The sequence below is a fragment of the Chelonoidis abingdonii genome, chromosome 7 (assembly GCF_003597395.2).
Source record: "Chelonoidis abingdonii isolate Lonesome George chromosome 7, CheloAbing_2.0, whole genome shotgun sequence".
Taxonomy (NCBI): domain Eukaryota; kingdom Metazoa; phylum Chordata; order Testudines; family Testudinidae; genus Chelonoidis; species Chelonoidis abingdonii.
In genome coordinates, this window is record NC_133775.1 from 62,228,437 (window position 1) to 62,369,268 (window position 140,832).

Consider the following 140,832-nt stretch of genomic DNA (forward strand, 5'->3'; position numbering starts at 1 on the left):
TCATAAGGTCAAAACCTAGTAGGAGAGCACTTCAACCTCTCTGGTCACTCAGTAACAGACTTAAAGGTGGCAATTTTGCAACAGAAAAGCTTCAAAAACAGACTCCAACGAGAAACTGCTGAACTTGAATTAATATGCAAACTAGATACCATGAATTTGGGCTTGAATAGAGACTGGGAGTGGCTCGGTCATTACACAAATTGAATCTATTTCCCCATGTTAAGTACGCTCACATCTTTCTGTCAACTGTCTGAAATGGGCCATCTTGATTATCACTACAAAAGATTTCTTCTCCTGCTGATAACAGCTCATCTTAATTAATTAGTCTGGGATGATGAGCAGTGGCTGCAGAACTTTCAGATGAGAAAAGCCACTTTCATGGGACTGTGTGCTGAGCTCGCCCCCTGCCCCTGCAGCGCAAGGACACAAGATTGAGAGCTGCCCTGCCAGTGGAGAAGCGGGTGGCTATTGCAATCTGGAAGCTGGCAACTCCAGACAGCTACCAATTAGTTGCTAACCAGTTTGGAGTGGGAAAGTCGATGGTTGGAATTGTGTTGATGCAAGTTTGCAGGGCCATTAATCGCATCCTGCTCAGAAGAACCATGACTCCAGGTAACATGCATGACGTTGTGGCTGGCTTTGAACAAATGGGTTTCCCTAATTGCGGAGGGGCGATAGATGGGATGCATATTCCTATTCTGGTCCCACCCCACCAGGCATCCGAGTACATTAATCGGAAGGGGTATTTCTCTATGGTTCTCCAGGCGCTTGTGGATCACCATGCTTGTTTCATTGACATTAATGCAGGCTGCCCGGAAAGGTGCATGAAGCATGCATCTTTCGGAACACTGGCCTGTTCAGGAAGCTGCAAGCCAGGACTTTTTTCCCAGATCACGTTAGGGGAAGTCAAAATGCCCACTGTGATCCTTGCAGGCCCCGCTTACCCTTTAATGCCATGGCTCACGAAACCCTACACAGGGAGCCTGGACAGCAGCCAGAAATGGTTCAACTACAGACTGATCCGGTGCCGAATGACTGTGGAGTGTGCTTTTAGCCGTTTGAAGGGCTGCTGGCGCTCTCTTTATGGGAAGCTGGACTTGGCCGAAGACAGCATCTCCGTGGTTATATCTGCGTGCTGTACCCTCAAGATTATTTGTGAAGGGAAGGGTGAAAGCTTCACTCAGGCATGGGCCTTGGAGGTTCAACACCTGCAAGTTGAATTTGAACAGACAGAGAGCAGGGCTATTAGAGGGGCCCAGCTCGGGGCTGCAAGGATTAGGGATGCCCTGAGGGAGCAATTTGAGGCTGAAAGCCACCAATAATGTCTGGTGCTCTGCACGGGAGTTAAGTCCAGTGGCTGTGTTTTATACAATGACTTGCAGTCCTTGTTGCTTTCCTGGGCTAAGGTATATTTTGCTTTATGCACTAATAAAGTATGTTTTCAAAGTAAAAAACTTGATTTATTGAAAAGTAAATTCAATTATTGAAAAAAACCAAAGTAACACAGAAATAACAAGAGGGCAAGGGAGTGGGGTGGGGACCAGTTCACTCATAGGCTTGAGTATGTCCTGATTTCATACACTCGAATCCTGTCTGGAGTGCTGTGCACTGAGTGATGCACTTCAGGATGGCTATAAGGCATGTTGAGGGGGGTTGAGTGCAGTGAATAAGAGTCGTTGTTTTTGTGGGTGGGTAGTGAAGCTACAGGTGTAGGACGCAGCTGGGGGTGGTAAGAACCCGGATGTTGGGGAAAGTGGGTTGGAGGGGACATGGGGGCACAAGGGAAAGAGTTTTGGGACAAAGGCTGCGGGGGTGGAGGGGCGAGCGTGGTAGTGCTCTGCCTGCATAGCGACGAATGCTTGGATAGAGTCTGATTGTGGCTCCATTATGCTAATCAGCCATTCCGTTCTTTGTCACCGGTGTGTTGCATTTTCCTGGCAGATCCTCCTTTCACTCTCCCTCCACTTCTGTGACTTTCGATTCTTGTTTACAGACTGCTGCATGACTTCATGCAGCATGTCTTCTTTGCTTTTGCGCAGCCTCTTCCTGAGTCTTCTCAGTCTGTCGGCCGGTGATAAGAATGACAGCTGAGAGATCTCAAGGTTGCACCTAGACAGGCAAAATGCAACACTTATCAGAGGCAGTATTGTACACACCAGACAGAGCAATGATTCCCCTGCACTTAAGGAGGGCAATCACAAAAAACATACTTTGCCTGTCCCAAAGCGACCACACATAACCCACAGGAGTCCCAGAAATGGTGAGTAAGCACAGGGTCCAGTGGGGACTGACTGTTTCATGGCTGTACTGTCCTCTGGGTTTCTGTGCCTTGGGGAGAACCAACAGCTGCAGGGGGCACCTACACTGAACACTGTCCCAACATTCTCCACAGGAGTTTGTTCTGGAAGATATCTTGCTGCTGAGGGTGACCAGAGAAGCAAGGGAGGGTCTTCTCCTACAATGCAGCTTCCACCCTGGCCCATACGCAGCTTATCTGTGTGCAGCAATGGTCCCCCCGCCCCTCACAGCACAGTGGCACAGACACATTAGGCTGACTGGGACAAGAACCACGCTGGCTCTCCCAATAAACCTGTGCAAGCGCATTGCCCATGTTCTGGCTGAGAGTTCTGCCTGAAGAGATCATCGATGCCGATTACCGCAATGTGATAGACCACATCAATGCGCTATTCCGCATCTAGGCATGCATGCAGCCCCTACCCTCCTCGCTCAAAGAGCCCGTACCAAAAAACTTCCTTCCCAAAAAAAAAAGACACTTACCAGGAACCTCCTCTGTTGTTTGTCCTTCCCCAAGCACCGGATGCTGTGACTGGCTGCCTTTCTCTTGGTTCGAGAAGAGCTCCTGGCTGCATGCATCTAGAGCAGGGGTCGGCAGCCTTTCAGAAGTCGTGTGCCGAGTCTTCATTTATTCACTTTAATTTAAGGTTTTGCATGCCGGTAACACATTTTAATGTTTTTCAGAAGGTCTCTCTCTATAAGTCTACGTATTATATAACTAAACTATTGTTGTACTGTAAAATAAACAAGGTTCTCAAAATGTTTAAGAAGCTTTATTTAAAACTAAATTAAAATGTTGATCTTACGCTGTCAGCCTGCTCAGCCACTGCTGGTCTGAGGTTCTGTTCACCTAGGCTGGCAGCGGGCTGAGTGGGGCCTGCGGTCGGGACCCTGGCTGGCAAGAGTCCAGCAGCCAGAACCCCAAACTGGCAGTGGGCTGTGCGGGGCTGGCGGCCGGGACCCCAGACCGGCAGTGGGCTGAATGGCTGATCCCAGCTGCCGGACCTGCTCAGCCCGCTGCCAGTCTGGGGTCCCAGCCCTGCCCACATACAATGGGTACCTACCTTTTTCCTGGTTCTGGCCCATTCTCTTCCTCTCTCTGCACTGAGATGAGGATGGAAGTGCACTGAGCACAGGGCTGGCGGAGAAGGGTCTGGCCAGGAGCTAGAATGAAGGAGGGGGCTCAGGGTTGGGGCAGGTGGTTTGGGTGTGAGGCACTTACCTGGGCAGCTCCCATTTGGTGCTCGGGGGGCAGGTGGGAATGTGGTGTGGTAGTGCCGGAGCTCCCATTTGGTGCTCAGGGTGGGGATGTGGGGGATGCAAGAGTCAGGATGTGGGGGGTGCATGGGGGCTGGGTATGTGGGGGGGTGCAAGAGTCAGGGCTTGGGTCGTGGGGGGGCGGTGAAGGAGTCAAGCAGAGGCTAGGTGTGTATGAGGGGGGTACAGGGCTCAGGGCAGGGGCCTGGGGTGTGTGCGGGGGACAGGGCTCAGGGCATGGGCCTAGGGGATGTGCAGGGCTGTGGGGCTCAGAGCTGGGTGAGTGTGAAGGGGAGTCAGGACAGACAGCTGGAGGGGATGTGTCTCTATTACACCCCCACTTCCCCAAGGCCCTGCCCCCCTTCTTCTCTGCCTCCGCCTGGAGCAGCGGGCACGCTGACTGTGATCCTTCTGGACACCCTCCCTTGCAAGGGCCATCAGCTGATCAGCCGGCAAGGAGAGAGGGACAGAGAGGAGGAGGAGGAGGGGCAGGAACCCAGCACACTAGGGAAGAGGCAGGGGAGCCAGCAGGACCAAGCTTCTGCCCCTTGCCCCTGCTGGAGGGGGATGGAGCGGAGGGCAGAGAAGAGTGAGCCAGGCTGGGCAGGATTTTTAATAGCATGCTTCCAGCAGGCAGCAGCGTGCCATTAAAAATCGGCACGCATGCCATAGGTTGCCAGCCCTTGATCTAGGGATTCTGGGGTGTCTCCCACTGCCTCAGCACCATCGTTTGTGCTTTTCTCCTCCCCCCCATCCTTGCCATGCTGGGCTCGTAAGTGTCCATGGTGGTCGTTGCAGTGGAGGTGGGATCACCTCCAAGTATCGCGTCCAGCTCTCTGTAGAATTTGCAGGTCGCGGGGGCAGCACTGGAGCGGCCGTTTGCCTAGTGGGCTTTGCAGTAGGCATTCTGCAGCTCCTTTACTTTAACCTGACACTGCACCACATCCTGGTCATGGTTCCTGTCCATCATGGCCCTTGATACGTGCTGGAAGGTATTGTAATTCCTATGGCTGGAGTGCAGATGGGACTGCACAGCTTCCTCCCCTCTAAACATTGATGAGGTCCAGGACCTCATCATTGCTCCATACTGGGGCTTGTCTGGCGTCTGGAGGCATGGCCACCTGGAAAGATGCACTGAGAGCACTCCACACCTGGCTGAGCAAACAGGAAGGGGATTTTCAAAATTCTCAGGGAATTTAAAGGGCGGGTCTGACGCTTGGTCACTTGAGGACAGGGCAGCAGAGTTCAAAAGTGATGACCAGAGTGGCTAGAACAGGCATTGTGGGACACTTCTGGAGGCCAATCAGAGCGCAGTAAGTGTCCATACTGGTGCTGTGGCGCTCCAGCGAGAGCGCAACAAATGTTATTCCTTTTGGGGGAGGTGGTGGAGTACCAGGAGTGCTCCAGCGGCGGAGTCAGAGCACTCTACATGCCTGGCCAGTGTGGATGGGGAGTGAGCTAGAGCGCTCTTGGTGCCTTTACTGCGCTATAATGTGCAAGTGTAGCCAAAGCCTAAGTCTCTAAGGTGCCACAAGTCCTCCTGTTCTTTTTGTGGATACAGATTAACATGGCCGCTACTCTGAAACCAGACCTAACATAACCATCTATCCAAGTAATGACCCAGCTCAACCCCACTTTGCTTGTGAGCTCTGACAAGACCATCACACAAGGTGCTATTATGTCTGCAGGGCATTGATTAAAGATAAAAGTAAATGCTTCCCCAATAGTACAATGGAGCAAGATTTGTTTGAAATACATTTTGGAAGCAAATAAGCAATAGAATGACAAACAAAACAGGAACCTAAATGGCTCACACGGAGCTCCCTGAGATATGCAAAAGATTAGGAGCCCTCCCCCCACCCAAAAGAAAAAAAAAGAAGAAGATCCATGCCATTGTCAGCTTCTGGCTGGACTACAGCAATGCAATATACTTGGACATGAAGCTGTCAGCTGTTAGGAAACTCCAGTTAGCACACAGCACAAACACCTCAACAACACAAGTTAGCATTAGCACATCACAACTATCACCTGCTCTCTCCACTAGCTTCCTATAGAACACTGAGTCAAATTCAAGATCTCTGTCCTTCTCTTCAAGGTGCTAGAAGGTCTGGACCCGGTATATCTAAAAATTTTGCCTAATGTTCCAGGATTAGGACCATGATAGAAAAATCTGCTGCTCATTACCCTGTCCATTGCCAGGGTAAACTTGTCTGTGCAGGAGACAGAGCTAAGGCTGAGAAATGAACTTCCGCAGGATCTAAAAACAACCTCAAACCTCAACACTTTCCATTCCTTGTCATACAGAGCACAGCAGCCAAAATAAATGCAGAAACAATTTTAAAGAACCTCACATATTTTTTTCCCTTGTGCGCGCGCGCACACACACACAAAAAGGGGGGGGGGGGGCAAGCCACACATAGCAAATGCTTATCACACTGTTTTATGCGTTTAGGCAAAGCATTCAGGTATTACAGTGATGAGGGCGGAACAAGAATCCGAACAGAATAGATGTGGCCTTATGGGTGCTAAAAACGTTTCAGCTGCTCCCACTGAAGAAGATCAAGATGAAAATACTTGCTAGATTATTCAGTCCATCCGCTGAGGAAAAAAACTCACAGCAGAAAGCCAACTGTGTCCTCTCAAAGCCTAAATCAGTCTCCTTGTCTCAGCAAAATGCTGAATGATACAATGACACCTGTGTCACATCCCAGGATGTATTTATTAGCTTAACTGAAGCAGTAGCATAGATAATCTTTTTCTGGCTGTTGAGGGGTTCATTTAACTCAATAAGGGTTTGTAGAATGACATTACTGAGCTAATACACAATGCAATTCCTACCACACTGTTACACAACCAAGTTTATGTTAGTACTTGTTTCTGCAAATGCAGTAATTAATATCCCTCTACAAAGTGGTTTATGCTAAAATCCCACCTCTTTTCCTACTGTAATGTTTATGTGATTACCGGTGTGCATCTAATAAGTTTTCCCCACTTCCAACAGATATTTTGACTTAAGGGACACAACCAGCTTATCAGGCTACGTGATATTCATGAGTCTTGGCTGTCCAATACCTTTGAAAAGTGATTCTCAACCATGCAAACACAGACAGGCCTTTTGTAGGCAGCCTGTTTAAAAATACAGAAATATATCTGCTATAAAGCATAAATGATGGCACATTCAGTATTAAAACAATCAAAATGGACAGATACAATTCATGTCAAACAGGCTGGTCAATATCCCTTTTTAACAAACACAATTCCTCTTTCTTTTACAGGACAAAGACTGTTTCTGACATAGCTGATGTCAGCATTACACAGGAAGAGATTGCAGATGTGTCCACAGCCCATTACAGTAGATGCAATTAGTATCCACAAATAAGAGACAAATCCCCTTGGCCTGCAGAGAACTCAAGTCTACAGTAAAGGTCACACTAATACACATCAGGAGCATGATTAGGTTTAAGAAATACTGCTAGATGGTTCATGAGGAAATACTGATGTAATCACACCATAAAATAAGTAGTCCAAAGTACATTTTTTAAGCAACACAGTGAACTGTTTTAAAATGGATGATTATGGCAACACATATCTTCTATACTTCCTTTCTCTAACAGCATATTCATGTTAACAGATGTTTAGTTTTGCCCCTTAAATAAATATTGTTAGTTGTAGAATACACACCTGAAATAACCATGTTATGGACTACTACTTACAAAATCAACTCAACATCAATTGTCAGGTTTTGATCAGAGAAGAATCATTTCTTCTTCTGCACCTTACCTGCGCATTGGCTTTCCGTCCATGCACCGTGAAGAGAAGTCTGCACCTTACACTTCAAGACCTGACCTAAGGGGGGGAAAAAGGATGAAAAAAGTGAAAGTATGTCCTCTTTCAGCTCTTCACCATGATACAAACAATAACCAATCACTCCCAAATAGTATGACTTCAAGCCCTTATCCAGCTGCAAAATTCACAGTCTTGCTAAACAATGGCTGGGTTGCAGAGAATAAGACAGAAGAAAAGTTAAGCACTTAACAAATAATGAGTTTAATACATTTAGCACAGTGGTGGTGTTGGCACATGTGACACCCATCACGCGCTCAGTAAACTGGATACTACGCTGGACACTCCTAACAATTTTATCAAAGAAGGAAAGGTTATCTAGGACACTGGGGGGTGGGGAATGGGATGGTTCTCTCGACATTTCCAAAAAAGTGCCAGAAAATATTTATACTTCACACACTAATGAGAAAAAGATGGCACCCATTAAACAGTACAGCACTGACCTAGGGTCAACATTTGGTATAAGATCAGGTTAGGATCTGAACAACTGTATGTCCCAGAGGTAAGAGGAACGCTAACAAAGCCACATATCCACAGAATAAATAGATGAAGTTGCATAATACTGTAACTCACTTCCCAATTCTATTAAATGTATATTTACTTTTTAGTAGAAGCAATAGTTACATACTTTGTACTCCTCAGACTTCCAATTCTAATGCTGAATACCCCCTCTTTTTACAGAACCCTTGTCAACTAGATTATTTTAAAAAATGATTAATATACTGAAACTCTGCTTTTCTGGTACAGCATCCTTTAAACCAGTGGTTCTCAAACTTTTGCACTGGTGACCTCTTTCACACAGCAAGCCTCTAAGCGTGACCTCCCCTTATAAATTAAAAACACTTCAAATATATTTAACATTATAAATGCAGGAGGCAAAGCAGGGTTCGGAGTGGAGGCTGACAGCTCGCAACCATCACATGTGATAACTTTGTGACCCCATGAGGGGACCTGACCCCCTGTTTGAGAACCCCTACTTTAAATGATATGTGAAGTTTCTTTTTATTATTCTCTCTCTCTTTTTTTCCCCCTGTTAATAATCATAAATGTCTTTTCAGCAAGGGAGAAGTTTTAAGTAAAAAAATCTATAGTAGGTACAAAAAAGAAGTGCAATGTTCATGTTTCTTTTAAAATAGGAACATCAAGCCAATATATAAACTAAACTTTACAGAAATACCAAATACTCCCTCTGTATTGTGGTGTTTCGTAACAGCTTTTAACATTTGAACTCAAGAAGCAAGAGCAGTATAACAATACTTTCTAATTCCATAGCACCTATTCAAGAATCAAAGAGCACTTCACAAACAATTAAGATGCACAACATTGCTAGGAGACTGGAAAGCGGTAAATTATACCATCTACAAGAGCAGACATCCTCAGCACATGAAAAAAGCTTCAAAAGCATGGTCTTGTGATTAAGGCACCAGACTGGAACTCATGAGATCCAGACACAATTCTCCACTGTCACAGATTTTCTTTATGACCAATCTCTGTGCCTCAGCTCTTTATATGTAAAATGGGGATCATAATAATTCCCTAACTCCTGTATATATTAAAAGTTTAGTTTGACATATTGTTTTTGCAGCCTAATTTATAAAAATCTTACACGGTCAGATCAAGAAACAATCATACATATATTCCATCAACATGATATATTATGAATGCAAAGGGAAAATTTAATATTTTGCCCCAATGAGGTTGTTGATTAATCAAGATGATGTTCAGATTTGCTCTCTTTAGTTTTGCAGGCTCTCAAATTATCAGTATCTATTTATTATTTGCTAATTACTGTGACTAATAAATCATTTGGAACTTATTCCTGAGGGGTGTTGAGCACATGTAACTCCAGTGCAACGCATGAAACACTTTTCACATGTATGACGGGGCTTCAGAGAATTATAAAGATCATTCCACTACAAGATTAACAGTACTGCATGTCATGAATCATCTGTATACATTTAGATAAATGGGCATGTCCACACCTGACCGTTTTACAGGAATGTGAATATAAGATGTTCACAGTATGCTGCAGGCATTTTGTGCGGTAAAGGGACTGAGGCATGTTCTTCACAGTCCTTGTGTGTTTGTATCAGAATTAATCCCCTCAAAATATCATTAAAATCAAGAAAATACATTTTTGTACAATTTTGCTACAATGTCCCTGATTTAATGTCCTCACTGGGATAATAATACCACGTAATACTTAGTCCCATTTGTTGTTCCATTCAATTAATAGTGTTCTTTACTCTCTCATAGTGGTCTCAGTTCCAGGATATACAGATATAGCTATATAGCAGATATATGCTGCTGTTTTCATGAATAAGCGTAGCTGGTTTTCTATCACCTTCTGATACGAGACCTTCCTTTTGCATCACGTTATGTATAAGATGTGACATGAAACGAAAAGAAGTCAGCAAGAGAACTAGCAAATGTTGTTTAAAAAGAGAAAAGCAACTTAAACAACATTATTCCCTGCATCCCCTCGCCTCCAAAAAAATACCAGATCAGGACCTTAGGTGCCTCATCACTCCTTATACCTCATCAATAAGAAGGTTTAAATCCCTATGCCTCTGTTTCCCCATCTGTAACACTCAGGGAGGGGAGGGAATTTCAAAGGCACAAACAGCAGTTAAGAACTTAAATGTATTGACTTCCAGTGTGAATGGGCCCCCTAACTACCATCTGTGCCTCTGAGACTCTCCCCAAAATCAGTTATTCATCTCACTGTGATGATGGATAATTTGTTCACATTTGCAAGGCAGTACCGTGAGCCCAAGATGGGAGGTGCGCTCAGATACCATCACTACCTTCCAGAGACAGACAAGACTCCAGCGTGACCCACAGACTATTCCCAACCAGTCCGGGGGGAGGGGCACGGCTGCATTGGAAATTGTAAGGTATTATAGTTGAAGATGGGAAGCCCCGCCCCCAGCCCCGCCCCTGCACCCTGCTCCTCCCCCCCCCACTGCTCTCCCCCCCGCCCCCAGGGCCCACCCTGCAGCACCTCCCCCCGTCATCCCCGGCACCCCCTTCCCACCAAGTCCCAGCCCAAGGCCCGGGCCCCCGTCTCCCCGCCATCCCTTGCGGAGGCCTGACCCCCTCGCTTGAACTAGGGGGGGAGGAGTCTTCCCCTGAAGGACCCGCCACCTGGGAGACTGTAGCCGGCGCAGGAGGGACCCGGACCCCCGCCCTGTCACTCACGGGAACGGGGTCTGTGCCTGCGGCTGCTGCTGCTGCTCCGGGTCCCGGAACAGCGAATAACGAGCCCCCTTAGCCCGTCGGCTCCGCCAGCAGGACGTGGTCCGTCTCCCCAGCCTTCCCCCCGGAACCGCAGCCGCGGACGCCACCGTTCCGGGCTCAAACCGGCCCGCCCCCTTTCCTCCTCCCGGGATGGGGGCTCAGGGGGCCCAATGGCGGCACCAGGCTGAAAGCGAACGCCTGGCCGTTATGGCAGCGAACTGCGCTGGTATTGCCCTGAGTTGTCACGGCATCATCATGAAGTGTCATGTAAAGCCTCCTGGCAGTGTGTCACCGCCCAATAAGGTGGCTACTAGTCCCTTATTACAAGGATGTCCTTTATGTTTTCATCTTTGAACAAGATTGGGAGTTACTGAGTGCTGCAAAAACAGCAAGAAATACCTCACGCGAATGTAGGTGAGTACTGCTTATTATTATTATTAGTAATGGTGATCATAATAATGTCGGGAGGAGGAGTGGAGTGAGAGTGCTAAGAAAACATCTTGTAATCTTGGCAACCCTGCTGTCTAGTGTCACTGTGTCATGTCAACGGTCACCACCAAGCATTATGGTAATGGGTTACTGCCAAGTGTCACGGCAAAGTGTCATGGTAACAGGTCACCACTAAGTGTCACTGTGTCATGGCAAAGCATTATTGCAGCAGCCACCACCAAGTGACATAGTAGCAGGACACTGCCAAGAGTCACTGTGTCATGGCAAAGCATCATGGCAACAGTTACCACCAAGTGTCATGGTAATGGATCACTGTCAAGTTTCACTGTGTCATGTCAAAGTGTCATGGTAAGAGGTCACTGTAAAGTGTCACTGTGTCATGGCAATGGGTCACCACCAAGTATCATAGTGTCCTAGAGAAGCAGTCACCTCACAGCAATGCATCCCTCCATCATGTCAGTGTGTCATGGAGAAATAGTCACACCAAAGGGTCATAGTGCCATAATAGAGCATCACCAGGCCACAGGAAAGCATCATAGCAAAGTAGCACCACATCACAGTGAAGTGTCACTGTGTCATGATAAAGCGTCACAGCGAACTGTTGTGGAGAAACATGCCAATGAAGCATCACCATGTTGAGGCAAAGCATAGCCATATCACAATGAAGTGCTACCAACCCACAGTGCAAAATATCGCCAAATGTGGCTTAATGCCTCAGCACTCCTGATGACAAGAATTCAGAATAATAAAATGCAGGGTCACACATTTTTTTTAAACATTCAAAATTTGTAGGCATGTTCAGGCTACATTAAGATCCATAATTACAGTGCTTGGCACATTTTCACTTATTTAAAGTGGGATGACCCTGGAAATTTTGGGGACAGGTGGGATTTCTTCCTGTTTACTAGGTAAAGATTATTATCCCCATTTTGCAAATGAGGAAATGGAGGCATGGATAATTTACATGACTGGCCCATGATCACACAGTGAGTTAGTGACAGAGCCAGATATAGAATTCAGGACTTAGTCCAACATTCCAGCACAATCCAGCAGCTTAAGAAAACCTGAACTAATAATATTTTACATTTCTAGAGCACTGTTCCTCCCAAAGAATATCAAAGTACCCTACAAATTGCAACCTCTGCAACAAGTGTGTTGTGTTTTTTATTCTTTGCCTATCAGAATAACTCAATATGCTCAGAATGACTCAAGACAATTCCCATCTCCACACCAGGCAATAACAGTGGTGAGAGAATAGCAGATTTGTGTTGGGTGAAAGAAGAGCATTTGCAAGACCTCATCTCAGTATACTTCAACTGGACTCTGATTCTACAAAGACTCATGCTCCTTCCTAAGCATGACAACCCATTTCAAAACAAATGACACGATACCAAGGGTTTGGAAATGGCTTTTAAATCCCTTCCGTAAAAATTACAGTGTCAGGAGATGCAGGCTGGCATCAGAAGGCTTTGATGAGTCCTCCAGCATATTCACCAGTGATTTCCCTCTCATTTCCAGACTCAGTGGCATTGTGCACCCTGGAACTCTTGGCAGGGAGGAGAGTTACGGTGGCACACAGAGGACTGTTGCTATGGCAACAGCAGAAGCTGTCTGCATCGGTGGGGCCAGGCAGGGTCCGGAATAGCTTTCTTGGAACTCGGGGGTGAGGACATCCTCACTGTGCACAGGTTTGTGTGAGCCCTAGAGCAGCCATGGGGCCCTAACTGTGACTTGTTCAGTATGGTCATTTAGGGCCTGATCCTGAGAATCTGCACTAGGGAGCTGTGGGACGTTGCAGGTGTGGTGCTTGTTTTCCCATAGCAACCTGGGTCGTCGGGAGCCACTAAGAAGCATTTGACCAGAGAACAATGAAGGTGCATGCACGAATCCAGTGCAGCAGGCCCCTGTCTTGTGAGCTTCGATGCCACTGTGCAGGGGACCTCCCCTTGGCAGCTGGCCCTTTGTCCTATGTTTTTCAACACAGTTACCCTGAAAACTGTGTGAGCATGGTACCTGCAGCTCCCACTGGGATCAGTGAGTCTGGGGCACCCAGCACCAGTCAGGATCAGGTGCTTCTATGACAAATCCTCCTCTAACATGGCTTTCCTTCTTAAATGTTTGTGAAAATGGCACTTTCCCATGGGCTGGAGAGAGAAGTAGCCTCACAGTAAGAATGTATTTGCCCTCTCATGAGAAAACAGAAACAAAATGGTTCCTGTCAGCTTAAGTGACGTTGGGCCTGATGCAATTTCCAGGTATGGACTCTTTCTCCTGTGCAGAGCCCCACTGACTTCACTGGGACGCTATGTAATCCTCTGTCCTGAATTAACTGAGTTAGGCCCTGATCCTGGGAAATACATGCCAAACTGTCCCTAGAAAGTCCCTCTCTTATGGAATACATAGATATTAAAGTCTCCTGTGTTTTTGTTCCTTAATCTCCAAGTGTTTGTGTATTTTAAATCTATGGATAAGTGCTTTTGTGATAAAATGAAAATAAACAATGGCTATATATATAATTTATATATATATATAATGGCTGTCAAACGATTAAAAAATAATTGCAATTGTGAGATAAAAATATTTGCAATTAATCAGTTTTAATCACACTTAATAATAGAATACTAATTTAAATATATTATAAATATGTTGGATGTTTTTCTACATTTTCAAATATTGATTTCAATTACGACATAGAATCCAAAGTGGACAGTGCTCACTTTATATTATATGATTACAAATATTTGTCATGTAAAAAAGATAAAAGAAACAGTATTTTTCAGTTCACTTTATACAAGTGTTGTACTGCAGTCTCTTTATTGTGAAAGTGCAACTTACAAATGTAGATTTATTTTTTTTACATAACTGCAGTTAAAAACAAAAGTCCACTTCTTCAGCCAATTGGTAAGACAAACAAATTTGTTCACATTGACAGGAGATAATGCTACCTGCTTCTTATCTATAATGTCACCTGAAAGTGAGATCAGACGTTCGCATGGCACTGTTGTAGCCAGCGTTGCAAGAAATTTCCGTGCCAGAGATGCTAAATATTTGTATGCCCCTTCATGCTTGGACCTCCGTTACAGAGGACGTGCTTCCATGCTGATGATTAAAATAAATGTGTTAATTTCTGATGGTGGCATCTGACTCAGATGATGAAAATGATGGTGCATTGGTCTGCACTGCTTTGGGTCATTTTTTTTTTACTGTGCAAATACTTGTAATAAAAAATAACATAAAGTGAGCACTGTACATTTTGTATTCCATGTTGTAATCAAAATCAAAATATTTGAAAATGTAGAAAAACATCCAAAATATTTATAATAAATTTAAATAGGTATTCCATTATTGTTTAACAGTGTGATTAAAACTGTGACTAATCCCTACTTTTTAATTTAGTTAATTTGTTTTGTGTTAACTGCAATTAATTGACAGTCCATATATATACAAAAAACATACTGTGCCCAGTTTCAATGAGATTAAAAACTATGTCCCTATCCCCCAACCAATATCACTGTTGCTAGCTTTCTTGGGCTGTAATTAATTGCCTCACAACAACCTTGCAAATTTACATTATTATCCCCAATTTACCAATGGTGAAACCAACACATGGAGAAGTTATGTGACTTTTTTCTGAGGTCACACAGGGCCTCATACTTCTACTGAAATCAATGGGAGTTTTTCCATTGATTTCAATGGGTGATGGAGCAAGCCCACTGCTAATAAGTGACAAATCAAGATCTAGAACCCAGCAATCCCAACTTTCAGTGGTCTACTCTAATAATTAGTCTTGCAGCTGCAAGAGAATAGGAGCCCATGATCTTCAATACCAAAATAATTATCCTTCTCCAGCAGCCCAGTAAAAAGTAAAACTGCGAATTGATATGTTTCACTTTAGCCAGGAGGAGGAGTCAGTAATGGGATGAATATACACTATAGTAATGGAAATAAATTGACCCTGGGCAGAAAAATCACATTTGAAATCTTTATGTAAGGGCTACTGAGTTCAAAGAAAGTTCATTGTCTTACTCATACCAAGCTCTTCCTGATGTATAAACTCACGGAAATCTGTCTTAATTTATCACAATGATCTGCACTTAATGTTGTCGCTAGTTAATTTGATCTGCTCTGCCTGAGTTAGGTGGCAAGCCCTTTTAAACATTACATTCTGCAAAACTGGCATGTGCACTGATAACAATATAAAAACAGTACTGCCAAACTCAAAGTTCAAAACTCATGATTCTGACTCACACAAATCACAAAATTGGCTTTAAAATCATGAGATTTTTAAAAAAGTAGTAAATGTTGGGTTCTTGGTATTTGCCTTCTGGGGTTTGAGCCATTAGGGTTGACATTTTCCAGCTGTACTCTGCAACCACAAGGCACGCAGTGTACTTTGTTTTTTAAATGAAAGTTGAGATTCGCATGCAATATCATGGTTCCAACAGCTGGGGCTTTAAGAAAAATCACAAGACCCACGATAAAATAATGAGAGTTGGCCACACTGTAAATAAAAAGAATACATTCATATCAGGGAGGGTCATTGGTGAATATTGGATGTGCCCCATTCTATTTCGGAAAAGACCCAGGTTACAATCCTGGTGAATATATATATGGGCAAACCACAAAACCAATCAGCTGCTTTAAAGGATTCCATACTGTTCCTCCTTTTTTGGCAGACATTGCTCTAGAGACAATGGAGCTAGTAGAAGCAACACAGCCAGCAGATACAGGGGAGCCTAAGGAGCCAGAGTATTCTAACCCTCTCCTGAGGCATGCTCTCACTGGAGATGTGGAAGGTGTGCAGCAGATTTTTGCCGACCCAGAAGACCCTGATGGTGAAAGGGCCATGCAACTTCTCATGGAAAAGGACATCGTAGGGAGAGACGTACTGTACGCAACCAGCATGGCTGGACAGAGTGCAGTCATCAGAGCCCTGGCAAAATACGGAGTGGTCATGAAGGATAAAACAGCCAGAGGTATACTACTGACGGCAGCGGGTGACAGATTGGGCCCCACACCTGCTCACTCCGGCCCTGACCCAGTTCCCATCCAAACCGATGCATTGACTTGATTGGTGCAGGATCAGCCCTTCTGCTCCTTCAAGCTTAGCTTCACTTCTCTGAATTCACATTCACTTATTCCTTCCACCCTCCACTCTGCTTCTGTGAAGCTTGATCCAAGCACCACTGAAGTAATGGGAGCCTTTTCATTGACTTCACTAGGCTTTGGATCCCCACATGGCTTTATACTCACCTCCTCTCTATGCTCACTCACTCCCCCTATCCTGGCCTCTCCTCTGTTCCCTTCGTGTAACTCTCCACTGTTAGAAATTGATCTTCCTGTTCTGTTGTCCCAGCTGCTAGATCATCTCTCACTTCCTGCAACCTAAATTCTCTAACCCGCTTGCTGCAAAACTTCCCTTTCCTCTGTTGTACCACTGATTCCAGACTCCATATGCCTTTCCCCTCCCATCCATGGCTGGCTCCTTCCCTGTACATTTTGTCCGAGGATTGCCCTTGGCCACAATTTTCTCCCCGTCCTCACTCTGCTGTGCAGTACTGGTTAGTTGCTGACCTCCCCTCCACTGGCGGCTGCATTACAGAGGAGTTTCACATGTACTTAGCACTTTGGGAAGAAAGTTGCTCTGAAAATGCGAAGTATTATTGGCTGGCATTTGACCCACAGCAAGATACCTCTCCCTTTGATTCTGATGACTTCTCTGTCATCCCCCAGGTTACACACTCCTCCACTGTGCTGCGGCCTGGGGCCAGCTGGAGACTTTGAAAACACTGGTAGAACTGGAAGCTGATATTCTAGCAACGACTTTCCAGGGTGAAAAGGCCCGAGATATAGCCCACCGTTATGCACAGATAGACTGTGTCGAATTCCTGGACTGGGCAGGTGAGACTGGTAATGCCCAGCTACACAGGGGAGGTTGTGATCACCATGGGTTAGAGCCTCAGCTGGTGAAAGTCCATCACAGCTCCATTGGAGTGAATGAAACTATGCTGATTTACACCACCTGAAGATCTGACCCCCATGTCTGTAGGTCAAGTGAATTTTAAATACTACTCTAGACCTGACCTCTAAGGTGATTGATCCAACAACAAATGCAGCTCCTAAGGTGAGAGCTGCACCAGTAACTCTGTGGGTGGCCCCTTGGTGCCCATGCCCTAAGGAAAGTCCTGGATAGCAGAAATGTAAAGCATCAGGCTGAGGTTCTCTGGTCCTGCCAAGCAATTCTCAGTGTAGGACCAGAGAAGAAGGGACAAAGCTGGTTTACCCTGTCCATGCAGCTCCCTGACACGCAGAGTGGTCAGGGAGCAGTTTGGCCCCTGGTGTGACCCAGCAGCTACAGCCCTAAGGGGCCATTCTAGCAGCCAGGGGTTGCTGGATACAGTGGCTCTCCAGTCATGCCCCCCGTTCCTTGGCCATGCCCACTGTACTGGGGGAGCTGATGTACAGCACTTATTCTGGTTCCATTCCATATGGGGATTCACCTTTGGCTAGAGGAGTCCCCAGTTATCTGGAATAAGGCAGCTTTCCAGCTGCCTTGCATTGAGGGAGTGGCTCAAAGCAGTTGGATCACAGGAGAGAACTGGGGCTTCTTTCTGCCTAGTACAATGTTATTTTACTGACGTTCCAAATTCAAAGTGCCGTCACCACGCTTCTGAAAGATTTTTTTTTAAAAGTCCCTCTTTCTCCCCTCCTCCTTCCTCACCTTGTCCATGGGAACATTGACAACATTCAATTCTCAAACTGTCATCATTAGATAAATATTCAAACAAACAGACATTGACTTTGGATTGGCTCTGTCCTTGACCTCCCCACTCTCCTGCAAAGAATATGGATAAACAATTATCAGAGCACAAAAATATGATTGTTGTCCAAGAAGGAGTCCTTTCCCTTATACTTCCTGCATCACGGTATCTGTGCTGGAGCAGTGGCTGTACAGACAAATAGGGAAGATCTCTTCATCCTTAATTTCTTCTTCCTTCCTCTTCTTACTTAACTTCCGGTGCTGGGCTTCTTTCCTGTGATGGTGGCATACATACTTCAGGCATTTCATCATGATAGACGTGTTTGCCACCAGCCTGCAGAGCATTTTGTCCACGTTGCAGGTGCACTCAGCATGAAATTCTGTCGTGACAGAAACAGAAGAGGTCTTCACAGACACCTGAAAAGACAAAGCAGATGACATTGTGACAGTAATTCTTTTCATTGAGAGCCAAAAGCCATCAGCCTGGATTTCTTATTTACCAATTCAAGAGTCTGCAGGCCAGATCTTCAGCCAGTGTAAGTCATCTTCACTGACTTCAGTGGAGCTATGCTGATTTACACCAGTCTGGGGATCTGGCCCATGGATTTCAGTGGAGGTATGCTGGTTTACATCAGCCTGGGGATCTGGTCCAGTCTGTTGTTCTCCAGAGATTTACTTTTTGCAGGTCGTTATAAGAAAACTTCAGACTTATCCTCCCATCCACCTGCTAAGGCTCCCACTGGGTTCTATCCTGGCTGTTACAGTACTTTCAAATGTCTCCATTGCCCATTTTAGGGCTTAAATCAATCTCTAACTCTTAGGGACTAGGATGAGACCTTCCTGGGGGCAGATTACCCCCACATCTACCTATAGGGGGTTTCTTGCACCTTTCTCGGATGTGTCTGGTTTTGCCAGAGACAGGCCACTGGGCTAGATGATCACAAGTCTGAGCCAGTCTGGCTGTTCCTATGTTATGTTCATGGTGCATGAGATAAATCCTTGAGCGAGCCCATGCTACAGAGTTCTTTGCCGTTAGGTTCAGTCCTCAGAATAGCAATTCAGTTTAAAACGATGAGGCCCAGTTGACCTGTCCCTTTAAAATCAGCCCTTTCCCCTTTGATGGTTCATGGAGAGGTTTCCAGCCTCTTGGAACAGTGCTGAAGAAGGAGCCAGAGCATTTTAAATAATCAACAAGTCAAGTTTCTTAAGCATCATCTAGAGACTGCTGACAAAGGGTCTAATCCTGGGCCTGCTGATGTCAACGGCAAAACTCCTCTTTTCTTTGGTGTGAGCAGGACTGAGCTGTAAGGGCCACTTCCTGATGCACTTACACTGAGCTGTACCTTGCTTTGTGAATAGTCCCATTGACATACAGCACTCTGCCCCAAAAGCAGCAGGGCCCAGGTCCTCAAGATATCTAGGCTCCTAATTTCCACTGATTTCAGTATAAGTTAGGAGCCAAAATACTTGGAGGAACTGGGCCAAGATCTACTCCATCTGAAAGCCCAGGTGCAAGTATGTTGCCTCACTGAGGGCGCGTGTGATCTGAGTACAGATGGCAGCCCTGCCACGTGGGCAAGCCGGAGCAAATCCTTGAACGTGGATTAATTTGGAAAGCTCATTGTTTGCAGCAGCAAGGCCCCAGGCATCTACTGTTTGGTGATCACCGAATGTTTGGAATGTTACCCCCTCTCATCTCTCTGCTGCTCCTTTCCTTACCTCTTTGGATTCAGAGAGTACCATTCGGTATTCCTAATCCAGTGGTTCCCCACCAGGAGTCCCCTGGGGGCCATGGGCAGGTTTCAGGGAGTCCACCAAGCATGGCCAGTGCTAGACTTGCTAGGGCCCAGGACAGAAAGCCAAAGCTCTGCCATGCAGGACTGCAGCCTGAGGCCTCGAGCCCCACCATCTGGGGCTGAAGCTGAAGCCTGAGCAACTGAGCTTCACAGTGCTCCCTGTGGCATAGGGCCCCAGGCAGTTGCCCTTCTTGTTACCCCTTAACGCTGGCCCTGGCTTTTAGATGCAGAAGAACAGTTGTTGTGGCACAGGTGGGCTGTGGAGTTTTTATAGCATTTTGGGGGGGCCTCAGAAAGAGAAAGGTTGAGAACCTCTGCACTAACTGACGCTGTAAGCTCTCTGGGGCAGGGACTATTTTTGTTTTACTACTCTCTGTGCAGCACCAACCACCATGGGACCCTGATCCTTTACTGGGGTTCATAAGTGCCACTCTAATACAAATAATAGTAATAGTATACGGGTAGGCTTTCCCTAGACCTCTGGCCATACCCAGAGGGCTCCCACCTCCCCCAGGAAATGGGACTCAAGGTTCAGGGATGATCCAAGCCAAAGCAGTGGGTGCTGTCCTGGGCTGGTTGCTATTTCCCACATTTAAATGCCTTGACTCTAGCTGTTCATAGCCTCTAGCTGTATCATGGCACAAAACTCTAAAGCTGACAACCGCCTTTGGCCAACACAGGGTTTCAACACCTAAATAAGTGGTCTGACTTCCCAAAGTGCCAAGCACACAGCAGAGCCCCTGGAGACATAAGTACCATCAATGGGAGATCTTGAGTGCTCAGTATTATTGACAATCAGGCCACTTTCTGAGGTGCCCAAATATGGACTTAGCTTTAGTCTCCTATTTCTCCTATTTCTGAACCTTTTGGCCTTGGTGTCTTCAAAAGTTAGGCTTAAGTGTCTTGCCCAAGGCCACCCAGTGAATCAGTAGCAGAGTTAGTCAATTTCCAGTTCCATGCTCTAATCTAACCTGCACTGTTCCTACCTTGCTCATTTCCATCACTCACCTTCTTCTGCGGTCTTCTCAATTTGCTCCAAAGACCACATACACATAAGCCCCCTAAGAGGAAAAGTATAATTTTGCAGCTGGTATACAAAACCTCCAACCATCCTTTGCCTATTTCCAGGTAAGTAAAGCAGTGAGACAGTTGGTCCAGAGGGTAGGGCAGGCAGTTAGATTGAAGTGGAGTTCCAAGTTGCAGTTGCTCCAGATCTTCTGGAAGAATTTCCCATCCAACTCTAACCCAGCTGGGGCGATCACAAAGGCAGAGGGTCTCTTGGAACAAGGCAATCCAGACAGGAAAGACTAGGGAGACACCTCGGACAAACATTATCTTCTTTTTTTAAGAGGAAAGGTCTCCAGTGACTTGATCATCAGCATGTACCAACTGCAGCCAGAGATCCAGCAGCAAATAGCCTGTAGAGTTCATACTGTAGTGCCTTGGATGGATTTTAAGCAAATGAACCACTCCACCATGGCGTTTTGTGGCTTGTGACCAAGCTTCAGTCCTGAGTGCTAGAGAAGTTGTCAGCTGGTAACATCATCAGCCAGTGGCGTCTGCTTTCAAGAAAGGTATTGTGATGTCATAAGGATCTCAAAGCTTTTTTCAGTGAGCATCGTAAGAAGTTAAAGATATAAGCAGCCTAACATGGTCTAGCAGCTAGAGTGGGGAAGGGGGAGTTAGAAAGATTGACTTCTAATCCCAGATCTATAACTGATTTAGCCACTCTGTGACTCAGTTCCCCATTTGTAAAATGGAGATCATATTGACCCGTTTTGTACAGTGCTTTGAAATCCACAGATAAAAGGAGCGATAGAAGTGCAAATTATTGTTAATACAGATGTTTGACTTGCTAAGCATGCTGTTCTAGTACAGCCAGTTATATTTATGAAACTAGGTAACATGAGAAACCTGGTGTCATTGAGTGGTTGTGAACCTCTTGTGCACACAACTAGTCCCATTGAAGTCACAGCTCCTCTTGTGAGTAACTGCTCTGTTGTGAGTCAGGGGTTCACAGTCTGGCCCCCGAATGACTTGGTCAGGGCAGTGCTCTGCATTGTACTCTTTCTAATATACACAGTTTTGCCAGTGACTGACCCCTCAGGTTTGCAGCCTACAAAGATGACCCTTAGTGTAGGTGTGACCCTGTGGGAGGCTAAGCTCTTGGGACTTCCCTTGAAGTCCAGGGGAACTAGAGGCACCCACCACCTCACAGGAGCAGGCCTATCATTTCTAGATCCTTAGCTGGCAGAAATTGTCATTGAAGGCAGTGATTTACATCAGCTGAGGATCTGTCCTGTTGTGCCTAGTTTCCCAATCTATAAAACGGGACAATAGACTTATCCACCTCCCGGGAGTATGATGAGCCTTCATTCATTATAATTATAAACCCCAAGAGCTTCCAAGGAAGGGCAAATATTTAGTACCTAAATAGCCTTAAAGCAGTCCGGATCCATATGGGACACAAGTCTGGTTCCTTTCGTGTAGCAGTCTGTCTCTCTATAAGCCCCTGCCTCGTTCTATGAGTACTTCCCCATGACTAACCTTGTTTCTTCATCGTGTGTGTCCTGTTTCGCAGAAGCTAAGCAGGCTCTGCGGACGTTCATTGCCCACATCCAGGCAACGATTGCAGACCCAGAGAAGGTGCAGGGAAGGCTGAACAAGGAAGACAAGGTACAGTGCAGAGCTCTTATCAGGAGAACTGACCTATTCACAGTAAAGTTTAGAACTGCCTTCTTGATTCCATGTGGGGATATGTTTTCTGCTCACAACACCCTTTGCAGAATAAGAGGGAAGGAGACTACACTCAGCAGTGCTTGCAATGGGGAGCAGATCAGCATATGAATGATAATACTTTGATAGCCTGCTGGAGAAGGTGCTGGATAAACACAAAGTCTCAGATCACAAAGGTATTTGGGTGTCTAACTCCTATGGATTTCAATGGGAGTTGGACACCTAAATCCCTTTGAGGATCTGATGCTTTGCACATATGAATGAAGCCTTATAGGTCCTGTGCGAGGTGAGTGTTATCCCCAGTTACAGATGGGGAAAGCGACCCACGGAGAAGTATTCCAAGGTTACACAGGGAGAACGGAGCCCACACTCCTCCTGCCTGCTCTAGCCCTTTCACTGCACTCTTAACGCTGAATCGCTTGGAATCTCGTATTGCTTTGCAGCATCTCCTGTAGCCCAACAGCATTTATGGGCTCTGAAGAGAGTAGCACCCAGTTCTCCTGAACCCAGAGGCACAGGAAGAGTGAGCGTCTGGTTCTGGATGATATCTTGGGAACTCCTGGCTCCCAGTCCTGTGCTCTGATCACTACACCATACCTCTCTCTTCAATTAACTGATACAAACTTAATCTATGTGCCTTATTTGTAACTCCTAACAGGAGAGGCCAGTTTCAGTTCAAGAAGGCCAATGTTGCATCCTCTCTTTAGTGGCTGACAGAAGCAGGCATGTAAGAGATCACACAGGCAGTTTGACCCTGGGTTGTTACCTGACCTTCTAATTGAATGAGAGGGGCCACTTGTAACCTCATCTAAAACGAAGTAACTGATTTCGGAGGTCGCCTTCTAAAGGTTAATGTCCCTTGTCTCTTCTACAGAACATGTCTCTCAGCGCCTGTCGTGTAAAATCTGACTGGCTTGAGAACGCCAAGGAGCCCACCAGACAAGACTTCCTGGATCAGAAGCAGCAGCTAGAAGATATCATGCTTCCTGTCTTCACAAAGCTGGCCACGCCCCGTGAGTATTGGGGCTACAGAGCTCAGAGCCTGAAGGGCAGGATGAATCCGTTAAACGATTATCAATATCTGTGTATAATAATAATAAAGAATAATAATGAATAGACTAATAAATTATTGAAAAATAAATTTAGATAGTCATAGCCACTGAATACAGAGTGGGCTTTTGAGTGACCATATAAATTAAAATGATACACGTTTGTTGCCCTACACAACATAGTATATGGTATTTCTAGGACAAGATTACCTGAGGGTGTGCTGTGGCAGAAAGATTATAGGCCCAATTCTATAGTCCTTTAGGGTAGCTTTGTGCTGGTCTCCACCCCTTCTGACTGGAAAGCAGGGAGAGGATGGATGAACACCTCCATCCTGTGTGTACAGAAGGTGCTCAGACTTCAGGCAGACAGGTGCCATAATGGAATGCAGGTGGAGAGATGGGAACCTGTGATGGGGAGAAATAAATCTGAAGAGTTGTTCACTGTTGAGTTAGGAATGTGAGAAGGACACGCCAGAGGCCAGGGAACCTCCTAAGGATGCAGGGGGCTCTTCTCCTCCTTCTGCGTCAGGAAATCCTGGATTTCCTTGCCCAAACGTATCTCACACCCAATTATCCCTGGCTCGGATGCCCTCCCACTCCCCTGTAGCTCCCAAACCCCAGCAGTTCCTTAGTCACCCAGCCTCTTGACCTCTGCCACCCAAATTCTCCCCTTGGAGCCACACAAAACCTAAGGGCCAGAACCTCCAAACTCATCACTGCCTCCAACCAAATCCCTTCTTAAGTGCTCTCACTCCCCGCTTCTCTCCTCTATCCAAATCCCCTGCTCTCCAGCCCAGGCCACAGACTCTATTTTCCTCAATATCCAAAGTCTTTGACTGCCCTAATCTTCCCACTCAGTCCTCGCTTCCTGGCTAGTCTTTTCCCAGTCATCTTCCATCATGAGACTGAAGCCAGAGAGGACTGTAAAGCAGAAGGGGTGGGGAAGAGACCCTGCAAGCTCTAAGGGAGTCGCTCTGCATGTGCCAGCTGTGCTGGGATTCTCCTTAGACACCAAAGGAAATTCCCAGACAAAGACTTTGTTAGTTGGAGTAACGATGGAGAGCACATCAGAGACTTCAGGCTAAAACCCCTCCCAGGGACTAAAAATACTGAGATTCAATAGGTCTGATGAGGAAGGGGCACACAGCAAGGGAATGGTCATTCAGCATTGCTGTCAAAAGTGACCAGAGCACAAAGCCCTCTGTCTCTATGTCTGGAAATGATGTTGACCGTTTTCTCAGCTCTCTCAGCTGCAACGCACTGTATTTTCCATATCCATTAGTCTGTAACTGCACTAGAGGAGGTAGTATTAGAGCGCTATGAAGCATCGCTTGGAAATCTGCTGTCTTGCAGGTCCTCTGACAGCTAAGAGCACCAGGTCGGCATTGAACTGCAGCAAAATCTGAAGCTTCATTTCCACATCTCCTGCCTGTCTCAGGTCTTATATTTTTTTAAGCCTCACACATATATAGTCATTAATCTGAAAATACAGCCCTAGAGCCAAACTTTGGGAAAGGGTGGGTCCACATGCAGACCCAGCAGCATGGACCCATCCCTGATCAGTTTCTAAATGCCAAAAGAGCAAGGTTGTTTTTGGTTTGTGAAAGGTCAGATGAGGTGCTGGCTATTCTATGTTATCTGGGTCAGTGGCACTTTCAATTCAATTCAATTCAGCGAGACTTTATTGGCATGACAAGCTTTACAAGTGTTGCCAAAGTGTTAAAAAGGGACAGACCCCTTAGGCCTGTCAGAGGCAGGGATGACCCACTCAGGCTGAGATTAGATACAGTCTTTGGGGTTAGATCTCCTGTAGCTCGGTGTCATTGCTGGCCCTTTCTGATCCAGAGGCTGGTTGTTTCAGCACCACAGTAATTTAGACGCTGATTTTGAGGTGCTGGGCACCTGCAACTCCCAGTGACGCCAATAGGGGGCAGTCCTTCTCAGGGTTAGGGTCTTCATCATAGTGTTTTTTTGCGCTGCAAGTCTACTAATTGCAGACCTGAGATCCCCAACTCCTGCTCACCCTGAACTTTCCACTTTAAAAAACCAGCCTGACTTTGCAGTACCTCTTTGATGCTTTCCCAGGTATAGCTGTTGTCCCAGATGGCAGAAAACCTTCTAAGGATCATGCCTGCTGAAACAGGAAGGACAAAGCACAGCTGGGCTGTCAGGCTCGCTCTCTCACTTCAGTTATTACTACAGGGCGCTAGTCATGTGAGGTGCTTTACAAACACAGAAGGCAAAGGCCCTGTCCTGGAGAGTTTGCAATCTAAAAATAGCAAAGTCTCTCACCTGTCCCTCCCTTGAATCAACAGGTGCAGTTTAAAATCACCCAGCTGAGCACGTGCTGGAGGCTGCGCTCTGGCTGTCCTTAGTGGAGCTTCTGTTTTTTTTTCCCATGCTGGTTTAAACCTCAGTCTCCTTCTCGTTTGGGTCAAGGCCATTCTGTGACTGGGACAAGGGCTCGGCCTACGTGTGCTCATTGTGTTCTGGGCCAAGCATGGATGGTCCCCAAGGGTTATGCTGGGGCATCTTTCCCTGACTGGAATCGCCTGGCTGCCAGAGCCTCCGTGACTTGACTCTCATTCTGTAGTGCTATGTGCTGCCCACAAGCAAGATGCTCACAAGAGTCTTTCAGCCAGGATCCATCAGAATGAATTCCATCTGTTCACCTGGGTAGTGGATCCAGCACATGGCTGCTCACATAATCTTCTTGATGATGCAAAAAATTAATCAAATAGCAGTAATAACTCCTCAGCCATCCGGTGTGACTCATTGCCATGGCAGCAGGCAGAAAGCCAGTTTGCACCAAACATGCCATAAAATTAGTCAAATCCACCACCATATGAGCCATTGCTTTTGATTACTTAGCTGTCCCATGCATGCGCCCTGTGGCTGAGCTCTGACTAGGTCTTAAGGGAAGCTTGTGGGTAGGTCAGAGAGTAGCTCTGTTTGGCCCTTCTGTTGCCACAGGCACCTTATAAAATGCCCTCTTTAAAAAGTGTACCTGTTCGTTCACTCAGGTGAAGTTCAGCCTATGCAGATAGCCACTGCAAAGCTCGTGCCTCATTTAAACCTGACTGAGGGTATGGCTACACTGGAGAGTTGCAGCGCTGGTGATGGGTTTACAGCGCTGCAACTTACTCTGTGTCCACACTTGCAAGGCACAGCCAGTGCTGCAACTCCCTGGCTGCAGCGCTGGCTGTACACCTGGTCTGCTTGCGGGTATAACGATTGCAGCGCTGGTGATGCCAGCGCTGCTCGTCAAGTGTGGCCACAAAAGCGTTTTTATTGGCCTCCCAGGGTATTTAAGAGGTATCCCAGAGATTCCTGTCTACAACAAACCGAAGAATGGCTGAACTACGAGCTCCCCGGAACCTACTTATCTAAAAAACAAACACAGCTGCTCTTTGCTCCATCGATGTGACGCGAGCGGAGGCAGGGAATTGCTTTGGATATTTACAGCTGTTTGCTGTGTAGGGGAGGGAGGAGTCCGTGTTGAGCAGCTGCTTATGTGGTCTGTAAGGCTATTAGGAGTGCATAATTTGCTTTAGTGAATAAGAGAGAGGTGGGGGAAGGGTCAAACTTTTAAATGATTGAAGGTAGGTGCTGTGTAGTCTTCCAGTCCTTAGAACTTGCAAGGCAGGGAGCTGAGGAACAGTGTCAGCTCCAAAAATCCACTCTCTGTCTCCCCACGCTCCCTGTCACACTCCACCCCACACCCCCTGTTTTGAATAAGCACGTTGCAGCCACTTGAACGCTGGGATAGCTGCCACAGTGCACCCTCCAACAGCGCTATGCAAGGCTGCAAATGTGGCCACACTGCAGAGCTGGTAGCTGTCAGTGTGGCCACACTGCAGCGCTTTCCCTACACAGCTGTACGAACACAGCTGTAACTCCCGGCGTTGCACATCTCCAAGTGTAGCCATACCCTTAGAAGGTTTAAGTGGAGCATAGGCCTCGGGCTGACTCTCTGCATGAGCGGAGGAGAATGTCACAAAGAGCTGATACATTGTTAAGCTAATGACCCTCCAGGTGTCATTGTAAAGGACTTGCTGAGGGGGGCCCCTGTGAGTGACACTAACTAAGGGCATGGCTACACTTGCAGATGTAGAGCTCTTTGAGTTAAACCAGCCTTCGTCGAGCGCAGGGGGGAAAGCGCTGCGATCTGTCCACACTGCCAACTATCATTGGCCTCTGTTAGAGGCAGGATACTGGGCTAGATAGAGCATTGGTCTGACCCAGGCTGACTGTTCTGATGTACACTCTCCTTGGCAGCATTGTTGGGCTCACTAGCAGAGATTCCAATGTGTGGGCAGAAGAAGTGATCTGAAAGAAACCTCACCTCAGGCTATGCATATGTTAGTATCCCACAGAGCTATGCAGGAGGCAGTGATTGGGTTTCCAGTCACACACTCACTAGGCTTTGGGGAGCAGACAAATTAATTAAAACGGTGTTATTCCAGAGGGCGAATCTTAATGGCTTGGGGGAGCATGATGAATCATGCTGTGGTATTCCCCAATATTAACCTATTCCTTATGAATAGTCCAGTATGTTTAGAAAGACCAGCCTAGTCCTTCCATTACCTCATGTAAGAAACAGGGTCATCCTTAGCCATAGGCAGAATAGGCAGCCGCCTAGGGCACCACTAGGTCTGGGGCACCGCTCTGCGAGAGCCTGAACAGAGGGGAAGCAGTGGAGCATGTAAGAGCAGGGCTGCTGGGTCCTAGAGAGAGCCGAATGCAGCACAGTCTGAGGGAGGGGATTGGCTGCTGGTGTCTCTGAGATGGGTTGGGGGAAGGAAATCACCTGTGAGTATGACTCTTTCCCCTGGCGTGAGGTGAGGCAGGCTCTGCAGCTCTGGCAGTATCCTTTGTTGTTCCCCATAACGTCCATTCTTCTCCCCTCTGCCCCACAGAGTACCCCCCCGTTTCTCCCTCCCCTCCCATGGAGCACCCCTCTCTTCCCCCTCCCCTCCATCAGGGCTGGGTTGGTGAGGTGCTGGGGAGGAGTGGAGGCTGGCTGGCTGCCTGCTGAGGAATGAAAGTGAAAGTAACTCACTTCCTCGGCAGGCAGCCAGGATTGGAATGGTCGCACAGGGCTGGGCTGGGGATAGCCAGATAGCATGTGTGAAAAATCAGGACAGGGGGTTGGGGTAGGGTGAGCAGATGTCCCACTTTTATAGGGACAGTCCCAATTTTCGGGTCTTTTTCTTATATAGGCTCTTGGTGCCTATATAAGACACAGCCCCAAATATCGGGACTGACCCTATAAAATCAGGACATCTGGATCCGCTCACCCTAGCTGGGGAGCGCTTCTCTTCCCCGGGTGGAGCTGCACAGGGCAGGATGAGCTGCTGTGGCTCCGTGGGTGCCCCGTCCCTGAGATCAGATGCTGTGCTAACTTCACCATGGTCCGTTGGGCTGGTGGAGGTGCCTATTGGGGTGTGATTGGACCTGAGGGTTTGCTGCTGCTGTTGCCACTCTGCACCCCAAGAGGTGGATTTTGGGGTCCTGCAGTTTTCCATCTATCTCCTCCTCTACTGCAGCTGTTGGACCAGCAGGCTGGGGGTGAGCCAAGCATGAAAGCAGTACTGTGTTGCCATTTAGATTGTCATTTAACAAATTTGTTTGCCAAAAATGCTTGATAACAATCCTGAATTCAATTTCAATATTTTTTTTAAAAAAATAACAATATCTTAGCCAAAAACAGAAAATTAAGTTGTTGACAATTATTTGTGACAAGTTTGGTATGGGGAAGGGAGTGGGCCAGTTTTCATCAGAGAAACAAAAAATGTTGACTGACTTTCCTATAGCCCTGTTACTGCTAAATAGAGCCCTCCAACAACTGTAATATGCTCATCTCCTTACTAATGTATAGAGCAAGGGTCGGCAACCTACGGCACACGTGCCAAAGGTGGCACATGAGCTGATTTTTGATGGCATGCAGCGGCGAGCTGAATGGCTCAGCCCGCCACTGCTCTGGGGTTCCGGCTGCTGCCCCATTGGCACCCAGGGTCCCGGCTGCCGGCCCCACTCAGCACCCACTGCTGGCCTGGGGACCCCCAAGGAACCCCAGGCTGGCAGCAGCTGAGCTTGCCGGCGGCTGAGACCCCGGCTGAGGCACTCAACCTGCTGTCGGCCTGGGGTTCCATTCACTCAGCTGGCAGCGGGCTGACGGGACTAAATTCAACGAAATAGGAAAACAAGAGCAACTAATGACAAAGTGCAAGACCCTAGAGCAGCGGCCCCAACTTTTTCGTCTGGCGGGTGCCAGATGAAGGACCGTGGTGGCGGACAAGCATCTGCCGAAATGATGCCTAAATTTCGGCAGCATTTCAGCAGATGCTCATCCTCCAGCCAGTACATGGGTGCACTGAGAGGCCCCTGCGGGCACCGCGTTGGGGACCCCTGACCTAAAGAGCCTTCTGAAGCACGGTGATCATTTTGATTTAAATGGACTTGAACTGTACGAAAAATTGAGTTGTTGCCACATGCAAAATCGATGATGGACATACAGTTTATTTATACCAGCAAACTTGTTGACATATATCCTAATGTGTACATTGCCACTCGTATTCTACTGACAATTCCTGTAACAGTAGCATCAGGAGAACGGAGTTTCTCAAAACTAAAGCTCATTAAAAACTATCTCCGCTCTAGTCAGGAACACTTGACTGGTCTTGCTATTCTTGCAATCGAACAAGACATCACTTTGACATTATTACTGATTTTGCAGCCAAAAAAGCCAGAAAGATTGCTTTTAATTAAAAACTAATCCTTGTTTCAATACCTCTTCATAGAAATTTCCAATAAAATGTTGACAACTTAAAAAAAAATATTATTTGCATCATTCTGTCAAATCAGAATTTTTTCTATAGTGCTATTTCTTTAGTGCTAGTCCATCAGCATTACAGTGTGCTTAATTAAGTTCAACTGGTTTTAATAACATGCATGTGGCAAGTTTTCCAGTACTGTAAACTTACGTTTGTGTTGCTAAGAGCCAGACAGTCACGGGGGCACCAGTTTAATAATCTCGCCTAGGGCACCATAAATCCTAAGGATGGCCCTGGTAAGAAACCTTGCACCTAGTGAGCTAAAGCTTTGTTAGGGCCAGGGCCATCCTTAGGCATATGCAGCATACGCAGCTACTTAGGGGACCATGAAATTTGGGGCATCAAATTGCCCCATATTTCATGATGCCCTAGGCAGCTGTGTACTGCATATGCGGCAGCTCCAGCCCCGGTGACCAACCCTATACCTCAGCCGGCACCCCCCTGCAAGGGGGAGGGCCGTCCCTAGGGGGTGTGTGGGGACCCGAACAAGTCTCTCCGTCCTGCCTCTTAACCTTCCCCCCTGCTCCGTCCCAGTCCCGCCCCCATTCCACCTCTTCCCTCAGCGACCCCGCACTCACCAGCAGCGGCGGGAAGCAGAGCAACCCGGCCCCAGCCTGCTCTACTCCGCCAGCTCCCAGCCGCGGTGCTCGCCTTCCCGCCGCCGGTGAGTGAGGGAAAGGATCGCCTCCCGCACTCACCAGCAGCAGGAAGCCGAGAGACGCGGCCCCAGCGATGTCACTCGGGTTGGGGAAAGACCCTCTCCCAGCTCTCACCGGCGGCAGAAAGCGGAGCGCCGCCGCTGGGAGCTGGCGGAGTAGAGCAGGCTAGGCCCGAACTGCTCTGCTTCCCGCCACTGATGGTGAGTGGGGGATCCCTTCCTCCAAGCCCCCTCCCCTAATCAATATGGCTGGGGCCAGGGCAAGGAAAGCAGAGTGGGCTGCTCCCGACCCCCCCAATCCCCCAGGCCACTCTAGGCCTTGCCTACACTGGCGCTTTACAGCGCTGCAAATTCCTCGCTCAGAGGTGTGAAAAAAACACCCCCCTGAGCGCTGCAAGATACAGCGCTGTAAAGTGCCAGTGTAAACAGTGTCCCAGCTCTGGGAGCGTGGCTGCCAGTGCTGCAAGCTAATCCCCATGAGGAGGTGGAGTACGTGCAGCGCTGGGAGAGCTCTCTCCCAGTGCTGGCACTGTGACCACACTCACACTTCAAAGCACTGCCACGGCAGCGCTCCTGCAGCAGCGCTTTGAAGTTTCGAGTGTAGCCAAGCCCTGAGCCTGTGAGGCCCCCAAAAGTGGCCCCCCCCCAGCTCCTGCCTTCCAGACCCTGGGTGGTGGGGAGAGGCAGGGGGGCTGTGTAGGGCACCCAAATGGCTAGGGATGGCCCTGGTTAGGGCTGCCAGCTCTGTAGCACTTCTGTGCCTGTGTTAATACTTCTGTGGCACCTGGAAACCAACAGTCCCATGACCCTGAGCTAAACCTCACCACTCCTAAGCAGCTAGGTATTATCCCTGTTTTACAGAAGGGGATCTTAAGGCAACTAGAAGCTAAGTGACTTCCTCAAGGTCACATGAGAAATTTGTGGCAGAACTGGGGACAGAACCAGCTATCTTGAGCTAGCTGATAGAAAAAGCCTAAACTCCAGAACTTAGAAGTGGAGCAGAAGAAGAGTCGCACCTTGGGGTCTAACTTTTACCTTCATAGGCTATTTCTAACTTGCTTGTGCCCCTCATCAGGTTTTTATTAGCATGGTGTTGATCCTCCAACTGCAGCTGATTCTCCTGGTGCGTGAATGGGCAGGGCATGTATGGTAGCAGAGCCTGCCAGGGAAATGTATGGTGGTACATTCAGAGCCGGTGCAAGGATATTTTGCACCCTGGGCAAAACTTCCACCTTGTGCCCCTCTGCCTCCCCTCCCCCCCCAGAGCATCAGTCATTATAAATTTTCAAAAATGAATACTGCATAATGTGGCATTGTTCATTAGAATTAATACACGTTTGCCTTGAAAATTTATTTATTTCATTATTTAGTCTACTTATTTAATGAAAATAAATGGCCTTGGGTCTCCTGCATGGGGCTAGAGTCCCTCCTGCCCCCCACACCTGAATCTGGAAAGGGCTGTTTGGGGGATCAGAGCACAGAGCTGGGAGTCAGGATCTGGCGTCTGTTCTCCACCCTGGTACTACCTCACTGGATGACTTCAAGCAAGTTACTTCCCTGTTCTGGGCTTCAGGTCCCCTCAGCACCATGGTGTGAAATGGTTCCTTGCTCTTGGGCTGGAAAGTGCAATGCAGGCAGGAGGGGGTGTCTGAAGGCCTGTCTTCCCCACAGGTGTGAGGCGAGGACAGAGTTCCAGCCTCCGTCATGACCCTCCTGGTTGCTTTACTCTGCCCCATGCCAATCACTGCTGAAGCCCCTTACTCAGAGAGCTCCGGCCCTGGGCAGAGGCATCAGTGTCATTCTGGGCCTGATTTTCAGAGATACTGAGCACCTGCGGTTCCCCAGATGTCTGTGGGAACTCCAGGGGTCTCAGTACTTCAGAAACTCAGGGCAATTTGTTTTGAATGCTGGGCCAGGACTGAGCCTGCAAAGGCAGGTCCATGTACACCCCTCAATCCACAGCAGATCTCCCATCACTAACAATACAAGCAATCAGGAGAATGATGAGGAGCAGTTGGCCCAATACTGGGAATGAGGAGGATATGGCTCTACTGTGGTCACTAAACTTCTATGTAGTAAAGTTACTGGTGCATCTGTGTCATTCAGTGGGAGAACAAAAATCTCTTGGGTGCTGCAGCCTGCCCAGGGTTCAGCTGCACTTAAGTTGCTTGCACACTTGCAGTGGTTGTGCACCATGCAACTGGTCACCAATGTTACATGAAAAGTCTAATTATGACACCGTCAGAGCCAGATTAACAGTTACTGCCACATTTCCTAGAGCTGTTGTCCCAGGCTGGCTGCAGACTCAGGCAGACCGAACTGTGTCAGCTATACGCCCATCACCTTTGGAAGATTTTCCTTGTAGCCATAAGGGCTCGAGACAGCCATGTTTCTTCACTGAAAACTTGCAGAGTGCTACCCCTGAATCCCAGATTACTACCTTGTGTGGGCAGGTGCAGCCCTCAGGGCTTGAAGGCCTCTGGTCAAATGGTCTGAGCCAGCACAGAACTAGGAGCCTCAGTCTCCTGTGTTCAAAGCAGAATTCTGACAATGACTCCCCGGGTGACCCTGGGCAAGTCATGTCCCTGTTCTCTGCCTTGGTTTCCCCCAAAATGGGGCTCTATTTACCTGCTCCTCAGGGTTGCAGGGATGTGGGGGGATGAAGCCTTGGAAGGTGGCATGTGCTGAGGACGGTTACACTTTTGCAGCTCTTTAACCCTGTATCTTCTGGCAGGGCCATGATCCACCCTCACAGGTGGGCCAGTGGCTATGGTCTCCTCTTCCTTTCTCCCACTCCAGCCCCCCACCACTGCTGCATTGTGTCAATAGGGCCAGCTGCAGGCAAGCTGATGTCACCCGCTCTGATCTGCAGCCGGCAGCCCTTGGACAGCAGCCGCTGCAGTGGCATGGGGTCCAGGACCAGGGCTGGTGCAACCATTTAGGCGACCTAGGCGGTTGCCTACGGCACTAGGATTTGGGGGGCACCATTTTTTTCGACAGCGACCGCGGCCCAGTCACCGCTGGTATTTAGGTGGAGGGAGTTGGGTCAGGGGGCGTGGGGAGGGCTGCCTGCAGCAAGTAAGGGGGGGGCGGCACACAGGGGAACTCCCTGCCCCAGCTCACCCCTGCCCTGCCTCCTCCCCGAGCATGCTGTGGCTGCTTCACTTCTCTCGCCTCCCAGGCTTGCGGCACCAATCAGCTTAGGTGCCACAAGCCTGGGAGGCAGGAGAAGTGAAGCAGTGATGGTGTGCTCAGGGTGCTCGTGTGTGGAGCAGGAGTGAGCTGGGGCGGGGGGGGGTGCCTCGGGGCAGAGGGTGGGGAGCTGCCACGGGGCAGGGGGGGCTCAGGGAAGGGAGAGGGCGCAAGGTGGAAGTTTTGCCTAGGGCGTGAAACATCCTTGCACTGGCCCTGTCCGGGACTGCCAGAGCCAGAGGGAGCTGGCTAGGGAGAAAGTAGGCAGCTTTGGGCTAGTGGACGGGGGGCAAGCGGGCAGAGATGTGGGGCGGAGCAGAGGGAGGTGGCAGGGCCCTCAGTTGCAGAGGACATCTGCAGAGGTAGGTGCTAACGTGGCTGCGAGCGACCCATCCCCCCGCCGGGAGCAATAGTGTAAAAAAAAATTGGGGGGCACTGCTTTTTGGTACCCCCAAATCTTGGCACCCTAGGCAGCCACCTAGTTCACCTAGTGGTTACACCAGCCCTGGGTACAGTTGGGGCTGCCAGTGGCGGTGGAAGCAGAGTTGAGGTAGTTCCTAAAACCAGCTTTACTAATTCCTTTCCCTGAGAGACAAGCAAACAAGACTGGCTTCTTAGTGAAATGACTGTAATTTAAGATTTCAGAAGCTCTGGATGTAAATCCAACAGAAGCCATGCGTCACAATGGTGTGAAATCTGAGGTCCCTTCACATTGCTGACAACAACCCACCATAAATAAAAAAATATTTAATAGCTAATTTACAAATTCCGTCCCCAGAGAAACAAAAACTAACCCTGCAGCTGGCTTGATTGGGTAGGGCTGTGCTTTGGGCACAGAACATAAGTTCATTCCTGATGAACTTTTGTGTTGGTGAGAAAAATAAAAGTGGGTGTGTTTCATGCTGACTTGAGCTGTGTGACTTACCAATTCATTGTAGTAGCACACACTTAAAATAACACATCCTGTAGCTGGTGAAGATGAAAGTCAGTTCTGCTGGTTTCAATACGTGATGGGCCCTCAGATTGGTTGGGAAAAAGATATCTTTGAACACTGAAGCAACAGCTTGTGGGTGATTTACAAGTTCCCATCAATGAGAGAAAAAGCAGTGTGTGTTTCAGTCTCAGGGGATGGTTCTGCTTGTGTGTGACACACATCCTACCTGGGCAATGGTTGTGACACATCTTATGACACATCAGGTGGTGTTCAATTTTGGAGGTCATTCTTCTTGCTTAATGTGCAAATTACTTCCCACGGAAAGCCAGGCACCAAGTTGGCTTCATTAGTGGACATTATCAAGGTGAGACTCTAATACAGGGATTCTCAAACTGGGGTCAGGATGCCTCAGGGGGTTGTGAGCTGTTGGCCTCCACCCCAAATCCTGCTTTGCCTCCAGCATATATAGTGACATTAGATATATAGAAAGGTATTTTTCATTTATAAGCAGGGGGTTGCACTCAGAGGCTTGTTATGTAAAAAGTGTCACCAGTACAAAAGTTTGAGAACTACTGCTCTAATAGGACATTAGGGGTCCCAAACCAGCCCTCGTGTGCAAGGCCAGAAGGATGGCCCCTTTACATTTCTCTCCAGAATAACTTGGGCCTAGATTCTCACAGGTATTTAGGATTCCCACTACAATCAATGACCTGAGGTTTGATGCCTTAGGTGGCAGTACCCAATGGCACTGGCCCTTTAGCTCAGGCAGCACAAACTCATGTGTGTAGATCCTGGGATCTCTCCCTGTAGCTAGCTCATCCACCTCTAAGAGCACATCCATTCACTCATGGCTGAACACAGGTGAAGTCATAGCAAAAAAATTTTTTGGAAGCCTTTTTGATCCATTGCTAATTTTGCATGCTTGACAGCTAGCTGCTCAGTGATATGCTGCACACCATCTACCATCTCCTCAGTGGTCATCCCCTACTACGATGACCTGCCACCATTCCTTCCTCCATAGCCTTCTCAATGCTATTTCCCTCTGTATCCCTGATGTGACCAAAGTACATAAGTTTGCATCTGATTTCTGACAGCAGGGGCTAATTCTCTCCAATTATATTTCTAACATAAGCATTCATCACCTTTTCTCCGCAGGAGATACTGAATAGATTGTAAGAGCCAGCACCACAGCTCAAAGGCATCAGTTATCTCCTTGGTTAGAGCTTTAGTTTCCAAAGATTCGCTGCCATAAGTTGCTATGGAAAAAAAATTAAGCTTTTCACCAGTCGAACCTTGGTATGTTTTGAGATAGCATAGTTTTCCCACACTTTCACGAGGGAAGCCATGTCTGAGTGAGCCATCTGCAGACTTCTTCTGATTTCTTTGAAGCAGCCTCCATGGTGGGGTATGTATGAGCCCAGAGAATTACATTCATGTAATGCCTCTACAGGTCAGCCATTAATTGTGATGTCCTGTTATTATTGATGGGGTCAATAATTGCTCTAAGAACACTCCTTACTAAACATGCCTTGATTTGATTCCTAATGCTCTATTTCTCTGGTAATCAAGGAAAGCTCTACCAGTAGAAAACAAGACCCCTGTTCTGTTGCCATTACAAATAGCTCACCTATACCTTTCCTCTCGCCCCTTTTTATGGTATGTGTACCATCCTTTGAGCTGATCTTTATCTCTTGGGTTAACAGATTAAACAACTCCATTGTGTCCAAATGGACGCCTCTCCCAGGGAAGGGGCTACAGCTTGGCTGACCCTGAGGCCTGAAACAGGGCTAAGGGCATGAGCTGTTACAGTGCCAGCTTCTCCCTATGAGTGCTGTACTAGACTCTTCTCTGCTGTGGAGCAGTTGCAGAGGGGGACCAGTAGCAAACACTGCCCAGTGCATTACACAGGCACACTTGGAAACAAGTCAAGCTCTTCTCACTCTGATGATCAAGCACTCCTCCGGCTCTGGAACAGCCTGACAGATAGGTAAACGAACTCTGAATGTTAAGCAAGTGAAATAGCCTTTCCTGTCTAATGAAAACAGAATCAATAGAAGAGAAAGTATTGTATTGCTTCTCAAAGCTAAGCAGTCCATGTCCCCTGGCCTGGTACATAGAGTCTGATCCTCAGCTGCATAAATCAGCATAGCTCCATTGAAGTCTCCACTGAGACTCTGGCCCATAGTTGTCCTTCGTTTTAAAATAAAATGACCCGAGCTGTCCGAACACCCCCCTGCCCCATCACAACTCTTGGTAAATTGTTCCAATGATTAATTACTCTCACTGTTAAAACATTTGCACTTTATTTCCAGTCTGAATTTGTTGAGTGGCAACTTCTAGCCATTGGATCATGTTTGACCTCGTTCTGCTAGATTGAAAAGACATTAAATATTTGTTCCTGACGTAGGCTTTTATGGGCTGTGATCAAGTCACTCCTTTACCTTTGCTTTGTTAAGTGAAATAGATTGAGCTCCTTGAGTCCATCACTACAAGGCATGTTTTCTAATTCTTTGATCATTCTCATGGCTCTTGTCCGACCCTCTCCAGATTATCAACTTTCTTCTTGAACTCTGGGCACCAGAACTGGCCATGGTATTCCAGCAGTGGTCACGCCCGTGCCAAATACAGAGGTAAAATAACCCCTCTTCTCCTCCTCAGTATTCCCATTGATGCATTCAAGGATTGCATTAAGCTTTTTGGTCACAGCATTGCACTGGGAACTTATGTTCAGCTGATTATCCTCCATCACCACAAACCAAATCTTTTTCACAATCTCTGTTTCCTACGATAGAATCCGCCATCCTGTACGTATGGCCTACATTCTTTGTTCCTAACTGTGCACATTTACAGTTAGCTGTATTAAAATGCATATTGCTTGCTTGTCCCCAGCTTACAAAGTAATCTAGAATGCTGTGTCAGTGACCTGTCCTCTTCATTATTTACCCACTCCCCCAATTTGTGTGTCATCTGCAAATCTGGGAGGAGGGATAGCTCAGTGGTTTGAGCATTGGCCTGTTAAACCTAGGGTCGTGAGTTCAATCCTTAAGGTGGCCATTTAGGGAACTGGGCTTAAAAATCCATCCGGGGACTGGTCCTGCTTTGAGCAGGGGGTTGGACTAGATGACCTCCTGAGGTCCCTTCCAACCCTGATATTCTATGATTACCTCTTTATCTCCCCCTACCCCACCTAAGTTTCTATTCTAGTGCACATAGCAGGTTCTTGCAAATCTCTGTAAAAGCGGAAGACTGCATCTACCAAAGCCAAAATAATACTGTCTCTCTTCTAGAATATGAGTTTATAAAGAGGTAATTTAAGTAGACAAACTGATTAATCCAACCTCTCCAAACCTGAAAGTACTCAAAATAATTGTTTGAGACTGATCGTGTCATAACATGAGTTGTATTAAATAAAAGAGGACAAAACCAGGCTCGTGTGGTAGAAATCCCTAAGAAGGAAAGGAAGCAATGTACAGTTGGAAACAGCACTTCTCCCTTTTAGCTAAAGCTAGATTAAGAAACAGCATGGCTGCACTGATGCCATCTACTGGATAGTGCATCCATTGCAGTTCAGAAAACTCAAAAGCAGTTACTGTACTTCCAAATGCAACATAGTCCAATGCTCTAGCCACTAGTGTTTGTTAGGCCACCGTTCACTCTATTGCTCTGTCCCCAATGGCCTTGCACTGTCACCTTCTGCTGTCACCTTCCACTGTGACCTCTGCAAGTCAATCTCTTGAGGTTCCACCCAGCACTCAGGGATTTCAGCTCTGTGATGAAACCTCACTGCTAGTGCAGGCTGGATTGTCTCTTCCACAGAAATGCTGTCCTGCAGCAGGTCTAACCACTTAGACCTGATTATCAGTGATTTCAGCTCTCGTGGCCACTTATCAAACGACTTTCTATGAATCCTAATCAGCTCTCTCTAAACAGGAGAGAAGGGCAGGTCAAATAGTGTCTGTAACTCTGAGGCAGAGCCCACACCACCAAGCAAAACACCTGTGCCCCACCCCTCCTCTCTCCACTAGGAGATGGCATCCGAACCTCCTGCTTAGTGAGTGCAGTTCAGTTGAGGGTGACCAGTGCTTAATTTGTAATGAAAGTGGTGCCGGGGCTCAAGCAAGTTAGTTACTTTCATAACTGATGTGACAAGCCCAGAGGTCCCGGGGCTATGAACTGCCAAGCCCAGAGGTGCTGGGGCTCAGCCCTGCAAGCCCTGACACAAATTAAACATCGAGGGAGACCCCCTCATTCAGTCAGGCTAAGCACAGTTCTGCTACCCTTTACTCATACAATAAGAACATTTCATGACCCCTACATAAAATACTAAAATGATTTGTAACTCAACACCAGCCAAAATTGATCACTTGGGTAGCACAGTTCTGTCTCCTGGATAACTAGGTAGAGTAGGTGTGTTCAGGTAAATATAGGCTGGTCCTGAAGCCTTTCCACCCACCACTGGCTCATCATTAACTGTCAGGGGAGAGCTCCTTCAGACCTTGCTCATACAGGCGAGTCTCATCTTACATGCATTTTGCATGAATTCAGCTTTGCGCAGTTCGCAAAACACACACACACACACACACACACAAACAATTTAAATACTGTTCGTATAGTGTGGGCAATTCCGCCCACCCTTACAGTCAATGTGTTTTTTGCTTTATGCACTGACAGTGGCACGTAACCCCAGCATAAAATGAGACTTGCCTGTAAATAATTTGAAATCATTAGGTAGGCCAATGTAGCCTAACAAATGCGTCAACATTGTCATAAATAACAGCTGTATGAGGAAGCTAGTCTTCGTTCATACTTTTCAAACCCATTATGCTTTCCCCAGGTACAAGTATTCTCTCATATACTGTATCTGCTTTTCAAGTGTGTATTGATCTTTCAGTTTCAACTCAAATTTCAAACCAACAACTAAATTAGCAACAATGCATGTAACTGGGGGAGGGGTTTGGAGAAATTGGGGGGTACTCCCCCCCTCCCCGCCCACAGGGGGGAACTAGGGAAATCCCTGCCTGGAGAGGAAGGCCAGGGCAGGGGAGTTTAATCTCATCATGTGGAGGTTGTGAAAGTGTATTAAAATACAGGCCAGGAATACAGAGAGCCAATCCACATAGCCCAAGGAGCCAAGGCAAAACAGCCTTACAGTACCCAGGGACTTAATTTTTAGTTACTAAAGTATCATGCAGTGAGCAGTATTACATAAATTCCAAGGCCAGCAAGGTACTAGGGTCATCTAGTCTGAACTCCTGCATAACACAGGACATAGGACTTTGAGTCAGGGAGCATACTCTTGGGCCTACTGCTATTGCACAAGCTGCAGTGGTGTGCGCAAGTCAGGTTCACGACTGGACCCCTAAACCACGTGGGAAATCTGCTCTTTAAAGTGCCATCGTTAGTCTATGGCTGCAGACCATTCTCCAGTTTGCTGAGTTGCTGGACTAGGACAGAGTTTCACATGGAAGGTGCTTTCTAGCTGTAAAAAAAACACACCAAACCAAAAAGCAAAAAAACCCCAAAGGGCTAGTCTACACTGGCAATGCTAAAGCACTGCCGCGGCAGTGCTTTAATGTGCCTTGTGTGGTCGCGGCGCTCTCCCAGCCCTCAAAACACACCACACAAGCCCACTTCTACGGGTGGCATAGCTCCCAGTACTGGGGCATGGTCTACACTGGCCCTTTACAGCGCTGAAACTTGCTGTACTCAGGGGAGTGTTTTTTCCACACCCCAAGCAAGGAAGTTGCAGGACTGCAAATTGCCAGTGTAGACAAGCCCAAAAGCTTTGATTCTGCAGGATTCTTCACAGCTGCTGATTAAATCCACCCTCCAAGCTGGGTGGATGACACCCTCCTCTAGTGAGTCAGCAGGGAGTGCTGCCTGGGTAGTCAGCCAGCTGTCAATCCACAGCCATGATTTTTCAGCATGAGAGTTTAGACGGAACAGCCCCTGCAGATGGGACTGAGGTCCAAGGCCATAGGGGCAGGCTCTCCCCTACAGAGCAGAAAGTCAGGAGAGGTCATGCAGGCCCAAGCCTGGACCACTCAGCTGGCAATCACCTTAAGAGAGGAGACAAGAAGCACCAGTATCCAGTTATTTCCTCTTTATTTAGAGGAAAGGGCAGAACAGTACATCAGTCTTGAAAGCCACCCCACCCAGGCTGAGCCTCCAGTCCCTGGTAACCTCCTCCCCTCTATAGGGCTCCAGACATTTGTTACCTAAGGGCTGGCCTCTGGCCCTCCTGGGACAACCCAGGCATCACTGGGTCTCAGGAGTAGGGAGACTGCCATGCCTCAAGAGTTTGTTGGAGGAGTTTCTGGACAGGGTGGAGGGGAGAAGGGCTTCCCATCCCACAATTAGGTGAGGAAGAGAGGGAATGGTTTTCCCCGGCAGTGCTGACTTGGGGCATCTATTCCCTTCCTTGCCCCCTTGTGGTCTCAGAGAGCTTATCACACACACCTTGACTTCCCTCTCCTCCAGCTGAACAGGGATGGTAGAAAAGCCAGCAGAAGGTGAATAATAAGCTTCTCTTTTCTCTAAGAAGCCAGGCCTCTAAGTTATTCCTCATTAGTTAGCCCAAGAACAGGACCATGCAGAAGCCTTGCAGGACTCTAGATGCCTACAGGGGGGCAAGAACAAGCCTGAGCTTTGAAGGCTCACCCCAAAGCACAGGATCCTGGTACTGAACACAGCTCACAAAGATGCTGAGTCCCCAGGGAAGCCAACCAGTCCCATGTGGGGAGCCGCTCAGGGAAAAGGAGAGCAAAGCGCCAGCAGGCTTGAGGGCAAAGGCCACAGCACAGCTCAATGGGAAATGACAAGGTTAGCACTGGGGGATTCCTCAGTTCTTAAGGGAACCCAAGATGAGCAGAAGAGACCCTTTCCAGTGCTGCTCCTTCCCCGTAAAGAACCATCCCTTTGCTCCCAATTCCCCCCAATGGAGGCTTTTGGGGGTGGGGGTGTCTTTATCACCACAGTGATATGCCCTCAAGTACAGCTGTGCCTGACAGCTGCAGCACTTGCACTAAATTGAAGTCCCATGGTCTGTGCCACATCATGGCACAGTCACTTACAGCCAGCACAGCCACCCATCCCTCGGAATGAACTGTAATGGCTTTAGTCTCCGCAGAGCTCCGTGAAAAGAGCAAGTGCTTCGGGATACATTCTCCCAAGGCAATACTGGCAGGCTGGGGTCTGAACACAGGCACATGTGGGTTTAGCACCTTCTCAGGGAGCAGAGAACTCACTCCAGGTCCAATCCAGCTCAGATCCTTAACCAAGCCAATTCTGAAGTAATTTGGAGGGCTAACACCCCAGCCCAATCAGGATGGCCCCCTCTAGACCTGCCCTCTACCATACTCCCAATAGTGGTGACTGCTCAAGTCTTCGCTTCTCTAGTAATGGGGAAAGAGGGCATGTGCCCAGGGGGCTCTGAGCGAACAGCAAGCCCAAAGCTAATTCAAGGGCCCTGAAAAGAGGTTGCTTTACCCAGCATCAGTGGGGAGAAGATCCCACCAGCCGGCAAAGAAAGCAGGTAGCAGGGAGAGTGTGGAGACAATCTGATCCTCTGGCCCAAATCCCAGCCAAGGCACTCACTGGTTTGCCGTGGAAGCTTCAAGTAGAAACTGGGCATCGGGCCAGGCTTCTCTAGGGGCAGAGGTTCCAGTCTCAGAGGGGCTTGCTCTAGGGTGGCCCAGAGTGCCAGCAGCACTAGACTCTTCACAGCCAGCTGGGCACGGGACACACACCCCCTGTGCCAACACTGCAGTGCCCTGGCATAGCATTACGCTGCAGGGTGTACTGGGAGGGGCTGCTCTGTAGCTTCTAACTCAACTGCCCTTTCTTCTCCCCGCAGACCAGCCGGGGAGCAGCCTCAGGGAAGCTGTAAGCAGCTTCAGCTCAAAGCCCGCTCAGGGAGGAGCAAGGCCCCTTCAGACAGCATGCACATTCTTAACCCCCCGCCCCAGCTCTCACCTGGCGCTCTTGCTATTTCAGCAGCTGGCCAACGGGTCGGGTCGTGCTAGGGCACACTCATGTCTATCATATTGCTCCACCCATGGCCCCAGGCCTCCCCTCTACCAAACTCCAGAAAGCTGAGGAGAGCCCCCAGACACTTTTAGCCAGACAGGCGCGAGGTGCTCCTGACATCCAGCCCTGTGGCAGGAGTCTGATGGGCCAGCAGCTGTTAATAGCCAAGCCCAGAATTTCATCCTTTCAAACCCCCTCCCCCCTCTGCATGTCAGTTCTTTGTGTGATGAATCACTCCAGCCCCAAAACCACAGCCAGCAGGAAGTCAGCTGTGGGATAGGGGCAGTGGGGAGCCTTGGCAAGGCAAGCAGCTAGCAGAGATGGGGGAAGGAAAGCAGAGTAGGAAAGAGCAGCTGAGGTTTCAGCCATTGTTCTCCCCAACTCCATCCCTCCCCATCAACCAAACCCAGCACCCTCCTGCAGAACAGGCACAGCAGCTGTGTGACAAGCCACGCAGACCAGCAGCAAAAGCATCACTGTATGCTCCACACCAAGCCTCCACCCACTCCCCCCCAACCATGGGGTGGCTACTTCTGGCTCCTAAGCCACTTGGTCACCTAGTTTGAAGCCTTTGGTGCAGTCCCCCCCCCACCCCCTACCGCACACACACTTACCAGTTTCCCACACCAGAAGCACCCATGTGTCCCCGCCCCGTCCCAGCTGCCCTCAGCAATACCAAGCCTGGCAAATACCTTATGGCAAGTAGTTTTACATTGTTCTTTTTACACAAAAATAGAGCGATTCTGTATTGATAGCTGGTTCCATGCTGGAATGGTTATTGAGCGAAGCCAGCGGTAGGCATCTCCAGCGGCATCTGGGAATCCAGATGCTCCTCTCTCATTTCCAAGATACAAAATTAAAGGCATGTGTCTCCATCTGGTTTCTTAAATATTGAGGTGGGGGTGTGATTGGACACAGTACGGACAGATCAGCTGCAGCAGAGCCCAACCACCATCCACCCCCAACCTCACGCCAATGTCCGGGGTCAGTGTGGCCGGCTACTTGACTCAGAAGGCTGCCTCTGGCACGGAGTGGTGTAGCCATTCAGACAGCTGTTGATCTGGCGTTTGCTGTGTCCTCCGTTCAGAATGTCCTGGATGTGCTGCACGATTAGGTTTATGGCCACTGGATGTGGGGGAAACAGAGCTGGGGTTAGGATTGTACAGTGTAAACAAGTCCCAAGTTACAGAAAGGTGGCCACTCTCAGCTCCCTTTGCAATGTAGTGGGGCACATGCCCGGGAGTGCCAGGCTGTCAGCACTGCAGTGAACAGTGACGACAGCCAAGTCACTGAGTGATGCTTCCCACATGCAGGCGGTGCCTCGTCCTAGCCACACAAGTCAGCGAAGTGACACTGATTCACAGCAGCTGAAGAGCTGGCTTTGCCTCTCTACTGGGACTATCCGAGTATATGTACTTCAGACATACTAAGCCACCTTTGCCTTAACGTCTCACTCCAGAAGGAGTTCACACTGCAGGAGACACGCTACTCTGAGTTACTGCCTCTTGTACTCAGACTCACACAGTAAGCTGCAGCCTGCCAGCCCACCCATGCAGCAACAGGGAGCACCTAACAGTTTCCCATGAGAGAGCACCTCCTCCAACTAAGTCTGCAGACCGTAACTGACCTTGAAAGCCAAATACGGGACTCATCACCTCACTAGGAGCCACACTGGCTCCCATCTAACCCCAGACCTGCAGGAGTCTTTGACGTCCACATGCCAAACAGCAGCCATGGCCCCATTAGTCAGTTTCCCCACATGAAGCCTCCCCATCCATTAAGGAAGAGCATCACCACCCACCTTCATTATCTGCCCCCCTGGGGATGATCACGTCAGCATACTTCTTGGTCTGTGAGAAGAGAGTGGGAGAGACCAGAGGTGTAACTGACCCAGCCTTGAAGTATTTTCATTGCTTCTGCGCCTCTGAAGATTTCATACCATAATGTAGCAGTGCCAAACCCAGTCAGGCCTCAGAAACCAATGAACCAGCCACCCCACCATGGGACATTAAAAACATATTTTGGCTTCTTTTCATTAGTTCTTGTTTGAGCTTTAGGCTACACTCCAAGTATGTTTTCATGCTTTTCTCCACAACCATGGAGGCCACAAAGTTTCATTAGTAAAAGTTGTGATCAGGTGAGAATCTCATGATTCCGGAAGTTGGTGCTTCAAGATAAACATCCCACCAAAGATCACCAGACTCGCAATAAGGGTCACAGGAGTTGACAAGACTGAGTTGCACAGGGAGTTTGTGGGGAGAGGCTACCAACTAGTTTGTTTAGATGGATTTCAGTGTTGCTTACACTATCCTTCTGGAAGGTTAAGGATGCAGCATCCTACTCTTTGCTGGCTCATCCCTTCCTTCCCCACAATGCCAACAACAGCTTCATCCCCATCTTGGCATTTAGCCTGGAGCACAGTGAAGCCATCCACACTGCACTGCTATCAACAACAAAACCAGTGCACCGGGCCAAGCATCTAAGAGTTCTCATTGCTGCAGGATCTGCCCTGCACAGCCACCGCGGGGGCTCCCAGAGGCGGTGGCCAGGCTGTGGAAATAGCCTCTCCCCATAAACTGCTACGTTATTCATGGCTTTAGATAATGGCAGTTTGAGAGCCCATTACAGTCTAGCTCTGGCTCTTAGTGCTTATCTACACTGGCACTTCACAGCGCTGCAGGGGCATGAAAAAAAAAAAACACCCGAGTGCAGCAAGTTTCAGTGCTGTAAAGCGTCAGTGTAGCCAGTGCACCAACACTGGAAGCTACGCCCCTCGTGGAGGTGGTTTAAAAAAAAAAAGGCTGGGAGAGCTCTCTCCCAGCGCTGTGCCATGACTACACAAGCCACGTTAGAGCACTGCCGCAGCAGCACTTTAGCGTTGCAAGTGTAGACTAGCCCTAAGACAAGGTGAGGAAAGGAATATTGTTTATTGGACCAACTTCTGCTAGCGAGAGATGTTTCAGAGCCACACAGAGATCTTCTTCAGGTCTGGGAAAAGTACTCTAAGCGTAACAGCTGCATATAAGAGCAAACAGATAAATGTACATTAACTACTTAAGCTAACCTACCTGTTCGCTCTGATATTTAGTTGCGACACACTGCCTACCTTTCCCACACCCGAAGAGCTCTGCGTGGCTCGAAAGTTTCTCTCATATCAACATCAAATGATCCAATAAAAGACATTACCTCCCCCATCTTGTCTCTCTAGGATCTTGGGACTGACATGGCTACAAGAACACTACATAGCTATGGATCTGTCAGATTCCAGTCATGGGGATTCCCTCCCAGCTTGTCTGACCCGGAGCTTGTTAGGAGATCAGCACCAGGATCGCCAGCGCTTACACCAGGTTGCCTGTTCTGCACTGCATGCAAGTAGAATAGCTGCCCCTTGAGCCATGAGCTTAGAGCAGGGGGTGCAGATCAGTCAGAGGCAGGATTCACCAGGGCAGGAAGAGAAGAGATGTTGCTGCCATCTCTGTTGCGCACTCTTCTCCCTGCAGGACCATCAGCAGATGAGGGCAGCAGTGACACTTTTGCTGGGGATCGATGATCAGTAGAGGAGTGCGCCAAGGTGGCTAGAATACAGCTTCTTGCCTGCTTTCTGGAGTCAACTACCTACCCTTCCTGCCAGGCCTCTACACCCTCCCCTGACTCTATCAAGGAAGGCGCTAGACTTGGCTCCCATGACAGGTCTGCTCCACTCCATGTCTCTCAGAAGCCAGTGATGACTGTGTGTGACAGCAGATAGCTGGGAAGGAGGGTCCAACCCTGGACTGTCCCAGAGCCTCCTTAGCCAGGCCTTGCATCCCCAAGGGACCCACTAATGTAGCTCTCTCTCTGGAGCAAAGCAAGGCTCTGCCCCACCCTTTCCCTCCCTGGTTTGAGGAGAAGGAAATGCAGTGCTGGGAATAGGAAAGAAACAGTTAAGGAGGAGGGTGGTCAAATGGTTAAAGCACTTGACTGAGTCAGGAGTTCTGGGTTCTATTCCCACCTCTGCCACTGACTGACCTGCGATCTTGGGCAAGTCATCTCAGTGTCTTGTTTCCCCCACGTGCAAGCAGGTGATAAAAATCCTTCCTGGCCTGTGGTGCTTAGATGTGCTCTGTGGGGCAGGGTCTGTCTCTTACTAGGCACATGGCCAGTATCTAGTGCAAGGGGGCCCTGATCTTTTTGTTCCAACTCTCTAGGTGCTACCACACAGACTGGCAACGTGGGCTCCTTGTGTTCACCTCCCAGGTCCCCCGCTCTCCCTCTGCCTTCCCTGGGAGCCAAAACCATCTCCACCTCCACTGGCAGCACCTGAAGTCACTTCAATTCTGATTCCAGGAATCTACAGCTGGCACCCAGCAAGCTCTTCATTGGCTTTGTAGCCAGCCAGAAGTGGGACCCCAGGCCAAGACTTGCAGCACAGAGCTCAGTCCCCTGCCCCCCTCCTTTTGGGCCATCCAGAAGGCATGAGTACTAGCTGCCTTCCAGGGGTGGGGAAGGGAAAAATCAGCGTGTCCCAGCACACCCACGACAGCCTGTAAGCCACTGTGGCTGCAGCTTGTGCATAGCCCCAAGTAGGGACGTCCCCTGCTGCTGCTGCTGCATCCAGCCAGAAATCCCAGCCACAGGGAAGCGACCATTGAGAGCAACAGATTCTGTGCCCTGCCATGCAACCATCTGTGCCTGAAGGGAGAGAATGCAGTGTCCAGGCTGGCGCTACCCTGAGTAAAGTGACGCTGCTGCCTGGGTAGGGCAGGCCCCAGCGAGAAGAGGGCTCCCAGTCAAGGGGCTCCCAGCCGTTTCGTGGGGTGGTTGTTTTTCCTCACTCACTGGCAAGCAGAATTCCTCAAAGGCTGGTTTGACGAAAGTAATGTACTGAGACAAGATTTGCTCAAGGTCCCGGCCTCGCTCGCTGATGTCTCGTAACACTAGGAGGAGAAAAACAAGGCAGTCAGGAGCCAATTGCATGGGCCAAAGCATCCCCACCCCTGTTTCCCAGACAGGCTCCTTTCCCAGCACTCTTCAGGCCACACCCCAGGCAGGCTAGATGGCTCTCAGTTTAATGCCATTTGTTGCAAGAGCTCCTGATAAGAGGGGGCTGATATTACAGGCCTGAGCCAGGCAACATGGAGCAGGCTGTGAATGTTCCCCCCTTCTAGGTCTATCAGTGCACAGCATTCCAGTCCTGCCTCCAGAGTTCGCCCAATGCACCAGTCACAGCCTACAGCCCTGATGCTACTACATTACTGAGGCCCCCCACAGCTCTGCTGATGCCCCTCACCCCTGACCTGCAGCCCCATTATTCCAGTCATAGGCCCCTCACACAGATCTGTGAATATTGTTAAATCCTGCACTGACCCCCAAGGCAGGGAGACTCAGAAGCCGAGGCTAACAGTTCCACAGCAGCTTTTGCATTGTAAACTGGATAGTTCTACCTGGGGGGCAGGAACACAAGGGTGGTGGCTCTCAAACCAGACAAGTGAAAGCTACCCCACTTCCCCACCATGAACAAGCCACTGCCTTGCTATCCTTGTGGGAGACGGGTGATAAGAGAAGGTTGAATGATGCTTGGGAGTTCCAGGACTCATTCTGGACCAATCCCATCCTTCCCCACAAACTCCTGGTAGGTATCAGGAGAGGACAGTCTCCACCTTCACCTGGTGGTGAGATAGCCGGGCCTTGCCTGCACTGGAGATTCCTGCTGACTCCAGTAATCGGCTGTAACCGCCTCAGGGAAGACAAGAGAAACAGATTCACACCAGTGCAGCTTCCGTCTCCCTCCTATGCAGGAGTCGGGCTCTGCTGGAGTAGAGTGGCTTTGCCCCTCTACATGAGGGACTGGTCCTGGTGCAGCCAGCTGATGGCTGAAGCTGGGGCAAACCCACAGAGCAGACAGTGCCAGGCTCTTTTCAGGAAGAGCTTGAAGGAACTTCTCCCCCAGCATGCCAGGGCAGCATGGAGCAGGCTGCTCACAGCACCAGCCAGCTGGCTTTTTGTGACAATTGTCAGCCGCCTCCTCAGGGAGCCAGTCACTGGCCCAGTGCTGTCAGCAGGCAAAGCAGCATTGTCTCTCTAGGCTAGTTTGGAGCTGACCCAGCAGCTCTGATGATCTCTTTTCCTGCTTGTGCTTGGCTGTCAGTTCCGAGACACGCCTTTCGCATGCCATGGGATCCTGGGTGGGAACAGGAATCGGCAAGCCTGGCATCTGCTCCTGGCCTAGACACCAGACCGGCCCCATTCCAGGCTGCTCCTACTGACGTCTTCCCTCTCCAAAAGCTTCATAAAACCCAGCATAGATTTTCTGAGCAGCACACAATAAATGGGCAAGAAGAGGGAGAATTTAGCTTTCCTGGTTCCATGCTGCACTCCCTGGCCTGAGGGGGAGAAAGCCTGTATGAAGGTCACACACAACCCCATGCATGGTGGGGTTTCTACAGTTCCCTTTTAAACACAAAGGAGTTGATTAACCATTGCTCAGAGCCAGACAGATCCTCGTGCTTCAGGGCATAGACTGACCATAGCTAACAGGGGATAGGAAGAAACTTTCCCAGGGCAGTTTATCCTTTAAACTCACACTGTGGGGTGCTTGCACCTTCCTCTGAAACAACTGGCACTGGCCACTGTCCAAGACAGGATACTGGACTAGCCTGATCATGGGTCTGTTTCTGGGTGGCAGTTCTTCTGCCCCACATGCCGGGTGCTTCAGCATACAGGCTACAACTGTAGGGAGTCCAGCACCCTCAGACTTACCACAGTGTCAGCCATGATACTCTGAATAGGTGAGGCACCCTCAGGATAGGTAGGGAGGGTGTCCAAGAAGACAGGGGAGGCTCCAATTCTGTTTCCACAAGGCTCCTCCCCCGAGGAACTGGGCTTTACAGTAACTCCTCATTTAACATCTTCCCGCTTAATGTCGTTTCGAAGTTATGTTGCTGCTCCATTAGGGAACATGCTCGTTTAAAGTTGTGCAATGCTCCCTTATAACCTCATCTGGCTGCCTGCTCTGTCCACTGCGTGTAGAATTCTGTGGGAGAGCTCTGCCTCCTCCTCCTCCCTCCCAGCGCTTCCCCTGCCACCAAACAGCTGTTTTCTGGCACTTAAGACTTTCTAGGAGGGTGAGGGAGGAGCAGGGACGTGGTGTGCTCTGGAGAGGAGGTGGAGTAGGGGTAGGAAGAGGTGGGCCTGGAACATCCCCTGGCAAAGCTGGCACCTGTCCTTCTGGGGGCGAAGCTGCTGCTGTACAAGGTGCTTCCTAGTGTCCTTGCCTGCAGCAGGCTGTGCCTGTGTGGGGTAAGCCGGGGCACCTCCCGACTCCAGTACAGTACAATGCTTTTTGTCTACCCAGAAAAAATTTCCTTGGAACCTAACCCCCCGCATTTACATTAAGTCTTATGGGAAAACTGGATTAGTTTAACATCATTTCACTTAAAGTTGCATTTTTCACGAACCTAACTACACTAAGTGAGGAGTTAATTTACCTGCCACCATGGCTATTCTTTTATTTCTAGTGGTCTATGCGCTTTGCTGATGCACAATTCACACCCATCCAGAAAGCCTGATATACACGTAAGAACGAGGAGGGCTGGCAAAGATCAGATCAGGCCTGATGCATCTCCCATCAGAGTCCCTGTAGAGACTCCTTTGTAATGGGGCTGATAGTCTCCTGTCAGTCAAGGAGTAGTATCTGGAGCAGCTGGCCAGTTCTGTGATCTGGCAGCAGAACCACTCTTAGCAGAAAGAGCATGATGCAATTTACAAAAACCACAAGTCCCAAATTTACTGCTCCAGCCCGTGCTAATCCAGGATTCTGGGCTCTGGTTCCCACAGTAACATTCGATTACAGTAATGTCTCATGAGTGGGCTGCCAGATCCCACTACATCAGTGGTTCCCAAACTTTAACAACCCGCGAACCCCTTTCACTAAAATGTCAAATCTCTTGAACCCCCTCCTAAAAAATGAACGTTTCCATGGATGCTCTCTCTTACCTGAGGATAAAGTATAAAAGCAGTAATCTTGGAAGTATAAAATTGGTTTTTATGACATGATTATTACACACTATATTAATCATTACAGTATTACATTATGAAAACGGCAACACTCTTCCAAGATCTCAGGTTCATAGCTTGTACCACTTTGATTAAGCCTGTTATAAAACAAGGCTCCTAGATTTCATTAAGGAGTATCAGATGTGAAACAGCATGAAGGTATTTAAGAAGCCAATTCGGAGTTCCTCCAGCACAAGAATTCAGGTCTTGAGCAGTCCAGGCAAACAATGCATGTTACACAAAGCTTAAACTTGTTCTTCATAATAATTTATGAAATACTAGCTGCCTATTTAATTTTAAAAACAGCAAAAAAAATCCATCTTCCTTTCAGTTTCTTACAAGGAGTGTTGAAGTTTAAGTCTCCTCAGTGTGATAGATATGCTTGCTTTGATCTGCATAGCTCTTGGAAGTCCCCAGAGCTCTGGGCTGCTGGCCCTGTGGTACCTGGGATCCCTAGGGACAGCTCTGTCCGCCATTAGAGAATTCCCCCCCATGAGAACCCCCTGTAACATTTTGTGAACCTCCAGGGGGTTCCCAAACCCCAGTTTGGGAACCACTGCACTACATCATCCTGCCTAGTTTCTGCAGTTCAGAGGTTACAGCCAGAAAGGACTATTAGTCACCAGCTCTGGCTTTCTGTGAAACACAGCCATTGGATCTCCCCCCACATCCCATTCCTGGTTGAGATAAGTACATGCTTGGTCATTGATCAGGGAAGGAGAGAAACAAGGCTGTGACTGGTGCTTTCCACAATGCCTATGAAAGGTAACACACAGAAAGCTTTTGGGTGGTCAATCCTTTTTTTTGGGAGGAGCTGCTCTCCAGTGGGCCTGCTGGTCTCCAGCCAGCCATATTGCAGGGCTTTAGAAGCGGGGGTGGGGTGGGGGGAGAAGAGGAGGAAGAGAGATATTGAACACGAACAGTTCCTAGTCACTGACTTTTACCGATAGCAAGGGCTGCAAGAGGGTAATCGAGCACCGATTTGATGATCGTTATCTTTATGGGCTGTCTGTTCATCACTTATGATTTCTTGCTTCCAGGGCTCCATTAGCCAAGACCGATAAGCCCCACTAACACACCCACCTCAGCGATCAGTGAGGTCTTTCCAAATCAGCTGGCTCAGTTTCTTCATTGAGGTGGTGGTGGTGTGTGTGTGTGGGGGGTCACTCCTTAGTTACTATCATTGGGGTGAGGGACATTTCTCAGTTCCTAGCACCAGAAAGAACTATAGCTGGATTTTAAAAAGGGATTGGATAATTGTAAGACCAATAATGCTAGAAATCACATGCTAAGACAAAGGTAACCAAATCTCATGTTTCAGGGCATGAGCCGATTGCCACAGTGGTCAGGCAGGTTTACAGTGATCCTATATAAAGTACTGCACTGTCAGCCAAATACAGGTGATTTTCACCTTTGCTTGGGACATGAGACACAGGCCATCTACAGAGGTGGGAGATGCAACTGGACAGATGGCAAATCCTAGATCTCCAATATCATGACCACTGGTTAAGGGAGACTCGTTTTGTAAGGTCCATATACAGTGTATGTGACCTGCTAGTTCTCCCTCCCCCACAGCAGTGACTGTACTGTGACCTCCCTGAATGAGGTCATGTGGAAGCAGCAGGCTGGGCAGAGAGGAGACAGATGGGTGTAAAAAAAAAAAAAAAAAAAAAAAAAAAGTAGCATTCATCAGCAATGACGACATCTTAGCTACTGACGAGACAGTAACGTTGGCTTGATAGTGGGAGGTATCCTGGAGTATCTCTGCTCTAGCTTTCTCGGCCAGCACTGAAATCCCATCTCAGACGCAGGATAAACACATCTCTGGAATTCTACAGAGACACCTACTTGTGCTGGGCAGGCCTTCCCTAGAGTCCCTTAATGGAGTTCTACTCTAGTGTCCTGTTTTGTCTATACTCAGCAGAGGGGTAAGTAAGCTGGTATGGGCCGCTATGGCATACTGGCAAGAGCCAGCACACTGTGCCAGACTGGACTGGCTTCCCCAGGTTGGCAATTTAAAGGGCTCGGGGCTCCCTGAAGCGGCCAGAGCCCTGGGCCCTTTAAATCGCCACCCAAGCCCCGCTGCATGAGCCCGAGGGTAGCTGCGGCAGGGCTCGGGAGGTGCTTTGAAGGGTCTGGAGCTCTGCTGCGGTAGCAGTGGCCAGGGCCCAGGGGTGATTTAAAGGGCCCAGGGCTCCGGGACTCCCAGCTGGTAGTCCTGGGGGTGATTTGTTGAAGGCCACACCCCCTGCCCAGGACACCAGTAAGTCCTTTCACTTACTTTCACCCCCTATACTCAGACACCTCAGCTGAGATTTCCAAGGCTGCATACATAGGGCCCTGTGTAAAGCACATCTTTAGAAAACTCGTGACAGCATGAATGAGTGTTCAATTTCACAGTTTGCACAAAATGAATTTTACAAACAAAATGTAGTCTATTAAGACAAAACTATTTAAAATATTGTTTGTGGGCATTTTCACAATTTCCATTCCCTCTGGGCAATCATGATTGACACAAGCTTCTAAGCACAGGGGATTTAAAGACATCTATTAAAAAGGTGTGTCTTTAAATCCCTTAGGTGACTCAAAAAAAACAAAAAACTTGACGAGCATTTGCCAGTAGATGACATCCCATAACCTCTTGCAGACCCTGTGGTGTCAAAGTCCTCCCTACACTGCATGGAGAGGCATCCTAGCAAACAGTTGGTTTTAAGGCCTTAAATTTGCAACACAGCTCCCACTGCAGCTGGCTCTGGCTGTCAGCTCTTACAAAATGCAATACACAGCACCACGTCTTCAGCCCAGGTCCTTCCTGTCTGTCAGTCAGTCACACACCTCTTTTCTCCAGGGTGGCCAGGAAGCAATGAGTGTGACAGCAGCACCAGTTTGTCTGCATTTCCCCAATGCCATCCTGCAACTTATGTTTTGTAGTTAACACTAAACCAGGCCTCTCCACCACCCTGCACCACCAGCCACAGAGCAGTGCTGCCCATGGTCCCTTTTTGCTCTATAATGCCCAGCCTCCGCTGAGTGCACATGTGGTAGCCAGTCTTCTGCTTCCTACATGCAGCGCTTGCTCCAATCAAGACCTTCAAAAAGACTATGAGCTGTGCAAGAGCCCCGCTCAGCTTCTGGAGCAGTTCAAGCAGAGCTCATGTCCACAGCCTATGGACAGCAGCCCTACATCAAGCACTGCCAAGTTAGAGGACTGGGAACCATACCAAGGGACTAGAGTCCTAGTACAATAAGGTTCATGTTGTGAATTGTGCCTCCGCGGCTCTTCAAGTCATTGGTCTGAATCACTTTGAAGGAAATCCCTTTCTGAAAGGGCAACTATCCCAGCTCCTCTTCGACAAGGTCCCTCACCAAAGTAAGCAGTCATGGGATGAGAGGGGAGGTCCTCTCATGGAGCAGTAACTGGTTACATGATAGGAATCCATGGTCAGGTTTCAGACTGGAAAGAGGTAAACAGAGTCCTCCAGGGATCTCTACTGGGACCAGTGCTATTCAATATATTCATAAGTGAAGTGGAAAAGGGTAAAAAGCAAGGTGGTAAAATTTACAGACCAGTACAAAAATTACTCAGGATATTTAAGCCCAAAGCAGACTGCAAAGAGTTACAGAGGGATCTCACAAAACTGAGAGACTGGGCAACAAAACAGCAGATGAAACTCAATGTTGATAAAAGCAAATGCACATTGGAAAACATAATCCCAACTATACGTACAATATATTGGGATCTGAATTAGCTGTTACCACTCAAGAAAGATCTTGGAGTCGTTGTGGATAGTTCTTTGAAAGCATCCTCTCAGTACTCAACAGCAGTCAAAAAAGCTAACCGAATATTAGGAACCACGAGCAAAGGGATAGATAAGACTGTAAATATCTAATGACACTGTTTCTCTCTGGTACACCTATACTCTGAATACTGCATGCAGTTCTGGTTGCCCATCCCAAAAAAAGATGAATTGGAAAAGGTACAGAGAAGGCAACAAAAATGATTAAGGGCATGGAACAGCTTCTATATGAGGACAGATTAAAAAGACTAGGACTGTTCAGCTTAGAAAAGAGACAAAGGGGGGATATTATAGAGGACCATAAAATCATAAGTGTTATTTACCCCTTCACATTACACAAGAACCAGGGGTCACCTGATGGTGTTGACAGACAGCAGGTTTAGACAATCATAAGGAAGTACATCTTCAAACAATGTACAGTCAACCTGTCGAACTCATTGCCATGGGATGTGGTGAAGCATAACTGGGTTCAAAAAAAGAACTAGAGAAGTTCCTGGAGGATATGATCCATCAATGGTTATTAGCCAAGATGATTAGGGATGTAATGTGATGCTCTGGGTGTCCTTAGCCTCTGACTGCTTGGAATGGATCAGTCAAATATTGCCCTGTTCTGTTCTTTCCCTCTGAAACAGGCCACTGCTGGAAGACAGGATACTGGGCTAGATGGATCATTAGTCTGACAGTCTAGCTGTTCTTATGTAACCCATCCAGAGTCAGCCCAGACTGTCGATACTAAGCAAGGAGGCTAAGAGCAAAGAGGGCTGACTGCAGTAGGAGTAGCCCACCACACACACACACACAGAGTACTGCAGCCCCATGTGCTTGGAGCCAGAGTCTGGTGGTTCTAGTGCTCTCAGTGGTACTGCACGGGTTGGGGAGGAGGAGTTTCTTCAATTCCAGGAATTGGCAATATGGTAACCAGAGCACCCAACTGACCTGCCTGCTTCATCCCAATTGAAAAACACATGACCTCCCTCAACTCCAGTCCTTCCATTGCCCCATCAGAGTCCAGCCTCCACAGCAGGCCAGCTCTTGCCATTAGCATTACTAATAGAGTGGCAGTGGTTGTCTGGGGACAGAAGTGGCAACAGGACTCCAGGGAGATACATTAGTGTTAAATACGCCTATTACTCCCCAAGTTCTACAGGTAGCTAAGACAGACAATCCAGTGTCACAAGACCTTCACCTCCCAAATTCTGTGTGTCCCTATTCCCAACCCTCAACTGCCCTGCCATGCCCCCTCCACAGTCAGTTCTTGGCCAGTGTTCATAGCCTGAGCTGACTGGGCCGCGGGAATCCTGCCAGGCAGGCCCTTCAGCTCCCAGAAAACACTGCACCCAAGGAAATCAATTTTGGAAGTGACCCCCAAGCCCTCTGCTCCCAACGAGCACTAGGCACGAGAGGAGTTCCAGGATGCAGTGATATTAGCCATCATGTTGTAAGGAGAGACTGTTAGTGCAAGCCCTTAGAGACAGCCCCTTATCCACCCAAAGCATGAGAAGTATCTGCAGAGACTCTACCTTCCTATAGGCACTCCCTGAGCTTACACAGCCCATCCCCACCTGCCATGCCCTCTCCTACACAACAGGCCTTGCACTTGGAACTAGTCTTTAAACAGCTTTGCCGTACTGCTGCTTTTGGCACCCCATGACTGGCAGAGAACTGGCATTCCAGCCATCTGCACTGAAGGGAATCTATAGGGCCACTGCAGCTAGGAACAGCTCTCTCAGAGCAGCTTCCACAACAGAACTGAACATCTGGTCTGGAATCCTGTCACTCATGCTCACCAAAGCCAGCTGCTTCAGGAAGCATAAAACCCACACAACCCACTACCACTTGGGATACAGGGCAGGAGTTTCCTGATGCCAACTGGGGGTTGATTTAATACCTGGGATCACGAAGGCCAAGTGCCCTTTCATTTTGTCTAGTTAGAAGTCACAGAAGATGCCTGGAGCTGGCCCTGGCCCTGGATGGAAGAGCACCAGCTCAGCAAGCAGGTGCTTGTGGCAGCCAAGGGGAAGGGGTGGCATGTCAGGCTCTTCGGCAGCAATTCGGCAGTGGGTTCCTCGGTCCCTCAAGGGGGGGGGGGGGGGGGAGGACCTGCCGCCAAAGAAGAAAGTGGCGCTATGGAGCTGCCGCCGATTGCAACTTTTTTTTGTTTTCGTCCCTTGGGGCAGCAAAAACCCTGGAGCCGGCCCTGCTTCCATCAATCCAATAGACCAATCCTGCTTCAGAATCTCTTTGCCTTCAGTGTTTCACAGAAGCAACTCCCCAAATCAGTTATGTATCAGGTAGCATCTTTCTACCTGGCTAGCGATGCACCCTCACCTCTGCGGGACAGCCGGGTGTCTGCGTCTGTGTCCACAAACAGCTTCATCCGGAAGAGATCCCGGACCTCCTGGGTGTAGAAGGCCAGGATGCCCTCGAAGAGCACCACGTCAGCTGGGTACACCGTCACTGTCTCCTCCTTCCTGCACAAGAAAGGCATGTGAGAGCAAGAGGAAGAGCTGCCCTAATGAGAGGAGTGTTGGGGCTGGTGGCTTCTTGACCCAGCTTTCCCCACTCCACCCCATCCCAGTATGGCAAAGCTTAACCAGGGAATCCAAAAGCTATAGATGCTCTTTCCTAAAACATGGTGAAAGGAGGGAGCAGGCTAGACCTTCCCTCACTACCACCACCATGTGCACATCTCTCTCCAGCAAGCAGCTGCTGCATGCAGGAGTCAAACTACTCAGTCATGCTCAGGGACCCACCCACCCCTTCCAGTTCCTCCAGCAGAAGAGGCAGGTGTCCTACAGACAACAGCCTCATTTGCCATGCTGCATTCCCCAAGCGCTTTATGAAGCAGCGATCCTGTGGGAAATAGCACGTGATTGTACAGCAACAGAGTTTAGGTTGTGTGGCTAACCTACATTCTGGCATTTATTTTTTTTATTTGAGTGCTTGACTTTGTAACCCTTATAGCCTAGGGTGTTTTTGGCATAGGCTATTCAGCTCAAGCATTTGGGAGATATATAGTGCATATAAGAGTTGGCAAAATAAAGATGCCTTCTCCAGAAATAGCCTATATTGCTGGTTTCTGCTCAAGAGATCATTGCTTGGGGTGTCAGGGGAGGGAGGGTGCCGCAAACGAGGATGGACAGGGCTGCATCCCATGCTCCCGAATCAGAGCAGCAGGTGCAGAGCAAGGCAGGAGTAGTGTCTTACCTGGAATGGGAAACAAAGTCATAGACAGGAATCTGGACTGTCTTCCCTTCCATGATCTCTTTGAGTGTTTTGACGATGAGCTCGTTGTCAAAGGCATCTGAGGAGAGACAAGCTGTTATGAAGGCTGCCTGCCAACCTCTGCCCACATACATCTTGGTATTTCAACCTAGTCAGAGTCCTGGCTAAGCTAAACATTGAGGAGTGCAGGCAGGCAGATTCATGCTGCCTCAAGGCCTGAGCACTATTGGGCCAGATCCCAGCTGGCGGAAAGAAGCAGAACTCCACTGAAATCAGTGGGGCTATGCTGCTTTACACCAGCTGAGGATCCAGCCCTGAAGATCAATAGAATCTTTGTACTGATTTTGTTTAAAGCCAAGACTAAAGAGTGAGTTTCCTCCCGAACCCCAGCCCCTTGAAGACTGGAGCGGCCTTTTATCCCTGAACAGCTCCCTCCCACAGCTTCACAGAAAGGGCTCTGTTAGCAAGGCAGCCTGTTGCCCAAGGCAGCTGGGTTTTGGGTGAGGCGGTTCTGGAATTTCCCACCAGCCCATTAAGCAGTTGAAAGAGTCTCTGTTGTAGTAACAGGAATTGGGTTTCCTTTGTATTTAGTCCTAGTCTGTTTTCTAGATAAATCCTGCTCAGTAGGGTACCTTCCGAGAGGGGAGGGCTTAGGGGAAATCAAGCACCAGTTTGAGCTACTCCCCTGCCCACTCCACCATCATTACATGCCAATCAGTGATCTGCCTGGAAAGGATGGAAGGCTGAGTTGGCTCTACTAGCACCTTCTTGGGGTTGGAGTAAGTCTTAAAATTCCAGCCTTTAAGGAGATGTTTCAACTCTACTCTCCTTGGGCAGCGTTCCCTCTGTTTGGGCAGTGCGCTGAGCACAGGCAGCTACTTTTCAGTGGTGCAGTTTGCATAGATTCTGCAGAGCGCTCTAGGATCTTCAGGATGAAACTGGCTGTAGAAGTGCAAATAATGTTATAGGATGGTGCAGCCATCTCTTGGGACCAGGACAAGACCCAGGTTCATTTCACTAAGAACCTAACCAGGATATGACAGCTAGTCTCAAGCAAGCCAGTGCATTGCATCACTACCCGCCCACCCCACATTAAAGCAGTGGGGCAAGAAGCTAGGTCTCTGGCATTACCAAGAGGTTCTGTGCCAGTAGAATTAAAGGAATGACTCAGATCAAGAGAGGTGTCACTGAAGCCCTACACAGCCCAACACCTCCTCCCAAGAATCAGGCTCCATTCACCTGGGTGGTCAAAGTTGAACTGGCCCTTGAGTGCCTTGGACTTCTGCTCAGAGGTAAGGACCCGATAGAAGCTGTCTTGACTCAGGATCACCACCTGCTTCTGGCGATAATCCACTTCATTCTGGCCCAGTAGCTGGACGATTCTGGCACAGACTGATGACTTCAGGCGATGTAGCAAGGGGGAAAATGAAAGGAGAGAGTCTGATGCAAATGGAGACTACTCTGAGCAGGAGACTTGCAGACTGAGGAGAAGCCTGCCTTGGGTGGCAGGGAATAGGAGGCTGCAAGCTCAGGCGGGAGACATTCCCATCCTCATCTGATGCTTTGCTCCTCAGCCAAGGAACAGAGAGCTCATCTGTCCTCGAGACATCCCAAAGCCATCTAAGTGCTGCCCCTGGATCCTTTTCCAAGGCCACTGTTTTGTGGCCTATTGCTCATTTATTTAGCTAATAGGTGTGAATCCACCTGCCCTTTCATTCCCCTTTGTGCCTTCTAGCTGCTGGGAGGGAAAAGGGGTTCTCTCTCTCTCTGGGAGAACAGATCTGTTCTCCCAACCAGCTCAAAACCTCCTACCTGCCATAAGTTTCCACTATCCTACTCTTCCTCCAGCCTGTCTTGTCCCCCATTCCAGGAGTAGCTCCAGGGGCTGCTTGGAGCTTTCCCCAGGCAGCAGCATGAAGCCAACCTGATTCAGGTCACTTGCACTGCTGCCCACAGGGTTCCCATTAGCAGCAGTGACAGCAAATGTGACTCAGTGTCTGCCCTCACTAAAGAGCAGCTGAGGAGGCCTAAAAGGAGCAGCAGAGGCTCAGGATCTGCACTCAAACTGGCTCCAAGATTGGTGTTTGTGGGACAAAAGCCAACAAGCTCTATTCTCCCCTCACTCACACAGGGAAGTCTGCTGAATTCTGTTACGCCAGCGAGGGGAGAAATCAGGCTCTCATTGCAGAAATTGGAGGGGAAAAAAAAGCTCCATACAGAGGTTTGTTTTAACACCCTAAATAAAGCCCAATGGAAAGTAGCTGATTCTGCACCAGCCAGAAAACACGAGGGCCTTTCTCCGAGAGCAAGCAGGGCTTGGAGGAGCAGCAGAAAGCACATCCTGGTGCCTCTTGGCACAGAGGCTAAGGGAGCTGTTGAATGAGCAGCTCAGTTCATGGCTCTGGCTGACATCTCACACATTCACACTGACAGAGGGAGCAGAGCAGAATGAAGAGCCATGGAGCTGGGGATGGGTTTCAGGGAGTTGCTGCTGGGGATCCCAATCGGCTCTGTGGGGAAGATGTCTGAAAAAAAAACAAAAAAAAAACAAAAAAAAAACACCACTCTTTTGGGTGCCCAAGCTCAGGTTGTTTGGATGGCAGATTAAGCTAGTCTGCGGAGGGTCCCAATAGCTGGGAGAGCAGACACGTGGGCTGGTGGAAGCCTTCCCCAGCTCCATCCCTACCGCTGTTTCCCAACTGACTCACCAGGGAGGCAAGTGGCACGCAGGGTTGGCTCCAGGGGTTTTGCTGCCCCAGGCAGCCAAAAAAAAAAAAAAAAAAAGCTGCAATCGCGATCTGCGGCAATTCAGTGGGAGGTCCTTTGCTCTGACCGGGAGTGAGGAACCCTCTGCCGAATTGCCGCCGAATAGCTGGACCTGCCGCCCCTCTCCGGAGTGGCTGTCCCAAGCACCAGCTTGCTAAGTTGGTGCCTGGAGCTGGCCCTGGTGGCACAGAAGCAGCAGAAGAGAGGGGAGTAAAGAGGTGGCAGAGTGCGGGTGTAGAGAGGAGGAACTTTACTCCAAACAGGGTTGAAGATTTAAAACTGAACTAACAGCACAGAGAGGTGAGCTGCACTGAACCCCATCATACATGCACTGAAGTCCCTGGGAGCTGCAGGAAAAAGCACCTCTGGGAAAAGGGGATGGGGAAGCCCTTAACTTTAAGTTGTGGCCTCAGTCCCACACCACAGCATTTGGATGTGTCGCTAGCAGGCTGCCTCACTGGAGCCCTGACCAGTTTGAGCTTAGATTAGTTACAGAAAGTAGGCTGATGCCTGCAAAACTTCACCTGTTTAGGCAGCCACGTAACCACACTAGCGCTTGCCTCAGGCAGTTAGTTGGCAAGGGATTCTGGGTACCTATTCCACAATGTACCAACACAGTTCATTGGCTTGCAGGCCTCAAAGGAACAATCAGGAGCTATTGCTCCACTTCTCCCACTATTGACTCAGGTAGCCTCCTAGTTTGCTAGGACAGACCTCCCTCCCCTCCATTTCCATTCCCACCTCAAGCCACAAATAATGCCCCTGCTTCCAGCTACACACTCTGTGAGCCAGAAATCCCACCCTGGAGTGCTAGTTGGATCACCAACTCAAAGTGCTTTAAGGTACAGAGGGGCATTAGTAGAGCTTCTCAGCATTCACACACACTCCGAAAAATGCCTGTGGCCATGCAGCAGCCTACACCCTCTCATCCCCCGCATTAAGTCAAATGTTCCACAGTTGGATTTCTGGCTCAGGAGGTGGAGTCAGAGCCAGGGGCATTATCAGAGGCCCCTGGGAGGAAAGTCTGTGGGGGTGGATGGACGGGGGGGAACCTTCAGTTGGAGAACAGATTTGACAGCCCCATGACCCTTCCCCCTCGAAGCCCAGATGGGCCCCTTCTGCTATGAGCAGTGCACTATGGGCCAGTGCTTGGAGGACCCTCTAACCACTGGAGCTGTACAGAGTGAACGGATAAACATCTTATAACTGGTTCAGCTCTAGAGAAGTGGGCTGTTTGAGGTGAGGGCTGAGCTGTCCACAGAACAATTCAGAGTCCAAGGGCTGGTAGAGCTACTGTTCTTACCAGCCTCTGTCCTGCAGAGCTCTAATTCACTAGTCACCTCTGCAGCAGAGGGCCTGACAAGAAGCCAGGATAGGAGTCACCACTTAAGTTTCGGAAGCTCAGCCTCCCCGTATATAGATAGAGCTAATTTCTGGAGTTCCCTAGAGCTCAGCTAGAACAGCAGCATTTGGGAAACTTCAGGCTGTGTGTTTTCCAGTATGAAAAGTAAAGAAATTCAGGCTCAGAAAAAAAAACAAAAAAACAAAAAAAAACCCCACCCCCACAGAGCATCCAGTAAGATAGGAGATAATTTAATTGGGGGTGGGAGCTGAGAGAGCAGACAGGCAGCTGTACAACCCACTCCCACCTCACGTAATGACTGTTGGCCAATGGTGCTTTATAGGTGGGAGGTGACATCCCTTCCTGACCTCTGCAATGGACAGCTGACACCCAGAAGCAGGATATTTAATACCTGTAGATCTTATCAATGGATATTCACTTATCCAGATTCTCATTAAAAACAAAATTCAGCTAGATCCTCTGACCCTGAAAGCGTCCCACACTGTGGGACAGAGTGTTTCCTGACTCCAACCATCATGAGTTGCTTGCCATCACCTCTCCTTTGTTTTCCCATTCCCTGCCTCCTTCCCCAGCACTGTTTCAACATTCCACTCTGGCTTATCAAGCTGTATCCCACTGCTTTCATAAACACTTGCCACACAGATCATCACCCCTCCATCGCCTCTTCCTGTTCTCTCTCTCCTAGCTAGATTGCTGCCCATCAATATTGACATTCCAACTCTGAGAATCACTCTGTTGGGAGTCAGCAATGTGCTATGAGCAGAGCTATCAGCCAGCAACCCCTTTGGGTTCTTCTTGCAAATTTCTGATAGCCTTTCCATTTGTGAATTAGCCCTGTCTCACACAGGGACAGAGCCTCAGCTGGTGTCAGTGTAGCTCCATTGTAGTCAGACTATTTGCCCAGCTGATGCGGGAGGGGAGATTTGTCTGACTCCAGGGAACCCAAGGAAGAAAGTTCCAGGCTCAGTTAAACTAAAGCTCCCTATCTCCCCACTCCAGGAAACAGGAGAGAACTGATGTCACAGCAGAGGAACACTGAGGGGTAACTTCTGGCCTCTGTTCAAGCAATAATTGGCCCTTGCCAGGCTTACTGATCCTACAGAACATGGTAAGGCATATAGGGAATGGCATCTTTGAGGGTCCAGCTATGCTCTGGCACTGGAAGTGGATGACTTCTGGGAACATGTCAGACGCTCTCCATCTCTTCCTCTAGTGGGATTATTCTCCCTCTTTGCAATCAGCTCACGCGGCACACCCTGCATTCAACAGCATGAAGTTAAATACTAGTTGTGAAGTGTGGCCTGTGACTGGTGGGGGGAGCTAGCCATGCCTCCACCTTTATCATCACTTAGAAGAATGAGGGCAGAATGCAGGGCCCACCCCCACACCTATTTCTCTTCAACTGACCCTTTAAGGGTGAAGATCAGAGCGAATGCAAGCTGCATTTGCCTTCCAGCAGCCTGCTTCTATCAGGCACCAGAAGGTATGGCTGCACAGCGTGGGCTGGGGAGCCTACTTCATTTTTCTTAATGAATTTTAAGGGCTGTCAGAAACAACGGGGGAGGCATCCATGAGGATTTCCTGCTCTCTAGCCAGGAAAGAGAGAGAGACAGATGCTACCCTCTAGCTCCAACTACTGCAGCAAGGCCTTCAAAACAGCATGTGCCTCTCTCACATAACAGACTGATTCAGCTCCAAGGCAGCCTGAGCCTCCAGCTGTGCAGAGCTCTGGTCCAACCCTGAACTTCAGGGTCTTGTGGATCAAAGCAAACCAAAACTCCCAGGCAGGGAACAATGCTTCAAAAGGAGGGAACTGGGACAGCTCAGAATGCAGTGGGGTGGAGCTGGAAGGAGATATTTGTGTACAAGTAGAACTACCTGTGTGACGAGCAGCAATGGGGAAAGAAACCACCAAGCTTCACAGGAGTTTGGGTTTCCAAGAGTGACTCTTAGGAAAGGGATTCTACACCTCTCTCCCTGTGGCTAGTCACCAGTCTGGGATAGTTTAACAATTGGTGCTTGTTTTACACTTACACACACCCTCCTTCACCCATTAATGCAGCCACTTTCTTCATTTAGCTTGGACAGTGAAATGAGACCGCTCAGGTTTGCTTCCTCAGTTCTCCAACACCATAATGAGCTTGTTGCATTTCAGCCAATATAGCAGGGAAAGAGTTTAATCTCTCCAGCCCCACCAATAAAAACCCTCACTTGTTCCTGAAATACAATATAGTGTCCTCTCCCCATACCCTCTCACTATATCTATTTGGGGGGGAGGGAGGTGGGAAGGAGAGCAGGAGCATAAAATACTTGAAAAATAGGACTCCATCCAAGTACCAGCCCCCCTTAGATGATCTGCAGCTGGAAGCAGGCAGGAGATGAGCTACTGTTCATAGGGCTATCGCCCTCCCCCAGCAGCACCAGACTGGAAGTGAATTCTCCCCGTCAGACTCTTTTTCAGGCTAAGACTATATGAGGAGGAAAGGCCCTCAGGAAATTCCTGCCAAAAAGCTGCTGATACAGAGAAAAGATCCAGTCCCTCTCTGCAAAGCTGCTTCTGACAGACACAAACCAATCACGCCCTGGTGGGAAAACTTCAGCCACTGTCTTGAAAGAAAGATTCTGAGGAGGAGGAAAGACTAGAGACACACACAGAGATCATAAGTTCCCCTGCACAATGGGAACAGAAACTCCTCTAGCACCGGGAAGCATCCCCTTCAAATGAACGACAAATCCCCAGTACAACACACCAGAGAACGCAATTAGGAAGAGACATGAAAACTCCTTTAGTGGTCTGGAAGAAGGAATGACCAGTGAGGTGGCAAACTTCAAGGTGACAAAATTATCCCTTAGTCAAGACCTCAGAAGACTATGAAGAAATTCAGAAGCATCTAACCAAGCTAAGTGAATGGGCAGCAGAATGGTAGAGGAAATTCAGTGCTGACAGATGCAAGGTAATGTATACTGGAAGTAATCTGGACTCATACATACTGCTGAGCTCTAAATTAACTGTAATTGCTGCAGGATGAGACTTGGGTGTCATTTTAGACAATGTGAAGCAGATGTCAGTAAAAGAATGTAGTAGGATCAATAACAAATTGCATAGAAAATATGATGCCTTTAGAGAAGCAGCATGGTCCAGTGAATAGGACCTGGATCTTCAGAGAACTGCGGTCTTCAGAGAACTGCGGTCTATTCCTGCCACTGACCTGTGTGTGACCCTAGGCAAGTCACTTCCCTTCCCTGTGCCTCTAGCTGGTCTATTTAGATTGCAAGCTCTTCAAGAGAGCACAAAGTACAGGACTAGTATAAAGGCTCCTCCCCACAAGTCTCAGCTGGGGCCTCTAGGCATTACTGTAATACATATAAACTAACTCCCTTTATATAAACTAATGTGACACTGTCACCTAGAATATGGTGTTCTGTTTTAGTCATGGTCTTTCAAAAAGGACAGGATGCAAATAGAGGGGCACATGTCACATAGGGGTTAAAAAAAGGGCCATCCACCCTCAATGAATAGGATGCTTTCCCAGGGAAGTGCCTTCACCTCTTCCAGAATCTAAGCTTTCACTTAAATATCATCAAGTACCATACCTGTCTAGTCTTTCATGGTCACAAGGAAAGGCTTTGTAACCATGAACTGAGTGAAGTCAGAGCACTGTGTCTCCCTAAGCCTGCAGGCACACAGCTCTAGTGCCTCTGCTGCTGCTCAGAGCTTCCACAAGCCGCAGCAGAGTGAAAACTGACTCAAGGCCTTTTCACTTTTACTACTCTTTCAGGTGCTGTGGTAGCAATACAACTGACAAGAATCTGATTAATTTCATTCTGCTAGGTCTTGGAGAAAATTCTGAGTAACAGCAGGGTAAGTGCTAGAGCTAGTAACTGGAGAAGCCTTATCTCTCCTGCAGCAAGGAGGGGAAAAAAAGCAAAGGTTATGTAGTGGAAACATCTTCCTTCCAACAGTCAGAAAGCTGAAGGAGGCATCATGCCCAAACAGTGCTGACTGCATCTCCTCCTGCAGTCTTTCATATCTGTTTGCAACACGGGTGCAAGGTTGGGCAATGTCAGGAGGGGAAGGGGGAAAAATAAGGAAATAGGAAATGAATATTGAGGCAATTCAGGAAGAAATATAACATGGCCTATAAAGAGGAGAGTGGAGCAGAAGGAACTGAGGAATGGCAACTAGTAAGGACCAGTGGAATGCTCATTTCATGAGTTTTACCTGCATCCATCAAATGTATACAATTCAGCTATAGAGCTGGTTAAATACCATGGATGAGGATGGTCTGATACTATTCAGAACATATTAACTTGTTAGAATAGTAAAATACATACACCTCTACCCCAACATAATGAGACCCAATATAACACGAATTCGGATATAATGCAGTAAAACAGTGCTAGGGCGGGGGGGCGGCTCCGCACTCCGGCGGATCAAAGCAAATTCGATACAACGCAGTTTCACCTATAATCTGGTAAGATTTTTTTTGGCTCCCAAGGACAGTGTTATATTGGGGTAGAGGTGTATATATCCCATAAGGTAATCATCCCTACTAGCAAGTGAAATTTTGAAGACAGGTATAACAGAAGTGTTTGTTACTATTAAGTGCAGTGCAAAAAACCCATTGTCAAACAGTACACCTGCTTTGTTCCTTTATGGTGCAGAGGGATGGGTGGTACAGGTATTTTTCACTAAGCTATAGGCTTAGTCCTAGGGCTACAAGGAATCAGTAAGTTTTTACAAGCTTGTCCATACTGAACAACTCTGGAATAAGGGCTGGTCTACACTGGGGGGGGGGGGGGGGGGAAATCGATCTTAGAAATGCAACTTCAGCTACGTGAATAACGTAGCTGAAGTTGAATATCTAAGATCGGATTACTTACCCGTCCTCACCGCACAGGATCGATGTCCGCGGCTCCCCCTGTCGAATCCAGCACTCCGTTGGGGTTGGTGGAGTTCCGGAATCGATATAAGCGCGCTCGGGGATCGATATCTCGCATCTAGACGACATGCGATATATCAATCCCCGAGCAATCGATCGTAACCCGCCGATACGGCGGCTAGTGTAGACGTAGCCTAAGATGCACAAGGAGAAGTTTCTTCCTAAACCCTGGCAAGTAGAGGTTGCTTTATCTTCTCCAGTGTAGCCGGATGTTCTCATTAGCCATATACATGTCTTTTTATGTTTGCATGACACCTGCAAAGCCAGAGTTGGGAGATACATTAACCTCTGGAGTACCAAGCTCAAAGACCCTTTTCTTCATGCTCAGATAATCCCAGCTCAGTCAATGTTATGGAAGAGCTATTTGAACTGTTCACTGACTCCAGGTACAGACAGAGAGGGGAATCCTGCTGCAGAGACAGATGCACTGATCCTAGTGGAAAAGGAAGCAAATCTGCATACGTGACAGACAGGCATTTTGCTCCAACACCTTCTGCACATCATCTTTACTCCTGAGAAGAGCTCTGCATTTCCACAGGGACTCTCCTCATTTAGATCCCTCTGTAATGCAAAGAGAGGACAGGAAAGAACCATCCCTATTCTAACTCTCAGCATCTCTTCTCCACTCTGAAGCACAATCAAACCCAGCATAGAGCAGGAACTGACCCTAACCCTGCAGCTGGAATCTGAATGCCCTGGACCACAATGCTTTGTACATTTGGCTACTCTGGTTACAGGGCTAGATGCGATGGATTCTGAAATGACCATTCATGTCACCGGCCCATGCCTAACGTTGAACCTTAAAAGGTAACAGGAATCAAGGCAAGGTCCACACTGAATGCCTTCCAAGGAACAAGAGATGAATGAAGACTAGTACCTATGGGCTCAGCCATTAGCTAACCCCTTCCCATTTCTGGATTCTCTGTCTGGTGGGCGCACTGTCAGCCCCTCCTGTGTCAGGGCCAGGCTCCGTAGCACATTGAAGGCTTGTGGGGCACTGGGGCTGGAAAATCCCCATTCAGTCTGCTTTTCTTCCTTCCTCAGAGAGGCAGACTACAGAACACTGTGAAGCCCCATCCCTCCATCCAGAACCCTTCTGGTGCAATCCCACTACAGCTCCCTTTCACTCCAGGAGTAGCAGATACCTTGAGACAGCAAGGAAGCTAAACTTCCCTGAGATCACGAGAGCAATTTTCATTCACCAGTAGAAGTGTGCAGCCAGACCTTCCACTGGACATCCATGAGAACTCTCTGGGCCTGGTTCTCTGATGCCTTGCTCTCACATGAGAGCTGAGCAGGATTTTCTATTCCACGAAAGCTTGAGATTTTTTTTGGGGAAAAAAAGGATTCTGTAGTGGAATTAAAAAAAAAAAAAAAAAAAAAAAAAGCTCAGAATTTCAGAGAACAGCTCCAGAAAGGCAGCCCGGAAAGAGAGCTTCCCCAGGAAGCCCCAGCTCATTCCAGGCTACGAGGGGCTTGCGAAGAAGCTGGGAGCCTAGAAGCTCAGGCTGCGGGGGAACCAGGCAGGGGACCATTGGAACGTCATCAAAAATCGACATATTCCCCATGAAGCCATTTGATCTCCATGAATTGGCATTTTTCCAAACCAGCACCAAGTTTACATATGCAGAGAGGGTGTTAGTGACTTCCCCAATGCCTTGCGGATCAGACCCTTACCCTTTTTACTGGTCGGGAAAGCAACATCCTGGAGGTGGTGCAAATTTCAGGTATGGTTTTCATTAAAAGGAACTGAAACTTCAAAATCACCAGGGAGCCTCAACCAGCACTGAAATTCTCTTGATCCACAGATCAATGCACACTCCCCCATGCTAAAGTCCCCACTGATGTAGAGGAATCCCCACAGCCAGCCTTTGGGGACCACAAAGCCTCTCCCCTTGCTAAGGCGTAGGACCCAGAAATGTAACATGAGAGCTCCCTTGTATAGAGAAGGAAGATCCCTCGAAGAGATTTCCCTCGCTGTGCAAGTGAGTGGGGCTGACAGCTAGTCTCAAAATTAGTTACAGTCCCACCACAGCTACCCAGCTCTGGCTGTTAGAGCCACAAAACCCATAACCATAGGTCCTTGAATGCAGGGAGGATCCCTGTCAGTTTGTTGCTGGGCAGGGCCAGCTAGGATTCTGCCAATGCTAGACCCGCTGCTGTTCCCCTACCCAGCCACCTGCCATAGGCTGAGCCAGCTCCTAAGCAGCCAGCAGGCCCTCTTGCCGCAAGGAGGGGCGGCTCACCAGCCTGGTCTAGTGGCCCGAGCTAGAGACCAAGAACCAGAAGAAGCCAGTTCCAGTGCTCACACCAACTCCCTCTGTGGCCTTGGTGATGCCACACAAGCCAAAGAGCTCAAACATAAACATGTAAACTTGGGCACCTCAGTAAAGGCAACTTATAATCTCCCCTGACTCCCCCAGAGGAGCTGAGCGCACACAGCTAGCTGGCCACGTTCAAAATCCACATTTGGATTCATGTGCCAGGAAGCTGCGAGTACTCAGGACCTCTGAGCAAGACAAAGCCAGAGTTGAGGGCCCCAGTTTTACTCACCCATATTTGAATAGTTTCAAGTTACACCTCAATTTCCCTATCTGTAAAATGGGGATAGTCCTGACCTACCACATAGAAACATAGGAGATGCAGCATGTAGTTAATATTTGTAAGATCTTGCCCAAGCCCTAAAAACTCATCAGAAGGTGCATACAACCCTTGAGTGCCCTAGGACCAAGCTGCCCCCAGAACCAGAGTTTATTTTGACAGCTGTTCCTTGGCAAAGTCTTTTCTAAACAGTGGCATCTATGTACAGACCTCAGCACAGGCTGCTGGGCTCCAGTTCTGCAGCTGGAGGGGAGAGGGATGAGCCAGTTAAATCTATGGTGCATTCCAAACACACACCCCCACCCAGTAACCCTGGGTAAAAAAATCTTCCAACTCAACACTTCTGTGATCATACCCCACAAGACAGTGAGCCAGCCAGAAGGGACTTGAGAGGTCAAGTCCACCCCTCTACACTGAAGCAGGACCAAGTCTACCTAGAGCATCCCTGACAGGGTGTTTGTCTAACCTGTTCTTAGAAACCTCCCGTGCTGGGGATTGCACAGCCTCCCTTGGGAGCCTGTTCCAGAGCTTAACTACCCCTATAGCTAGAAAGTTTTTTCCTAATATCTAACCGAAATCTCCCTTGCTGCAGATTAAGCCCATGACTTCTTGTCCTACTTTCAGTAGACATGGGAAACAATTGATCACAGTCTTCAAATATGTGAAGGGCGGTTATAAAGAGCACAGTGATCAGGTTCCACCCTCCCATGAGTCTTCTCTCAAGGATTAAATATTCCCTTGCCTTGTTTTATGCTTTTCTCATAAGTCAGGTTTTCTAAGCCTTATGAGATTTTTGTTGCTCTCTTCTGGACTCTCTCCAATTTGTCTATATCTTTCCTAGAGTGTGGCACCCAGAACCAGACACAGTACTCCAACTGAGGCCTCACCAGTGCAGAATAGGGTGATACAATTATGTCCTGTGTCTTACATATGATGCTCCTGTCAACACCCAGAATAATATTAGCCTTTTCACCACTATCACATTGTTGGCTCATATACAATTTGTGATCCACTATAGCTCTCCGATACTTTCCTGCAATACTACCACCTAGCCAGTTATTCCCCATTTTGTAGTTGGGGATTTGATTTTTTCCTTCCTAAGTACAGTATTTTGTACTTGTCTTTATTGAATTTCATCTTGTTGATTTCAGACCCGTTCTCCAATTTGTCAAGATCATTTTGATTTCTAATTCTGTCCTCCAAAATGCTTGCAACACCTCCAGGCTTGATGTCATCTGCAGATTTTATAAGCATACTCTCCACTCCATTATCCAAGTCATCAGTGAAAGTATTGACCATTACCAGACCTAGGACTGACCCACGTGTGACCCCACGAGATACACCTTCCCAGCTGGGCAGCAAACCATTGATAACTACTCTTTGAGTACATCTTCCACCCAGTTTCGTATGGAGCTTATAGTAATTTCATTTAGACCACATTTCCCTAATTCGCTTATGAGCATGTCACGTGGGACTATGTCAAAAGCCTTACTCAAATCATGATCTATCACATTTACTGTTTGCTGGGGGGGGCGGGGGGGTGAGGGGAGGGGAGGGCACACTCAGTCAGTTACCTTGTCCAACCCCCGCCCCTCTTCCCAACACACACTGTGGCTAGTCCTTTATTTGAGGAGAGAGAAAGGAGAGCAGGAGTTCTCATTGGGATCTTTGGTTCTGAGAGGAAGTGGAGTTGTTGCAGAGTGTTTAACAGGCCTGTTAAGTAATACTAAGACTAGTGTTGGGAAATCACCTCGTGGGGGCACTAAGGCAGGGAAAAAGTCTCCATTCAATCCTGCACTTCTCTGGTGGAACTGCCTACAAGGGAGCCAGTTTCACCACTTCCTAAAAACCACTAGACAGCCATCAGACGATAATGTGCTTTGATTAGGCCCAGCATAGGCTGGATTCTGACAATGTGAAGGCTTTCTATCACAGCCAGCTCTTACTAGTAATGCATTTCACTGGACAACAGATGGTTAATAAAGAAGCTGCATTGTGGCCTCCTAGGCCACCATATTACTACTGATCCCTTGACAGTTCTAATCATGGGCATCAGTCTGAGTCCTCCTCATCTGCCTATTACCACTTATGCCAGCAACAAGGCTTCTGCAACACATGGGCAGGGCCGACCGCCCAGATCACTGTCGCCAAGAGGCAAGGAACGGGATGGGCCTGGGGTGTGAGGCTGCGGAACAGAGCTCAGGGCCAGGAGGCATGGGTAGGGAGCCTGAGGGCCAGGGGGGCCAAAACACAAGTTTGACCAGGGTACCATTTTCCCTAAGGCCAGCCCAGCATATGGGCTTCAGAGGCACACAATCCAGGAGGCTTCTAAGTTAGTTCAAGTTTGTTTATCCTTTTTGATTTTTTCTTATTTTGCATAATTAGCTGGATCCATTTACTAAATGCTAACAAAAGCCCTCTTCCCCAACCCTCTAGAGAAAGCCTGGTCCCTTTGCAAAGGAATGCCAGCTCACCAAGAGCAGCATATGCGGCCTAGAACCCAGGTGTGGTGAGCGACAAGCTCTTGCTATACTCCCCTTCCACAGTCTAACACGGCTACTGAGTTTAGAGCACCATTTCTCAAATGCAGCCACCAGGGCATTTCCCTGCAGCCATGACAGCTTCCTGGGCAGTGACTGGGGGCAGGGGCAGCAAAGCATAGCCCCCACCCCTCCCCCCGGATGTGTCACTTTGCACATCTCCAGAGACAGATGGGCAGGGGTAAAAGTAAGTTAACGGACTTACTGATACAAAAGGCAGCTGGGTCCTGGGCAAGGGTATGTGTGTGTGGGGAGGGAGCTCTGGTCCCTGGAAGGGGCAGTGCCTCAGGCAGAAGAGACGGGGCTGGGGCTGGGGTCAGGGCCAGGGCCAGACTCCCCCAGCCAGCCCTTCAGCACTGCCCAGGGCTCCAGCAGTGATTTAAAGGGCCCAGGGCTCTGGCCACTGGCACAGTAGTGATAGCGGTGGCTGGGAGTCCCGGGCCCTTTTAAATCACTAGGCCCCAGGGCAACTGTCCCTTTTGCCTCCCTCGCTTCAGCAGCCCTGCTGATATGGTCAGTTGTGTACTGGTGGCCACTTTCTTACTGGACCTGCTTACTTTCACCTCTGCAGGTGTGGCATAATGCTGAAGGAGCAAGGCAAGTTCTCTGCCTGGGGGAGGGCTTAATTGGGCTCAGACTTCAGTCCTGGGTGGCAGAGACTTGGGGTTGTTGGGTGGCAGACTAGGGCTCCAACCCTGGGGCTGCAGACTCCAAGCCCTGGCTGCACAGCAGCAGGTTCCAATCCCTGGCTCTGACCCCTAATCCCACCAGTGGCCGGTGACCCCCATCCGTGTACTCTGACCTGCAGCCCTAGTCACTGACTAGGGGTGCTGGCTCCAGGCCCTGACCTTAAGCTCCAGCCACTGCCGGCCCTGGGTGCAGATCCCCAGCACAGGACTTGGGCTCTGGCGGGTGCCGTCTCTGGATGCTGAACCCTAGCCCTGGGGCAGCAGGCACAGACCCCAAGCGCCAGGCCCAAACTCAGCATCAGCCAATCCCAGGCCCCGCACTCTGACCCCCAGCCCTGGCTTTCGACCCTGGGTTCCAGCAGGTGCTGGCCCTGGGCACCCACCTCCAGACACCAGCCCTGAGTACAGATTCCCAGTCCAGGTCACGCAGCAGCAGGCACCAACCCCAGGCTCTGGCAAGTGCTGGCCTTGGACACCGACCCCCAGTCCTGGTCACACAGCAGCAGGCTTGGACGGGTGCTGGCCTAGGACAGACTCCTAGCTCTGGCTGTGTAGCAGCACAGACCCCAGGCACCAACCCTGGGTGTTGACCTTCAGCCCCAGTCACACAGCTGCATGGCATTGGATGCCAATCCCTGGCCCTAACCATGCAACTGCAGGCATGAACCTTGGGTTCCAGTAGGAGCTGGCCCAGGGTGCCAATCCCCAGCCTCAGGCACCAACCCACACCTCTGACCATGCAGTGGCAGGGACCCCACATCCATCCCCCCAGCCTCTGCTGCCTCACCCCTCCATCCAAATCCTCCCTGGCCTCCGCCGCCTCACCTCCAACCCCTCCATCCAGGTCCTAGCTTGCCAGGACTTACTATAAAAAGTGATATTAACAAACATACAAATATCACTTTTCACAGCATTATTTTTATTATCGAGTCTGCAAAAAAACCCTACATAAATTACAATTATCTGGATGTATATACATGCATATGTATTTGTTTCTCCTAAAGTTAAATTAAGTAGTTTAGGGGAAAAAAAAAAGTGTCAGTGTGGCCGCTAGCAAGAGTTTTACCCATCTCTGACTCAATAACAGCAGGAGGGGCTTTTTTGCATGCGTGCCATTGCGAGGAAAGCATCCGCTGTTATCTTCACTCTGGTGTGTTGCCAACCAAGTATGTTACAACGGGCCACAGTTTTGCTGAGAGTTAGATGGATTTGCAGCTTTGGAATAGGAAAATGTCTCTCTTCCCACCCCACCCCCGATCCTCTCTGCTTCTAACCAGGGCCAGCACATGTGGACCTTAAGAACTGATAGTCAGCCATACTTCTAGCCACAGGACATTCAAGAAAGCTTACTTGCCCTGCTGCAGGGAACCCCTTGCCTGGGCTCAGTGTGGTGCATATCACCATAGATGTACAGCATTCTTTGTTCTTCCGAAGACCCATTTGCCTTCTATTATAGCAATCAAGAATATCACCAAAATTGGAGGCCTTGCCAGGAACCAGCTGGGCAGATCCCTGTTGTTACAGCTGCATACACACCTTGCCTTACCTCTGCCACCAAGTACGTTCTCACTTTGCTGCATCATGAGCCACATTAACTATAATACACCAGTTTGGGATATTAGAAGCACAAGCACCAATAAACTCTCCCTGCTGCCTCTACTTGAGCATAGCAAGTTAAGAATGGACTACAAGAGAGCTAGCTATGAAGTCTGCATCTATCTGTTGAGTTCCTTTTAAAGGGCAGCATTGCAGCGTGTGCGTGTTTTGGCAGCAAGCAATCATTGCAGAGGGGAAATCAACGCTGAGAAAGGAAAAGCCATCAGTACACCACCTTGCCAGTAAAGAACCTCTTCCCTGTTTTACAGAAGAGCTTACTACTCCTGCTGAGCAGGTTCTCCGCTTCAAAGTGAAACAACTGTGCCCTATTGGACTGTAATCCCCGGCCTTACCTTGTGGGTTCAGTAGACTGCTCCGAGACATAGCACTTCAGCAGCGACAGACACAGTGCTACTGAGACAGCTATACAGAGCTAGGCCCACGCACTAAAGGCCTCACATGAGCCCAGAATACTTGAGTCACCAGAAAACTTAGTGCAAGAACAATTCAGCATTGGTTCCCAGATAGAGATTTCCATACACACCCTGCACCTTCTATGGATTTTCTCATGTGGGAGCAGGCACATGTGTGTTTTCAACAAGCAAAAGAACAGATAAAGGCCACCCTCATTGCTGCAGTGAAGGCCTGGTATTTTTTAATTAATCTTTAGGAAAAAAACTAAGTGCATATAGCCCTATGCTCCTCCAGCTGCAACCAGGCATTTAGTCCCCTGTAACGAGGAAGATCTCAGGTGCATTCTCACCTATGAACATGAGCATGTTCACCTGGAACACTTTTTAAACAGACACCACACGCTGGAAGAAATTCCATCCCCCCCCTGAACAGAAAGACAAAATGCACCTAGAGCAGCACTTTGCTGGAGTTTGCCTCTACTGGTAATTCAAACAACTAACTCGCCATAAACCTCAGCCCAAGATATCTCCCTAAAGCTTGGCAGTTCCTAGAGTTTTCCCCTAGCCCCAGTTCTGTGTCCAGAGGAACTCTCCTACACTCCCTTACACCAGGGTGGAGTTAGAGAGTCACATCTGCCATTATGAGTCAGCATCTCCCAATAGGATTCCAACACCTGCTACCAATCTGGGTCAACCAAACACCCCCATGCCCTCCCATCAGACACACATCTTTCTGGGAAAAAAAAAAAACAAAAAAAAAATCTGCTACTCACCATCATTCTAAGCAACACTTCAGATTACTGGAATAGTAATAGATTAGAGAGGGGAAAATATTTGTCCTTTCCCTCCTCCATCCATGTTATTGTCTGTGTATAGCCAGTTTCACTGTTTCCCCTATGGCTGAGTCTTTCATACACATTAAATACATTAAAGGAAAGCACAATTGTAAAACCACTAAAGTTACCAGAGGACTCTGGGGATGGTGTAGTACACAGACAGAGCCACACACATAAAGAACTAGTGTGCAATAATTACAGCTCCAGTCCTGAACGGAGCTAAACAGGGCCAGAGCACAAGTCAAGTCGGGGGGGGGGGGGGGGGGAAGGGTGTCTGACAGAATGAAACTGGTGTTGCTTTAAAGCTGTTATGTTATTGATTACACTAACAAGTTTAATATTAATGTGGAGAAGAAAGTGAGACTAAGCCCCTTTCTCTAAGCGACAGGTATAAAATCCTAGGACCAGCTTTTCTAGGAGTGCTTGTACACATGGGCATAGACAACTGGGGTCTGGGGAAATTCATTAATAATGAATAAAGAAAACAGTTCGGAATAGCAGCTCATCTCACTTTATTAAAAGTGGCCAAGTTTAGTCATGGAAAAAATACTAAAGTTATATTCAACTGCTACTATTTTGCAGCTCTACCCTCTGATAAGAGAGTTGTCTGAGGGCCGCCTGCAGCAAGTGGGGCGGGGGGGGCGGCAGGCACGCAGGGGAACTCTCCGCCCCAGCTCACCTCTGCTCTGCCTCCTCCTGAGCAGGCCATGGCCACTGAGGGCCTGCTCTGGGTGGAGACGGAACAGGGATGAGCTGGGGGGAGGGGGGAAGAATGCCCCAGGGCAGAGGGGGAGAGCTGCCGCAGGGGGTCTCGGGGCACAGAGTGGACAAGGTGGAAGTTTCGTCTAGGGTGCGAAACATCCTTGCACCGGCCCTGGAAGCTGGGCAGCCCCAGGAAGGACTGGGGAACAAGACAGTTATCTGACCCCCATTCAGCCCAACCATCCGTGCAGCACTGAGTCACCACGGCAGGGAGCAGCGTCACCACCAGTGCAGAAAGGGGGGGGAAGGAGCAAGGGGTTAGAAACACGGTAACCGTTGAGAGAGGTGTTTACAGGAGCACAAAAGCCAGCAGGACCCATCTGTGTCGATTCCCTCACCCCGGTACAACTGCCACACGGACACCTGCTCCCCCTGGGGCCAGCAGGGGTGTCAGTCAGGAGGGAGCCCGCCGAGTGCCACCTGCCCGGGGATCAGGCCTTTGTGTCGGGCAGACAGAGAACACAAGGCAGGAAACAGCCGCTTTGCGGAAAGCGGAGGCACCCCCACAGCAGAGCCGGGCTCGCTCCCCAGGGCGGGAGGGTTGGCCGCGGCTAGACAATGTGCTACGAAGCCACGCTGCCAGTCAGCAGCCGCCCTGCCTTCCCGCAGCCAGCAGGAGCGATCCCAGTGCAGGAGGGGAACACGGGCGGCCTCCCTCCAACCCAATGCCTCCCTAGGAGACGTACCCCATCGCGGCAACAAAATGCCCCCCCTTCCCCGCGTACACGTGTTCCTACAGCCCGGAGGGGGCCGGGGGCTCTTCAGCAGGGTCTCGGCTGGCACCCAGCCACCCGCCCGCCCCAGCAGCGGCAGCCGTCGCCACCGCTGCTAGCACAAGCCGCGACCATGTGTCCGCTGCGCTGCGCTCCCCGTGCACCGACACGGGGACCAGCTACCCCCGGCTCCGCGCTCCCCCACTCACCTTGCCGCTGGCTGTGCCGCCGCTGACCCCGATCAGGAAGGGCTCCCCACCGCCGGGCTGCTCGTGCTCCTGCAGGCTCTGCTCACTGTCCCCTGCCATGCTGCTGCTGTCGCCGCCGCCGCTCAGTCTCCGGCTCACCAGGCGCCTTGGGGGGGCTGGATTTGTCTGATGAGTCAAGGAAAGGCCTTCTTCCCCGCCTGGTTCACATCCCCAGCGTGCGGCTCCCTGCCAGGTGCCTGCTACAGCTGCACATGCTCCCACCACTCGGCCTGATGCCTGAGTTTGCAAACTGGCTGGGGCTCTGGAGCCGCAGAGACCCAGCATCCTTCCGCCCACTGCCTCCTCCAGCTGCTGCTAAGGACGGAGGACAAAGCGGAACATGTCCGGAAACGCCTCCTACAACACCTGTACTCAGTTAACTCTCTCTAGCACCGAGGCCCTCTGCTCCAGGTTGACAGCACTGTGAGTTGTGTTACGCCTCTGAGGCTCCAAACCTTCCAATTATCCTATTTTGCTCGCTTCACCCCAGGGCTGGGCCCCTTTAATTTCCAGGGGAGGCTGCCCAGGGAGGACACCCTGATTTTGCACTGAATGCATTTGATGAATTCATTCTCTTTACCCGAAATCAGTTCAGAGGAGCCCTTTTAGCTATGAATTTCCCCAAGCCATTTCCAGAGATTCAGATCAGCTTCCACTGAACCACTCAAATGTCACCCATTCTAGGTTCATCACCCTATCCCCCCATAGCCCAGATCCAAGCACTTACGTGCATAATGTATGCACTTAACTTTACACACATGAATAAACGTAAGCACAGTCAGGGCCCAAATTCCAGCATTGACCACTCAGGATACAAATTGTGAGAGAAGGAAGCATTGAGAGGAACTGGAGTCATCTGTTCATCAGTGCTATCTCTCCTGTCCCTACATCCCTGCAGAGTGTTTCCTGTAATGTCAGAGGGTCCCACCTCAGCACCAGCTGTGCTCTACTTCTGCTAGTGCCAAGTAAGGAAGTGCTATAGGCAGAGAAACAAATGAGAGATTCTTGCAACGGTGATTTCCAATGGGATTCCCATGACCCCTTACCAACTTTAAAGCTGTGATTGGAGGCACAGTGCCAGGCACAAGGAACCATCAAAAGTTTGTAGCAAATAATACAACAGTGCCACAGCTCTTCAGTGCTCTGGGCATTATTTAGGCCCAGATCCTCAAAGGTATTTAAGAGCCTAATTTCCATTGGCACCTAAATACATTTGAGGAGCTGAGTCTTGGCTCCATTTCTCCCATTGTAGCCATCTCTGTAACTATTCATAGTATCTTCAGGTCATTTTGCTCTCCTTGTGCCCACACAGACCTGCACCAGATTCTACCTTCTCTGAGGTCAGAGTTCAGTTTCTCTCCCAAATGCCCGTCATTGAATTTCGTCACCTATTAGTAGCCACAGTCCAATCCCTGTCTTAAAAGCAGGGATTTTTTGGCATATAAAAGCAATTGAGAAAACCATGAATAAAAAGGTAGGATCCTGTCTTGTTAGGATACTATGAAAAACTAGGCCAAGCCAGCACAAAGCTTATGTTACAAAATACAGAAATATTACCTATGGCATATCAGAATAAAGACTCTATCCCAGTCTAAAGTTATCTTTCCGTATCCCCCTTTGTCTTAAAAAAGCATATGTAAGCAAAGCCAGGTCTTCACTACAGACTTACACTGGTATAACTACGTTGCTCAGGAGTGTGAAAAATCCACACCCCTGAGCGACAGAGTGATGCCTACCTAACCCCTGATGTATGCAGCGCTCTGTTGATAGGAGGGCTTCTCCCATTGACATAGCTACCGCCTATTGTGGAGGTGGATCAACTACATGGATGGGAGAACCTCTCCTGTTGGTATAGTACCTGCAGCATTTTAAGTGTAGACCTGCCCAGTATAACAAGAGCTCCTTTTCTCATAGAAAATATATATTTTTTATTTCCCCAAGAATTAAGATCCAAATCCTCAACAGTATTTAGGTACCTGACTCCCATTTAAATCAATGGAAGTTAGGTGCCTAAATATCTTGAGGATCCAGGACTAAACTCTTTGTAATGGAGATGATAGGCAAGACACTACAACTTTCAAAAACAGTCCAGAATGGTAAAATGGAAGTGAATCAAGTTCAGGTACCAGTTTGTGCTACATATAAAAAAACAATACAATTTCCTATACACAGGCTAAAAGCTTACTAAAGCTCATCTGTCAGTCTTATGGGATCCTAGTCGGCCAAAGTCTTTCCCACCCTTCCACAAGCTTTGGGCCCCTGTTGGACAGAAGGTCCTGTCCGTTTGCTGGATCAGAAGGAATGCCCTGAGTCAGTTTAAATGCAGCCTTTTCATACAAAAGCCCCTTCTTTGTCTTGTTGGTCTCTGGAAACTCAGTTGGAACCATATATGCAAGCCTCCCCAAGGGGTGCTACCTCTTTGGAGATGTTACAATCTGAGTGATTCATCTTAATACCCCCCATTGTTTTTGGTTCCTGAAGGAGCCATGGTAACCTATCTGCGGTAGGTGTACAGTAATATGTAAGCTGTAATACAATATGGTCCCCAAAGATACTGCATGCAGTTGCAATGTCTGTCACAATTGATTTTTATGCTTCTCCATCCCATTAAAGATTGTTATTTTGGATTATTTTTCCCCAGGTGTATTAGGTTGCATTTCTCCAATCTGAACCTCATTTTGTTGTTTTATACCCATGTGTCTAACCTCTCTACAAGTCTGATCCAGAGATCATTGAAGTCAACCAGTTTTTCCATTGACTTCAATGAGTTTTGGATCAACCTTAAGTGAGTTAACAAGTCCAGTATCCTCCCTTTAGCACAGTGGTTCCCAAACTGAGGTTCGTGAAATGTTACAGGGAGTTCTCGGGGGAAAAAGTTCCTAATAGCAGACAGAGCTGTCCCTAGGGACCCCAGACAACAGGGGGCCAGCAACCCGGAGCCCCTGGACTTCCAGGAGCTAAGCAGATCAAAGCAAGCATATCTATCAGACTGAGGAGATTTAAACTTCAAGACTCCTTATAAGAAATGGAAAAGAAGGTGGATATTTTTTGCTGTTTTTAAAATTAAATACGCAGCTAGTATTGTTGTTAAAATTATGAAGAAAAAGTTTAAGCTTTGTTGTAAGAAGCGTTATTTGCTGGACTGTTCAACACCTGAATGCTTGTGTAGGAGGAACAATTTGAGTTGGCTTCTCAAATACTTCATTCTGTTTCACATCTGATATTCCTTGATGAAACATAGGAGCCTTGTCTTATAACAGGCTTATTCAAAGTGATACAAGCTATGAAAGTGAGATCTTGGAAGAATGTTGCAGTTTTTATAATGTAATAAAAATACTGTAATGATCAATAATAATTAATAATAAATAGTGTGTAATAAGCACATCATAAAAACAAATTTTATATTTCCAAGATCGCTGCTTTTATAATTTATACTCAGGTAACGGAGAAAATCCCTGGAAACATTCATTTTTAGGAGGGGTTTTGTGAGACTTGACATTTTAGTTAAAGGGGTTCACGGATTGTTAAAGTTTGGGAACCACTGCTTTAGCAGTATCTTAGGTTTCATAGGATGGCTCATAGTGCACCTTCCCACATGTGCAGTAATGAGGGGAAGGAAAACCCATGAAGACTAACGATAAAGAGCAGGTAATGGAATATTTATAAAATTCAATCATAGAATATCAGCCAGTCTTGATGATCTGTATTGTTGAGTATTAATGGGATCAGCAAATGAACTGATTATACAGTTTTGAAAAATCTTGACAAGTGGGGAGGTATTGAAAGACTGGATGAAAGCACATGTAACAGCAGTGTTCAAAAAATGAAAGGATCCCTTAAATTTAACATTTATTCTTATGAGAATAATGGAACAAATATTAAGAGGGAAAAAACCTGAACATTGTCAATAAACAGGTGGAGTTATAAAGCACAGATATTGCAAATCAAAAGGGGTCAATTGTGGCTTTGCACAGGCCCCACATATGGGCCAGTGCATTGTGTTGCCCTATGAGCACATCAGGAAGCAGATTGTGACTGAGGAAATCAAAATGGCCAAGACTCAAGATCCTCTAAGTATTTAACTGTCTGATTCCAATTGATTTCAAATGGAGTTAGGCATCTAATTACCTTTGAGGATCTTGGTCAATGTGCCTACTAGTCCCCTAAGCTCCAGGTGAGGGCGGGGAAACATACCCTGCCCCAGCTTTATACCTACACATCCCCCAACACTAAGCAGTGGTGCTAAGGTTGCCTACTCCCCATCTCTTCCTGCCCAAATGTGCAGAGGGACAGCCCCTTGAAAATAGGAAGCTAGTGCAGGGAAGCAAGGGGGTACTTTTTGCTACCTTACTCCCTTTTGTAGGATGGGCCACAATCTGGCCTAAACTTTGATGCCTTTGTTTTGATAGTATTGTTATCCCTTTCGACATGAGCGGTTGGCCAAAGTTTGGGGCCCTGCAGATTTTTTCCACTAGGATGGGGTCAGGTATTTCTTTGATGTAATCCTGTTTATTTACAAAGAATGTACAAAGTCATGTTTCCCAGACACAGCAGGAATCAAACAGCAGCTTTGCTCACAGCTTCAAGATTCTTTTTGGCAGCACCCACCTTGAAAACTCTTCTCTGCTTCTCTGGTGTTTCTCACCGTTCCCTTCTCTCTCCCACACACATAACTCCACACAACAATACCCAACAAGAACCCTCCACCCACATCATTCTAAGTCCTGAGCAGACTCACATGTGTGCGCTTGTATTCTGGTTTGATGCCCTATTGTTTCTAACATTTATTCTGAATGAAGGACTGCTGCTTCATGCATCAGTTTCAATAATATTCTGCCCAGTGCACAACAGTATTAGGCCTGGTCTATGCTTGCAACTTAGGCCAACATAACTACAGTGCTCAGGGATGTAAAAAACCCATCACCTAACCCTCAATGTAGACGCAGTTAGGAGAATGGAAGAATGCTTCCGTTGTCCTACCTACCTTCATTCAGGAAGGCTGAGTTCCTATAATGATGGAAAAATCCCTTCCATTGCTGCAGTTTGCTTTTATGCTATGGGGTTACCAAGGCATAGCTATGGCACTGTAACTATGTATGGCCTGGTCTACACTAAAAAGTTACATTGACCTAACTATGTACCTCACAGATATGAAAAATCCACACCCTGAGCGACGTAGTTAAGCCGACTTAAACCCTGGTGTAGACAGCGCCAGGTCAACAGAAGAATTCTGTCAACCCAGCATGCCACCTCTCAGGGAAGTTGATTACTTATGCTGGTGAGAGAACCCTTCCCATTGGTGTAGGTGATAGTGTCAACACTGAAGCACTGCAGCTGTGCTGCTGTAGTGTTTCAAGTGTAGACAAGCCCTAGACCACTAGAGCACCCATAATGTAGACATAGCCTTATTTAGAGCCAGATTCTGCTACCTTTACTCATGGTGTGAAGTACCAGACTCTGCAAGTAGTGGAAATGATTTCAGTGAGCCTATCAGACAGCATGAGTAAGGGTGGTGGAACCTCCAGATCCAAAGTGCTAGATTGTACTTTCAGACAGTCCTGGGCGAGCGTCAGTACATAAACTGCATGACTCTAGAAGCAGCCTCAGGAGGAAAGGTGACTCAGATATCTCTGGGAAGCACCACTTTCTCTTGGTTCCCCTCTTGTACAAGGGTAGTAATCTACTGGTAGCCTATGCCAGCAGCATTTTATAACACTTCCTTATCCCTCACTGGCTCAGATGTGCTGGCCAGCACATGGGGAGGCAGATTCAAGGCTCCAATATTCCCTATTCTTCTCTGCTCACTCACTCCAAAGAATGAGTAAATGGGCACCACAGCACCTGTTTACTTTTGTCCACTTAAGTTCCAGGTAGCTTCTGCAGGGTGAAAGGGGAGTCTCCCCCTCATGCCCTGTGCTAGTGCATATTTCAAGTCAAAATCTAGCCCAGGGGTAGGCAACCTATGGCACGCATGCCGAAGGCGGCACTCACACTGCCGGGGTCCTGGCCACCAGTCCGGGGGCCTCTGCATTTTAATTTAATTTTAAATGAAGCTTCTTAAACATTTTAAAAACCTTATTTACTTTACATACAACAACAGTTTAGTTATATATTACAGACTTGTAGAAAGAGACCTTCTAAAAATATTAAACTGTATTACTGGCACATGAAACCTTAAATCGGAGTGAATAAATGAAGACTCGGCACACCACTTCTGAAAGGTTGCCAATCCTGATCTATCCCATAGCTAGTGAATGAAGTAGATGCACTATAGTTGACTTTTATTAAAGCATGTGATATGGTCTTATGAATCACTCTTGAAATTACTTCAAATTGGCTTGAATAGGAACTCTGTCATGTGGACTGAAAAATGGCTGAAGGACCATAAACAAAGGGTAATAGCAATGTATTGAGCTACGGGGAGGATTTTAACAAGTCGGTGTTGGGTCCAGTCTTATTTAATACCCTCATTAATGATCTGGAGGAGAGAGTAAAGAGAATGACCTCACAGATGACATTGAGGTGGAAGGAACTGTGAATACCAGTGATCACAAAGAAAATAATGAGAAGGAACCTAAGGTCTGAATCAAACCCCACTTAATCCACTTTGACATTGACTTCAGTTGCCTTTGAGTCAGGCCCTTAACGAGGGTAAATATATAGAAATAAACCAACAACGTGAGATTCAATTTTTAAAAAAAATGCAGACTAACACACCTGGGGAATAATAATCCAAAACCCTATCCAAAAGAAAGAAAAAACTTGGAAAAAAGATAGAAAATAAGAGCAAATTAGATACAAGTTTGCAAAAAGACACAGCTGTAGAAAAGCCAGTAAAAATGTACACAGTAATCATTTCACAGCAAGGTAGGCTACAGCTCTAATGTGATCATACCTGAAATAGAGTATTTTTTTGAAGAACAAATTACCAAGAAGATATTGACAAAACTGGAGCAAATTTAGAGAAATCAACAAAAATGACTAGGGAGCTGGAGGGATTGGTTCATAAAAAGAAGCATAAATAAATAGTTATTCCATGGTAGGGTGACCAGATGTCCCGATTATATAGGGACAGTCCCGATAATTGGGGCTTTGTCTTATATAGGCACATATTACTCCCCACCCCGTCCCGATTTTTCACACTTGCTGTCTGGTCACCCTATTCCATGGCCACTAAGAGAGACCTAAAGGAGATACATGTAGAAGTAATGGGATGAAATTAGGAAAGAGAAAAATTATGCTGAAAGACTTTGGGGGAGTCTCTTAACAGAAGTTCAAGAAGCCACATTGTTCCGGACACTTAAAATTAGACTGTCCAATACAAAATGTAAGGTAGGGAACAATCCCTCACTGAAGGACTATGCACTGGATATTTGTCATCTATTTCTAAGACTGCGTCCCGGTGGAAACGTGTCCCTGATTTTCACCCAAGATAATCTGGGGACTAATAAGACATTCAGTCCTTGCGGAGGAAGCATGGGCCAATGGTTTGCTCCAGACTCAGGAGACCTCTGATTTGCACGGGCTCCCTTGTGCAAGTCACTAGCCCCTCGGTGCCTGGGTTCCCCACCTATGAAGTGAGAGGCGCTCAGCTGACGGGGGCCATGCACGTACCTAAGGCAGCACTGGGCTCTCCTGGGTTGCGACAGCCCGGGGACTCTCCGCGCTGCCTGCCAGTTGGGCGGGTCCCGGGAAGCACCTGCCCGCTAACAATGGCATCGGCGCGGGACTCTGAGGAGCGCTCGCGGGCCGGGCTCCCCCAGGACAGGGCTTTGGGGAGGGCCCTCAGCCTTTGCGCGAGGGGTGCCCGGGGCTTATCTACAGCGAAGCCAGAGCCGGGAGCTCGGCACGCGCCAGGGCCGGGTGGGGAGGACTCGGCACTCGCCAGGGCCTGGAGCTGATACTACGTCGCGGGCGCCAGGCCCGGCTCCGCACCCCTAAGCTGAGGGGGAAGCCGCGGCCCGGCCGGGCACTCAGACCAGCCTGGCGCTAGGCACGCTGAGTCCGGCGCCCCCTGACCCACGGGCTGCGAGGGAGGCGGGTTCCAGCTTGAGGGAGGGAGTGAGCGAGCGGGAGGGGACGGGCGCTGGCGCGAGATGAGTGTAACGTCACTATTGGCAGGCTGCTCGCCCAACTAGTAGCTCTTCCCGCCTCTCACCTGTAGGCGGGATTTCCGCTTGATCGTGCGCCTTGTTGCCGGAAATCTGAGTAACATCACTTCCGGAGACTAGGGCCAGTTGCTGGGCTGCTTGTCGGACCCTTTGTAGCTTCCGGTCAAGTCGTGCGCGTGCGCGCGCGAGCCTCTTCCGGGTTTGGGGGCACCATGAGTACCATGTTCGCTGACACTGTCCTCATCGTCTTCATCTCGGTGTGCACGGCGCTGCTGGCCGAGGGTAAGCGGGGCCGCGGCTCGCGCTGGGGTGGCCGGGCTGCCGAGCGGTCTCCTAGGCCCCCGACGTGTTCCAGTAGGGAGAGGGCGCCTGTCAGGCGTAACCCAGTGAGCAGCCTCCGAGCCAGGCCCTTCCCGGTTCAGGAGCAGGCAGGCTGCGAGTGGGTCTCCTCTCTGGTCACCCAAAGAGCCCACAGTGGGGCTCCGGCCTGGGTCCCCGAGTGCGATAACCCTGAGGCCAAGGGCCAGACCTGGCTCTGCCACAGCGACCATGGGTGACTCTGTGCCTCAGTTCGCCTTATCTGTGCAGTGGGGGCAATAGCCCTTCGCGGGAGGTTGGGAGGAGAAATGCATTGCAGATTTTCAAGGGCTCTGGTGATGGGGACTGTCCCCAGATGTGGCTGGACAAAGTGAAAATGACTCTAGAGCCTTATCTATGTGTGTATCTATTTCTATAGATTTCTGAGGTAAATAACTTTCAGCAATGAAAGTGCTGGGAGATATGAGGTCTGCTTCTCACAGGGGCGTCTGTGCCGTTCAGTGCATCTAATGCTTCCTTGACAAAGACAGCCCTATGCATACTGTATGTTGCTGTTCTCTGGGTTTTTTTCTCCTTGTTAATGAACCCAAATCTAAATATTTCAGCAGCCCTGAGGTAGTTGTAATAGAGCTGTATAGAAAGTCCTTGTCTCCTTATTTTACCCGATGCTTTGTTTCAGGTATAACATGGGTGCTGGTTTACAGAACAGAGAAATACAAGAGACTGAAAGCTGAAGTGGAAAAACAAAGCAAAAAATGTAAGTGTTGCCTTTCAAACACCATACATAATATGGCTGTTCTTGTCTTCATTGTTTTCTGCTCTAGGATTTTTCAGAATAGGGTCTGCTCTTGGCAAGAGGTGCCTTCGTTTGCGCCTGAGGGTACCTACCTCACCATAGAATACTTGGGAGCTATAAACATGATTACTGCCATTGTGGTCTGAGAGAGTAGCTTTATCCTTTTTTTGTCCTTCACTGGAAGGAGAAGGGTTAGTACTGAGACCTATCCTGATGTTAATTCCACCCCCTTCCTAACTTCCACTGAAGAACAGGGGGAACAGAGATGGGTGTAAGCCTCTCTTTCCTTAATATGGTTAGCCAGTGGTTATGTGTGTATAGATTCCACCAGCCGCACTGAGTTGAGCTCAGAGATCCTGCCTGTGCTCTTTGAGAGGGACCCCAGATCTGGGGAGGAAAGAGAGGAAAGAATAGGAGGCGTTACTGAAAAGAGGAAGAATTGTGGTTGGCTGAATGGTATGAGTGACTAGGGAGCGATAGATAAGGAGTAAGATTAACGGTACCAGAGGAGAATGAGGGAGGATGATTTTTGTAGTGGGAGGGAAAAAAAGTGGTGGAAGAAAGAAGACCTTATACATACACATACAGAAGTTGCATGAGTTTAAACTGTTTTTTAAACTGATTGCATCAGTTTAAGTACAACCTCACTATACAAAATGATCCTGAAAGGACTTGGAGAAGGCTGGAAGGAGTACAATGCAGTAAAAAGAGAAAAGGAAATGAGGGATGGAGATAGAAGGAAAAAGACAGAGAGGTGGAGGAAGAGTTGGAAGATCTATGGTACAAGGTAAAAATGGAGCGCAAAAGCATCAATAGAAATAATTGAAGTAAGGGATTGAAGCAAGTGACAGCTCGACAGAAGTTTGGCTTGGCTTCTGTCTCTCTCTCTTCTGAGCCTTCAGAAGACCAGTTGGAATCATAGAGTCATAGAAGATTAGGATTGGAGGAGACCTCAGGAGGTCATGGAGTCCAACCCTCTGCTCAAAGCAGGACCAACCCCAACTAAATCATCCCAGCCAGGGCTTTGTCAAGCTGGACCTTAAAAACCTCTAAGGATTGAGATACCACCACCTCCCTGGGTAACCCATTCCAATGCTTCACCACCCTCCTAGTGAAACAGTGTTTCCTAATATCCAACCTAGACCTCCTCCACTGCAACTTGAGACCATTGCTCCTTGTTCTGTCATCTGCCACCACTGAGAATAGCTGAACTCCATCCTCTTTGGAACTCCCCTTTAGGTAGTTGAAAGCTGTTATCCAATCCCCCCCTCACTCTTCTCTTCTGCAGACTAAACAAGCCCAGTTCCCTCCTCCTTGTAAATCATGTGCCCAAGCCCCTCTGCTGGACTCTCTCCAGTTTTGTCCACATCCTTTCTGTAGTGGGGGGGCCCCAAAACTGGACACAGTACTCCAGATGTGGCCTCACTAGTGCTGAATAGAGGGGAATAATCACTTCCCTTGATCTGCTGGGCAATGCTCCTACTAATGCAGCCCATTAGGCCGTTAGCCTTCTTGGCAACAAGGGCACACTGCTGACTCATATCCAGCTTCTCATCTACTGTAATCCCCAGGTCCTTTTTTGCAGAACTGCTGCTTAGCCAGTGCATGGGATTCTTCCACCTTAAGTGCAGGACTCTGTACTTGTCTTTGTTGAACCTCATCAGATTTCTTTTGGCCCAATCCTCCAATTTGTCTAAGTCACTCTGGACCCTGTCCTACCCTCCAGCATATCTACCTCTCCCCTCAGCTTAGTGTCGTCTGCAATCTTGCTGAGGGTGCAATCCGTCCCATCATCCAGATCATTAATGAAGATGTTGAACAAAACCGGCCCCAGGACCGACGCCTGTGGTTTGATACCGGCTGCCAGTAAGACATTGAACCATTGATCACTACCTGTTGAGCCCGACAATCTAGCCAGCTTCCTGTCCACCTTATAGTCCATTCATCCAATCCATACTTTTCCCAGGCATGTAAAACAGTGCAGTGTAGTTAAGTCTAAAACTTACTAGTAAAAGTTATGAGAGCAACTGAAACCCCAGCAGAGGGTCTAGAGCAGGAGTGGGCAAACTTTTTGGCCCAAGGACCATATCGGGGTATGGAAATTGTATGGCGGGCCATGAATGCTCACGAAATTGGGAGTAAGGGTGTGGGAGGGGGTGAGGGCTCCGGCTAGGGGTGCAGGCTCTGGAGTGGGGCCAGAAATGAGTTCATGGTGTGGGAGAGGGTGGGGTTGGGTTGGGAGGGGGTGAGGGCTCTGGCTGTGGATGCAGGCTCTGGGGTGGGGCTGGGGATGAGGAGTTCGGGGTGTAGGCGGATGCTCCAGGCTGGGACTGAGGAGTTTGGAGGCCGGGAGGGGGATCAGGGCTGGGGTTAGGGAACTGGGTGTGAGGGGGTTCTGGCTGGGGGTGCGAACTCTGGAGTGGCGGTGGGGCTTGGGGTGCAGGAGGGTGCTCCGGGCTGGGACCAAGGGGTTTGGGAGGTGGAAGGAGAATCAGGGCTGGGGCAGGGAGTGTGGGGCGAGGCTCCTGGGTGCAAGCTCTGGGCGATGCTTACCTCAAGCAGCTCCAGGAAGTATGTCACCCCTCCAGCTCCTATGCAGAGGTACGGCTAGTCCCATGGGAGCTGCGGGGGGTGATGCCTGCGGATGAGTCAGAGTGCAGAGCCGCCTGGCTGTGCCTCCTCATACTACATAGGAGCTGAAGTGGGGTCATGCTGGCTGCTTCCCAGAAGCCACGCAGAGCGGGGCAAGCCCCTGACCCAGTTCCCTGGCTGGAACGTCAGAGCAGAGCAAACCCCCAACCCTGCTCCCCAGCAGGAGCTGAGGGCCGGATTAAAAGGTCTCATGGGCCAGACGTGGCCTGCAGGCTGTAGTTTGCCCACCCCAGGTTAAGAGATAATGTGCTACTTGTTTGGGTGCTGTGGCACTTATAAGCAGCTGGTATAGATTAATCTCTGCTATCTAATGATTGCTGTCGAGCAGGGATGGCCAAGCTGTGGCTCCGGAGCCACATGCGGCTCCTCAGAAGTTAATATGTGGCTCCTTGTATAGGCATCAATGCCGGGGCTGGAGCTACAGGTGCCAACTTTCCAATATGCTGGGGGGGGGGGTGCTCACTGCTCAACCCCTGGCTCTGCCATAGGCTCTGCCCCCAATCCACCCCTTCCCACCCCCTTCCCCTGAGACTCTTTGCTTCTCCCTCCTCCACCCCAGAGCCTCCTGCACAACATGAAACAGTTGATCAGGAGGTGCAGCAAGGGAAGGGGAGGCGCAGATTGACAGGGCTGCCGGTGGGCGGGAGGTGCTGGGAGTGCAAGGAGAGGGGTGTGTGGAGCTGATGGGTGGGTGGGGCTGCTGGCATATTACTGTGGCTCTTTGGCAATGTACGTTGGTAAATTCTGGCTCCTTCTCAGGCTCAGGTTGGCCACCCCTGCTGTAATTCTCCTATCTCTCGTTTGTGTTTCCCCAATAACCAGATGTGAGATGCATACACCAGTAATAATTGCTAATATTAATGCTTGTGTGTTCAAGCTTGAGTGGCAGAGCTGAGAATAACAATTTCAGATTTGATTAGCATTTATTCATCATAATTTATCCACATATCTATTTTAAAAGGAGCACTTATCTGTTCTTTGACAATTCTTAAATATACAATTGTAAAATAGACCACTCTTGCCACACCTTTCAACCATTTGTCATTGTACCCACAGCAACAACCAATAAAACAGCAAAAAAAAAAAAAAAAACATGGATAAGATCACTAGGCTCCTCTGTCAGAACCTTACCATTCTGTCACAGCTACAGAAAACAAATGAGTCTTCAAAGTGAATAAACTAGGGCTGTTAGATTGGGGGAGTGTTTATAATTTAATTTCTCAGCAAAACATACTCATGGTAAATGGCACAGCCATGTCTCAAAACTCAGTGAGCCTGAACGTTTCAGGATAGATGTCTGATTATCTGGCAATGGAAGAAGTTGCAAGACTGAAGCATGGTTATAGTGAGAATAAAAATGATGTTGTGCCACTTTATTTACCCCTAGTGACCTTTCTGAGCAAAGTTGCTCAGTTTGTGTCACCCTTGAATAATCCTACTGACCTGCTTGAGGTGTGTGATTTAGTTTATGGATAAGTAAACTTCACCAATAACCTTTTCATCAGCAGCATGTGGTAAAAGTAGATGAGTAGGTTTGTGCCTGAGTTGTTGGCTTTTTGACAATTGTGCAAGGTTGGCTTATAAATCATTAGAATTTTATCGGTTAGCACCACAAATTCTCCTGTCATCTGGAAATTTAGCTATAGTCTTTGGTCATCACCAGGATTAAAAGTTCTGCCATTAAAACTGAGCTGATATACTAATATGTGAGACAGAAGTCTTCAGCACTGATGCTATGGGACAACAGGAGTGAAAATGGGTTTGTTGGTAAAGTAGATATACAGAAGTGCTGTTGGAAAAAGGCAATCAATATCACTTATCATAACTGTACTTTAACATTTATCATCCCATTTTCATATTGTGATATTGGCTATATAAACTTGAAACTAAAACTTGGCTTTCACTTTCTGGGAATGTCAATCAAATTTCTCTGCTAATGGAAGTGATTCCATTTGCAGAGTGAAAAGTATAATTGCTGGATCACAGTATCAACCGATCAGCACTCTGGCTTGTGACTATCTGTCTTTGCTTGGAGCAATCTGTGGAGTGTCTACTGTCTGGGTTGGTCGTCACTTCGTTTTCTGGTAGTCTTGATAACTAAGTTTAGACTTGCTACTTAATTTTTAACTTTAAAATGTTGGAAATATTTCAGCCTTAACTGGATGACCAGCTACAATGGAGCTGGTTGTGCCAGACTGTTGGCTCAGGACTTCCACTGAGAATGCCTGCCTGTGAAGAAGGGATATAACAGAACACAGGCCTTTCTGTTGCTTTTGCTTCACACTGCGGATAGCTAGGATCAGAGTTTCCCATAAAGCTTGTTTCATCACACTTGTTGAATTGAAAGTACTGTCTAGAATTCATAATGACAAATCAGCAAGGGCTGTTTAAACCAAAATGATACTCAAGCTCCTTGGTTCACCGTGCAATGGGCTCCTTTGTCAGGCTTTAAAAGTCTGATTTTTGACAGGAATTGAAATTCTTTTCCGCAACCGGGATCAGGGCCTGGAAAATATTCCTGGTCTTCGGAACATTTGTACCAGTCCAGATCCGGCAGGTTATAAGACAGTGAACATATATCATAGATATATATCTGTATCTTGTTTCCTTCTTCCTCCTCCTCCTGTCTACATGAGGGTTTTGGGTGTAAGGGAGAGGAAAAGAGAAGGGATTAGTGGCATAACTCTTCATTGTTTGTGTGAAAGTGATTCTAAATTGGCTTTGCCCTTTGCAGTGGAAAAGAAGAAGGAAACAATAACTGAATCAGCAGGACGACAGCAAAAAAAGAAAATAGGTAAGATTTGGGAATGGGGGAGGTGTGATGCTCCAAAAGTGAGTGGGGGGCTGTGAGAAGAAGCTGCTGGGGGTGACTTTCCCTTTCCTCCCACCCCCCCCTTTAAAACTTTAACACTTTATTTAGGAATGAGAGGAGACTTGGTTCTTGATGAGATGGCTAGAATGTGACTCTCTCTTCTTCCTTTTCACTGTTGGAGCCTATTTCAAGGGACCTAGCTTCTTCCCTCCTAAATTGACTTTAGGCAAACCCAGTGGCGCTGGGATTCCAATGCATGCTGCCACATGAGCGAGACTGCTCACGTGGACCCAGACCAAGTAGTCTTTTAGCCTTAACTGTTCCCAGATGCTGTCCCTGGGAGCTCATTGTTGCAATGCATTATCGCCTTGCAATAACTGTGGAACAATCAGAATACATGTTAGTGTTTGTGGTTCCAGATTGGATGAAACCTATCTTTTCAGAGGTTAGATTTTTCATATTTTTCCTCATAGCATGACTGTAGGATGGAGTGACGGGTGTATGGGTGTCATAACGGCATCTTACTCCCATTGTCTTCATTTGGACTCGAGTGCCTAGCACTCATGAAAAAATCAAACCCTGAGGGTCTCAGTCTGGGCATCTAGAAAGTGAGAAACACATAATCACTGGCCATTTCTGAAAACAGAAGTATTAAAACCTATCAGTGGAAGAGGTGAGATTTCATCTCAAGGTTTCCTGGTTCCCAGCCCAGTGCAACTTCATCCAAAGTTATAGGGTATATTGATGAGGGGGATGGCAGGCAGGCTTGTGCAGTGCAGGCAGCTCATTGAGGCTTCGGACCATACATGTTGCCCTTGAAACATTCTGAAAATTAAGGAGCAAGTGGTGAACAAGTTCTGTTGAGCATGTGCAAATTGCAGTTTTCCCCCCTCCCCGGGACTTCTAATTCAGCCAAAACTGGGTTGATGTTCATGAGAACAGCAAGAAATACCTTTCTGAGCTCTTGACCCCCCCGATGAAATTGTAAATTCCTGCTCCAAACAGCAAAAGTGCTAGAGCTGTTCAAAGAAATAGTCCACGGTTTTAATATAAGGAAAATAATTGTTCTCAAATACAGCTGAAAATTTCCAAAACCAGAGTCATAAAGCAAGCCTGGGAAATTCTAGCCTGAATGGTTTGTTTGATAAAGTTATAAGTGGGCTTGGAAGGATTAGATATGTATTGGTAAATGTTTGTAAATGTCAGTTTCATTGTACACACAAACATGAAAAAATATTTCCATCTATGATTGAAGTTTAGATAGGCAAAGTAAGAAAAATGCTGCGTGAGACCTTTATTAGAGTCAAAATCCACCGATTTTAGACTTTTGAATTCGGCTTCTTACAAATGGACTTGTGAATGAATAGTAAAAAGAGAGATCATTTGTGGATTCAAGGATATTTATTTTATATATTTTCACATGTGATGTTGACTGTTTTAATGGTTATAAAGAATTAACTTTTTGAATATGTGTCCAGTCATAATTGTCTGACACCCCCCAATAATTTACCACAACTGAACATTTAAATGGTTAAATCTAAAGAGCTTAAAAATAAACATCAATATTGTTGTCAAAATTATTTTTAAAAATTTGAATATTGTTAAGCCTAGTTATGAGAAACTGGAAACGGGGCAGGGGTAGAAGAGTTACTTTTGCTTCACCTAACGCTTCCCATTGTAACCCTCTATATTCAGCTGCTTTTAACTTTGGTGTTTGAAGGACTCTCCTGGTGCTACTGTCTCACAGCAACAGTACTTTAGGGCCCACCTGTTGTGTTGATACCCCAATATAGAGATGTTGGACTCCCAGACACCTTGCACTGCCACAGACTACTTCCCCCAGGCCTCACTCACATTCCCACTCCAGTATCTCTTGGTTTTCCACATTCCTACTCAATGCCATATCTGTGGCATTTTCAGGCTGCTTCTGGATCTTTATCTGCTGAGAGGATCAGGACTAGCGAGATGGGGCAGTGGAAATAGCAGATGGAACATGACAGTTCCATTGGCTGATCTTGACATAGCACAAAACAGCCCTCCTGAATAAGGGAAATAAAAATAACTTTAAAAAAAAAATTGTGGCCTTTGCGTGAGATGTTATCAGGATCATGTGAAACTTAGGGTTTGTGGTGACTGAAATGGCAGGGGCAGTGCAGCACAATGTTTCCAAAAGGGGTATCCTAAAGTATTCTGTGCAGAAAGCTAGTAGTACATATTTTACTTAAATATTGCATAGAAAATTCAGTCTTTGTATGACTGGTTCCTTAGGCTTTTGAAGTGTGAAACAGTAGGATTTTTATCCTACTTTTAAATGCAGCTTTGGTGATCTGACCTTGGAATCCCTACAGACACCTCTGCAATGAAGTATGAGTTAACATATATAGTGCATTTCCGTACAGCAGTGGTTTTCAAACTTTTTTTCTGGTGACCCAGTTGAAAATGTTGATGCCTGCAACCCAATGGAGCTGGGGATGAGAGGTTTGGGGTATGGGAGGGGCTCAGGGCTGGGGAAGAGGGTTGGGGTGCAGAGGTGAGGGCTGCAGGGTGGGGCTGGGGATGAAGGGTTTGGGGTGCAGGAGGGGACTCCAGGTTTGAGGTGGCTCAGGGCTGGGGCAGGGGTTGGGCTGTGGGAGGGGGGTCAGCGTTCTGGGCTGGGGTGTAGGCTCTGAGGTGGGGCCAGGGATGAGGGGTTTGGGGTGCAGGAGGGGGCTCTGGGTTTGGGGGGAATCTCAGGGCTGGGACAGGAGGTTGGGGTGCAGAAGGGGGTCAGGGCTCTGGGCTGGGAGTGCAGGCGCGGGTGGGGCTTGGGATGAGGGACTAGGGGTGCAGGAAGGGGCTCCAGGTTTGTGGGTGGGGCTCAGGGCAGGGTGCTGGAGGGAGTCAGGGCTCTGGGCTGGGGGAGCAGGCTCTGGGGTGGGGCTGGGGAAAAGGGGGTTGGTGTGCAGGAAGGGACTCCGGGTTGGAGGGGGCTCAGGGCTGGGGCGGGGGCTTACCTCAGGCGGCTCCTGGACAGTGGTGCACCGGGAGTGTTAAGGCAGGCTTCCGGCCTGTCCTGGCACCACAGACCGCACTGTGCCCCAGAAGTGGCCAGCAGCAGGTCTGGCTCCTATGCGGAGGCACAAGCATCTCTGCGCGGCTCTCACCCACAGGCACCACCTTTCCCCAGCTCCCATTGTCTGCTTCCCAGCCAATGAGAGTGCGGAGCCAGTGTTCGGGGGGAGGGGTCAGTGCGCGGAGCCCTGTGGCCTCCCCTGCCTAGGAGCTGAACCTGCTGTTTTGTGCTTCAAGCCCACAGCATGGTGTCAGAACAGGTAGGGACTAGCCTGCCTTATCCGGGCAGCACTGCCGGTGGGATTTCCAATGGCCCGGTTGGTGGTGCTGACCAGAGCTGCCGTGACCCAATGCCTTACATTCCGTGACCCAATACTGGGTTTGAAAATCACTGCCTTACAGTAATAAGATTTGATGTGCAAATAACATTCTTAGAACAACACTACTTCCAGGATAAAATATGCTGGCACTACCTGATTTTTATAAGCACTATTTGATTTTCTAGTTGACATGTCCGTATGTCGTCATGCCCATTGTCTGAGTTGTTGTGCATTACCTTTGAATGTTGACAACCTCATATACTTGTTCTGCTGCATGTTGTTCTGACTCAAGGACAGTTGGCTGTGTGCAGTTTTCACACTGTAATGTCTGGCATACGGAGCTGGAGTCTGTCTTGGAACTATTCCTGGCTTGGATAGCAAGGAAGGTTTAGACTTCTTGAAAGTGAAATCATTCTGGTGTCTGGGTTGGTATAACCTCTCTTCTCTTTCCTGCTTTACAGAGAGGCAAGAGGAGAAGCTGAAGAACAACAACAGGGACCTGTCGATGGTAAGAATGTTGTAAATTAGGGGCAATGCCCAAACTAGTGAAGGGCTGGATCTTGAACTCTCCAAGAGATGAAGGACCACCCTTAATTTCTGTACTCTAAAGCACAGACAGTAGGTGCTCAGATTCACTTATCTCCATGGGCTGCACTTCTGACATCTGCAAGCTACAGTGTGGCTCAGAGTTTTACACTAGTCCCCCCTTCACTCCACACACAGCTTCATTAATTCTCATTCCCCTCCGCCCCCACAATCTCTCTAGTGCTTCCAAAATAAAAGCAGTTTTCCTGACTTGCCACTTACCCACCCCATCCTCCTAGTGAGCTCTCTGCTTTTGTTATTTCCCTTTCCTCCTCACAGTTCTTGTGGACTCCTGTTTCTTTATGCATGGTCAACCTCTTGGTTAACAGGACAGCCCTGAGCACTCCCTTTCCTCCATAGGCTCTTTGCCCTTATGATCCCTTTCATGGCTGTTCCAGTACTCGTAGCTATTCAGCCCTTCTAAGAGTTTTCTGCCTGGTCTCCTCCCCTACAAGCTGAGAGAGTGAGTTGAAAAATTGCCTTCTCTTCTGATCCTGATGATGCTGCACAAAACCCATTATTCAGGATTAAAGCCCCCAAGCCCTAACTGTGGGACTTACCTTTATTTTTAATCTGTTTGTTTCTCTCTGCATTAGCTGTCAATAGTGAATGACTCTGACCTCTCTGGTTGCAGGTTCGAATGAAGTCCATGTTTGCAATTGGCTTTTGCTTTACCGCTCTCATGGGCATGTTTAACTCCATGTAAGTATCAACTCTCTCCTCCCTCCCCCCCCAGCCTTCAAAGTGAACGTATCCCATCCCCTCTCTCCTTTGCTACTTGGACTCGTTCTACTGATGTTCATAGGGTCCCACTGAGAACTGCACCTAATTTGTATAAAATGGATCAAACTGCAGCTCTCCTCATCTTCAATAAGGAAGTGCAGCCTGCGAATCTGCAGGTCACAGCACTCATTGCTTCTGCTCAGCTCAGCATGGAGCATTGCATGCGGGATTCTCTAGTCTGCACTTTAGCCACAACTGAGCATGCTTGCTGTTCTGGAATATATGACCAGGATGAAAGTGTGGCTAATTCAGAATAGCTTTACAGAGATCAGGCAGCCTTCCACAGTCTTCAGACCTTTCTGTCACATCTGCGTCGGCTATCTGCATCAGCTGCTTCCTTGCTTTCTAAAGCAGTACTGGCTGTTCTTTTTTTTTTTTTGGGGGGGGTGGGGCGGGGGGGGAGGGGTGGTTTCCAGAAGCTGAGATTCTTATAGAGAAAAAGATTTTGGACTTGACTAGGGTATTTATATAATCTCTATTTTTCATATGGTTATATATCTAAAAAATACTGTCAGAATATTTTGTTTTTAAGAGTGCAATAGTAGAGTGATGCTTGAATTTTCTCAGGGGAGCTACAAAACTCTTCTTCCTCCCTACCCCCAAAAACAAACAAACAAAACTGGGGGATTTTTGTCCACAACAATTGTGACAGTAGTTCCGTGGTTGGCCTCCGGATTTGTGGATGTCTCCAGACTTCGCTGGTCATTCTAACAAATCTACCGCACCCTGGTTATCTATTTGTGTTGTCACCTTCCCCATCACCAGTAATGCTGTCCTCAGCTCCTTATTTGTCCACCTATCCCACAACCATCTTTGTGGTTTCTTCTGTGGAGCCCTTTCTATGGAACATCCACTCTGAACTGGACCATAAAGCCACTTTCCATCCCTCCTCAAGTCCCACCTCTGCCATGATGCTTACATGATACTTAAAGGCTTCATTAAGAGCCAGTGAGGGGGATACTTGATGTACTTTGGGAAGGGTGAATGCAGCTTGTCTCAGATGTGCACTCTTCATATTAGGAAATCTCATTATATTTAGACAGTACCTAGTATATTGTGGGTGATCTGTGATACAAATAATTTATGTGAAGGGATCTTTTAGTCTGGGGCCAGGAGGGACACTTCCTGCTGGTGAAGTGAAGCAAAGTCTAGCCCTTTGTATTAGGGTCTGGGCATAAATGCCAGCACTTACAAATGTTTTGCCAATGACAATTCTTTGTTGTACTAAGGTCAGTTATAATGCAGCTTTAGGTGCAGAACCAGATCTGTCACTCACTAGCATGAAAAGGTGGGGGTCTCCCCACTGAAGAGTCTACCATTTCATTTTGTCTTCACCTCAGCTGGCAGACAGGTCTATGCTGCCCTGCTGTAGAGCTTTAACAAAAGCACCCTTCCTTCCATTGTGTCTACTTTGGCCCCAGATTCTCCAGCAGTGCACTTGCAGGACAAAGTATGTGCCTCTTTCCCTGATTGCTGAAGAACGCTAGAGGCTGGAGCCCTTGTTCATCCACAGGGAGTTCAGTATGTCGGGCAAAGAGAGAGGCAGAAATATACACTTTGTATCATTCCCCTCACTGGAGCACTCAGTAGGGATCTGCTTCTTTTGAAAGGCCCAGGTTATGCTTACAAGCAGCTCATTCTGGGTGAGGGTTGTTCTGACCCTTATCTGTAGGGAAAGAAAAGTCCATGGGAGGTGCAGGCAAACAAGCACAATTAGAGAAGCAGTCAACCATCTAGAACCACCCCCTGCTCCCGCTATACATAATTGGAAGCTGCACTACAAGGCTGGCGTTCTGCATCCACCTGGCAGAAGCAGTTGTATTCTGTGTGCTTTGCTTTATGGAGGGCATTGGATCGTGGTCCCAATTCTCTCTCTCTCCTTCTCTCTCTCCCCCCCCCCCGTCCCCACATCTCTATGCAAGGGTTCCATGTTTGTCCATCTGCTAAAACTACTTTTGAAGGTTCTCACAACTGTGTGTCATCCCATCCTAGAACCTACTGATGCTTGTGATTAAACTTTGAGCCTACTGTCTCTTGATGTGGTGTTGAAAGTTTCTTTCTAGGTGGCTGTCTTCTCAGTCTCTGGAGTACAGTCTGCTATCGCCTGCTTCCCCTGTACTGTACTCACATGGGTCCACTAGAACTTGGGCCTCACTCAGTCTTGACTTTGAAAACTATCTTTTAAAAAAAAAAAAAAAAGTCTAAATCATGCCATGTTGCTGTCTGTGTTTTCTAAAGCTATCACAGGAATGTGAAGCTGCACATCCTAGATGTTGCATCCCAGATGTCCAGAGAGCTTAGCTACTATTTAAACAGGACTAACCCTTTTAGGAAGTCCAAGAGACTAGATTTTTCTTGAAGTGCCATAGACAAAGGTTTGACAGTTTTGGCATAATGGCAATCTAAGTGGCTAAGACTATGCTTCCAGTCTTATGAGCTGGCTAGTGTACCTGCGTGTGAAGGGCAGCTTCAGTGACTTGTCAGTGCCATGCTCTCATCTGAAATCTGTAGGGCTGTTTGGGGAGGGAGGAGAGAGCTGCTTGACACCTTCACCAATTGCTGTTCTCTTGACATGGTATCAAGAAGAGATGTTGGTTTTAGGAGGATAGTGTTCAATCACTGTTCAACTGGGCTCCTCAGGCCACTTCCTGGGAGGTCATGGCTACCTAGCCACCTACAGAGGTGCTCTGGATTTAGCGTTGGGAAGGAGAAAAGGCGATTGCTTGTGCTTAGAACAAGAGTCAGTGTATTGCTTCATTCACTCACTTCTCTCCCCCACTGCTGGAGAGCCCAAGGCCTAAAGTTTTGGGGGAGAGGGACTATAGGTTGTCTGGAGTGAGCATGCTGTGTATACCTTTGGACAATAGAATGTAGGTTGGCTATGTACCCTTTCTGTCAGCTACTGTCTAAAAGCCATGGCCATACAGTTAGGCATATGATTCCTACAGAGAGGCTTTCTACATGCAACAGAGAGAGAGAGAGAACGGTAACTAGCCCCTTTCTTGCTGTTGAAAATGGGAGCTGTACTACACGGTACAGGGATGGGAGGGACAGTGCAGGAAGGCTGGCTTGAACACTAAAAGCGGAATGCCAAGTTGAGGATCTAGCGTGAGGATCCTGATTATCCATTCAGGGCAATCTCTTTGTAGGTTGGTGGGATCCAGGCAAAACATATGTATGCTAGGGGCAGGGTGATCTGCAGGTGAATACTGGACTGGGTAGATGGGGTATCTAGTGAGAGAAGTTACCTTGGTTCTCCCTGGACATTAACATCTTACTCCATAAGTCCTGATCCATGCAACTCTGCTAAAGCATCAAACCTTACAGAATTCCCTACAAGAGTGTGCCTTAGAACCTAGGTTACCTGCCAGAAGAGAGAGTAGATATCTCAGGGTACCATCTCTGATCTACTCTATGTTCCCACCGCAGGAGTAACACAGAATCCTAAAACACTGGGGATGTTACAGGGAGACAAACATCCGTTCCTAGCCCTACTGCCAAACTGCCTGTGAGATGTAAGCAAAGTCCGCACATGTTAGAACTATAGCTCTGTGTGAATGCCTCTCCACAGGAAAGAATGCTCATTTAGGAGCTGTTGAAACCAGAAACACCTGTTAGAAAATCAGCACTCAAGGAGAAAATAACATCAAACGCTGAACATATACTGATGCAGCATGATACGCACACTGCTTCAAAGGGTAATGTTGGCTGTCTGATTTCAGAGGCTGAATCTCTTCAGTCTGTCCAAATTCACACCATGTCTCCATCTCTGGAATGTAGTACTGAATGCTTCCCAGCTCCTGGAGCTGCACAGCTACCTTGGGGGAATATACAATGTCCCCTGCTTCTAAAGAGCGAATGTAGAGAAGGGGTATTGTATGAAAAGGAATTCTCTCTATGGCAGTTGCCCACATCCCTTTTAGTAACTGATAAATGTAGCAAATCTGGAGAGAGAAAGAAAAGAGAGTTGGGCTTTAGTTTGTCTTCTGAAAGCTGAGTGCACACCTCTAGTACAAAAATCCATCAGTCTGCATAAAGTAACTGTATTACAGGCTTGTTATTCAGTCTCTTGACTCAAGTGTTACAGTACTCTGGGAGAAACCTGTGTGTGACTTGGATTTTAAATACACCTCTAACCCGATAGAACACAAATTTGGATATAACGTGGTAAAGCAGTGCTCCGGGGGGCGGGGCTGTGCACTCCAGTGGATCAAAGCAAGTTCGATATAACACGGTTTCACCTATAACGCAATAAGATTATTTTGGCTCCCAAGGACAGCGTTATATTGGGGTAGAGGTGTAGCGGGTGTCAGCACTTGAGGATGTTGATTAGAAAGTTCCTAGTCTTTGTCCCACAAACCTTGGTCAGCAGTTTATCCAACCAGTAATCATTAATAGGTTGACCTCCAGGAGGGACCCCTTGTTATTCCACAGCATCTGCTGAGGGAAGCCTGCACAGTCCATCCAGTGGATGGCAGGCCACTGTGATATGCGGGGGCTTGAGGATGGCAGGTGTCTATATTAGTCTCTCTAGAATTGTGCATGTGAAGATGGGGCAACATCACTTTTTTCTAGGCTTTTGACTTGATCTTGCATCTGATTTTGTCCTCTTGGAGGCCTGTTTCATTTAAAACACTTAAATCTGTTTTTCTGCAATCCAAGGACCCAATTACTGTCCCAGACTGAAGCCCTTCGCTAAGCTGAGTACTTGGTTGACGTCTCACATTAAGTGATCTTTTCTCTTCCAGATTTGACGGCCGGGTGGTGGCAAAACTTCCTTTTATCCCCCTCTCCTACATCCAGGGCCTGTCCCATCGCAACCTGCTGGGGGAGGATTACACTGACTGCTCCTTCATCTTCCTCTATATTCTCTGCACCATGTCTATCCGGCAGGTGAGTGCTGAGCTGCTTCCCATGGGTGGGGAATGGGGCAGGTATTGATCTGCCACCCAGTAAGGAGTAGCAAGTGCCCAATAACCAAATTTAGCACATGTCGTCTGTCTTTGACCTACATTTGTTTGAAGCTTTCTTGTTGATCTCTGGTTCCCATAGGCTTAGCTGTCAAAGGAAATATAGTGCAGAAAAGTCTAACTTTGTACGAGGTCTTGTCTCCTCCCATGAGGGAGACCTGGCTAAAATCAGCAGGATTGCTCCAGGACACTCAGACTGAGCCAGTGAAAATAGTTTCCACCCTGCTATGTGTTTCCAGGTAACTTTGTGGGTTGACAGGATCATTGTTGGCAAAGAACAAGTTGCATGATTCACTGACTTCACTGCAGGCTTCAGAAGATGCCTGGATTGCTAAGAAAAAGCCTTTACTAAAAACCTGTCAATACAGTCATATCAGAAAGAAAAACACTCCCCTTTAGTGTACCCTGAGGGCATGTCTACACTGCATGTGGAAGTGAGCCATCTAGCCCAAATTCTCAAATTCATGGTAGTGGGGCTTGTGCTATGTAGATGAGTGGACTCACCCCTGTGGCGCCTCCTGCTGGTGAGTTCTGGGAATTAGCTCGATTTCCAGCCTGGAGCACCCTCTGCAGGCCGGTGATCGGCTATTGCTTGGCCCCCATGTCCCTCCCTGGACTCCGGTGCTCTGTTAGCTGGGGTGCTGCCCCCTGGCAGTAACCCCTTTCTCTCAGGGTCTCCCCTCCCAAGGAAACCCCCACTCACTATCTCCACCTCACCTCAGTATCAGGCTACTGCCAGTCATCATCTAGCCCCCACGCTCTGGGGCAGACTGCAGTATCAGCCTACTCATCACTGGCAAGCTTGGGTTTGGACCTGCTGCCTTTGCCTACCCCTGGGCTGCCCTCCGCAACCCCCAGTACCTGTTGGCCTTGTGCTAGGCCACAGGCTGGCGCTCCCCAGCTCCTCTACCTTTCCCCAACCTGCTCCATTCAGGTACCCTGTCTCTAGCTCCCTACAGCTAGGCCCTTCTCCCTCTACAAACAGAAAGAAACTCCCTGGGCTTCTGGCTCACAGCCTCTTTTAGGGGCCAGCTGGGCCTGATTGGGGCATGGCCACAGCTGACCCTACTTTCCCTGGTCAACCCAGGCTTCTTGCCCCAGCCACAGCCCTCTCCTGGGCTGTTTTAAGCCCCTCAGGGCAGGAGCAGGGGACCACCCCGCTACAACTAGCATTCTAAAAATGGTTCTGTGTACATGTTGTGGCTCAGGCTCTGAAGCCAGCGGGGATGGGCTTGAGACCCTGAGCTACAACATCAAAGCACTGTCTACATCGTTGATGTATTTTTAGAGCATTAGTCTGAGCCCTGCCAGCACAAGTCTGTGGACCCAGGCTTGGATGCCCATTCCCAGATGAAATGTAGCCTTAACGTAAGCTGCTTTTGTGCTCCAAAAGGCTCAATTTGTGTCCAAAAAATCTGCTGAGGCAGCAAGGGAGTCTGGGGTTAAACCTGCATTTTTTTCTCAAGTGCCTTATTCTCTTCCCTCCCCTTGCCTGCTTAATACATGTCTCTCTCTGAAGGCTGAATAGCTTTCCCTTCAGAGTTTTGTCTATTCCCAATCACCAGTGGGTGGAGTAATTTATAGAATGGGGTCTAGTATGACAAAATACAAAGTCACCTTAGAGAACAGTGTTAAGAATTTACCACCATGGAGGACTGTGACCCATATATAGGCCCTTCTGCTACAAGGGGGAACTGCTGGCCCTGAAAACGGGAAGTTTCTTTGTGGTTGGGAATAGCTTGCCACTGTGATGCTATCATTTTATCAGCTGCAGTGCACTGAAGCAGGGATAATGGTGAAGCAGCTGTTTAACTGACAGTGGATCTGCTATTAGCACATGACTAGGTTGGATGGAGTGTCGGTCTATGTTGGCGAGGACCAGTAGAACTTGAGTGCTGCTGAAAGTGTGTTCTGCTTGTTGAATTTCCCCCAGGGAGTAGGGAGAGGCTAATAGACCCTGGATGCTGGATTAATGCTGATGCACTTAGCTGGTTCTCTATTTTTATCTTTCCTCTCACTTTGGTTCATTTCCTGAATGCTTGCTGCTTATTTCTCCTTGATCTGCAGATCTCTGTTGCTTTTTCCTCTGGAGGTGCCAAGGGACTTAGAAACCCTTACACCAGGTCAGCAGAGGAAATGACTCTTGTGCCAACTTCTAGCAGAGGGGTCAGGATGGGCTTGATGAAGTGGCTCAATAATAGAATGAAAGCTCCTTTACCTCAAAATAAGTACATATTAATGGCTCAAACAGATTCTCTCCCTCCTTCCACAGCAGGATCCTTCCTTACATCAGATCTGTGTCCAATCTTGTGTAAAGGAACAAGGAATACAAATTAGCAAAAGCCATCAAGTCCACCGACCCCTAATAAAATGCTGTCAGCACAGCAGATCTTGTCCAGTGCTCTTTCCCTGACCTGGAACTAGAACAGCAGGTGGTGTTGTGTGCTGAGGGGTTTGTCTAGTTTTTGTGTCACCCATTGGGAAGCTTTTGTGTTGTTTCTACAGTGACTGCCCACCTGTGAATCTCACACCAGATTGTCAGTGGTTTGCAGTACCCTGGGGAAACTCTCCCTGCCATCAATCTCTGTTGCAATGTGGCTCTACACCTTTCTGTTTTGACACCAGTAGACGTTCTTTTGCACCCTGAAAGGCCACAAGCAGTGAGAGTGAAACTCAGATTGTGCTGGCTGCTACATGTCTGCTCTGCACCAGTTGGATACTTGGAGAATTCAGTGGCTGAAAAATCCCAAGTGGCTTTTTTGTATGTTTTTAAAATAAAAAAAACCCCATGGTGCATTCCAGTTTTGACGATTTCCTGCTGTCACCTTCTGCGATGAAACAGACTAGAAGTAGCAGGAAGTGAATGGCTAGGCATAAACACCTGGGTTTTCAATGCAGGTGTTCAGCTTGTTCAGTTCAACAAGCCTTCAACAGAAAATTCCAGGAAGGGTCTTTACTTGTGACCAAGAGTCCCTGCTAATGGCCTGGTGGGGGGAGTAGCACTGTTGCCTTGGAAAGGGTACTTCAGCTGTGTAGCTTCATTTGCCGCAGCCTCTCTACTTTAACCCTTTTTTTTATTCCCTGTAGAACTGATGTACTTTGTGTTCCCAGCACTGCATTAAAAGAGGTAGCTGCTCTTTTCATACTCAAGTCTTTACCTCTAAGCTGTAGTTTAAACTGGCCTCCATGGACCTGGGAGGTGGAGGAACCCCCCTACATTCCATGAGGGCAATAGCCCAAGAGAAGAGCTGCAGCGAGGTGGGGCACTGGAATTAAATAGTGGGAGAGCAGGGGAAGATCCCAGAGTCCATTTAGGGGGATGGGTGTGGGAGACAATCCCCAGAACTCATTAAGTTGAGGCAGAGCCTGGATTTAGTTCAGGGTGTGAGTGTCTCAATCTGCTTTGAGGGAGGGAGAGGACTAACTGGTGGGAAGTGATTTAAACAGGCATTGCTTATGGGGTTGGGAGTGGTAGCACAGCTACGCTTCACCTAGGCTGTTAGTCCTGAGCCCTGGGTTTCCTGAAGCCCTAGCTTGACACCTTTTTGTCTGTGACCTGGGGCCAGCATCTCCTGAAATATCCAACTTGTGGTGAGTAACTTCCTCTGTGCTGTTCCCATCTCCCCCTGCACGTAAATCCTGTCCGGTGGTTCTTCGTGCCTTCCTGTTTGGAGAGAGGGCTGCTGCTGGGAGAGGCTTTCTACAGCCCTTGAGCTGCTGCCTTTCAGCTGGGGAAGTCTGCTGCTGAATTGGGTGTGACATGGAATGTCAGTTATATCCTCTGCCCCTCCTCCTGTTAGTGCACTAACAGCCTTCACCTGTCCTCTTTATGTTGAGTAGTAAACCTTTATTATACAAGTGACAAGAGTCCTATGGCACCTGATAGACTAACAGACGTATTGGAGCATAAGCTTTCTTTGAATACCCACTTCATCAGACGCATGTAGTGGAAATTTCCAGAGGCACATATAAATATGCAGGCACAAATCTGATCTGGTTAGGTCCTATGATGGTGTCGCTGATGTAGATATGTGGGCAGAGTTGGCATCTAGATTTGTTGCATGGATTGGTTCCTGAGTTAGTTACTATGGTGTGGTGTGTGGTTGCTGGTTAGAATATGCTTAAGGTTAGTGGTTTGTCTGTGGGTGAGGACTGGTCTGCCTCCCATGGCCTGTGAAAGCAAGGGATCGTTGTCCAGGATGGATTGTAGATGCACTGATGATGCATTGGAGAGGTTTTCGCTGAGGACAATAGGTGGTGGCCAGTGGAGTTCTGTTGGTTTCTTTCTTGGGCTTGTCTTGCAGCAGGAGGCTTCTTGTCTTGCAGCTAGAAGAGGGCCTCATCCTCCCTGACTGAACTAATCTCATTATCTCTAGACTGATTTTTGCCTGCATATTTATACCTGCCTCTGGAAATTTCCACCACATGCGTCTGATGAAGTGGGTATTCACCCACGAACGCTTGTGCTCCAATACTTCTGTTAGTCTATAAGGTGCCGTAGGCCTCTTTGTCGCTTTTTACAGATCCAGACTAACACGGCTACCCCTCTGATGCTTGATACCATCACAGGACCTAACCCGATCAGCCTCAACATCATCGGTTCATTCACTTGAGCATCCACCAATGTAATATACGCCATTTTGCCAGCAATGCCTCTCTGCTATGTACATCGGCCAAAGTGGACAATCCCTATGTAAAAGGATAAATGGACACTAGACAGATATTAGGAATGGCAATATACGAAAACCTGTATGAGAACACTTCAAACTCCCTGGGGACACAATAGCAGATTTAAAACTTCAGGACCAGACTTCAAAGAGAAACTACTGAACTTCAGTTCATTTGCAAATTTGTTTAATCCTGAGCTGATGGTGTCAAAGTCTGTTATTGAGTGACCAGGGAGACTGAAGTGTTCTCCTACTGGTTTTTGAATGTTATGATTCCTGATGTCAGATTTGTGTTCATTTATTCCTTTGCGTAGAAAGTGGCAATTCTTCAACAAAAAAACTTCAAAAACAGATTGCAATGTGAAACTGCAGAACTGGAATTAATTTGCAAACTGGACACCATCAGATCTGGCCTGAATAAAGACTGAGTGTGGTTGGGTCATTACAAAATCTAAACCTAATTTCCCCAATACTAATTTCCACTTCACACACCTTCTTGTCAATTGTCTGAAATGGGCCCCTCTCGTTACCCCTTTAAAAGTTATTGTTCCTCCCTTGGTATCCTGCTGTCAATTGAATTGTCTCCTTAGACTGACCTCACATGTGGTAAGACAAACCACATCTTTTCATGTATTTATACGTGCTCCTGTATTTTCCACTCTATGCATCTGATGAAGTGGGTTCTAGCCCACAAAATTTGTTAGTCTCTAAGGTGCCACAAGGACGACTCATTGTTTTTGCTGAGACAGACTAACATGGCTACCACTCTGAAACCTGTTGATAGGTAGGTCTACTGTACCATGTGTCTTAGGAGAGAAAACACTGTTTCCATCTACATCATTAGCAAAGAAATCAGCTCCGTACTCAGACTTTTGGCAGGAGCTCAGCAATTCCTCTGGTGGGTGAGTGCGTGAGCCACTTCTGATTGTTTTATATGAGATCCTTCCTGTCTCGGTTGCAGATTCTCAGGCTTTAATTACAGCCTCCCTTGACAGTGGTTTTTGGAATGTGTGAAAACAGCGAAGTGCTGCTCCTAGATTTTCTGCCTGTAAGCAGAGAACAGGAAGCTGCTACTGCGTATGCATTGTCGTTGAATTGCAAAGATATCTAATGTTGTTACCATCTTAATTTAAAGAAAACAAAATAGGCAAAGGCTGCAGCCTGCAACAAGAACTCTATTACCTGCCCATTGCCTTTATGACTTATGTAGGTGAAGGTGAAATTGAATTGCAGCCCTGGATTGGACCCCACTTCACCTATGGGAAGCTTGATCAGGAAACAAACTCTGGAGCTTAGGCCCACCTCTAATTGCAGTTAATTAAGCATATAAATCAGTTAATTTCTCTGGGTTGCATTTCTTCTGGGTCCTTTTGCATGAATACAGATATATCACATACAGAGGCACGCCTGCAGGAGGTCCCCGGTCTCGTGCATTCAGTGGCATGCCTGCGGGAGGTCCGCCGGTCCCACGGCTTTGGCATACCGACCACCGAATTGCCACCGAATCCGTGGGACCGGCGGACCTCCCGCAGGCAAGCCGGAGAAGGCTTCCCTCGCATAGACCAGCAGGCTGCCCCCCACCCCGCAGCTTGCCGCCCCAGGCAAGCACTTGGAGCACTGGTACCTGGAGCCGCCGCTGATCACATATATACACTGGCTAAACTGAGTTGTAAAACCCTGGAGGCTGAAGTTAATGAGAGGGTTGCCATTGGTCTAAACAGAACCAGGATTTTACCTGTGTATTGGCTTCCTCTTCACCACACCAGCATCATATCATTCTGTTTTTCATTTTCACAGAATATTCAGAAGATGCTTGGCCTGGCCCCTTCGCGGGCTGCCACCAAGCAAGCAGGGGGCTTCCTTGGCCCCCCTCCTCAAGCTGGGAAATTCTCTTGAAGTATAGTCATAACACCTTCTACAGCAGCTCCCATTGATGTCAATATCAAAGACAGATTGCCCTCGGTTTGCAACAAGATCGGATTCCACAGCAGGCTTTCTATTCATTTGAAGCAGCCTTTGGGATGGGTAGTGCCCTCACGGAAGCAACTTTGTGTTTGGCCTGTTCTATGAGCAGCCTGTCACGACTGAAGCAGAGTTCTTGGCAGATAACATGAGATGTGTTTTGTGTAATAAATGTTTAAGCCCTTTGCATTTAAAATGTAGTAACCTAATCCCATTGCAGGGACAGTGGAACTGTCTTGCTTTCTAGAACTATTGTAAGGATAATAAAACCTTATTTGGAGCCATGATAGAGAACCTGCATCAGGTGACAAGGATCTGTAAAATAAACAGATTTTGGAAAGCCCTGCACCATCATGCCCTAGTAGTGATTGTGTCCCATTTCTCTTAGACAAACTGGCTAGATACCTCTGTGTATTAGGAACCCAGCTATAGGGAAACTAGGCATGTTCAGTTCCATTCTATGAATAGGAGGAAAAATACATGTAAAGCTGGAGTTTTTCCTCACTAGTGCAGTACCCAGGCCCCGCTGCCATGCTCCAGTTAGCGGTTGTTGGTGCGATGCTTCTGAACATTTCCCCTCTCCTCTCGAGGAGCTCAGCTTGGCAGTGCTTTATGTAGCATTACGGTGCCCACATTCTAGTTGTCTGCTTAGCTGGAATCTGTTCAATTGCAGTCATAATGTAAACAAACCTGGCCTTTAGTCTTACCTTAATTAAACAGCTACACAATCTCTTGTTTGTTGTATGCCAATGATACCATCTGTAACTACCTTTTACTGTCTAAGGGTTACAATGTATACACACCTCGTGTACTGGACGTAGAAGATTGCTGTGCTGTTCACTGTACTTCTAAAGCTGATTGAGCAGTTTGCATATCTTAAAGGCCTCTAAATTGGTTACCACTCACCCACATGTTCTTTATTCAGTTCCTGATGCTATTTCTACATTGCCAGATATTTACCTAGCTTAGTTTTATTAGCTGGAGCCCAACTCACTTTGTTTATGAGGAGACTTAAAAAATAAATCTTGAAGCTAAACTTTTATCAGGCTCACTATAGACAAAGTTCTAGAACTGCTGAGAGGTGGAATTGCCTTAAGTATCATCTCTGTACTTCTACCACCACAAATTATAAACCCCTCTGGAGGATGGAAGTCTGTACCTGTCTTTGGAGGCATTTATGTTGTACCTATCATCCATAGTACCTCTGCACTAACAACTGAACTAAATGTGATAAGATGTGCTTGGTTAAACGATGTGCTTGAGGTGAATTCAAGACTCCCTGTATGTGGCAACATGGGGCATATCCACTGGATTATTTTAAATAAATACTGAAAGAATTCAGAATAATAAACCCTGCCCTTAAATCCTAGCAGAGAGTGCCTGAGCATATATAAACTTGGTTTAAAACTGGTTAAGGTTGCTTAAATGCCACCCCTTCCCCCCAACACAAGCCATTAAAAACAAAGAAATGCCAAGTTAAGGGACGTATTTTTATCTATCATGAAGATGGCACAGCATTATCAGCCAATAATGCCAGATTCTGCATCTCTGCAAGAAACTTTTTTGCCTCCAAGAAAATAACTACTGGTACATGCAGCGCACAAAGTTCCCTCACACTATCATGCAAAACCTTCTACAAAATTAACAAATATTCAGAATCGAAACTTGTGCACTGGTTAGGTGTGTAGTGTGATGGGTTTAGAGGAAGTATGAAATATTAGTTAAGATTTATATTATAGTTCATTATGTTGTGTTTGTTTCCTTAGCCTTAGAGACAGAAAGGAGTTAATTCCTTGTTCAGATGCAGAGTGAGCAAACTATAGGCCACATCTTGCAGTTGTTACATAGACAAAGTTCCTGTGAAGTTCCAGGGCTTATTTGGCCTTGTATAGAAACTACAAGATCATGTCTTATTGGACTTCTTTTGTATAAACACTTATAATGGACTCAGTCATGGACTGCCATTAATTCCCATGTTCATACTGAGCTAAAATCATGAAATTTGGTTCAGCAGTAGTCATGATATAGAATCAATTATGTCTTAAGCAGGGTCTATTAAAGAAAACAGCTTTCACACAGTTTGAGTTCCAGCTTTGTCTCACTTATTTATCTGGCACCACACCGTGTCTGGACCTCTTATACAGCTAATGGTTCAATACTGCACTGCAAGTAGATCATTCCACTGAGTAGAGGAAAAATCTTACATTTACTCCTGAGGGAATTCTATGGCAAAAAAAATGAATAATTCTGCACACAATTATTTTAAAATTTTGCAAAATTTATTTGTCAATAAATTAATGTGGAGGCACCAGCATGGCAGTGGGGAGCACAGGCCATTGGCTGCACTGAGTTGAGAGATCACCCTGAAGCTCCCCCATCTCAGGACAGGGACTTGACAGTGAGGCTGCACCCAGTCCTGACACAGTGAAAGGGCCTTGCCTGCCCCAGAAACACACTAGTGCCCTGCCCCTCGTTACCAGGTGCACCTGATGTGGGCAGGCAGGCTCGGCCCAGCTGGATCCAAGCGTAGAGGAGCTTAGTGTGGGTGAATCCAGGTGAGAAGGTTCTATGGGGGGGAATCTGGGTGTGGGCAACTCAGTGTGGGATCTGGATGCACAGGGGCTCATTTGGGGTTCTGTGTCTAGGGGCAATGGGACTCTACTGGGTATAAGTAAAGGTGTTCAGAGCTCAGCAGTGGGGGGTCTGGGTGTGGTGGAGATGGGGCTCAGCAGTGGGAGCTGGGAGAGTGGGGTGGAGGCCCAGGTGCAGCTGTTTGGAGCTCAGTGGGGCAGGGGTCCAGGTGCGGGAGGTTCATCAGGGTGATCAAGGTGCAGGGGGCGTGGGGCTCTACAGGAGTGGGGGAAGGAGGGGTTGAGATGGGTCTGCTTAACCGGTGAGCCCCTGCTGCTATTCAGAGGACACTGCATGCTGAGCTTCCTTTTCTCTCCCACCATTCCCCATCCCCTTCTCTTCCCCATCCCATTCCCTTCCCCACTTCCTCTTCCCCTCCTCTCCCTCCCACATCCCCCTCCCCATCACACTCCCTTTCTTCCCCACTGCCCCCCCAATCCTTCTCCCATTTCCCCATCCTGGCCCACTGCAGGCACTCACCGTTGTACAGAAAACAGGATGTGCTGTGTCAGGATCAGGTTCAGTCTCACTGCCAAATCCCTGTCCCAGGGGGGCGGGGGAGGCTGCAGGGTATTCTGCCACCTCCATGCAGCCAGTGGCCTGTGCTCCCCACTGCCGTGGTAGAGCTTCCACGTTTATTTATTATAAAAAAAAAATCAGAATTTTAAAATATTATGCACAGAGTTTGATGCAGAATTCCCTCAGGAATATGGGGCACTGTACAGCTGTGATGGTGAGACTGTGAGGGGGTGCGGGACAGTAGGGATCTGTGGGTGGGGGAGCTGGGCAGGGAGTAGGGTATGCAGGGTGCTGTGTAGTTGTGGGAGGTCAGCAGGAGGGGTCTCTAGGCAGGGGGTGCTGGGCATAGGGATCTGTGGGGGAAGTCTCTGGATGAGGGGGTGCTGGCATAAGGGCAGGGCACTGGGCAGGGAGGCAGTGTGGAAGGGGCATGCTGGCAGCACAGGGCTGGGTGGCCCAGTGTGCGTCTAGTAGTTTGGGGTTGTAAACAGTGCCCTTGTGCTGGGCTGAGTGGGGCCACTCCCATTGTGCCTCATTGCCCCCAGCTCACCCTTCACTCTGGAGACTGACCATCCCGCCCCCACACCTTCCCCCATGGGGGCCCACAAATATGTTTGGCACCAAGCCCACAAAAAGTTAATCCAGCCCTGCCCCTCCCACCATGGAAACAATGCACAAACTGCTTTAAGAGTAGCCCCCTCGGCTGAGTCTCAGGCCTTGCTAGCTGCTCAGTGCCACGGCAGCCCCAGGAGATGATTTCTGTGGGCATCTTGGCCCAGGGGGAAGCAGTGACTCCTAGAAGCAGGGAGAGCAGCAGCACCGTAGATCAGGGAGGTCTGGCAATGCCAGTGGGTGGCTGGGATCTGACAGCCCAGGCACCCAGAGCAGATTGTCAAAGGCCAAATCCCTCTCACCACCAGCTCTGTAGCTCCCCCTTGCTTTCGGTCTGTCTTAGGCACCACCCTGGCCCTCATCCCTATGGCATCAGAGCACTGCCCAACCTCGATTGCATTTATTCTAACCGCCCCCGCAGGGCAGGGCCTGGTTGCTACCCCCAGTGGATAGACGGAATAAAGCACTTGCCCGAAGGCACGCAGAGCATCTGTGGCAGAGCTGGGAAATGACTGTGGGTCTCCTGGGTCCCAGGCTGGCACCTTCTCTTCCAACCTCCTGCCCCCTTTGTCCCTGGTTCAGTGTGAGCTGTGAGAGCTCTCTGGGGCACAGAAGCTTGCTGGTGCCCAGATGGAACAATGTTGCCTATTGCACAGATCTCGCTTTTCCTGAACATTGAGTATGCTGCTACAACCATACCAGGGCCTGCCAGGATCCTTACAGCTGGTCAGTGCTAAGTTATGAACTGTGCTAGGTAGCGACTGATATACCTGCTCTGGGAGTCACGGGGCCAGTTACTGGCTTGTGGATTGGCTGGAGCCCAGTACAGGACGGACTCAGCACTTTACAGATGGCTCCAGGGTGCACTTGGCTCCCGGCGCCACTGAGTACTGACATGCCAGGTGCCCCAGGGCCTTATCACCAGCCCGTTCCCAGGCTTGGCATGGCAGTACATTTCCTTCCCAGTCGCCTTCTCCTGGCATTAAACAAGAGACTCCGCGCTGGGGATGTGAACCTGGCAGCACATGGCCCCTGAGAACAGACAGGCCAGGCTGCGAGGCAAGGGCTCCCAGAGACAAACAGCAGGAGGGCAATGCTGGGACCTCCCAGGCCGTCTTCAGCTAGAGCATGAGGGTGCCCCAGCATCCTGGAGAGCACAAATCTAGCTTCAGCTCAGCCTTTGTCCCCTCCATTGTCTGCCCTAGATGGGTCGGTCTCCAGGAGGAACCTAACGATCGATCAGGAGTTCCTGGCTTATGCAATGTCAGTTTCCAGCTCTTGTAAAAAAACTGGTGACTTCCCTTACACAGGAGCTGACGTTCTTCAGGCTGGGCTGTGCCTGTAGATGTTCCACTGCAGGGGCGTGTGCACCAAGGGCATGCGAGTCGCAGACGTTTGCCAGCAGTACCATGGGGCAGTGCCTGCACCCATGTTCTCTCCATGTGCTCAGGTACGGGTGTCAAAAGGGCATGTCCACCACCTCCCTCTCAAGTCCTTCGCACCTGCGTGCTGCCAGGTGAACATCCCCATTCCTACTGAGGCCTCAGGGACAAGGTTTATGCTGAACTGGCTCTAGGTTTTTGCCACTCGAAGCAAAAAAAAAAGGGTGTCTGGAATGCCACCCCTGAAAATATGCTGCCCCAAGCATGTGCTTGGTTTGCTGGTGCCTAGAGCCAGCCCTGGGTGAATCTCCAGGGAGCCCAGGCAGATGGTGACTCCCATGGCTGGTGCCAGGAATGGTCACAGAGCCAGCAGTCCGAGCTGGGCCTTTGCCACCTCCTCTACCATCCCCACCCTGCCCTGGGGCCCAGCAGTCCCAGCTGGGGTCTCACCGCCCTGCGCCCCCAGCCAAGGCAGAGTCTGCACGAGTCCCTGAGCACTTTGCACCAGTGGGGTGTGATCTGCCCGCGGGGGGCCTGTCTGGGGAGCAGGCTGCCCCACAGCCTCTGTGGTTTGCTTTGCTCCAGAGCCCCACTAGCAGGCCCTGGCAGCCTCGCGGGGCAGCATCTGGCTTCGTCCTGGGTCACCCTGCTGATGCCTTTGCTCACTCCCAAGGGAGGGGCCTCATTAACCCCATGGGTGGTGCCAGGAGCACCCGAACGGCCCCGCTGCAGTGTATCTCCGTGCTGGAGGGACGCTCCAAGACCGTTCTCTGTGTGGACGCCACCGATGAGCTGCTCTTCTCTGGATACAAAGGTGCGTGCCTTGGGGGCGTGCTGGCTGCTGAGCTCTGAGTGTGGTCACTGGGGAGTGAGCCTGTTACCTCGGGGAGGGGCTGAGCCGCCCCGAACTGCGGGGACAGGCCACGAGCCTCCTGCTTGGGCGGCACCGGCCTGCCTGAGAGCCCCAAACTCCACAACGGGCCAGTGCAGTTCTGGGTCTTACCAGCAGAGGGCAGCAATGCTGCACAAGTCATTAGGCTGAACAGCTGTGTGGTGACATCCATGAAGCGAGTTGTTGGGGCCTCTGCCCAGCCTCTAGTGGCCAGATGTTCACCTCGCACCTGGCACTAATAGACCCTCCCCCTATCGGCAGTTCCGGGATGCCGGAGGCTGGATAGGCCACGAAGACTGAGTTCCCCTCTCGCCCCGGGACTCCTTGAAGCAAGGGGAGGCAGTGTGTGTGTGTGTGTGGTGGTGGGGAGCCGTGGGGTCCTCTGCTGAGGATGGGAAGGTCCCGCAGTGTCATGTGCTCCGGCCTCCTCCCACAGACTGGAGCTGCAAAATGTGGAACCTGGTGACGGGCCAGGAAATTGCCTTGCTGAAGGGCCACCCCAACAATGTGGTGTCCATCAAATACTGCAGCCACTTGGGGCTGGTGTTCACCATCTCCACTTCCTACATCAAGGTGTGGGACATCCGGGTCTCAGCCAAGTGCGTCCACACCCTAACGTAGGTACCTGGTGCACTGAGGCTGCTCGGGGGGCCTGGCCAAGCTCAACACATTGCCCTGCCAGTGTCCTGCACCCAGGGCAGCATTGCAAGGCCAGGAGGCCGGTCCGGTCTGCCGGGCTGAATCTAGGAATGCTGCAGTGCTGGTCGCCCGTGGCTTGGTGCTCTGCTCTCAGGGAAGTTGTTCCTCTCATCTGTTTCAGGGGCCACCAGGCACCCTACGGTTGCTTTGATGGAGCAGTTGCCAGCACTGTTTCCAGACCGCAGCGAATCAGCCCCTCTCTCTAGTGCCCAGTCACAGACTGAGACGTCTCTTTTCCTACGGTCCCTTCCCAGGCCTAAAATCTGACTGGTGGGAACATGCCTGGGCTGCCTGTCAACATCAACTCCAGGCCAGGGGTGGGGTTTGTGTTGCTCTGCCCTGGGCGTGAAGTGGGCACGCCTGCTGGTATGGGTCTGGTTGGCTGCTTGACAAGGCACCTCCCTTGGGGATGCCCCCGAAAGCTGCTGCCTGGGTCACCTTGCTGTGCCGTTGCTCCTGGCTTGAGGGGATGTGGGAGTGAGAGGAGGTCTCATCCTGGCACCACTAGCACTGCATGTGGCCAGGAAGTGGCGTTGCTTCACCCTCTAGATGGCTGGGGATAGACGCTCTCCAACCTTCTAATCAGTCCACAATGGGCTAAATCTTCCATTCCACACAATGAAAATTACCCCCTCCCTCCTCTAAGGGTCTCTGCCTTGAGGCTCACCTGTTTCTATCTCTGTGGCTTAGCTCTTCAGGTCAGGTGATCTCTGGGGACTCCTGTGCCAGGACAATGACCTGCTCCATCACCAGCGTGCAGGGCGAGCACCAGATCAACTGATCACGCTCAGTCCCACTGGCACCATTCTCTACGTCACTGCCAGGAACTCCGTCCGTATCTGGGAACTCAACAGGTCCGGGCAGGGCTAGCTCGGGCCCCCAGGCAAGAGCAGCCCCCGGCCTCACTTCCTCTCTCTCTTCCTTCCCCAGTGACCTGACAGTGAAGCTCTGGAGCAGGAGAAGAATCCTGAATGGCCCGACCTAGGCGCTGGAAAGGCCAGAGCCAGGGCGACTCTCAGGGTCCCTGGCGGGCCCAGGCCCCAGACCCTCTCCCTGGCCGTGAAGAGCTCGGAGCAGCCTGGCCTGTGTGTGCTCCAGTTCCCAGGACTCTGGGGTGATGGCATCTCAGCTGGGGCTTTGTGCACTGCCAGCTCCCACGGCTAGGGGGCGTCATTCCCATCCAGCCCCACGCTGGGTTTTCATAGTGCATAGGGCTTTCTGCTGACCGGGGCGTGGTCAGGCAGTGCTTCGGTACATGGCCTTGCCAGCCACGGAGAGGACCCCGAACTGTGAGACCCAACGGGATCATTCCAGTCTGTCCTGCAGCCCATTCAGCACCCCCCACACCCTGGAGCCTGGACGTGCGTGAGGGATCCTGCCACCTGCATCCTGCTGCTGGCTTCCGCACTGCCCTGGTGCCTGGGGTCTCGTTCCCTCTGGAAGTGGCTGCAGGCCCCTCTCCGCACCTCTTTGTTCAGCAGAGCTGGGTTGTGCCAGCTGGTACCGAAATACAGAGGGGGCTTGTGTACTGCCTGAAAATCACCCCAGTGCCACGCTCAGGGCCAACCCCAGCTTGGCACCAGCAGGGTGCATGGAGCACCGCTGGGGAATGACCCACTCCCAGAGACGGCTTCCCAGGCCCGGCACTGCACTGAGGCTCCTTGTAAGGGGCTCCGGCAGCAGCTCCATCACTGGGTCTCCTGACCAAATCCGCATGCTGCCTGGCAGTTGTTGACGTCTGCATCTGACCCACCTCGTTCTGAGCCAGGGTGTCCCCCGCTTCTGCCCTGGGGGTGGAGAGAAGGAAGCTGGCACATCAGGAAAAATCCCTGTGGGCGTCTCCAAGGAAAAGTGGAATTTCTGGATCTGTTCACTCTGGGCACCCCCTGACCTGACTGAGCCTTAATCGCGCACTAGTCCGTTCGCTCTTCCCTGTGGGCCCCTCACTGCCCATTTGAACACCCGGCTTGGTGCCATCTCTGCTGTTTGTGGAACTAGCTTGTTCCCAGATGCTGAGGGAAGGGATCAAACTTTCATAGTGGGTTTTTAAAGAATATTTTAAGCACCCTTGAGAACGGATTGGAACCTGGGGATTTTTAATAGCCGGGAAAGGCTTTAATGCTGGGAAAAGGGCTAAGCTCTCCGCACCATCTCACAGGAGGGGTTTAGGTTTGCTTGGGGCAGTTCCCTGTCTGCTGGCCTGTGGGGCCTGGCTTGGGAGAGGTCCAGGATTAGAGCAGTGGAAGGGCAGGCAAGGGACGATTATATGGTCAGGAGAGAGGTGCATTGGCAAAGGCAGAGGGCATGGAGCGCTCTGGTTGGGAACTGCAACAGAGAGCAATGCAGGGCTAGAATGGAGCTGGACGAGGGGAGGATGGGGGTAGCGTGAGGAGCCCACATGAGACTTGAGGTGCATTAGCAGAGCTGGGGGGGCAATGAGAGGTTGCCCATGGCCTGCCCATGCTCTGCTTGCCACCCGCCTGCACTGCCAGTCTGGCACAAGACACTAAATCACCAAGGTCACCCCAGATTTGGGCTTTATAATGTCAAAATTCAGTAAGGTCTCTTGCCACCATCTCCCGCCATGCTTGAGTGCCCCTCTTCCTCTGGGGCATCCACAGCCAAGTGCCTGCAGCTGCCAGAGCCACGTGGGCACAGGACCGGCGCCAGGGTTTCTGGCGCCCTAGGCGCCGGGCCATTTCGCCGCCCTGCGCGCGGGTCTCGTGGCTCCGGCGGCAGGTCCACCCGAGCCATGGGATCAGCGAACTGTCCACAGAAATGCCTGCGGCAGGTCCACCGGAGCCGCAAGACCAGCAGACCCTCCGCAGGCATGACTGCGGCAGCTCCACCGGAGCCGCCTGCTGCCCCCCCGGCAAAATACTATCCCCCCCATAATGCTGGCGCCCTAGGCGACTGCCTAAGTTGCCTAAATGAAAGCACTGGCCCTGCATGGGCATCCCACAGCGCTGCACTCCCCAAAGCACATGGACTCACTTTCACTGAGGTCTTTCGCTACCTTCACTCCCTCCTCCCCTAATAACTGGCTAAGGCATCCCAGTCCCATGCAGCCAACGCCCAGTGCAGTCGGACCCTTCGTCAGCCAGCTTCTCGCTGCTGCTTAACACCCTGGGGGTGCAGAACTTGCCGCGAAACGGACCTGAGGGAACCGCAGCAGGCTGGCCGTTTTCTCTGGGTGCGTTTCTTGTGTCACTCCACACATCACATAAGAAGTGGCAGTTGGAGTCTGATTTTACAGATTGATCCCAGTCGATGTGCTGGGGGTGGTGAAGTGTTGGCTCTTCAGCTAACTCCATCAGCAACGGATTGTGTGTTCTCTGGGATCCAAGACTTTCAGTATCCTTGGTTAACAGATGATTTCCCCTGGTGTCCTTCTACATGCCATTAACAGGTGTGTTGTAAACAAGACACGAGAAGTCATTCTTCCGCTCTACTCTGCGCTGGTTAGGCCTCAGCTGGAGTATTGTTTCCAGTTCTGGGCACCGCATTTCAAGAAAGATGTGGAGTAATTGGAGAGGGTCCAGAGAAGAGCAACAAGAATGATTAAAGGTCTTGAGAACATGACCTATGAAGGAAGGCTGAAAGAATTGGGTTTATTTAGTTTGGAAAAGAGAAGACTGAGAGGGGACATGATAGCAGTTTTCAGGTATCTAAAAGGGTGTCATCAGGAGGAGGGAGAAAACTTGTTCACCTTAGCCTCTAAGGATAGAACAAGAAGCAATGGGCTTAAACTGCAGCAAGGGAGATTTAGGTTGGACATTAGGAAAAAGTTCCTAACTGTCAGGGTAGTTAAACACTGGAATAAATTGCCTAGGGAGGTTGTGGAATCTCCATCTCTGGAGATATTTAAGAGTAGGTTAGATAAATGTCTATCAGGGATGGTCTAGACAGTATTTGGTCCTGCCATGAGGGCAGGGGACTGGACTCGATGACCTCTCGAGGTCCCTTCCAGTCCTAGAGTCTATGAGTCTAGAGTCTATGAGTCTATGCCAGCTCGAAGGACAACACCAAGGGGTTCTTACCCCAGATTTGACCTCGTTCATATGTATAAACTGGATGGGAAATGTTTCAACTTTCTAAACAGCAGCAGCCTCTTTATTTATTTATTTTGTCTTTTGATAATCCAGCTGCCCCATCTTGTAGTAGCAAACCCTACAAAAACAGTGATTGATCGCCCCCTGCTGGACAAATTAAAAATTGCCGCCAATTGCTGCTGCTCTGTGAAACCAAAGCTCTGTTTCTGAGGTGGGAAAATGTGTTTATTTCCATCATGCCTCTGAGTATCTGGCTACTGACCAGGATGGGGAGCTCTGAAGTCCTCCTAGGGTGCTGGCTCTGGTGGTATCCAAACATAGTGACTTGGTTTGCTCAGCTACGCATGACAACCACCCATCATTCTCCCACTGCTACCACCAACCAAAGGAGAACCGTCCCCAGGGCTCTGCTGATGCCATAGGGGAGGGGAATGCGAGTTAAAGTGATGTGTTCCAGCCATCGAGAGAGTAGATTATATCCAACATCCCCTCCTCCCCAACAGAACAGGATTATACTGGCTGGGAGAAAAAAGATGGATTTTTTTCCATTTGGCAACAAGAGGGACAAGCAAATGTGAATTGTCTGAAATGAAGAGGATGGGAGCTAGGAGCTCTGAGTTGCCACTCGTGTAGCTGGTGCATGGGTGGGTGGTCTGTACCCTGGAGGAGGACGTCTGAGTCTCTGCTTGTCACAATGGCTGTCGAATGCAGCTGCTCTCATGTTAGTCCTGTTCCCTCTCATCACTGGTGACAGGGCACAGTGTCCAGTTCAGAAGCAGAGGTTCCTTTAGCTTCCAAAGCCTTGGGGGAAGCCTGTCATCCTGAGGGGTCCCATCCATCTTGCTCCTCAGGACACAGTAGTAACCCCCCTTCTGAGGACCCTGTTCTGCAGCCCTTATGTTGAGCAGGGATGGGTGCCTGAGGTAGGGGCCTTCACTTGGAAGAGCTCCTCAGTGTAAGGGTCACAGACCTGTGGCCGCACTACTTGGAAGGCGGATTCTCGTGAGCAATGGGATGTCCTGGCACTGACCCTCTCCCAGGACCCTGCTTTCTTTCTGGTCCTTTACAATCAGGCCTTCCACCCCCTCACACTGCCAGCTGCATTCCCATCATGCCTCCTGCTGACCCCCGTTTCAGGTACGATTCCCCCAAAGAGCACAAGGATCAGATTTCTCTCTGAGTTGACTGGTGTTATCACAGGGTCAGTGTCTCCCATCCCACCACCCCCTTCAGCCCTAACAACAAAGTCGCTTGCTTTAACGTTCCTGGGCAAAGCTGTTCTCCTGGGGCAGCTGGGTTGCGAGACCCAGGGGAGTAGGATGAATGGCCTCATGCCTCTGCAAAGGCAGTGGGCCATTGGCACTAGGACTGACCCAGAGCAGGGATCCTTCCACCCCTCCCTGCCATACCCCAACGTTCTACCCAGAAATTCTTCTGGTGCCCAGCCCTGCATCTTTTAGTCCAAGGCCTCCTCCACCTTACACTACAGCACTGCTTTACCCTGGGATGATGCCTGGCCTTTGGTGTAGTCGTCTGTGTGATTTCTCCCCCCCATATGCACCTCCACCCCCAGGCACAGGAAGGAGCACTGCTTTATACTGAGGTTCTTTTGGTGATGGGATAGTAACCTTACCCCTACTCTGCATTTTGAAGGTGAGCAGCTGTGAATGGAAACCCAGATGGTAGAGATGGAGCAGACCTAACACTGGTCACTGAGTCTAGCCCTCACCCTGTGTCTATACTGTACAAGTAATGCAAACAGCAAGTGGATTTTCTTGCCCTGAGATGTTTTTAGAGATGTCAGTGCTTGCTGAATCCAGCAGCACAGTCTGTGTTCTGTGTATAGGACAAGGGGTGTATATATTTTATACCTTGATGTATTTACTGTAAATGGGGTTATTGAAGCCCCATGGTGTACATGTTTTTTTCCAAATGGACGTGTCTGTTTCTTGCGCTATCTTCATAAATAAACACCTCAGAATGAAACAGAGGAGTGGGGCTGCTCTTTATGAGGAGGGATTGTACATGGCAGGGCAGGCGGCCAATGGGGAAGAAGCCAGGATCTTGGGTGGTGGGAAGAGCCTCCCTTGTAAATGCCACGTTTCATCCCACTCGGGCAGGCTTCAGTGCACGGAGCCCCAAAGGAGGGGGGCTGGATTTCAGCAGAGCAGAGGCAGCCGGCGGCTCCAGTGACTGGGCTCTAGCTAGCACACATCCTTCTGATCCTGTGGGCGACAGTCTGTAGGTTGCAGCCGCAGGGGATTGGTCCCCGAAGGCATCCAGGACAGGATGGTCTGAGAAGCCAGGCAGCAGACCTAGGACTTGCTGTCCTGCTGCAAGCCCTTGAGGACTACAATTGAAAGGAAGGGAACAGAGGTCAGAGCCATGGCGCTCAGGAGAGCCCTGGCAGACCAGGCCAGCGCTGTGCCTCTTGGCCCACGACAAGGAGGCAGCAGGCTGGGAACAAACAGCAACCCTCACTAAACATCCCCTCCACAGCTGAGGGGGGCCTCCAGACACAGTCAAGAAGTCCCAATGAACCCCATTCACTCACTATTTCTAGGACTCCCCCATCACTGCAGTATCTGAGCACCTCATCCCTGCCTGTATTTACCTGTAACCCACACACCTGGGTGTGGTGTTCTGTCCGCTCTAATGACACTGAGACCACTTAGAGAGAGATAAAATGAGTCTGCTCTACAGCCTTAGCTAAGAGCCATTCACTAAGCTCCACAGGTCCCAGGTTCGATCCCGCCTGCTGATGACCAGGGTCTGTCACCATTACAAGTGGGGGCTTGTCCGGGATCAAACCTGGGACCTTGGGAGCTTAGCTAAGAGCCAACAGGCTCTTAGCTAAGACTGTAGCAGAGACTCCTCCCCGCCCCAAGTGGGCTCAGTGCCACTAGACGGGCCAGAACACCACACCCAGAAGGTGTGTGGGTTACATACCCTCCCCCTGCCCCCCCCGCCCAGATGGGCACTTAGGCCCAAGGAGGGGGCGATCCACAAAGGGGGCTGAGGTTTTGTCAGGCTGCGCCTAACTGTACGTGCCCTCCTGCTGCTACGCAGGCTTCCTGGATGCCAGCCTGCTGAGCCACTCCTCGGAAATGCCAAGGAGAGTGCATGCGCTAAGCCCGGCCTGCCCAGGGAGCTCAGCCCTTATCTAGCTCCAGTTGGGAGGCCCAGCTGTGAACCTGCTCCAGGAGTAGGAGACTGAGCCATGTCAGCCCCTGCTTTTCCCCAACAAATGTGGAGGAAATGCTGGCCCAGGGGTCCAGACACACAGCAGGGAGGTGGGAGATCAGACGGCACCTTGGCCTCATTTGGAGCAGTGGCTTAAACCCAGGTGCTCCAGGTCGTGAGTGACTGCTCCAACCACTGGGCTAGTGAGTGCAAGGGGGGGAGGTAGCACCCCACTTTGGCTGCGTTTGGGGGGGGACCCAATTGTCTGCAAAGGCCAAGCAGCTGAGGCCCAGTTTGGGGATCTGCCAGGCCACAAGCTCTGAGGTTAGGACTCAGGTGCCTGGACACATGCCCACACACGCAGGCATCTACAGGGTGAGGGGGCAGCTGATTCGGGGCTGGGGGATCTACGTTTTGCAGTTAGATACCTTAATCCCTTTGTGGTTTCTTCTATCCTGGATAATGGATAGGCATCCTTTCAGGTAATGCTGTTCAGTTTTCTATAATCCACCACCATCCCAAGAGCTCCAGTCTTCTTACGCACCAACACCACATGTTGTTTGTTAGTCCCACAGACAAACTTTGGGAATCATATCTTCAAGGTTATGTATCCCAGGTATGGGACCATTTGCCCTCCTGCCCCTTCTGTCTGAACTATACTGCCAATTGCCTGTAACTTTTGATAAGATAAATGCTCATTACAGAGTTTCACATATGCAAGTAACTTGAGATCCAGTATCTATTAGGCAGGTACTCTTTACTCCATCTAGCTATACAGAGCCATGACAAGCAGGTCCCGCTAACTGCCGGATAGCTTCACTGACACCCATTTGGGTAGCATCTGTCTCCTGAATCCATTGACTAGCAGCCTTGCTCTGAGAATTGTTAGTTTCTTTTCTTGCTGGCTCAGACTTGCTCTGATTTGAATGGCTACCAGTCAGCTGCTGATGTATTAAATTGGGGTTATGAGAATTCTGACATTCATTTTGAAAATGTCCTATTTGCCTGCAGTTAAAACATAAAGGATTTATTCTGTTAAATCTTGGTATTGCTTGTTTATTAAATTCTTTGGGTCTTTGAGGAGTAAATCGTGTATCTGCAATGGATATTTCAGAACTTGGCTGGGTCAACTGCAGTCCTACCAACTGCTGCTCAGCCTGCAGATATTTCTCCTTCCAGTCTTTCGCAGTGACTTCTTCATGGGCACTGGGAGTATTTTCATATGCCTTCATCAGCTGCAAACTACTTCTACTCAATGGCCTTCCTTTTTCTTCTAGTTCTTGTTGAAGTTTTCTCTTCTGTTTATCAGAGTGCCGTTTAATGGATCTCACCTCAAAAAGGAGTGTGGCATAAGAATAAGGAGTACTTGTGGCACCTTAGAGGCTAACAAAATTATTTGGGCATAAGCTTTTGTGGGCTAAAGACGCTCTTTTTTTCTACCACTACAATTAATTCCTTTTAATAAGAGCGTATTTAATAAGGATTCATGCCAACAACCATGGAAAAATTGATGTTGTGGATAAGAGTCTAATTCAGTATCTTTTACCCCACCAGCCTACTAAACTTCTGGGGCTATTGTGTGTAGTCTAGTCAGGTACGCAGATGGTGGTTCTCTAGTGAGTCTCAGAAAATTGAGCCTTAAACTCAGATGCATTTATGACACTTCCATATGCCTTCTCTAAAATATCAAAGCATTCTACAGCGGATACCTTGTTACCAGTTCCTAAGGCCACCTTCAATGCTGAGAGTAATAAACTTTCAATAATCTTCCTTCTTTTGACTTTGTCAGAAATCTCACTGTCTTCTATCATCTCTTTGGCTTGTGCTTGCCAAGTAGGATAATTGTCTTCTCCATTGGGTCTGGGTGAACTACCGAAAACACATTTCAATTTAATTTTCACATCAGTCACAGTTTAATTGGCAGATTTCAGCACCCTCTCTAACAAAAACTGTTGCATGTCAGGGGGAGACTCACAGCAGGAATAGAGGCTTCTTCTGGACCTTGGTCTATAACTGGTGTAGCATTTGTTAATCACCTAGTCTGTCACTCACAGGTGTAACCACAGCCTGTGTCTCAGTTTTGAACCCTCTGTCAGAATACACAGAATATCCCTGATTCCTGCTCTGAGGTACTCTGGGCACAGAACCAGTGGATATGAATGGCAAAACCTCAAAATGAATAGGAGTCACATCCCATTTCTGTCCTAGCTTCTGCAACACACATTTCCTTCCTATGTGTCTCACAGAAAAAAAGGCTTCAAATTCACAGAGAATCATATCTTTTTGTTCTCTGTTCACCCGCCTCATATTAGTCACATGCCCAAAGATTCTAATGGCCCTCTTCATTTCTGCTGTACGTACTATCAACAGGGGACACATCACTGACCAAAATGTCCTATAGGGATCTAACGTTAACTGTGTACAAGTTTCTATTATCTTAATAATATTAATACAGTGCACAATTTCAATAATATTCAATAACACCACATTCTTTTATAACTAATGGCAATATACCTCAAAAGAATTCAGAGGTGAGCTCTGAGCAATCCTGAAGTCCCTGTCTGAGTGCCAATTTGTAACCTCACTTCATTTCCCATCTCCAATGCCTTAAATAAAAAAAAGTCCAACTCCCATAGAATGTAGCTGGAGACGCAGACTTCAGTCTCTAAGGATTTTCAGCAAGGATTGCACAGGGTCAACCTCCCCCCATTCAAATCCCAAAAGGAACAAAAATGAATTTAATTAAATAACTTTATAAAATCTTATGCTAAAGAGACAAATAATCATCTAATTGTTACAGAATGACATGGCTATTTTATAATCCACAGACATTACCTTCACAGTTATACATAAAGACAAATAAAGAAAATTAATTAAAATCTGAACAGTTCAGTCCCCACAGAAATAGTGAGAAGAAACTGAACGTTCCCAGACGCTTAGGTTTTGTTCATCCAACTCTCAGTTAGAGTCTTTGATCACCAAATCTAGACAGTCTACTGAGTTTAAAACAATATCTTCCCTCCATTGCTTGTAGGAATCTTCAGCTGGCATCCAGGCAGATTCTTCCTCTGCTGAAATCCCTGCTAGTCGGCCAGCTGACTGATTAACCAACCACTCAGTTACGAGTCTAGATTTAAAGAAAACCCTGTTACAAGAAAATACAAAACTGAGAAGAGCAAACTAGAAATGACTCTTTCCCCATTACTGCATTTAAACAAAAGTTGATGACTCAGATGAGTTGAGACAATGTAACTAGAACAGTTTGGCTAAAATCAAAACAACATTTAAAACATACAGTTAAAATAGAAGTTATTTTCCCTCCCAATTTCTCCTGGCTATAATTGGCATTGCCCATGCATCCCTGAAAGGCCGGCTCTAGATTTTTTGCTGCCCCAAGCAAAAAAAAATTTTGGCTGCCCCTGACCCCAGCTCTGGGCTCCTCGCCGCACCCCCCAGCCGCCCCAGCCCTGGGCTCTCCCCGTTCCCACCTGCACCCTCCTTCCACCGCAGCTCTGGGTCACTGGTAACTCGCACCCAGGGCAGGTTGTTATACCAATAAAAACTAGCAGGATCTTAAAGGGGACAAGACATTTGTCACATTTATTGTAAATGTCCTAATAAAATAAAAGATAACAGCAAACAATGTTGTTTGGTTACTTATTCCATATTGATTATAAGTATTTATATATATATATATATATATATATATAGTATATAATTATTACTAATATATCCATGTCATACACCATCTCATTACAAGTTCTGTGTAGTATTTATGTTTACCCAGCCTAATAGTTGCTTGTGACAGAAATACTGGCCAGGTACTCTGTACACAAGAGTGGAGCCGAGTCCGGGTCAGGTACCTGATGCCCTGGGGCTGTGCAGCAGAACCATAGACTCAAAGTCCCTCAGTCATCAGAGCCCAACCTTTATAGGGATTTTTCTTGGTGTTAGGTTCATGGGAGTTGCTTCATTCTGCTGCTTGTTAAATTTAATCAGCAGGTAGCTGGCTCCATGTTGGCAGCAGAAGTTACCCAAAGCTCTATATCTCACCCTACCTTTTTTACAGGCTTTTAGTTTGATTCAAAGTCTATAGGTCTTGCTTGTGTCACGCTGCCTTTGGGTTTGGATTGATCACCCGCTCAATTGCAGGCGTGACTTTCAGCCTTGAACCTGGCTTTGATCTTCTTCTGTTGTTTCTTTTGTCCTTTCTTTTTTAGGGTGGATGCTTTTTACTTTGTTCATTCTGTTGTCTACGTCTTCAGCCGTTGTTAGTTGAACTTCACCTCATCAGGACAGGTGGGGTGGAGGTTGATTTTATTCTATCCATACATGCCTCATTCACACATCATAAACTAACTAATAAGATTACAGCAGATTGGCCAAAATGAAGGTTGGAGGAAGCTTTAAAATTGGAGTGAGCATTTTAAATGGGGTTTGAATTACAATATGGCAAACAGTGAACAGAAGTTACAATGCAGGCAAGTGTAGTGAAATGGTGAACAGAAGTTAACATATAATAAGTGAATATAAAAACAATTTAAATTTATCAGTTTCTACAAGGTCATCGCAGGAATTTTGGATGTGCACAGAACGAGAGGGATTGGTTCCCAAATGGTTACAGAACCGCAGTAAAGTGGAACAATTTTTCAGCTTGTGTGATGGAGGATATCTGGATGCATATTATAAGACTGTCCTATTCAAATGAGGAAAGTTGAGGTCCCTTTATTATTCTTTTGTGTTCACACTCTTGTTTTATTTGGGAAATTTGTCCAATGCATATCCCTGTCTTCCCTTTTAAACAACTAAAACTAAAAAAAATGGCAATGGATGTTGAAAATAGCAATTCCAGACCTAATAACCCACTGGGAAATAGCATTTCTTTTGCTATAATATTTATCCTACTTTTTTCTTACAGCAAGTTCATGGATTCAGTATATTCGATTGGAGGATTATTGAATGTAACAGCTCCCTAAGACTGAGCACTCATGAATTTTGAGGTGTTCAAATCTGGAAGGCAGGTGCTAGATTCCCTTTCTGAATATTAGCTAAATCTGGAAAGGAAAAGTCAATTTCTGCTTCTATGGCTCAGAAGTGGAAATCCTCCTATGTGCCTGGTACTGTAGCTAAAGCTGCCCAGGTCCAGAGCCTCCCCTCCCTTACTTATCATTTTAACTTCTGGTGGGATCCACGTACCTCCCTTGCTAGGCTTCAGATAGAGAGGTGCACTGTCCATTTAGTCCACCCAATTCCTTCTTTGGGGGCTGCAATGTGAGGTCACACCTGTATCCCTAATCCAGTCTAGGGAAGCCTTCTGAAGGGGATATCTGGGCCAAAGCCTACTCCTTAGGCATACTACTAGGGTTATCATACATCCATATTTTCATGGACATGTCTGGGTTTTTGGGTTTTAAATAGACATCCGGGAGGAATTTGTAAAACTCAAAAGGTCCAGGATTTCTCTCCCAATGCAGAGTGCAGGGTGCGCCTGACAGGGCGGCTCAGCCGGATTGAGCCGCTCACATGGGACCTCCAGCAACCAGAGTCTCTACCCTGCTCCCCCTTCCCCTCCCCTGCTCCCTACCTCCCCTGCAGCCTCAACGCGCCACACCGGCAGTGTTTGGGGGGGTGGGGCTGTGTGCTCCACAGGGGAGCACAGCAGCATGTATGCAGCAGTGTGTCTGGCACCACACAGAGCCAGACACGCTGGTCTGAGTGGCACGGTAAGGGGCTGGGGCTTGGAGAAGGGGTAAAGGGCTCGGGGGGGCAGTCAAGGGACAAGGAGCAGGGGGGTTGGCTGGGGCAGAGGTTCAGAGGAGTAGTCAAGGGCAGGGAGAAGGGGAGGTTAGATGGGTCAGGGGTTCTGGGGGGGACAGTCAGAGGACAGGCAACTGTTGGATAGTCATGGGAGTCCCGGGGGTTTGTCAGGGGACAGGTAGGGGGGTGGGTCCTAGGAGGGAAGTTGGGGGGGTCTCAGGAGGGGGCAGTTGGGACAAGGAGAAGGGAGGTTTAGATAGGGGGTGAGGTTCCAAGGGTCAGTTAGGGGCAGGGGTCCCAGGAGGGGGCAATCAGGAGACAAGGAGCAGCGGTGCTTAGATAGGGGGTGGGTTCTCGGGGACAGTTAGGGGCAGGAGTCCCGGGATGGGGTGGACAGGGGACAGGGAGCAGAGGTGGTTGGATGGGTTGGCGTTTCTGTGAGGGGCAGTCAGGGGGTGGGAATTGGGAGGCAGTGGATGGCGGCAGAGCAGGGCTAACCTCCCTTCCCGTGGAGTGTCCTATTTTTTGAATGTTAAAATATGGTATCGCTACTCTTCACAGCGCAGCTCTCCATTCACAGCAGGCTGCAGAATGAGGTCTCAGCTACCTCCCTCCCTCTCCTGTTGATGGTGGCCAAGGGAATGCTCAGAAATGTAATTCTGTCCCTGCTCCAGGGCTGGCTCTATAGGCAGGGAGCTAACCAAGGAACTACAGCTCCCAAGGCCCCCTGTTGGTTCTCAGCTCCCATGCTGGATCCCTGCTGCCCCTGCAAATGGGCTGCCCCAAGCACCTGCTTGCTTTGCTGGTGCCTAAAGCCGCCCCTGCCTCCCAGGCAGAGATGGGCTTTGAGGACTTCCTCAGCCATTCTGCAAGAAGCCAGGACAAGGCATTGGTTGTGAGTGATGAGAGGTGACTGCCCCATTCAGCATCAGGGCCAGCCCAGTTATTTCTGTTCCACCAGCACCTACAGATGCCAGCTGAAATCAGGGCCCTGTTGCACCAGGTGCTGCAGACAATCCCTGGGCTATAGGGCTCAGATTCTAATTAGCCAAGGCAGCCAGCAGGGAAACAAGCAAAGGAATGTGCTCAAAGTCACCCAGCAGTACAGGCAGAATTAGAACCCAGGTTTCTGGGATCCCAGGCCAGCACCCCATCCCGTGGGCCAAACGGCCTCCCCTGGGTCAGTCCTGCCTCTCCTTCTGCTGGTTCACAAACTGCACAGCAGACAGCCTGGATCCAGCCACTCAGGATTCTTCCTGCCCAGAGAAATTACCCTGATCCCTTTCCCCAGGAATATTGGGGCCATGGCAGTTCCCAGGTGGGCAAGGCCAACGGGATGGGGGAGCTGGGGCGGGTTCGTGAGCAGCAGGAGTTGCTCAGACATCCCTGGAGCAGAAGGCGGGAGAGCACCAGAGAGGCTGGTACCTTCTTTTCCAACCTCCTGCCCCCTTCGTCCCTGGTTCAGTGTGAGCTGTGGGAGCTCTCTGGGGCACAGGAGCTGGCTGGTGCCCAGATGGAACAACGTTGCCTATTGCACAGATCTCACTTTTCCCGAACATTGAAAATGTTGCTACAACCATACCAGGGCCCGGCAGGATCCTTGCAGCTGGTCAGTGCTAAGTTATGAACTGTGCTGGGTAGGGAAGACAAAATAGATCTGCCGTCACTAGCGCGGCTCTGTGTTACTGGAGACTCACTGCTGGCTCAACTCAACCAGCCCTCCTCAAACGGAGCCTGTAAATCCTCCAGCGCTGCTGTTCTCCTTTGTATTTCTGTAGTGCCCAGAGGTCTCAGTCGCGGGAGTGGGATGGCTCTATTCCTCACCCAATGTCTCCTGCTGGCAGAGATGCTCTGGGCGACGTCTATGCTCTGGGCCTCTGGGCTTCCAGGGCTGGGAGGCAAGTGTGGCTGTCTCAGGGTGGTTCTGCTGACTCTCCAGCAGCTGCACTTCAGGTGTCCTAATGCAGCCCTAGTCCTCTCCAGTACTCAGGGGCACTGTCCTGGCATCGGACTGTCCTGGTAAATAGAACAATGGCTCCTAGCAACCTGAGAATGCCTGTTCCTCTGGCAACCTCAGTGCCATTCCCTATGGAGGTGATGGTGTCAGCAAAGATGATGGAGGTTGTCATGCCTAGTGGTTGGAGCTGGACTCAGGAGGCCTGGGCATGGGTGGAGCGAGGCTGGAGCAAGACCAGGGCTGGAGTAGGACTAGGAACAGGGCTGGAGCAGGCTCAGACTGTTGCCTATGTCAGGTAGGAGCGAGTTCCTGGCCCTGGAGTGATGTTGAGCAGAGTGAGCTGCTGCTGCGAGATGATATATCTGCTCTGGGAGTCACAAGGCCAGTTCCTGGCTTGTGGATTGGCTGGAGCCCAGCACAGGAGGGAATCAGCACCTTATAGATGGCTCCCGGGGCGCTTGGTTCCCGGCCCCGCTGGGTACTGACATGCCAGGTGCAGGGGGGGAGGTGCAGCGCCAGGCAGGAGATTGGGGAGGCAGGAGCACTGAGGTGGGGCTGAGAGGGCAGGTGCTGAGGAGCTGCGGCTGGCTTGCCATCAGAGAGAAGAAGCAGCAGCTTGGCTCTGGGGGGCCCAGCTGCAGCTCCACACAGGGTGCTGCCAGAGCCTGGCAGGCGGCTGGCTGAAGTGGCACTTTGTGATCTGACACGGGCAGGAGCTAGCTCCCCACATCTGAATGCTCCACAGCGCCAGTGGAGATCCAAACCTGGATCTGGCTCCAAATTCACAGCCGGCCCCTCCCCCCTGATCTGGAGCGGCTGAGACTCCAGCGCTCTGTGAAAGAGGACAACAAATGCCAGCTCCTGGGGTGGGCATCCCCCCGCTGCAAGGCAACCTCGTGCTGGGAAGGGAGATTCCCAGAGCCGGCAGCTCCACCACTCACACTCCCAGCTTCCTGGGAATGAGCCAGGATTAGAGCTCTGGGTAGCTTGCAAAGCCCGGATCAGCACCCTCAGGACTGCGAGGGACCTGCACCATCTCGGAGTGCTTGATTTCACAAGAGAGGGGGCTTCCCACAGACTTTCCAACTCTCTCACTGTGACGAAGTGTGACTGTTCTTAATGGTTCTTCTGAATACTGTAAGGGTGCCTCAGTTTCCCCTATGCATTTCTTAAGTCTCTAGGTGGTGGGATAAAGGCCAGTGTGCATAAATGGGTGACACTCTGTCTCCTGGCAACTAATGGCCGGGCCCCTTCCCCCCTTGCAAGGGGATAGCTAAAGGTGTTGGAGAACAAAGAAATCAGGTGACCTCCTGGTGTGGGAAAGAGACAAAGGCCAGAGAAGAGGGGCTGCAGATTTTCAGTTTGGAGATGGCTGGGGATGAGGAGTGAAGTGCAGATGTGAGTTTCTGGCTTACTGTCCCCCAAAATGGACCCAGCTGAGGGGTCCTGTTCTCTGTACCCACAAGCTCTGTTTTAGACCGTGTTCCTATCATCTAATAAACCTCTGTTTTACTGGCTGGCTAAGAGTCATGTCTGACTGCAAAGTGAGGGTGCAGGACCCTCTGGCTTCCCCAGGACCCCGCCTGGGCAGACTTGCTGTGGGAAGTGCAAGGAGGGGCAGAGGATGCTGAATGCTCCAAGGTCAGACCCAGGAAGGTGGAAGCCCTGAGAGCTTCTGGCCCAGAGGACAGTCTGCTCTCAGAGAGGAGACTTCAACAGAGTCGTGATTGGCTTCATAGGGAGCAGCTCCAGAGCATTGCTTGGGGACTCCTTGACACACACCTCTCATGCTTCTTCCCATTTGCCTTTCATCACCCCCACATGGCCCGTGTTGGCCACCAGCTACCTCCCTGTCTGGACACTTACCTGGCCACATCATGGCAGTGGCTGAGCACACAGGTGTTATTGTATTTAGCCTCTCAACCCCCCTGCGGAGCAGGGACTTGCTCTCCCTAGTTTGCTGAGGCCCAGAGTGACAGGGACTCACCTGATCTCACACAGAAGATTTACAGCAGAACTGGGAACTGAACACAGCTCTCCTGAATCTCAGCCCAATGCCTCATCTACCAGCTGTGCTGCCTTCCCGTGACCTGCCACCAGCCCCACCAAACCCTCCTCCTCATCTCTGTCCCCTCTGGGCTCAACTGGGGCAACCCCTTCTGACTGGCTGCTCCAGACTCCCTCCTGTACTCATGCCACTGCCCACTTCCTCCCTGGCACCAAGCTAGACAGCTGGCACCGGGGCACTTGGCAGACGTGCGCTGCCCAGCCAGGAGCTCGGGGAAGGCTCGGTGTGGCTGGCGATGCAATGGAAAAGCAGACGCAGGCAATAGAAGATTCTCCTACCTGGAGTCAGAAGTGGGCAGAAGCTGGCGTCTATATGGGCCACTCGCTTTGTGCTACCGGTGGCATAGCTGAAACGGCTGGCTCAGCGTTCCTCAGTGGCATGTGCCAGCACTCGCTCTGCCAGAGCCAAGCTGGCAATGAGGGGGTGAGGCTGTGCCAGCCAGCAGGGGGCGTATCACAATGGGCAGATGAGTCACAAGCCAGCCAATGTGTGACTGCCCAGCTATGGGATGCCCCAGCCCAGACTAGTTCTGGTCTCGCCAGGGCTTTAGAGTCTGTCCTTCCCCACCTGGGTCATGGAAGGGACCTGTGATGGGTTGGATCACAGAAATCCCCCGGGAGCTGCCACCTGATATGCCAAGACTACCTCTGCTCCTGATTTACCATGCAAGCTCAAGACACCAGCAACCTGTCTTGCTGAGCCAGACACTTCCGTCTGCTCCAACAAAGACCCAGGGTCTGAATTACTTGCCCCAAAGCTGCAGGTTTACCTGAAAACAGCTCACAGAAGTGTGCTTGTCTTTAGCACTCAGATGCCCAACTACCAATGGGATCTAAACCTAAATAAATCCGTTTTACCCTGTATAAAGCTTATGCAGGGTAAACTCATAAATTGTTCACCCTCTATAACACTGATAGAAAGATATGCACATTTGTTTGCTCCCCCAGGTATTAATACATACTCTGAGTTAATTAATAAGTAAAAAGTGATTTTATTAAATACAGCAAATAGGATTTAAGTGGTTCCAAGTAGTAACAGACAGAACAAAGTAAGTCACCAAGCAAAATAAAATAAAATGAGCAAATCTATGTCTAATCAAACACTGAATACAGATAAGATCATCACCATTTCCAGAATACTCTCTTTTACAGACTAATCTCCTTTTAGCCTGGGTCCAGCAATTACTCACACCCTGTTGTTCCAGTTTCTTCCGTGTATCCTGGGGGGTGGAAAGGCTTTCTCTTTAGCCAGCTGAAGACAAAATGGAGGGGTCTCCCATGGATTTAAATAGACTTTATCTTGTGGGTGGAGACCCCCCTCTTCACTCCTATGCAAAGTCCAGCTCCAAGATGGAGTTCTGGAGTCACCTGGGCAAGTCACATGTCCATGCATGACTCACAGTCTTTACAGGCAGAAGCCATTGTCCACATGGTATCTTGTATGTCTCCAGGAAGACTTCTTATGTGGATTGGAGCATTCCAAGATGCATTGTTCCCCAAGTGCTTCCTGATCGGGTACTTAAATTCCTTCCTAAAGAAGCTGACCAAATGCCTCACAAAGCTTACTTAGAAATCAAGCAAGTATACGGCCAATATTCTTAACCTCAAGTACAAAATGATATATGTGTACAAATAAGCTGAATAGATATAGTAGACCTTAACCTTTACAGAGATATGTTACATGGCACAGGCAGCACAAAACATATTCCAGTTATGTCATATTTCCATAAAGCCTTATGGGAGGTACCGTCACCGGACCTTCCGCTCCCCACAGTCACAGATGTTAGGCCAGAATGGACTGCTGGGCTCGTCTAGTCCCAGCTCCTGCAGACCCCAGGCCAGAGCCCCTCCTCGTATCTATGCAGCTGGAGCCAGGGGAGTCTCCGGATCCCCGAGTAGGAGAATCAGTTCCATCCCAGCTCCTCCTCCTCCTGACAGTGCAGAACTGGACTTCCCGAACTCTCCCTATCCCCAGCTCCCAAGCCCATGCGGGCAGCTCTTTGCACCTGCCCAAGCTGCTGGGCGCCTTGGCCATGGGATGTAAAACGTCCCCATCTCTGCTTCTCCTCCCCAGTAGCGGATTTGCCATGGCGCCACTGGTAAATAGCAGTGCTTAACTACTTTTAGCACTTGAGCATTTTAATTGCTTTGGCCTCCTGTGGGAAATCCAGCAATCTTTATCTAGAGCATTCTGACTTTGGAAAAGTTTGATTTTTTCACTTCTGAGTGTTCTGAATTCAGTTATGACCTCAGCTGCCCATTGGTGAACAGCTGGAGAGTTGAATGCCAGTGCAGCCTTCAGAAAGCACTGCCTTGCAAATTGATTCTATGCTCCTTGCTCTCTCGTAGATTCCAAGATCAGAAGAGACCATTATGTTCATCTAGTCTGGCCTGGCCTCCTGTATAACACTGGATACAGATCTTCCCCCAAATAATTCTTAGAACAGATCTTTTAGAAAACCATCCAATCTTGGTTTAAAAATTGTCAGTGATGGAGAATCCACCACGAACCTTGGTAAGTTGTTCCAAAGGTTAATTACTCTCATGGTTAAACATTTATGCCTTATTTCCAGTTTTTATTTGTCTACCTTCAACTTCCAGCCATTAGATCATCATGTTATACTTGTCTGTTGCTAGTTTGAAGAGTCTGTTATTAAATACTTATTCTCCACTTTTGTTCAAGGCAATGATGTTCTGGAGTTGTCTGTATAATTTCACTGTAATTGGTTTCTTTCCTCTTGTTGCAGCTCTTAATTAAACACATTGGTTAATAACTAACCTCAAGTGCCTAAGCATACTAGTGAGAACATAGGAAAGTATATGGGGTGTAACTCCCTTGGCCGGGTTTTTCTCAATATGCAGTTACTAATATTTTAAACCAGCATTCCTGATGCTCCTGCATACCCAGCATTGAGTTATGTAGAGAGGCATCATCCACCCAAACTTCAGTATTTCAACAAGTCTCTGGGGAATTGGCGGATACACTAGAACCTTGGGGGAAGTTTTTCCTACACAGCAATAAATTCCTAGGAGATAGTTTTGGGTTGATGGCCACAATCTTGGGCATTTTAGGAATGTAACCTCAGTGCAGCAAACAGCCAGTTCTACAACAGAAGCTTTTCTGTGTCCTGCACAAACTCCCTCCACCTTGTGTGATCCTTTCTATTACAGTGTTGCCAAATCTCATGTTATTTGATGTTTTCCTTTAAAACCCCAGCACTTGGAGTCATGTGATTATAGGAAAAACACCTTTTTCATTAAAAAAAGTTTCTAGCTCAAAAGGTTGCACAGTTTTAAAATGTGACTCTGAAATGCTTCAAAAACCTGAAGGCAAATAAAAAACAAATTGTATTATTATTTTTTGAAAAATCTCATGCTGTTTTGGCAATGACTCATTACAGAGTTTTTAAACACTTGGGTTGCAAATCCTGCAAACCTCACTGGCATGCTTTTTGCTTTTCAAAGCTGCATTAACCCTATGCAGGCACACAATTCCTGGGGAGATTGGCAGCCACACCATTACTGCATTTAGCTAATCTGTGGCATGGTGCTAGCACAGATCTGCACCCATGCTTTCCCCCATCTGTGATAACACCAGTAGGGTTGTTGGCTGCAGGATTGGCTTCAGGCCCCGCCTCTTACCCTTGAAATTATCACTGCCTAAATGTTGATGCTTGTCTGTTACAGAAATGCTCTGCTGTCTGGGTCTGAACACCTGCTGTTTCATTGGAAAGACTGTGAGTTCAAATCCTGCTTGAGCAGTGGGAATTTTTTTTGGAAGGCTAAAAAATAAGTTTTAAATAAAACATAAAGTTAGTCAAAGCAAATTGGGATGTGATCCTCTCCTCAAATTCTAAGGTAACTTTGGGAGTATGCAGATGCTATGATGGATTTTAGTGGATCCTAATTTAGATTCTGTCACACTGTGTGGAGTGGCTCACAACCATGAGTGTCTACCTCAGCACAGACTGTCAAAAGCAGATACTGCAAACTGGTGGTATGTCCTATAATTAGATTTCACCAACTTAGTTCCAAATGTGAAGTCCCAAAGTACCATAGTACTCTTATAATGGAGCCACAGATAGACACTCCTCTATCTTGCCATCCAGGCAAGCTGGACTATGTGATAAACGGCCACTTACACCAGAAATCACAAATATTCCAGGTTACACCCAGGCCCAAGAGACTTGTCACTCACCCATGTTGATTTGCACCTCAGATCTCACACCAAAGACAAAGCCGGTAGCAAATTCTGTAGTAAACTAAGTAAAGGTTTATTAGCTAAGAAAAAGGAATGAGAGTTACTGAAGAGGCTAAAGCAGGCAAAATATATGTACAGGTGAGTCACAGTCTATACATCCAAATGGTCGTAGAGAGGTAGTAATCTGCCAGTTTCCCAAAAGTCTCTCAGGGCTACCCAGAGTAATTGGGGATCTCTGTCTTCTCATTCAGTTATTCTGTCCGGTTAGAATCCAAATGGTCCAGAGATGATGAATTTTTCCTTGTGTCCATACTCATAGCTTCTCCTCACAGAAAACAAGCTGACAGGGTAACTACCCACATGGAGTCCTTCTTGGATGACAGAGAGAGAGGAGTACATTTGATCTCTAATTATCACCACAACAACCACTTGCTGTCAACTGTGCAAGAATTAGCACTTTCCTGTTAAAGTTCTTCATTTGCATTGCAAAAGGCTTCTTTCTCATTTGATCTGTTATTTAGTTATGGGGTATATACAGTATAAATGTTTTCCATGACATTATAACAGAATACAGATAAGTGAAAACAATGCATGCAACATCCCATTAATTTTCATTAAGTTTAAACATCAAACACATTCTTATATATCTAACCATCACTTTGATCTATACTAATACGCAAGTGAATTGGCCTAGCTTCCAGCTATGAGTCTGTCTGTTCTCAGCTGATGCTGAGGCTTTGGTCAGAGCTGGCACTTGGTTTCCCAGCATCACAGATTCCATCTAAGGACTCTATCCAGACAAGTGGTGAGTTCTCTGACCTCCAATTTACTTCAGTGAGACTGAGGGTGCTCAGCACCTTGCAGGACTCATAGTGAGGAAACTACAAATTTCAGCTATTCTACATGTTGTGAGCCAGATCCTCACTAGTATAAATCAGTGCAGCTCCATTGAGTTGAAGGACAAAATTCTCTTTAGCTACAGAGTGCAGGGGGATAATGAGAGGTCCTCCCGGACTACCAGCATACCCATTCTTTCCCTCTGCATCTCACGGTAACTTTCAAAGAGGGGTTAGTTTTAATGTTTCCTCTGCTAAAGTTATGAAACTTAAAAGGAAAAACCTGAACTCAGCCCTCATAAATTGTAGGTAAGAAAGTACATGTAGACACACTTCCCTGCATGCATTCCTTCATAAGCTATTTCTCAACGCAGCTGAAATCAAAGTTAAGGGTTTTCATCTGAGTGCCATTGTGAAGAACTGAACATGAGCCCTGCATAAACACTTCCACACTGGGAATGAGAAAGAGTGTTTGTGACTGCATGTGAGTGGAAGAAGCTTTGGGCATTAAGGCATTAAGCCACTGGGCCGAAGGGCAACGAGTGTGTTGTAGAACCTACCTAGAGTTTCATTCCTCCCACCAACACCTCACTGAGACCTTGCACTCTGGATTTAGGGTCCTTTTGTTTATAGGCCTGAGAGCAGAGAAGGGAGAGTAAGGGGGGAGGGCTAGTTGGCCCAGGAGGAGGTGTCAGTGGGGTTACACCCAGTCCCAAGAGACTTGTCACTCACTCATACTGCCCTAATCACTATAATACCCGAGCACCTCCAAGTGGTGCATTAAGTGTAATGATTAACATCTGTCATTGTATTAGAAGTAATCTTTCTTTATTATAGTCCTGTCTAAGGGCCAACCAAGGAAGTGGCCTCATTGTACTAGATGTGAAATTGAGTAGTAGCTAGTCACTCCTCCAAAGAGCTTGCAATAGAAACAGACCAGGTTGACACAGGGGAGGAGCACACCAGCAGAGTGAACAATGTGTAAGGGTATGTCTACACTATGGGATTATTCCAATTTTACATAAAACGGTTTTGTAAAACAGATTGTATAAAGTCGAGTGCACGCGGTCACACTAAGCACATTAATTTGGTGGTGTGCGTCCATGGTCTTAGGCTAGCGTCGATTTCTGGAGTGTTGCACTGTGGGTAGCTATCCTGTAGCTATCCCATAGTTCCCACAGTCTCCCCTGCCCATTGGAATTCTGAGTTGTGACCCCAATGCATGATGGCGCAAAAACAGTGTCGCGGGTGATTCTGGGTAAATGTCATCACTCATTCCTTCCTCCGTGAAAGCAACGGCAGAGAATCATTGTTGTGCCCTTTTTCCCTAGATGCCCTGGCAGATGCCATAGCACGGAACCATGGAGCCGTTCAGCTTTTTTTACTGTCACCGAGTGTCTACTGGAGTCTACTAGACACGGTACTGCAGCGCTACACAGCAGTTTTCATTGCTTTGCAAGATAGCAGAGATGGTTATCAGTTGTTCTGTACTGTCTGCCATGCCATGTAAATTGGGGATGAGATGACGGTATCAGTCGTTCTGTACCGTCTGCTGCTGTCTACGTGCCCCTGGCTGAGGTCGACTGGGGCGCAAAGACAAAAATGGGATGACTCCCCAAGTCAATCCCTCCTTTATGGTATCTAAAATAGAGTTGGTCCTGCCTAGAAATGGGCAAGTGTACTAGAGAACCAGTGTATCAGAGAGCACAGCTGCCTCGTGTCAGATCCCGCAGAAATGATGAGCTACACGCCATTCTAGGGTGTCCCTGCAACAACCCACCTGTTGCTTCCCTGCTCCCCCAACCTCCTGGGTACTGTTGCAGTGTCCCCCATTTGTGTGATGAAGTAATAAAGAATGCAGGAATAAGAAAGACTGACTTGTTAGTGAGATAAAATGAGGGGGCAGGACATTAATCGGCGGTGAGAGGAGCCAGCATTGCCGCTGCTATGACAAGTCCAGGAGTACAGAATCTTTTCTTTACACATGAAAGGGAAGGGCATGTGATGCGCAGCCTCAGTTGCATATATGAAGACGGTTACCAGCCGTTTTGTACCATCTACTGTGGAATGACCGGGATTCATTAGCCTTATTTTTACCCAGGCACCCCCGGCCGACCTCACCTGAGGCCAGCAGGAGCACTCACGGGCTGATGATGACAACAGATAGCAGTCATATTGTACTATCTCCCACGGGAGGGGAGGGGAGAGGATACTGCTGTTCACTGCCGCAGCATCGCGGTCTACCAGCAGCATCAGTAGACATAGCGTGACATTTGAAAAAGTCAGAAACCATTTTTTTCCTTTTCTTTTCATGAGGGGGGAGGGAGTAAATGAACGGCTCTTACCTGAACAACCTCGGACATGTGTTTTACCCTAAGGCTTGGCGAGTTCAGCAAGAATCAATACTTTCTAGACTGCGGACTGTTTGGATAGAACTCTCTCTTGGGGAGGAGTATAGAAACCAGTTTAAAGAGCCCTTTATATCGATATAAATGGCCTCGTTGTGTGGATGGGTACAGCGTTAAATTGGTTTAACGCTGCTAAAATCGGTTTAAACATGTAGTGTGGACCAGGCCTGAGAAATGAGCATGAGACTAGAGCTGGGATTGATAGGGTTTGCTTTGGTAGGGCTAGGGTTGGATTGGGTTGGGTAGGGTCTGTGGCGGGGACAAGGGTACCATTTGGATTTGTTTTGATATTGTTTGTTTGGGTAGGGCTGTATGGATAGGGTTTGGGCTTATTTGGTAGGGTGTGGGTAGGATTTGTTGGATAGAGTTTGCATCAGTTTGGGGTAGGATTTGTTTGGGTAGAGTTTGGAGGTTTGGGGTAATATTTGGGTTTGTTTGAGTGGGGTTGGATACGTAGGGTTTCAGTAGGGTCTGTTTGGGTAGAGTTTGGGTGGGGTTGGGGTAGTATTTGGGTAGGGTTGGATAGGTAGGGTTTGGGTGGGTTTGGGGTAGGGTTTGGGTAAGGTTGGATAGGTAGGGTATGGGTGGGATTAGGGTAGGGTCTGTTTGGGTAGGGTTCGATGGGTAGAGTTTGGGTTGGTTTGGGGTAGTGTTTGGGTAGGATTGGATAGGTAGGGTTTGGGTAGAGTTTGAGTAGGGTTGGATAGGTAAGATTTGGGCAGAATTTGGGGTAATGTTTGGGTTGTTTTGGGATAGTGTTTGAGGAGGGTTGGATAGGTAGTGTTTGGGTGTATTTGGGGTAAGATTTGGATAGAATTCGATAGATAGTGTGTGGGTGGGTAGTGTTTGGGTTAGTTAGTGTTTGTGTAGGGTGGGATAGGTAGAGTTTGGTAGAGATGGATGGGTTTGGGGTAGCGTTGGCTAGTTGGGGTTGGGGTAGAGTTTGGGGGGGTTGGTGCAGTGTTTGAATAGGGCTGGATAGGTAGAATTTAGGGTAGTGATTGGATAG

General features: G+C 48.6%; 5 protein-coding genes and 1 long non-coding RNA gene across 16 annotated transcripts in view; 2 read left to right on the forward strand and 4 right to left on the reverse strand.

The window, feature by feature from the left end:
- The window catches only part of KLHL20 (kelch like family member 20), a 63,758-nt gene extending 53,046 nt beyond the window's left edge, over nucleotides 1-10,712 (reverse strand). The window contains exons 1-2 of one of the 4 annotated variants that reach the window (XM_032806094.2): nucleotides 10,597-10,667; nucleotides 7,333-7,398 (exon numbers count right to left, since the gene is read on the reverse strand). In XM_032806094.2, coding sequence (XP_032661985.1) covers nucleotides 7,333-7,355 — 23 coding nt within the window. In that variant the 5' untranslated portion in view covers nucleotides 7,356-7,398; nucleotides 10,597-10,667. Of the gene's footprint in view, nucleotides 1-7,332; nucleotides 7,399-10,120; nucleotides 10,244-10,596 lie in introns of those variants that run through there. The other 3 variants (XM_032806092.2, XM_032806093.2, XM_075067932.1) reach the window with 3 other exon arrangements.
- Nucleotides 1,447-3,477, reverse strand: LOC116839864 (uncharacterized). The gene is made up of 2 exons (XR_004377257.2): nucleotides 2,779-3,477; nucleotides 1,447-2,109 (listed from the first exon to the last, which is right to left on the reverse strand). It is a non-coding gene; the product is annotated as an uncharacterized LOC116839864 (long non-coding RNA).
- A 54-nt stretch (nucleotides 10,713-10,766) lies between the features above and the next one.
- Nucleotides 10,767-25,800, forward strand: ANKRD45 (ankyrin repeat domain 45). Of its 2 annotated transcripts, none has more exons than XM_032806103.2 (8): nucleotides 10,767-11,049; nucleotides 12,604-12,773; nucleotides 15,762-16,061; nucleotides 16,819-16,986; nucleotides 22,223-22,317; nucleotides 23,252-23,390; nucleotides 24,780-24,864; nucleotides 25,512-25,800. In XM_032806103.2, the coding sequence occupies exons 3-7, from the start codon at nucleotides 15,779-15,781 to the stop codon at nucleotides 24,830-24,832; spliced, it is 738 nt and encodes a 245-aa protein (XP_032661994.1). In that variant the 5' UTR covers nucleotides 10,767-11,049; nucleotides 12,604-12,773; nucleotides 15,762-15,778; the 3' UTR covers nucleotides 24,833-24,864; nucleotides 25,512-25,800. The 2 variants fall into 2 exon arrangements, with proteins under 2 accessions (XP_032661994.1, XP_032661996.1); XM_032806105.2 differs by having other exon boundaries at nucleotides 12,604-12,748.
- Nucleotides 17,929-31,210, reverse strand: TEX50 (testis expressed 50). Of its 3 annotated transcripts, none has more exons than XM_032806107.2 (2): nucleotides 20,650-21,307; nucleotides 17,929-18,262 (listed from the first exon to the last, which is right to left on the reverse strand). In XM_032806107.2, the coding sequence occupies exons 1-2, from the start codon at nucleotides 20,971-20,973 to the stop codon at nucleotides 17,993-17,995; spliced, it is 594 nt and encodes a 197-aa protein (XP_032661998.1). In that variant the 5' UTR covers nucleotides 20,974-21,307; the 3' UTR covers nucleotides 17,929-17,992. The 3 variants fall into 3 exon arrangements, 1 of the variants encoding a protein (XP_032661998.1); XR_004377246.2 differs by lacking the exon at nucleotides 20,650-21,307 and adding an exon at nucleotides 30,841-31,210 and having other exon boundaries at nucleotides 18,179-18,262; XR_012656267.1 differs by lacking the exon at nucleotides 20,650-21,307 and adding an exon at nucleotides 25,493-25,550 and having other exon boundaries at nucleotides 18,198-18,262.
- Nucleotides 31,211-41,134: 9,924 nt separating this feature from the next.
- On the reverse strand, nucleotides 41,135-85,793 carry UCK2 (uridine-cytidine kinase 2). 4 transcript variants are annotated; one of them, XM_032806181.1, is made up of 9 exons: nucleotides 85,759-85,793; nucleotides 78,416-78,576; nucleotides 77,562-77,716; nucleotides 59,370-59,529; nucleotides 58,113-58,209; nucleotides 57,234-57,376; nucleotides 47,893-47,990; nucleotides 44,876-44,924; nucleotides 41,135-44,199 (listed from the first exon to the last, which is right to left on the reverse strand). In XM_032806181.1, exons 2-9 carry the CDS (start codon nucleotides 78,435-78,437, stop codon nucleotides 44,060-44,062), a joined length of 864 nt encoding a protein of 287 aa, XP_032662072.1. In that variant the 5' UTR covers nucleotides 78,438-78,576; nucleotides 85,759-85,793; the 3' UTR covers nucleotides 41,135-44,059. The 4 variants fall into 4 exon arrangements, with proteins under 4 accessions (XP_032662072.1, XP_032662071.1, XP_032662073.1 ...); XM_032806180.2 differs by lacking the exon at nucleotides 85,759-85,793 and adding an exon at nucleotides 85,215-85,704; XM_032806182.2 differs by lacking the exon at nucleotides 85,759-85,793 and adding an exon at nucleotides 85,215-85,616 and having other exon boundaries at nucleotides 78,416-78,506.
- A 42-nt stretch (nucleotides 85,794-85,835) lies between these two features.
- Nucleotides 85,836-109,357, forward strand: TMCO1 (transmembrane and coiled-coil domains 1). 2 transcript variants are annotated; one of them, XM_032806185.2, is made up of 7 exons: nucleotides 85,836-85,993; nucleotides 86,709-86,786; nucleotides 92,212-92,271; nucleotides 96,122-96,168; nucleotides 96,880-96,947; nucleotides 101,777-101,921; nucleotides 108,463-109,357. In XM_032806185.2, the coding sequence occupies exons 1-7, from the start codon at nucleotides 85,924-85,926 to the stop codon at nucleotides 108,559-108,561; spliced, it is 567 nt and encodes a 188-aa protein (XP_032662076.1). In that variant the 5' UTR covers nucleotides 85,836-85,923; the 3' UTR covers nucleotides 108,562-109,357. The 2 variants fall into 2 exon arrangements, with proteins under 2 accessions (XP_032662076.1, XP_032662075.1); XM_032806184.2 differs by lacking the exon at nucleotides 108,463-109,357 and adding an exon at nucleotides 104,066-105,807 and having other exon boundaries at nucleotides 85,839-85,993.
- The last annotated feature ends 31,475 nt before the right edge of the window (nucleotides 109,358-140,832 follow it).

What these genes read in the sequence shown, in the direction of transcription:
- ANKRD45 (XM_032806103.2), top strand. Translation starts at nt 15,779, where the DNA reads ATGGAGCTAGTAGAAGCAACACAGCCAGCAGATACAGGGGAGCCTAAG. An exon ending in GGCTGAACAAGGAAGACAAG is followed by an intron (nt 22,318 to 23,251) that starts GTACAGTGCAGA and finishes TCTCTTCTACAG; the next exon opens with AACATGTCTCTCAGCGCCTG. An exon ending in CACAAAGCTGGCCACGCCCC is followed by an intron (nt 23,391 to 24,779) that starts GTGAGTATTGGG and finishes GCTGTCTTGCAG; the next exon opens with GTCCTCTGACAGCTAAGAGC.
- TEX50 (XM_032806107.2), bottom strand. Translation starts at nt 20,973, where the DNA reads ATGTTTGTCCGAGGTGTCTCCCTAGTCTTTCCTGTCTGGATTGCCTTG. An exon ending in TGAGAAGACCGCAGAAGAAG is followed by an intron (nt 18,263 to 20,649) that starts GTGAGTGATGGA and finishes TTGTCTTTTCAG; the next exon opens with GTGTCTGTGAAGACCTCTTC.
- UCK2 (XM_032806179.2), bottom strand. Translation starts at nt 77,885, where the DNA reads ATGCTGGGTCTCTGCGGCTCCAGAGCCCCAGCCAGTTTGCAAACTCAG. An exon ending in CACCCGGCTGTCCCGCAGAG is followed by an intron (nt 47,991 to 57,233) that starts GTGAGGGTGCAT and finishes TTCTCCTCCTAG; the next exon opens with TGTTACGAGACATCAGCGAG. An exon ending in TTGAGGAATTCTGCTTGCCA is followed by an intron (nt 44,925 to 47,892) that starts GTGAGTGAGGAA and finishes CTCTTCTCACAG; the next exon opens with ACCAAGAAGTATGCTGACGT.
- TMCO1 (XM_032806184.2), top strand. Translation starts at nt 85,924, where the DNA reads ATGAGTACCATGTTCGCTGACACTGTCCTCATCGTCTTCATCTCGGTG. An exon ending in CACGGCGCTGCTGGCCGAGG is followed by an intron (nt 85,994 to 86,708) that starts GTAAGCGGGGCC and finishes GCTTTGTTTCAG; the next exon opens with GTATAACATGGGTGCTGGTT. An exon ending in ACAACAGGGACCTGTCGATG is followed by an intron (nt 96,169 to 96,879) that starts GTAAGAATGTTG and finishes CTCTGGTTGCAG; the next exon opens with GTTCGAATGAAGTCCATGTT.